The sequence below is a fragment of the Acomys minous genome (assembly GCF_964271855.1).
Source record: "Acomys minous genome assembly, chromosome: 20".
NCBI classification, from domain to species: Eukaryota; Metazoa; Chordata; class Mammalia; order Rodentia; family Muridae; genus Acomys; species Acomys minous.
In genome coordinates, this window is record NC_140502.1 from 23,772,178 (window position 1) to 23,874,667 (window position 102,490).

General features: G+C 46.8%; 1 protein-coding gene and 6 long non-coding RNA genes across 7 annotated transcripts; 5 read left to right on the forward strand and 2 right to left on the reverse strand.

Annotated features, from left to right (window-relative positions):
* The first annotated feature begins 5,732 nt into the window (after nt 1-5,732).
* Nucleotides 5,733-12,662, forward strand: LOC311591043. The gene is made up of 3 exons (XR_014777017.1): nt 5,733-5,785; nt 5,890-5,964; nt 12,537-12,662. It is a non-coding gene; the product is annotated as an uncharacterized lncRNA (long non-coding RNA).
* Nucleotides 12,663-20,747: 8,085 nt separating this feature from the next.
* LOC311591149 (uncharacterized protein) lies at nt 20,748-27,251 on the forward strand. Its single transcript, XM_084770513.1, has 3 exons — nt 20,748-20,824; nt 23,436-23,587; nt 26,444-27,251. The coding sequence occupies exons 1-3, from the start codon at nt 20,818-20,820 to the stop codon at nt 27,206-27,208; spliced, it is 924 nt and encodes a 307-aa protein (XP_084626639.1). The 5' UTR covers nt 20,748-20,817; the 3' UTR covers nt 27,209-27,251.
* Nucleotides 27,252-41,085: 13,834 nt separating this feature from the next.
* Nucleotides 41,086-44,960, forward strand: LOC311591381. The gene is made up of 2 exons (XR_014777096.1): nt 41,086-41,177; nt 44,192-44,960. It is a non-coding gene; the product is annotated as an uncharacterized lncRNA (long non-coding RNA).
* A 7,866-nt stretch (nt 44,961-52,826) lies between these two features.
* LOC311591196 lies at nt 52,827-57,745 on the forward strand. The gene is made up of 3 exons (XR_014777035.1): nt 52,827-52,860; nt 56,467-56,613; nt 57,541-57,745. It is a non-coding gene; the product is annotated as an uncharacterized lncRNA (long non-coding RNA).
* Nucleotides 57,746-64,774: 7,029 nt separating this feature from the next.
* On the forward strand, nt 64,775-71,602 carry LOC311591687. Its single transcript, XR_014777168.1, has 3 exons — nt 64,775-64,857; nt 67,711-67,862; nt 70,716-71,602. It is a non-coding gene; the product is annotated as an uncharacterized lncRNA (long non-coding RNA).
* Nucleotides 71,603-74,939: 3,337 nt separating this feature from the next.
* Nucleotides 74,940-82,216, reverse strand: LOC311591694. Its single transcript, XR_014777170.1, has 3 exons — nt 82,182-82,216; nt 82,018-82,092; nt 74,940-75,055 (listed from the first exon to the last, which is right to left on the reverse strand). It is a non-coding gene; the product is annotated as an uncharacterized lncRNA (long non-coding RNA).
* A 7,912-nt stretch (nt 82,217-90,128) lies between these two features.
* On the reverse strand, nt 90,129-99,697 carry LOC311591466. The gene is made up of 4 exons (XR_014777111.1): nt 99,678-99,697; nt 99,514-99,588; nt 92,352-92,498; nt 90,129-91,427 (listed from the first exon to the last, which is right to left on the reverse strand). It is a non-coding gene; the product is annotated as an uncharacterized lncRNA (long non-coding RNA).
* Nucleotides 99,698-102,490: the final 2,793 nt, after the last annotated feature.

The following is a 102,490-nucleotide window of genomic DNA, read 5'->3' on the forward strand; positions in this document are numbered from 1 at the left end:
GGAGGACTGGAAGGTCCCAGGCAGAGTTGGGAGATGTCCAACCCCTGAGAAGGTTGCAGGGGTTCCGTTGCAGAAGCTCCAGCTTCTTCTGGTTGCTTTGCTCCAGGATTCTTCTGTGACTCCTGCTCTCTCATTAGCATCACCTGGCTGGAGGATGCTCTTCTCATTAGCGTGGCCTGGCTGGATGCTGCCAGAGATGGATTCTGCTGATAGTTTCCCTGCTGCGTCAGCACATCGTCCTTGCTGAATTTTAATCCACATCAGAGAAGAATGAGTAGTTTTAAATATATTTTAGAAATAATTTTAGAGGGGTTTTTAATTTATATATTTAATATAATATATATGGCTTTGGGTATTTTTTGTTTTGTTTTGTTTTGTTGTTGACACACTGCTTCTCTGTGTCACCCTGACTGTTCTGGAATTCACTCTGTAAACCAAGCTGTCCTCTAACTACTCAGAGATAGGCCTCTGAAACCTCCCCCAAGAGTTCTGGGATTAAAGGCATATGCCACCACACCGGGATTTTTTTCACTGTTAATTTTAGTTACTCTTCTATGCACCTGAGTGCAGTGCCCAAGGCGACTGGGAAAAGGGGTTAGATCCCCCCTCGATCTGGAGTTACGGTGGCTGTGAGCCACCACCTGGGTGCTGGGAATTGAACCCGCTCCTCCTGCGAGAACAGTCAGTGCTCTGAACCCCTGAACCATATCTCCAGCCCCAGCAAGTTATATTTTATTCACTTCTTTTTTGAGACAGGGGCAGTAGAGTCTGTGTCAGGGATAGAATCCAGGGCTTTGTGCATCCAAGGAAATCCCTCGACCTACCAACCCCATCATCGTTAGCCAGAGAACTGGAAAATAAAGAGACGAGTCCAGAGGAGAAGTGTACCATCCTCAGGTGAGAACGCTGGTTACTAATCTCTCACAGTTATTTGATAAGCTCTTTCTAGCCTCCCTGTCCTGGGTCCCTGAGGTAGATGATTTGAGACTCTACCAGTGGCTGGAGCAGACAGCGTGCTCCCACCCTAGATCACAAGACAGTAAGAAAAGATGGCTCTGGACTGTCAAGGACAATATTCAGAGCTGTGTGTGGTGGCACACACCTGTGAGCCCAGCACTTGGGAGCTGGAAGCAGGAGGGTCAGGAGTTCCAGGTCATCTTCAGCTATCTAAGTGTGAGGCCAGCCTAGGCTAAATATGACCCTGTCTCAAATGAAATAAAATAAAACAAAAGGTAAAAAAAAAAAAAAAACCAGTTCCAAGTGCATTTTTAAAATCAATATAACACAAGAGAACACAGGAAGCAACTCCTGTAAGAAGGTGTCCTGGCCAGTCTAGGATGGCACATGCCTTTAATTCGAATCCTCAAGAGGCAGAGGCAGGTAGATCCCTGAGTTTGAGACAAGCCTGGACTACACAGTGAGTTCCAGGATATTCAGGGCTACACAGAGAAGCCCTTAAAAAAAAAAGCCTAGCTTTAGATCTGTGAGGTGTTCTCTCACGAAAGGGAGATGGGGTGGACCTGGAGAGGTGACTCAGTGGATAAGAGCACTTGCGGCTTTGCAGAGGATCCAATCCCAGGACCCACCACCTGCAGCCCTGCCTCTGTGGGATAGGACCGCCTCTGCTAGCATCCCCATGCACCAGGCACACACACAACACACACTCAGACAAGCAGGTGTGCACACGCGCACATAAATAATTGTAAAACTACAAATGACAGGAAGATAAATGAAGCCTACAATGTGCACTGGGCTAGGTGACGACCCTGAGTCAAACTCCACACACGAACCTGCAGGATCATGGGATTAACCTGGAGTCTTGTAGCCAGTCGCTGGGTGTCCTGCTGGTCTGGGCACATGTTCCTGTGGACGGCATCTTGCAGTGCCCTGGTTTGCTCATCACTGAGCACAGTCCTGAACTGATGGTTTTGCTGTGGCTGTCCTGTGAGGGAAGCACCAAGAAGACTTTCCATTCTTAAGTTGTTTATTATCCAGCCAGGTGGTGGCGGCGCACGCCTTTAATCCCAGCACTCGGGAGGCAGAGGCAGGCGGATCGCTGTGAGTTTGAGGCCAGCCTGGTCTACAAAGAGAGTCCAGAAAAAGCCAAGGCTACACAGAGAAACCCTGTCTCAAAAACAAAAAACCAAAACAAAAAAAAAAGTTTATTATCCAAAGCTAAATCCTAGCCATCACCTTACATTTAAAATATTTTGGTTTTTTTTTTTTCAAGGCAGGGTTTCTCGGTGTAGCCATGCCTGTTCTGGAACTGCCTCTGCACACCAGACTTGTAAAAGTTGTTTTTATTTCCTGAGACATGGGTATGAGATGAGAGCTGTACCCAAGCCTAACGACTACATGGCTTGGACTGATCACAGAGCGTTTTCGTCTGACTATCCCTAGCACAAGGCCTGGAAGCTTCGAGCCTCCAAACAGTCTCACCTTCTGCACACCCTGACCTTGAAGGCTTCAGCTTTCATCCTCCGTTTACTAACCTAAACCTAGAATGTTTACGGCCCCTGAGACTTACTGCTGAATCAGCTCACACTTTCTAGCTCTCTCTGAACTCTGGCTGCCTAGTTCAACTCAACTCCTCTGCCTCAAAAGTCCTCTGCTAGCTCAGGGATTCAACCTGGCTTCTCTCTGCTTATCACTATATTGCTCTGCTTGGAAAACCTGCTCTGAACTCAGCTGCGCCAAATGGACCGTATTCCCGAACTCTTCAAGAAGTCCCTAGCTCTAAAGCAAGCGAGGCCATCACCTGAGAAGCTGCTTTTGCCCACAGGAAAACACACATTGTTAAATCGATGGCTCATATACACCAGTGTGAGTGTGCACGCACCCCCCCACACACACACACACTGCACACACAACCCAAAAAAACTTTAAAACAAGAACCTTGATTCCCGGAGGATGGGTTTCCGCCCTTGCGCTCAGCCTGCCTTGTGTGTCTGTTAAATCCCCACCATGTCTCACCTCTTCTTAGTGTCTAGAGACAGTGGCAGAGGCTAGTAAGTTGTGCTGGGACTCCCAGAAATGTATTGCTCCCCTGCCCCATTTCAAAGAAAGTTTTATTATTTACTTTATGTATATGAGTGCTCTAGTTGCACGTATATCTGTGAGACAGAAGGGGTCATCAGACGGTTATGAGTCACCATGCGCTGTGGAATACTGAACTCTGGACCTTTTGAAGAGCGTCCAGTGCTCTAAACTGCTGAACCATCTTTCCAACTCTTGTTTTTATATTTTTTTCCCCCCATACACGGTTTGGCTGTATCTTGGCTGGCTTTGAAGTTACTCAGTAGTCCACGCTGGCCTTGAACTCACAGAGATCCATCACTCTCTGCCCCCTTCGTGCTGGGATTAAAGACGGGCAGAAGCATTTCTAGGCTGAGCTTGGGGTTTTAGGTAAATTCCAGCAAATCTGGAGGTGCAGATTAGTTGTTTTGTACAGTAGCTTCAGGATCCCCCAAGCCCACAGTGGTGCGGACATTAATGCAGGCAAAACACCCGAACACAGAAAAGAAGAAAGCCTAGGGACTAGAGAGATGGCTCCATGGTCAAAGGTCCCAGTTGCTCTTGTAGAAGGCTTAGGGGGCTGGAGAGATGGCTCAGCGGTTAAGGGCACTGACTGCTCTTCCAGAGGTCCTGAGTTCAATTCCCAGCAACCACATGGTGGCTCACAACCATCTATAGTGAGATCTGGCGCCCTCTTCTCTCCTGCAGGAGTACATGCAGGCAGAGCACTGTATGCATAATAAATAAATAAATGAATCTTTAAAAAAAAAAGTTATAAGCCGGGCGTGGTGGCGCACGCCTTTAATCCCAGCACTCGGGAGGCAGAGACAGGTGGATCGCTGTGAGTTCGAGGCCAGCCTGGTCTACAAAGTGAGTCCAGGACAGCCAAGGCTACACAGAGCAACTCTGTCTCAAAAAAACAAAAAAAAAAAACAAAACAAAAAAAAAAAAGAAGGCTTAGGTTCAGTTTGCAGCAGCCGTTTGGAGTCTTGGAATCATCTGTAGCTCTAGTTATGTGGGCACCAAGTGCACGCTCTACCTGCAAGCAAAGCTGGCACACAGCCTTAACCTTGTCATACTGGAGGCAAAGGAACTCTGATCTCTGAGTTGCAGGCCAGCCTGGTCAGCATGGTGAACTCCAGGCCTGTCAGGGCTACATAGTGAGACCCTGTCTCAGAAAGTCTAAAACTTGTCAGGTGATGGTGGTGCAAGCTTTTAATCCCAGCACTAGTGAGGAAGAGTCAGGGGGGACCTCTGTGAGGCTGAGGCCAGCCTGATCTACAGAGCCAATTCTCGGACATCCAGAAGTACACAGAGACCATCTGCTTTAAAAATAAAAAAGCCCAAACAAACAAACAGAAAATTGTCGTTTTGGGTGACATGTGTGTAGAGCCTGCAGCTCTGTAAGAAGACCCTGATTTGGATCCCAGCATCCACTGGGTGGCTCATGGTTGTTTGTAAATTCAATCCCAGGGGATCCCGTGCCCTCTGTGGGCACCAGAACACAGGGCACACACAGAGACTCAGATACACATAGAAACTAGCAGCTGGTAGAGCTGCCAGAGACTGAGGTGAATCATCACGGGCTTCAGTTTTCCCAAGTAAAAGTTCTCGTGGGGCCCCTGCGGCTGTGCCCACTAGATTGCTTCCCCATCTCAGCAACCGCTGCCCTGTGTCCACAGGCTGTGGGGGAAGCGTTCTGAATTCCACCATCATTTCTGTCTTTGGGATATTAGTTGCCATTGCCAGAATCTGTGCCAAAGGGTCCTCCCATGGCTGTGTTCAGGGCTGCAGAGGCAGTCCCTGCATCTTCCTGTGCCTGTGGCTGAGTTCCTGGGAGACAGGACTGTGGGAAACCTGATTTCAGATTCTGGAAACATATATTATCTGGGCACCTGTCCATCTACTTGATATGTGGATAAATTTGTATGTATCTCTGTGTGTGTACATATGTATGTATGTTTTATGTACTTAGGTATGTATGTTTGTGGTTTTTTAAAAATAGAGTCTCATGTACTGAATTCTGTATGTAGACCAATTCTGCTTGGAATACACAGAGATTCCTCTGCATCTGCCTCTCAAGTGCTGGCATTAGAAGTGAGTTCGAGGCCAGCCTGGTCTACATAGTGAATCTAGGACAGCCAGCGCTACACAGAGAGACCCTGTCTCAAAAAAACCAAAACCAAACAAACAAAACAGGAAGTGAGCCCTGCGGGGCCTGGCTGTCAGGGTTACTTTAGAAACAGGGGAGAATGTAGCAGGCTGGCTTCAAACATTCAGTGTTGGTGACGCTGGCCTCAAACTGGTTCTTCTACCTCCACCTGCCCGATATGAGGATTCCAGGCCAACACCAGTGTGCCTCGTTTGTAACTTTGTTTTAACTCCCGATTTCGCTGTATGAAGTGACACCTGGAGTCCTAGGTAATGTTTTCACGTTGAAAAACAGAACTTTTTGGCTAAGAGGGTTTTTTTGTTGTTGTTGTTTTTGTTTTTGGTTGACCATGTCATGAGCCGCCTACATCCATTTTTTCTTTTCTTTCCTTTTTTTCCCCCTTACTTTTCCCCCCATGAGGCATGGACTCCGTTTGTAACCTTGGCTGTCCTGGAACTCAATTTGTAGACCAGGTGGCATCCACCTCACAATGACCCAGGTGCCTCTGCCTCCTTGAGTGTCGGGCTTAAAAGCATGCGCCACCACGCCTCCCGCTTGCTGGTTAGGATTTTTCTTCCCACCTCAGGGTCCTAGGTAAAGAAACAGGTATTTTGTACGGTGAGTACTGAAAGCGATTATTGCTCCTGCAATAGGGAGGGTTGGGGTTGGGGCCTGATGACTGATATATCTTTTTTTTTTTTTTTTTTTTTTTTTAATTACAGGTCCTGCGTCGCTGACGGCACAGTCTTGGGGTTCCGAAGCAAAGGACTGACCCAGTCAGAGAGACGCGATGTCAGGTGAGTCAAGGGCAGGGGCCAGGCTTGGGTGCAGAAGGCTGCGGCTGGTCCAGCACCGGAAGTGTCCAGATTCTCTCGGGGTTCCACAGCGAGATCCCACGGGGCCACAGATTGCTTTCTCCCCATCTTTCCAATCTTGTGGTACTGTGTTGTCACTTTCTGTTTCTTTGGTTTCCTGTGTAAGGATTGCACCGCTGAGCCACGCTGCAGGTGGCTTTTCATTATTTGAACTAACTCCCGGTATGTGTCTGTGGGTGGGGGATCTCGCGTGTTCCTGGAGACCAGATGAGGGCAAGGGATCCCTGTGTCAGAATCTTGGGTGCTGGGACCCAACTGAACTTCTTTGCAAGGACAAGGTGAGATCTATACTGGTCCTCTCAGAGCTAAGGTTGTGGACTGGCTCATGTGGGTGCTGGGAGAAGAATTGGGGTCCTCTGTAAGAGCCGCAAGGGCTCTAAACTGCAGTGTCATCTCTACAGTCCCATAAAATCATAAAAAAGCACATTTGTCCAGGTGGTAGCACATGCCTCTAATCCCAGCACTCCCAAGGCGACGGATGCAAATCTCTGTGTTTGAGGCCAGGCTGGTCTGCAGAGCTGGTTCCAGGACAGCCAGGGACACACACAGACACACACACACACACAGACACACACACACACACACACACACATACACACACACACACACTTTTCCATCACCTGCATTGCAATTTTAAGAACAGTTGTAATAGCTGTTGGCATCTATTAATTGTAGAAAATAATGAGTTTGATGTGTTTATACACATTGGATCATATTTTCTCCTTAATTAAAGTATTCAAGACACTGTCCACCTCTCTAATTGTTCTCCCATCTTTCTTTTTCTTGCTTTCTCTTTCCCTGTATTGATGTGGGGGAGACAGTTTCTGTGTAGCCCTGAGTGTCCTGGTACTTTTTTGTAGACCACACTAGCCGTTTCTTTCTGTCTGTCTTTCTTTCTTTCGACAGGGTTTTCTCTGTGTACTCTTGGCTGTCCAGGACTCACTTTGTAGACCAGGCTGGCCTCAAACACACAGCGATCCGCCTTCCTCTGCCTCCTGAGTGCTGGGATTAAAGGCATGTGCCACCACACCTGGCTCTTCAAACTTGCATAGATTCACCTGTCTCTGCTTCCTGAGTGCTGAGGTTAACCTTTAGTTACCACAATGCCTTGCTAATATTATTATTGTTAGTTTAGCTGCCTCAGTGGAGAGGAATGTGGGCTTTGTGAGTCTGGCTTAATTAGCTGAACAGAATGGTCTCCAGGTCCACCCTGTTGCCTGCACACAGCACAGTTTGCTCTGCCTTGTCACTGAATACAGCTTCCCAGTGTGTTAGACCTCAGTTTGTTCATCCCCTGACTCACTGATGGACATCTAGGCCGATTCCGCCTCTTGGCTGCTGTGAGTAAGGCCACAGTCAACATGTGTGCTCAGATAACTGTCTGGCCTTCTGATTTCAGTGCCACAGTCAACATGTGTGCTCAGGTACCCTCTGGCCTTCTGATTTCAGTGTTTCCAGATACATGCTGAGGGGTGGTACCCATGGATCAGATGATAATTCTAATTTTTCTTTCTGAGTAAATCCACAGTAGTGTCTGTAGTGGTCACATTCTTTTCTATGTTCACTGATAGTGTAAGTAGGAATAAATTTCCCGCTGATCCTCACCTGAATTTTCCTTTCTAAATCCTCCCTTCTTTCTTTCCTTCTTTCTTTTAGATTATTGGCCGGGTGTGGTGGCACATATATTTAATTCTAGTGCTTGGGAGGCAGAGGCAGGAGGATTTGTATGAGTTCCGGGTCACCCAGAACTACAGTGAGTAGACACATGACTCACAGTGGTCTGTCCTCCTCTGGCTCCAAAGCAAGGGCCTTAAAGGTGTCTCCTACCATCACAGGCTGGGCAAGCTGGGGTTTCTAAGGGTTTGGAATTAGGGTGAGACTTCTAGCTCTTTGTGGGAACCAGGCCCGACTGGGCTACCTGCCTGTCTTGCTGTTTCATGTCCTGTTTCTAGCAGCTTCCATGTCTGTGGTTATGTTGGTTAGCTAGTCATGTTTACTGCTCTGAGAACGCACCCCTCTCCTCCTGGGGACTTTTCCTCTTGAGGGATTTCACCTGCGAGAGGCATTCCTGTTTTGCTGCCTATAAAAAGGCTCTTTGGACACTGAATAAAAGCTGCTGCCGTTGAGGCTGGAGAGATGAGCACTGCCTGCTCTTCCAGAGGTCCTGAGTTCAATTCCCAATAACCTCATGGTGGCTCCTAACCATGTAGTGTGAGATCTGGCGCCCTCTTCTGGTGTGCAGTGCACATTCAGGCAGAGCACTGTATATGTAATAAATAAACTTTAGGTGGGAAAAAGCTGCCACCGCTGCTGCTCTCTTGGCACAAAGGACCCGCTGTTTTATTGTGTGTTAAATCCCCAGTCCCTTGCCCTTGACAGGTGCCACAGCTCTTGTAATCTAGCAAACAAACAACCGCCCCCCCACCCCCCAAGAAATCAAACCGTCAGGGTGTGCCCAGTTGCTTGGGTTTTCCTTAATTCTAGATGTAATCAAGTCAACAAATAACATTATCAGTACTTTTCTACATAGGAGTGTTTGCCTGTGTCTCTGTCTGTGTACCACGTCTGTGATTTGTCCAAGGAGGTCAGAGAGGGCGTCAGGTCCTGTGCACACAGAGTCATGCATGGTTCTGAGGCACTTGTAGGTGCTGGGAAGCAAACTGGGCTCCTCTGCAAGAGCAGCAAGTGGCTCAGTTGGTGGGGTGTTTGCTTCTCTCCAGCACCAAATTGTATTATTCTTAACTATGATAACACTTGCCTCTGCCTCTTGCATGCTGAGATCAAAGGAGTACGGTATTGTAAAACTCACTGTTTTTTACTTTTTAAATTTATTTTTAATTTTTAAAATTGTTCACGAATTTTTTTTTTTTTTTTTAGGTTTTTCGAGATAGGGTCTCTCTGTGTTTGCCTTGGCCGTCCTGGACTCACTTTGTAGACCAGGCTGGCCTCAAACTCACAGCAATCTGCCTGCCTCTGCCTCCCGAGTGCTGGGATTAAAGGCCTGCGCCACCACGCCTGGCTTGTTCACAACTTTTCAAAAGGATTTCTTAATTTCTTATGTATACAGTGCTCTGCCTGCATGTCCACCTGCCAGCCAGAAGAGGGCACCAGGTCACTTTATTGATGGTTGTGAGTCACCCTGTGGTTGCAGGGAATTGAACTCAGGACCTCTGGAAGAGCAGACAGTACTCTTAACACCTGAGCCATCTTTTCAGCCCTAAAACTCAGCATTTAAAACTTTTTTTTCTTTAAAAATTGAACCAAACAAAAAGGAACTTATGTTTTTTGGGAAATAGCATTTAAGGATAGAATGCTGCCTACTGTACTGTTTATAAATAAAAACCCTTTGTACAGTTGAAAACCAAAACCAAAACCAAAAATGAATGAAAATGTTCTAGTCTTATTTATTTATTGGTTTTTCAAGGCAAGATTTCTCTGTGTAGCCCTGGCTATCCTGGAAATCACTCTGTAAGAAAAAGCTAGCCTCCAACTCACAGAGATCTGCCTGCCTCTGCCTCTGCCTCTGGTGTGCTGGGATTAAAGGTGTGAGCCAACACCTCCTGGACCTGAATATGTTTCATTGTCTCTGTCTCTGTCTGTGTCTGTTGCTGTCTGTCTCTCTCTGTCTCCCCTTCTCCCTCCCTCTCTCTCTCTCTCTCTCTCTCTCTCTCTCTCTCTCTCTCTCTGTGTGTGTGTGTGTGTGTGTCTATCTGAACACAGGCACACATGGAGGTCAGAGGCATCAGATCCTCTGAGGTTGGAGTTCTGAGCAGTTGTGAGCGTCTCCATGGGTTCCGCTCTGCAAAAGCAGTAGACACTCTCCACTGGTGGGCCATCTTTCCAGCCCCTTTAAAGGGTTATTTTATTGCCAAGTATGTGCTCACTGGCTTGTCTCTGTGTGGAGATGTGCATGTGAGCACAGGCATTTGAAGAGGCCACAGGTGCCGGATTCCATGGAGCTGGGGATATGGTGGCTGTCAGGTCCCAGTGTGGGTGTGGGAACTGCACTTGTGTGCCCTGGTAAAGCAGTGTGCACTTGGAACTGCTCGGCCATCTCTGCAGGGCTATTTTTTAAAAATCATGTTTCTTGTTTTTTTGATGTGATAATACTTTCTCTTTACTGTTTTAACTGAAAAAATTTTAAATTCTGTGTGTGTGTGTGTGTGTGTGTGTGTGTGTGTGTGTGTAGAGCTGTGAGTGTCAGTCTTTGGCTTATAACTGTTTGAGAAACGGTGTCTGGTTTGCTGCTGTGGACATCAGGATAGCCAGCCTGAGAGTTGTCAGTTCTTCGGCCTCCACCTCTCATGTCTAGAAGTGCTTGGGCCACACATGGATCCACACACTGTATCCGTGTGTATATAGGTTCTGAGGACCCTCCCACATTGTGACACTCCCCAGTTTCCTCTATTTTATATAACAAAATTAATTGTATTTGGACATTTTTAATGTGGGGGGGCTGTATTCTGAGTGTCCCTGGAGACCAGAAGAGGGTTAGGGGTCCCTGAGTCAGAAGTCATGGGTGTTGGGAACCACACAGGACTCGTTTCTAGGAGCAGAATAGGATCTATACTGGGGCCCTTGGAGTTAAATGTTGTGAACAGGCTCATGTGGGAGCTGGGGACAGAACTGAGGTCATCTGTAAGAGCAGCAGGGCTCTTAGCCACAGAGCCATCTCTACAGTCCCATGAGATATTCAATGTACCCTTAAAAATATATTTAGCCAGGTGGTGGTGGCACACGCCTTTAATCCCAGCATTTGGGAGGCAGAAGCAGGCAAATCTCTGAGTTTGAGGCCAGACTGGTGAATAAGGCCACAGTCCAAATGGAACCCTCTGGCATCCGTGTGGTTCTTTTGGATATATGCTGAAGGATGGGACAGCTGGATCATATGGGAATTCAAATTTCATGTCCTGAGGAACTTCCATACTGGTTTCCTGAGTGGTCACACTAATTTACATTTCCTTTGATATTGTAAACATGAGGGTCCTTCCTCCAGTCCTCACAAGGCTGTGTTCTTCCTTCCTTCTTTCTTTCAGATTATTAATAGGGAGTGGTGGTTTATCTTTTTAATTCTGGTGCTTGGATGCAGCGGCAGGAAGGTCCGTGTGAGTTCCAGGTCAGCTGGAACTACAGAGAGTGGTCACACAGAATTCCAACACATCTGTCTGCCTCTGGCTTCAGCATCAAGAGATTAAAGGTGTGGTCTACACCAGCTGACCAGGGCGGGTTTTCTTCTCTTTTTCCTTTTATTCCTTTCTTTCTTTCACAGGGCTGGGTTTCTGTGTGCTGCCTTGTGTATACTGGAACAGTTTCTTCGACCAGTCTGGCCTCCAATTCAAAGATATCCACCTGCCTCTGCCTCCCTTAGTGCAGGAATTCAAGGTGTGTACTACCTCACCCAGCTCAATGTGGGGGTCCAAACCTCAATGGAAGTGGATTTAGGGTGGCTTTTGTATTTCTAAGAGCATTAAACAGCCACAACCAAAATACAAAAGAGCCCAGACTCTTTTTCATTTGTGTGTGTATGTGTACATGTGTGTGTGTGTGTGTGTGTGTGTGTGTGTGTGTAAGCATGCCTGTGTAGGATCTTTTTCATATGACAAAGAACATGGGCCCACAAGAGGTCACTCCTCTGGTAATGGACAAACAACACCTGTTCTCTGACAAGTCTGGTTCCAGGGGACACACACAACACACATTCTCACAAGCCTGTTTCACATCCCACACTTGGGATCAAACCAAAAACATGTTTGTATTCACTACAGGTCAGAGGTAAGGTATGACCAGTTTTCACAAGAACCCAGAGCAGCCCGGGCAAGAGCAAGTGAGTTCCGGAAGGTATTACAGTAGAGCTCTGGGTACGGTAGAGTTTGGTGTAGCTGAGTGCGGCGGCCATCAGAGGCAGGGTTCCCAAGCAGAGCAATATAGTGATAAGCAGAGAGAGGCCAGATTGAAGCCCTGAGCTAGCAGAGGCCTTTTGAGCCACAACAGCTGACTGGAACCAGCCAGTGTTCAGAGAGAAGCAGAAAGGGTGAGCTTATTCAGCAATAAGTCTCAGAGGCTGAAAACATTGTAGGTTTAGCTTAGCCAATGGAGGATGAAAGCTGCAGCCTTCAAGGTCAGGGTGTGCAGAAGGTGAGACTGTTTGGAGGCTCGAAGCTTCCAGCCTAGGCTTGGGGTAGTTATATGTAAACTCTCTGGGACCCGCCCAAGCCATGTGCTCCTAAAGCTTGTGTACAGCTCGCATCTCATGCCACAGCTCAGGAGAGAAAAAACAACTTTCCCAAGCCTGGTCCACAGAACAAGCAGGGCTACACAGAGAACGCTGTCATACCAAAAAACAAACAAACAAACAAACAAAAAACCCAAACCAACCAAAAACAAAACAAAACCCAACAACATTAACAAATTTTAATGTAAAGTGGCGGCTACGGTTTAGCTTGGCATAGTAAACAATTTAAGAATGAAAGTGCTCTTGCCTCTTCCCTCTACAGGCCAGCTCCAACTCTGGAATTCTCTTTCATATTAAGTGATGAACAACTCAGAGCACTGGAACACGCCTTCCGCAGGAACATGGTTCCAGATAATGAGGAAATTCAGGAATTGGCATCAAAGCTCCAGCTTGAGTCACCAAGGTGCAGGTTTGTGTATGGAGCGTCTCTCAGGGTCATCACTTAGTCCATGGTTTCCTGTGGGCTTTGTTTTGTTCTTGTCACTTAATGTTTTAAAATGATCCATGTGTATGTGTGCACACCTCCTTCTCTGTATGTGCAGCAAACATGCCTGGTGCCTGAGGACGCTAGAGGAGGCTGTCGTTTCCCATGGAGGCAGAGTTGCAGGTGCTGGGTGCTGGGAATGGAACTCGGGTTTTCTGTGAGAACAGCAAGTGCGCTTAACCACCAAGCCATCTCTCGAGTTCCACTGCCTTTTGCTTTCATGAGAGAACAGCTGACATATCCAAGGCTACTCTTTTCTTTGTTTGGGACAGAGTTTCTGTGTGTAGCCTTGCTTGTCTGGGATTCACTCTGTAGACCAGGATGGCCTCAAATTGATAGTGTTACTTCTTCCTCTGGGATCTCAGTGCTTGGATGAATGGTGAGGGCTGTTGTTCCTTGCACTGTGTTTTCTTTAAACACGTCCTGTTACTGACAGAGGTATTGTTCAGGAATGGATTCTACAAAGGAATGGGTGGTTTATTTTCACAACCACTCACTTTTTGTTATAAGCTAAGGCTCCCTAGAGGGTTATAAATACAAGATCTCCATTGTGAATGTAGGCCTGGCTCTAAGCTCACAGGGCTAAATGGCTTTTTCTTCCTTCCTTCTTGTCTTTTTTGTTCCTTTTTATGTTTTCTTTTTTTGAGACAGGTTTTCTCAGTGTATCTTTGACTGCCTTGTTCTACAAAGTGAATACTATAACAGCCGGGGTAACACAGAGAAACCTTGGATCGAAACACAAAAACAAAACCATATATATCTAACTGTGCATATTAAATATATAAATTAAGCACCTTTAAAAATTTGATTGATTTCTAAAAAAATATTCAATACTACTCTTTCTTTTCAGATGTGGTTTAATTATCATCAAGAGCAAGTGCTGCCCTGGAGAGGATGTGATGAGTGTAATTTGTCTCTAGTAGCATTCACTGTGGTGACTGAAATGGGAGGAGCATCACACAACTAGGCTGTTCCAGTGAGGTGTGCATCATGCATCCAAGCCAGGCAAATGAGAAGAGCACCAACCAGCCAGCCCTTGCCAGTGAGTGGTGATTCATCCAGCCAGGCCTTGCCAGAGACGGTTAGGATCACCCATCTTGGCCAGGCTATTGACACAATAACCAACCAACTAGACCATGCCAGTGACGGATGAATCATCCAGCCAGGTCAGGCCAGTGAGGGATGCAGCATCCAGCCAGGCCTTTCCTGTGACTGTTAGCTCACCCAACCTGGTCACAGCATTGACACAAGCACCAACCAACCAGGTCTAGCAACCACCTGTGACTCTGCCTCCATGGGAAACCACAGCCTCCTGTAGCGTCCTCAGGCACCAGGCATGTTTGCTGCACATACAGAGAAGGAGGTGTGCACACATACACATGGATCATTTTAAAACATTATATGACAAGAACAAAACAAAGCCCACAGGAAACCCTGGACTAGGTGATGACCCTGAGAGACGTTCCAAACACAAACCTCCACCGTGGTGACATCAAGCTGGAGTTTTGAAGCCAGTTTCTGGATTTCATCTGGTCTGGAAACATGTTTCTGAGGAAGGCATGTTGCAATGCCCTGGTTTGTTCACGACTATGACAGGGAATGTCCGATTTTTGTTGTGGCTGTCCTGATGAGGGTCGAGACAGGAGCACTTTCATTCTCAAATTGATTACTACACAGAACTAAACCATAGCCACCACTTTAATTATCCTCGAGAGGCAGTGCTGCATTTACCTTTCAGCAAGGCCATGCCAGTGACAGCTGAATCATCCATCCAGTCGATGCCAGAGATGGATGCATCATCCGGCCAGGCCAAGTAAGAGATGGATGCATCTTCCAGCCAGGCTGCACCAAATACCGTAGCTTCTCCCAAGTAGGCTAAGAGATGTAGAGGAGGACTATGCAAGCAAGCGGAAGAGCGTGAGGTCACAGCACCTGACACTCAAGGAGAAGGAGAAGCAAAGGAAGAGGAAGGACAGGGTCCAGCGAAGAGAATGAAGCCAGTGCCTGCTACCTGGCCTGGGAGGAAGAGCACCTGACAGTGGGTAATAGGTTCATTATCACGGTCACCTTTGTGCTCAACTTTAAAGGCATCGTTGTCTCGATGTGGGATTATTTGGGGGGAAATTACTGATTAACAAATAAAGGAGGATTTATTGACTATTGGACTCGATACTAACTATTCATGGTAATAAAAAAGTGGCAAAATATGGGGATTGAATCTAAGTCTGAGAAATCTTGTGTGAAAGGAAGGTTCTTAGTCAAAGTGCCCAAGCTTAAAACCAAAATACTTTTGAATGAAAAACTGTCTCCCACACGTCTCTTTAAGAGAGACTCCTCTTCTCACCCACAGACAAAGGCAGCTTCCTGTGGGCACATGGGAGATAAAGGGAAAGGACTTAATACGACCAGGTTGGCTGCTGCTTGTGGCCTGACTCTCACAGAGCAATGGTGGCTCCGGAGGCAGCTTGGTTAGAAACTGGAACCGAGAGGCCAGGAAACTTACACATAGACGTGGGGAAAGAATTTAGGCATCTAAATTAAATAATAGAGACTGCTATGGTCTCTCTCCAAGGTGCCATGGCACAGGACACTTGGACTTTCTCTGATTTTGTTTTGGTTGCTGTCATGGACCAGGTTGCAGTGTGGGTAATGGTGATCATGGTTTTCCATGCTTTCTCTACAGAAGATCAGGGAGAGACGGGGGAGAAAGCCAAGGGATGGAACACTAAGGCACAGGCAGGCAAAATGGAGGAAGGAACAAAACTCTTCCTGATAGAGAATGGAAACTTGACAGCAGCTGCATCTCAGGGCTCTCTGGATACAAGATGCCTGTCAGCTGTTTCTGGAAAGGGCCCAGCTAAATGCTGTAACAACCACTAAATTCAAAAAAGTATGCACAGGGCTGCTATGTCACAGTATGAGATGGGAAAACTGGCCCCAAACTTAGACTTTTCTTTTGGTTCCCATTACTATGGGAAGAGTTTATTAAAATACAAATTTCCAACACAAAATGTAAATCTACATGCTTATATTTAGATGTGTACATGTATATAGTAACCCTAAATAAAGCATTTGCAAGCAATGTTAACATCCTGGTGACATGCTTCCAAAGACTTAATTGCTTTTTTTTTTTTTTTTTTGGTTTTTCGAGGCAGGGTTTCTCTGTGTAGCCTTGGCTGTCCTGGACTCGCTCTGTAGACCAGGCTGGCCTCGAACTCACAGTGATCCGCCTGCCTCTGCCTCCCGAGTGCTGGGAATAAAGGCGTGAGCCACCACGTCCGGCTATCAAAGACTTAACTGCTTTAAAGATCCATGTTATAAAGTCACTTAAGTAAAAGGCAAAAATGAAGAATTAACATGATCTTTGCAGTGTCAGTATTACTCCAAAAAAACTTCCTATTCCCTTTAGAATAAAGCCATGCATTTGTTCATTCTAGAATGACATGTAAGAGGACAGTGCTGTCAATGTAAAGGACTCACAAACCACGCTGTATATCCCGTGAGGTCCATACCCACTGAACATAAGCAGCAGCGATGGTCCATAGTGCATGTCTGTGTGGCCTTGGCTGTCCTGGACTCACCTTGTAGACCAGGCTAGCCTCGAACTCACAGCGATCCGCCTGCCTCTGCCTCCTGAGTGCTGGGATTAAAGGTGTGTGCCACCACTGCACATCTTTTTCAAGCTCTCTTAACTGTATCACAGATACTCACTTGCTGTAGTGTGATTTAGGGAAAGAAAAAAAAAGTGGAATTGACACAGACATGTTAATAGGTTAACAAGGTTTCCCTAAACAAAACTTTATCCTCCACATAGAATCAAATCTGCCAACCACCTGTGGCAGGTAAGGGGCCTCAGCATCACCCTCATTAGCACACGTGGAAAGCTGAAACTCTGGAACATGTATTACCCTCAGCTGCAGAGTTTATCAAGGTTTTATTCTATAATCCTTTGCAGGGTTTGCAGGACATGATGGCACAGCCTTTAATCCCAGCCTTCTATTAATTTCTCCACTGCTGAGGCTAAAGTGTGGAGTCTCCAGCATACTAGGCTGGGTATGCTATTGTGGAGATATAACCCCAGCCCCTCACAGGTCCCTATCACTGAGCCACAACCCCAACTCCTCACCGGGGAGTCTAGAAAGGGGCTCCCCACTGAGCCATGTCCCTTCCCCCTCACTGGCGGAGTCTAGGGAGGTGCTCTCCCACTGAGCCACGCCCCCAGGCTGTCAGTGTGGGATCTAGGAAAATCCTCTGCCCCTGAGCAGAGCCTTGAAGGCAGATCCTGAACTAGTGCAGCACTAAAGCAAGAAAGGCCATGTCCTGAGAAACGGCTTTTCCCCTCAAGGAAATACACCTTGTTACATAGATGGCTTATATATGCACTTGTGTACACACACACACACACACACACACACACACACACACACACACACACATCTATAATAGGGTCTTAGGACCTCTTCTGGGATGCAGATATCCATGCAATTACAGCATTCATAAACACAAAATAAATATATAAACATTCTTTTGTTAAGAGTCTCAGCACAACATACTAGGCTCTGCCACTGTCTCTAGACACTAAATAGAGGTGAGGCTGGGATTTAACAAAGACACATTGGGCAGCCTGAGCTCAAAGGTGGAAACCTACCCTCTGGGTATCAACATACTAGTTTTAAAGTTTTCAGTGTGTGTGTGTGTGTGTGTGTGTGTGTGTGTGTGTGTGTGTGTGTGTGTGTGTGTGCACTTAAGTGTTTATATGATTCATCAGTTTAGCAAGGTGTATTTGCTTCAGGGGAAAAGCAGTTTCTTAGGAGATGGCCTTTCTTTCTTTAGTTCTGGGCTTGTTTGAGATCTAATTTCAAGGCTCTGCTGTTCCTCAAAGTCACAGTGACTTCAGCCTCAGGACAAGGACTGGCGATTTGCAGGTCCCATTTGGAGGGCTGTGTAGTGAGACCCTGTTTCAGGAAGCCTAACACTTGTCCGGTGATGGTGGTGGAAGCCTTTAATGCCAGCACTCAGGAGGAAGAGTCAGGGGGACCTCTGTGAGGCAGAGGCCAGCCTGGTCTACAGAGCCTATTCTAGGACATCCAGAAGTACACAGAGAGACCATCTGCTTTAAAAATAAAAAAGCCCAAACAAACAAACAAAACCTGTTGTTTTGGGTAACGTGTGTAGAGCCTGCAGCTCTGTAAGAAGACCGTGATTTGGATCCCAGCATCCACATGGTGGCTCACGGTGCCTTATAAATTCAATCCCAGGGGATCCCGTGCCCTCTGTGGGCACCAGAACACAGGGCACACACAGAGACTCAGACACACATAGAAAGTAGCAGCTGGTGGAGCTGCCAGAGACTGAGGTGAATCATCACGGGCTTCAGTTTTCCCAAGAAAAAAGTTCTCTTGGGGCCCCTGTGGCTGTGCCCACTAGATTACCTCTCCACCTCAGCAACCGCTGCCCTGTGTCCACAGGCTGTGGGGGAAGCGTTCTGAATTCCACCATCATGTCTGTCTTTGGGATATTAGTTGCCATTGCCAGAATCTGTACCAAAGGGTCCTCCCATGGCTGTGTTCAAGGCTGCAGAGGCAGTCCCTGCATCTTCCTGTGCCTGTGGCTGAGTTCCTGGGAGACAGGACTGTGGGAAACCAGATTTCAGATTCTTGAAACATATATTATCTGGGCACCAGTCCATCTACTTGATATGTGGATAAATTTCTCTCTCTCTCAGTCTCTGTGTGTGTATGTATGTATATATGCTTATGATTTTTTAAAAAATAGAGTCTCATGTGTGGCTGTCTGTCCTGGAACTCTGTATGTGGACCAATTCTGCTTGGAATACATGGACGTTTCTCTGCATCTGCCTCTCAAGTGCTGCCATTAGAAGTGAGTTCGAGGCCAGCCTGGTGTACAAAGTGAATCCAGGACAGCCAGCGCTACACAAAGAGACCCTGTCTCAAAAAAACCAAAACCAAACAAACAAACAAAACAGGAAGTGAGCCCTGCAGGTCCTGGCTGTCAGGGTTACTTTAGAAACAGGGGAGCAGGCAGCAGGCTGGCTTCAAACATTCAGTGTTGGTGAAGCTGGCCTCAAACTGGTTCTTCTACCTCCACATGCAAGATGTTGGGATTCCAGGCTGACACCACTGTGCCTCGTTTGTAACTTTGTTTTCACTCCTGTTGGGGCTCATGTGAGCTGTATTTTAGTGGCTCCCACTTTCACTGTATGAAGTAACACCTGGAGTCCTAGGTATTGATTTTACGTTGAAAATCAGAATTTTTTGGCTAAGAGGTTTTGTTTTGGAGGGGGGGGAGGTTCACCATGTCATGAACTGCCTAAATTTATTTTTTTTTCTTTCCTTTTCTTTTTTTCTTACTTTCCCCCCATGAGGCATGGTCTCTGTATGTAGTCATGGCTGTCCTGGAACTCACTTTGTAGATACCTTCTCTTTATTATGTTTTAACTGAAAAAAAAAAATCTTCGACAGAATGTGTGTGTGTGTGTGTGTGTGTGTGTGTGTGTGTGTTTTATGTGTGTGTGTATGTAGAGCTGTGAGTGTCAGTCTTTGGCTTCTACCTGTTTGAGAAACGGTGTCTGGTTTGCTGCTGTGTACATCAGGATAGCCAGCCTGAGAGTTGTCAGTTCTTCGGCCTCCACCTCTCATGTCTAGAAGTGCTTGGGCCACACATGGATCCACACACTGTATCCTTGTGTATATAGGTTCTGAGGATGCTCCCACATTGTGACACTCCCCAGTTCCCTCTTACTATTTTATTTAACAAAATTAATTGTATTTGGACATTTTAATGTGTGTGTGTGTGGGGGTTAGATTTCAAGTGTTCCTGGAGACCAGAAGAGTGTAAGGGGTCCCGAGTCAGAAGTCTTGGGTGCTGGGAACCACACAGGACTCGTTTCCAAGAGCAGAACACGATCTATACTGGGGCCCTTGGAGCTAAACGTTGTGAACAGGTTCCTGTGGGAGCTGGGGACAGCACTGAGGTCATCTGTAAGAGCAGCAGGGCTCTTAGCCACAGAGCCATCTCTACAGTCCCATGAGATATTCAATGTACCCTTAAAAATATATTTAGCCAGGTGGTGATGGCACAAGCCTTTAATCCCAGCACTTGGGAGGCAGAAGCAGGCAAACCTCTGAGGTTGAGGCCAGATTGGTCTACAAAGTGAGTCCAGGACACAGAGAAACAACAACAACAACAAAAAGACACGTGTCACCACCCTTTGTCTCCTCTCTCTCTCACATTCTCCCTCCCACTCTTCTTTCTTTCCTTTGTTCCTTCTTTCTCCTTTTTGATGTGGGTGAGACAGAGTCTCTCTCTCGTTCTCCTTTTTTAGGGTTTGTTTTTTTTTTTCCCGAGACAGGGTTTCTCTGTGTAATCTGTTCTGAACTCGGTTTGTAGACCAGGCTGGCCTTGAACTCCCATAAATCCACCTGCCTCTGCTGGGATTAAAGGTGGGCACCACCACATGCATGCCTGGTGCCTGGGTGGGACACAAGCTCCTAAAGCAGTGAGCTCTACTTCCAGAATTACTGAAATTTAGATAAAACCCCAATTCAGCCTAGAATTAGAACTGGCTGCCTTTTATCCCAGCCCTAAGGAGGTAGAGGCAGATGGATCTCTTTGAGTTAAAGGCCAGCAAGGTCTGCAAAGTGACTTCAAGACCAGCCAAGAGACAGAAAAACTCTGTCTGGAAAAAAAAACAACAAAAAACCATAAAAACAAGCTCTGTGAGTTTGAAACCAGCCTGCTCTACCAAGCAAGTCCAGAACAGTGAAGGCTACACGGAGAAACCTTGTCTTGACAAACAGAACAAAACAACAATAACAAAACAAACAAAAACCAATCGCAATAAAACCCACCAAGCCAAAACTGGTTCTGTATTGTTTGCAATGGAATAGATTTCTCCTCCTGGATTAGGGCGGGGTGGGGAGTGGCCTGAGGATGGAGACACTATAAATGGCCAAGTCCTGCAAGGAGGAGCTCACGGTCTCTGAGGATCCGGAGCATACGACCCATCCAGGAGCAAACCCCAGGGAGGGACACACGGATGCCCCGTGAGTAAAGCGCAGAGCCAGGCTTGGGGTGCAGACGGCTGTGGCTGTGACAAAGATGGGAGGTGTCCAACTTCTCCTGGGGCCCCAAGCTAGGTCCCATGGGGGCCACAGATTTCTTTCTCCCTACCCTGCATAACTTCTGGTAGTGTGCTGTCGTCACACGCTGCTTCTTTTTCCTACTGAGTCTAGAGCCCATGGTGTGGCCTGTGTAAGGAGGAGTCCGCGGCTGAGCCGTGCTCCAGCCCTCTGCTCCATATTATAATTAATACCATCTGCTCAATATTATAATTAATACCAGTATGTGTCTGTGAGAGTGGGATATGGAGTCTTCCCGGGGACCAGAAGAGGGTGAGGGGTCCCCGAGGCAGAAGTCGTGGGTCCTGAGAACCACACGGGACTCGTTTCCAAGAGCAGAACACGATCTATACTGGGGCCCTTGGAGCTAAACGTTGTGAACAGGTTCCTGTGGGAGCTGGGGACAGAACTGAGGTCATCTGTAAGAGCAGCCTGGGCTCTTAGCCACAGAGCCATCTCTACAGTCCCATGAGATATTCAATGTACCCTTAAAAATATATTTAGCCAGGTGGTAGTGACACACGCCTTTAATCCCAGCACTTGGGAGACAGAAGCAGGCAAATCTCTAGAGTTTGCGGCCAGATTGGTCTACAGAGAAACCCTGTCTCTGAACAACCAAAAGAGAAAAAAAAACAAAACCAAACCAAAACAACGACAACAACAAAAAACCATGTGTCACCATCACTTGTCTCCTCTTTCAGTCTCTCTCTCATCCCCCACCCCTTTTGTTCTTTTTCTCTTTTTTGATGTGGGTGAGACAGAATCTCTCTGTCTCTCTCTCTGTCTCTGTCTCTGTCTTTCTGTCTTTGTCTCTGTCTCTCTGTCTCTGTCTCTGTCTCTCTCTCTGTCTCTGTTTCTCTCTCTCTCCCTCCTCTGTGTTTTTTGAGACAGCGTTTCTCTTTGTAATCTATCCTGGCCTCGCTTTGTAGACCAGGCTGAGTTTGAACTGACATAAATCCGCCTGCCTCTGCCTCCAAGTGCTGGGATTAAAGGTGTGCCCCACCACGCCCGGCTCGGGACAGAGTCTCTATGTAGCCCTGAGTGTCCTGGAACATCCTCTGTAGACCAGTCTGGCCTACACACACAAATATACATATGTACATACGTATGTACACAGAAGCTTGCTTCTGCTTCCTGAGTGCTGGCATTAACCATGCGTGTCACACCGCCCTGCCAACTGACTAGAGGACTGTGTGAAACCAGATTTCAGATTCTGGAAATATATATTATCTGGGCACCTGTCCAGATACGTGGATATGTGGATAAATATATATGTGCCTGCTTGTGTGTACATATGTATGTATGTATGTATGTATGTATATTTATGTGTTTTTTTTAAATAGAGTCTCAGTTGGGTGTGGTGGCGCACGCCTTTAATCCCAGCACTCGGGAGGCAGAGGCAGGTGGATCACTGTGAATTCAAGTCCAGCCTGGTCTACAAAGCGAGTCCAGGACAGCCAGGGCTACACAGAGAAACTCTGTCTCGAAAAACCGAAAAATAAAAATAAAATAAAATAAATAAAATAGAGTCTCATGTGTGGCTGTCTGTCCTGGAACTCTGTATGTAGATCAATCCTGCTTGGAATACACAGAGATTCCTCTGCATCTGCCTCTCAACTGCTGGCGTTAGAAGTGAGCCCTGCAGGGCCTGGCTGTCAGGGTTACTTTAGAAACAGGGGAGCATGCAGCAGGCTGGCTTCAAACATTCAGTGTTGGTGACGCAGGCCTCAAACTGGTTCTGCTACCTCCACCTGGACGATATTGGGATTACAGGCCCACACCACCATGCCTTTTTTTTTTTTTTTTTTTTTTTTTGTAATTTTGTTTTAACTCTTCTTGGGGCTCAGGTGAGTTGTAGTTTAGAGGCTCCTGATTTCCCTGTATGAAGTAACACCTGGAGTCCTAGGTATTGACTTCACCTTGAAAAACAAAATTTTTTTTTGGCCTAAGAGTGGTTTTTCTGGGTTCACTGTGTTATGAACCTCTTAAATTCATTTTTTTACTTTCTTTCCTTTTTTCTCTTTCTTTTTCCCCCTGAGGCATGGTCTCTGTTTGTAGCCTTGGCTGTCCTGGAACTCAATTTCCTGAGATTAAAGTAGTGTGCTATCATAACACTCAGAATTTTTTATTTTTTAAATTTATTTAAAAATGTTTAAATGTTCACAACTTAAAAAAAAAAGATTTCCTTTATTAAGTATACAGTGCTCTGCCGGCATGTACACATGCTGCCAGAAGAGGGCACCATATCACTTTATTGATGGTTGTGAGCCACCTTGTAGTTGCTGGGAACTGAACCCAGGACCTCTGGAAGGGCAGCCAGTGATCTTAACCTCTGAGCCATCTCTCCAGACCTAAACTCAGCATTTTAAATTTTTCTTTAATAATCCAACCCAACAAAAAGGAACTCATGTTTTGAGGAAATAGCATTTAAGGATAGAATGCTGCCTACTGTATTATTTATAAATAAACACCCTTTGTACAGATCAAAAACAAAAACAAAAACGAAGGAAAATGTTCTTGTCTTCTCCGTGAACAGGAAAGCCAGTGCGCGATGAAGGATTCTGGACTATAATCAGTCTTGAGCAACACTTGGCACTGCAAGATGCCTTCTACAGGACCATGTTCCCAGACCTACAGGAAATCCAGCAACTGGCCTCAAGACTCCAGCTAAAGGACATGGTAGTGGAGGTTGGTGCCTGGGTGTGTCTCAGGGTAGTCAGCTAGCCCAGGGCCTCCTGTGGGCTTTCCTTTCTTCTAGTCATGTAAAGTTGTAAATTTGGCCAGGCATGGTGGCACATGACTTTTATCCAGCACTCGGAAGGCAGAGGCAGGTGGATCGCTGTGAGTTCGAGGCCAGTCAGATGTACAGGCTCCACGACAGCCAAGGCTACACAGAGAGACCCTGTCTCAAAAAACCAAAAAAAAAAAAATGTACATTTTTCATGTGTATGTGTGCATGCTTTCTCTATCTGTGCACCATGTGCATGCCTGGTGCCCAGTGAGGCTAGAAGGGGCTGTCCTATCCCATGGAGGCCGAGGTACAGGTGGTGGGTGCTGGGAATGGAACCTGGATCCTCTGCAAGGTCAGCAAGCGCTCTTAACCACTAAGCCATCTCTCCAGTTCCATCCCCTTTTTATTTCATGAGCGAGCATCTCACAGATCTAAGGCTAGCCTTTTATTTATTTGTTTTTTGAGGTAGGGCTTCTCTGTGCAGCCTGGCTGTCCTAGAACTCACTCTGTAGTCTAGGCTGGCCTGGAACCCACAGAAATGTGCCTGCCTCTGCCTCACAAGGGCTGGGATTAAAGCATGTGCCAACATCGCCCGGCTCTAAGGCCTGGCTTCATCTCAGGGTCTTCCTGCTGTCACCTCCCAAAGTGCTGCGTTCCAGGCATATGCCCATGTTTCACTGTCTATAATGCATTGATATGACTGTATTACGGATGTAGGGTCTCACTGTGCAGCCTTGGATGGCCTGGAACTTGCTATGTAGGTCAGGCTGGCTTGTGCCTTTGTCTCCTGAGTGATGGTAGCACAAGTGGCTGCACTTTTTAAAATAAAATAATTCCTGTTTATTGACCGTGGCGATGTCCAGGAATGGATGCTAGAGAGGAATGAGCTTTGTCTTTTCTTTTCTTTTTTTAAAGATGTGGTTATTTATTATGTATACAGTGCTCTGCCTGCATGTACACCCGCAGGCCAGAAGAGGGCGCCAGATCTCACTATAGATGGCTGTGAGCCACCTTGTGGTTGCTGGGAATCGAACTCAGGACCTCTGGAGGAGCACACAGTGCTCCCAACCTCTGACCCATTTCTCTAGCTCCTGAGTTGTTTATTTGCTTACCCACCAACTTTATTCAGATACACGGAGGCTCCCTAGAGGATTACACATACCAGCTGTGCAGTGTGAAGGCAAGCCTGACTTGAGGCCAACAGGGCTCAGTGGGAATCTTTGTTTCCCTCTCTCTCTCCCTTCCTCTTTCCTTTTTTCCTTCCTTCCCTTCTTTTTATTCTTTCTTGTTCTGTTCCTTGCACACTGTGTTTTTCTATCCCTGACGGCCTTGGAACTCACTCTGTAGACCAGTCTGGCCTTGAACTCAGGGATCTACCTGCCTCTGCCTCCTGAATCCAGGATTTAAAGGCATGCCCCACTATGGACTGGCTAGGGCCCTTTCTTAGAGGAGCTGGTTCCTGTCTTCTCCTGTGTTGTATTGATAAAACAAAGCACGTGGGAGTAGGTTGTTTTTTTATTTTTACTATTTATTTATTTATTTTCTATTGTTTCCTTTTATTTGGGACAGAGTCATATTTAGCCTAGGCTAGCCTCACACTTGCATAGCTGAGGATGGCCCTGAACTCCTGCCTCTTCTGCCTCTATTTCCCATGAACTGGGCTACTGGAGTAGGCCACCACACAGGGCTCAGAATATTGTCCTTGACAGTCCAGAGCCATCTTTTCTTACTGTCTTGTGATCTAGGGTGGGAGCTCCCTGTCTGCTCCAGCCACTGACAGAGTCTCAAATCATCTACCTCAGGGACCAAGGACAGGGAGGCTGAAGGAGCATATTAAATATCTGTGAGAGATTAGCAACCTGCTTTCTCACCTGAGGATGGGACATTTCTCCTCTGGACTCATCACTTTATTATCCAGCTCTCTGGCTAAAGGTGATGGTGTTAGTTGATGGCCTTGACTTTCAAAAAGTCCTGAGTTCTATCCCTGGCACAGACTATACTGGCCCTGTCTCAAAAACTGAGCCGAAGATAAATTTCTGGGGCTGGGGTGGTGGCTCAGTGGTTAAGGGCAGTGACTGTTCCTGTGACGGCAAGAGTTCAATGCCAAGCACTGGCCTGGTGGCTCAGAGCCACCTGTATCTCCAGCTACAGATGCCCTAATGTCCCTTTCTCCTCTCTATAGGCACTGCAACCAGGTGCACCGAAGCGCAACTAAAAATAACAATGAAAAAATATCTGTGTGACAGCATCCATGTTATACATTAGCCCTTGGTAGGCAGAGGCAGGCACAACTTTGTGTTAGAGGCCAGCTTAGTCTACATAGTGAATTCCAGAACAGACAGGTTTACACAGAGAAACCCTGTCTCAAAAATCAAAAACAGGGAGGCAGAGGCAGGCAGATCGCTGTGAGTTCGGGGCCAGCCTGGTCTACAAAGTGAGTCCAGGACAGCCAAGGCCACACAGAGAGACTCTGTCTAGAAAAACCAAAAATAAGAAAAAAACACAAAACAAAACAAAAGCAAAAACAAAACCATATAAAAATTTATTATATATATTAAGTATATAAATTAAAGCTCCTTAAAAAGGATGAATCATTTCTTTTTCTTTCTTTTTTTTGGGGGGGTTGTTCTCACGACAGGGTTTCTCTGTGTAGCCTTGACTGTCCTGGACTCGCTTTGTAGACCAGGCTGGCCTCAAACTCACAACAATCCACCTGCCTCTGCCTCCCAAGTGCTAGGATTAAAGGCATCTGCCACCACCGCCTCGCTTGATGAATCATTTCTTAAAAAGATGAAAACTATCCTTTCTCTCAGGAATGGTTTAAGTGTTATCGAGACCTAGTGATGACAAATATGACAGAAAATCAGAGGAGTTCATTTCTGAGAATATTCAAGGAGGCCACGCAAATGAGAGGAGCACCCTCCTCCCAGACCATGCCAATGATGGGTGCGTCATCCAACCAGGCCATGACACCGATGCCTGCATCATCCAACGAGGCCATGACACCGATGCCTGCATCACCCAACCAGGCCATGCCAGTGATGGATGCATCATCCAACCAGACCATGCCACTGATGGAGTCATCATCCAAACAGTCCATGTCAGTGATGGAGACATCATGCAAACAGGCCAAGCTAATGAGAGGAACATCATCCAACCAGACTATGCCAGTTATGGATGCATCATCCAGCTTGGCTGCACCAGAGAGAACAGCATCCTCCACCCAGCCTAAGACACAGAGAGGAACATTATTCAAAGAAGCCAGACCACAGAGAAGAGCACCATCCAACCAGGCCATGCAAGTTATGGATGCTTCATCCAGCCGGGCTGCAGCAGAGACAGTAGCATCAGCCAGCCAGCCTAAGCCAGGGAGAGGAACATTGTTCCGGGCCAAACCACAGAGAAGAGCATCATCCAAGCAGGCTAAGACAAGGAGAGGAGACCTACACAAGCTAGGGGAAGAGCGTGAGATCCCAGCACCTTTAGGAGAAGGTGCAGGAGAGGAAGAGAAAGGACAGAATCCACAGAAGAGAAGAAAGCAAGTGCCTGGGACCTTGGATGGGAGGGAGAGTAACTGATAGTGGGATAATAGGTTAATTATCATGTTCAGCTTTGTGCTTAACTTTTGATGACTCATTGCCTCAATGTATAATTATCTGGAGGATATTATTGGTTAACAATAAAGGAGGTTTTATTAAACATATGACTGAATATTCATTATTAATAGTAATAAAAAAGTGGTTAAACATGGGGCTTGATTTGAGAAGACTTGAGTGAAAGGCAGTCTCTTATCCAAAGAACCGAAGCTGAAAACGGAAATACGTCTGAATGAAAAACTGTCTCCCACAAGTCTCTTTAAGAGAGACTCTTCTTCGCCGGGCGTGTTGGCGCACGCCTTTAATCCCAGCACTCAGGAGGCAGAGGCAGGTGGATCGCTGTGAGTTCGAGGCCAGCCTGGTCTAAAAAAGTGAGGCCAGGACAGTCAAGGCTACACAGAGAAACCCTGTCTGGAAAAACCAAAACCAAACAAACAAACAAAAGAGAGACTCTTCTTCTCACCCACAGACAAAGGCAGCTTCCTGTGGGCACATGGGAGATAAAGGGAAAGGACTTAACACACCCAGGTTGGCTGCTGCTTCTGGCCTGACTCTCACAGAGCAATGGTGGCTCCAGAGGCAGCATGGTTAGAAACTGGAACCAAGAGGCAAGAAAACTTACAAGTAGACATGGGGAATGAAAATTGCCATCTAAATTAAAAAATAGAGGCTGCTATGGTCTCTCTCCAAGGTGCCATGGCACAGCACACTTGGACTTTCTCTGAATTTGTTTTGGTTGCTGTCATGGACCAGGTTGCATGGTGGGTAATGGTGATCATGGTTTTCCATGCTTTCTCTACAGAAGATCAGGGAGAGAGGGGAGAAAGCCAAGGGATGGAGCACTAAGGCACAGGCAGGCAAAATGGAGGAAGGAACAAAACTCTTCCTGATAGAGAATGGAAACTTGACAGCAGCTGCAGCTCAGGGCTGTCTGGATACAAGATGCCTGTCAGCTGTTTCTGGAAAGGGCCCAGCTAAATGCTGTAACAACCACTAAATTAAAAAAAAGTATGCACAGGGCTGCTATGTCACAGTATGAGATGGGAAAACTGGCCCCAAACTTAGTCTTTTCTTTTGTTTCCCATTACTATGGGTAGAGTTATTAAAATACAAATTTCCAAGACAAAATGTAAATCTACATGCTTATATTTAGATGTGTACATGTATATAGTAACCCCAAATAAAGCATTTGCAAGCAATGTTAACATCCTGGTGACATGTTTCCAAAGACTTAATTGCTCCCCCCCCCCCCCCCCCCGCCCTCCAGACAGGGTTTCTCTGTGTAGCCTTGGCTGTCCTAGACTCGCTCTGTAGACCATGCTGGCCTCGCACTCACAGCGATCCGCCTGCCTCTGCCTCTCGAGTGCTGGCATTAAAGGCGTGCACCACCCCGCCCAGCTATCAAAGACTTAACTGCTTTAAAGATCCATGTTATAAAGTCACTTAAGTAAAAGGCAAAAACGAAGAATTAACATGATCTTTGCAGTGTCAGTATTACTCCAAAAAAACTTCCTATGCCCTTTAGAATAAAACCATGCATTTGTTCATTCTAGAATGACATGTAACAGGACAGTGCTGTCACTATAAAGGACTCACAAACCACACTGTGTATCCCGTGAGGTCCATACCCACTGAACATAAGCAGCGGCAATGGTCCCTGGTGCCTGTCTGTGTGGCCCTGACTGTCCTGGACACGCCTTGTAGACCAGGCTGGCCTCGAACTCACAGCGATCCACCTGCCTCTGCCTCCCCAGTGCTGGGATTAAAGTTGTGTACCACCACTGCACATCTTTTTCAAGCTCTCTTAACTGTATCACAGATAGTCACCTGCTGTAGTGTGATTTAGGGAAAGAAAAAAAAAAGTGGAATTGACACAGACATGTTAATAGGTTAACAAGGTTTCCCTAAACAAAACTTTATCCTCCACATAGAATCCAAGTCTGCCAACCGCCTGTGGCAGGTAATGGGTCTCAGCAACACCGTCATTAGCACACATGGAAAGCTGAAACTCTGGAACATGTATTACCCTCAGCTGCAGAGTTTATCAAAGATGTATTCTAAAATCCATGGGTTTGCAGGACATGATGGCACAGCCTTTAATCCCAGCCTTCTATTAACTTCTCCTCTGCTGAGGCTAAAGTGGAGAGTCTCCAGCATACTAGGCTGGGTATGCTATTGTGGAGATATAACCCCAGCCCCTCACAGGTCCCTATCACTGAGCCACAACCCCAACTCCTCACTGGGGAGTCTAGGAAGGGGCTCCCCACTGAGCCATGTCCCTTCCCCCTCACTGGGGGAGTCTAGGGAGGTGCTCTCCCACTGAGCCACGCCCCCAGGCTGACAGTGTGGCATCTAGGAAAATCCTCTGCCCCTGAGCAGAGCCTTGAAGGCAGATCCTGAACTAGTGCAGCACTAATGCAAGAAAGGCCATGTCCTGAGAAACGGCCTTTCCCCTCAAGGAAATACACCTTGTTACATAGATGGCTTATATATGCACTTGTGTACACACACACATCTATAATAGGGTCTTAGGACCTCTTCTGGGATGCAGATATCCATGCAATTACAGCATTCATAAACATAAAATAAATATATAAACATTCTTTTGTTAAGAGTCCCAGCACAACACACTAGGCTCTGCCACTGTCTCTAGACACTAAATAGAGGTGAGGCTGGGATTTAACAAAGACACATTGGGCAGCCTGAGCTCAAGGGTGGAAACCCACCCTCTGGGTATCAACATACTAGTTTTAAAGTTTTCAGTGTGTGTGTGTGTGTGTGTGTGTGTGTGTGTGTGTGTACTTAAGTGTTTATATGATTCATCAGTTTAGCAAGGTGTATTTGCTTCAGGGGAAAAGCAGTTTCTCAGGAGATGGCCTTTCTTTCTTTAGTTCTTTGCTTGTTTGAGATCTACTTTCAAGGCTCTGCTGTTCCTCAAAGTCACAGTGACTTCAGCCTCAGGACAAGGACTGGCGATTTGCTGGTCCCATTTGGAGGGCTGTGTAGTGAGACCCTGTTTCAGGAAGCCTAACACTTGTCAGGTGATGGTGGTGGAAGCCTTTAATGCCAGCACTCAGGAGGAAGAGTCAGGGGGACCTCTGTGAGGCTGAGGCCAGCCTGGTCTACAGAGCCAATTCTAGGACATCTAGAATTACACAGAGAGACCGTCTGCTTTAAAAATAAAAAAGCCCAAACAAACAAACAAAACCTGTTGTTTTGGGTAACATGTGTGTAGAGCCTGCAGCTCTGTAAGAAAACCCTGATTTGGATCCCAGCATCCACATGGTGGCTCACGGTGGTTTGTAAATTCAATCCCAGGGTATCCCGTGCCCTCTGTGGGCACCAGAACACAGGAAACACAGAGACTCAGACACACATAGAAAGTAGCAGCTGGTGGAGCTGCCAGAGACTGAGGTGAATCATCATGGGCTTCAGTTTTCCCAAGAAAAAAGTTCTCTTGGGCCCCTGTGGCTGTGCCCACTAGATTGCCTCCCCACCTCAGCAACTGCTGCCCTGTGTCCACAGGCTGTGGGGGAAGCGTTCTGAATTCCACCATCATGTCTGTCTTTGGGATATTAGTTGCCATTGCCAGAATCTGTACCAAAGGGTCCTCCCATGGCTGTGTTCAAGGCTGCAGAGGCAGTCCCTGCATCTTCCTGTGCCTGTGGCTGAGTTCCTGGGAGACAGGACTGTGGGAAACCAGATTTCAGATTCTTGAAACATATATTATCTGGGCACCTGTCCATCTACTTGATATGTGGATAAATTTCTCTCTCTCTCTCTCAGTCTCTGTGTGTGTATGTATGTATATATGCTTATGATTTTTTTAAAAATAGAGTCTCATGTGTGGCTGTCTGTCCTGGAACTCTGTATGTGGACCAATTCTGCTTGGAATACACGGACGTTTCTCTGCATCTGCCTCTCAAGTGCTGGCATTAGAAGTGAGTTCGAGGCCAGCCTGGTCTACAAAGTGAGTCCAGGACAGCCAGCGCTACACAGAGAGACCCTGTCTCAAAAAAACCAAAACCAAACAAACAAACAAAACAGGAAGTGAGCCCTGTGGGGCCTGGCTGTCAGGGTTACTTTAGAAACAGGGGAGCACGCAGCAGGCTGGCTTCAAACATTCAGTGTTGGTGACGCTGGCCTCAAACTGGTTCTTCTACCTCCACATGCAAGATGTTGGGATTCCAGGCTGACACCACTGTGCCTCGTTTGTAACTTTGTTTTCACTCCTGTTGGGGCTCAGGTGAGCTGTATTTTAGTGGCTCCCACTTTCACTGTATGAAGTGACACCTGGAGTCCTAGGTATTGTTTTCACGTTGAAAAACAGAATTTTTTGGCTAAGAGGGTTTTTTTTGGGGGGGGGGAGTTCACCATGTCATGAACTGCCTAAATTCATTTTTTTTTCTTTCCTTTTCTTTTTTTCTTACTTTCCCCCCATGAGTCATGGTCTCTGTATGTAGCTGTGGCTGTCCTGGAACTCACTTTGTAGATACCTTCTCTTTATTATGTTTTAACTGAAAAAAAAAACTTCGATAGAATGTGTGTGTGTGTGTGTGTGTGTGTGTGTGTGTGTGTGTGTGTGTGTAGAGCTGTGAGTGTCAGTCTTTGGCTTCTACCTGTTTGAGAAACGGTGTCTGGTTTGCTGCTGTGTACATCAGGATAGCCAGCCTGAGAGTTGTCAGTTCTTTGGCCTCCACCTCTCATGTCTAGAAGTGCTTGGGCCACACATGGATCCACACACTGTATCCGTGTGTATATAGGTTCTGAGGACCCTCCCACATTGTGACACTCCCCAGTTCCCTCTTACTATTTTATTTAACAAAATTAATTGTATTTGGACATTTTAATGTGTGTGTGTGTGGGGGGGGAGTTAGATTTCAAGTGTTCCTGGAGACCAGAAGAGTGTAAGGGGTCCCTGAGTCAGAAGTCTTGGGTGCTGGGAACTACACAGGACTCGTTTCCAAGAGCAGAACACGATCTATACTGGGGCCCTTGGAGCTAAATGTTGTGAACAGGTTCCTGTGGGAGCTGGGGACAGAACTGAGGTCATCTGTAAGAGCAGCCAGGGCTCTTAGCCACAGAGCCATCTCTACAGTCCCATGAGATATTCAATGTACCCTTAAAAATATATTTAGCCAGGTGGTGGTGGCACAAGCCTTTAATCCCAGCATTTGGGAGGCAGAAGCAGGCAAACCTCTGAGGTTGAGGCCAGATTGGTCTACAAAGTGAGTCCAGGACACAGAGAAACAACAACAACAACAAAAAGACATGTGTCACCACCCTTTGTCTCCTCTCTCTCTCTCACATTCTCCTGAAAGACCCTCCCCACGGAGTGTCCTTCGTCAGGGAGACCCTCCCCAAGAACCAGCGAAACCAAAGTCCGGTTGCAAACGCAAGAGGCTTTATTGATTACACGGGTACCCGGGCGACACAGTCTATCGGATGACTGGCGCCCCGAGTGAAGGGGAGGAGACCCTTTTATAGGGTGAGAAGCAGGAAGCGGGGGTTATAGAAGCGAGAAGCATAGTTACAGGGTCTTGATTGGCTAACTTAATGCGGTTAGATTTAGCTCTGGTTAGGGCTTTGGAATCAGGAAATGGTTAGGCTAGCCTATTCACTAACCATACATCCTGTTTTTCCAATAACTTGACCCCAGGGCAGTTTTCCCAGAACCGCTTGTGCAGACCTTGTGAAATGGTGGGTGACCACGAACCTTGTGACATCTGCGAGCCTTGTGACATGGTGGTATTTTTCCAGTCTGACTGAGTCTTTCAGGTGACCTCCCTTAACCATTGTACAAGCCTTACAAAATAGAATCATTTACAAAATAGCAAGCCTTGACTAAACAACATTTAGAAATGGGGTCTTTCATTCCCCTCTTTTTCTATGAACTAGAATGGCATCTTTCATTCTATTTCAGTTTCCATTTCCTGCTTCAGGCGATGGTATTGCTGGGTGAGGACCATCGCCTGGATTATGGATAACCTATCTTTCATGAATTGGACTAATCTGTTGAGGATGCAGGGTCCAAATAGGAGAATCAAGAGTATAATAATGATTGGTCCCAGCAGGGAGGAGATTAGGGTGGTAAACCAGGGGGACCCATTAAACCATCTCTCGTACCATGACTGGCCTGACTCAAAGAGACGCTGTCTCTGCTTTAGTCTCTCTCTTAATTTGCTCATACTATCTCTGACTAGCCCAGTATGATCTGCATAGAAACAACATTCCTCTTTCAGAGCTGCACAGAGTCCACCTTCTTGAAGGAACAGAATGTCCAGTCCTCTCCTGTTCTGGAGGACCACCTCAGAGAGTGAGGTTAATGATTTTTCTAGGGCCGATATAGATTCTTCTAATGCCACAAGATCGGTGTGCATGGCCTGCTGGAGCTGTCTGAACTGGTATGTTTCAGCTAGGGCGGTGGCTCTGTTCCTATTCCTGCAGCTATTCCTCCCACGGTGAGACCGCCTAACAACAAGGCTAGGGTGAGGGAGACAGGTTCTCTGGGATGTCTGGTCATTCCTTCATAATGAGAGTATACATAACTAGGGTGATGGTAGGTAACCCTGGGCCAGACTTCGACCAGAACACAGAAGTCACTGGTTTGGTTAAGCACTGTGGCTGACACACAGGGGGTTAGTCCCGAGTTGCAGGCCCATTGAGTCCCAGTAGGCCCGGTGAGCCAATATTTGCCGGGATAGATCGTGAGGGTTTTGTTGCATAGGGCCTGATGGGAGTGGGGCACTTTTCCTAAGCAGAGCCCTTTTCCAGTAACTTCGGGTAGGGTTAACTTGTGTCTGCTGTTCTGAGAGCAGCTTGAGGGGGCCGAGGTGTAATTGGAGTAATTTCCTGTTACCGCAATTCCCTCGTAATAAGGTGGGGCTGAGCTCAAACACAGCCAGCATTCTTGGGTTCTACGAGGGTCAGAAAAGTTTAGGGTTAAAAAGGCCCCTTCTAAGACCTGCAGGAGGTGATCCCCTGTCCCTGGGTAGGGGATGGACATAGGAGAGGAGTCAGGTACAGGAGAGGAATCAGGTACTAAATATGACCTTGATGGTGTGGGTTGGGGTAGTACCTGTGGTTTTGGCTGGGCCTGACGCGGCTCAGTGAGGACGGGATTCGGGCCTATAGCCAGAGTGGAAGCTGTAGTTAGGGATAATTTGATTATAAAAGTCAATCCAGGTTCTTTTCCCGGGGCATATAATCGCAGTCCCCACTTGTTTCCCTGGAGCCAGTGACGATTTTGTCTTCCTTTGTCTGTAAACTTAATGACCAAAGGGTTGCAATAGCTATTCCAGCAAGGTTGAGGGCAGTTAGGGTCATTGGTGTGATTTTTCTTTACTACAATTAAGTCCCAGCTAGAGGAAGGGTTCCAGGAGGCCTCGCCTGTAGTTTCGCATCCCCATGAAGCACAATAGAAATTAGTAATCCCTCCACATCCAAGGCCAAGACATGGATTGGTTTCCCTTGTGGCCCGGTTACATGGGCCTTCCCATCCTCAAAGTAAATTTGCGCTTTTAACTTAGTCAGAAGGTCTCTGCCCAGAAGAGGATAGGGGCAGTCAGGGACATGTAGAAAAGAATGCAAGACCTTACCGGTCGCAAGCTGGATCTTTCTTTCAGTGGTCCATCGGTATGTCTTTGTGCCGGTTGCGCCTTGCACCCAGGCAGTTTTGTTGGTCAAATGCCCCGGTGTAGATGTAAGGACCGAGTGCTGTGCCCCCGTGTCAACCAAAAAGGTCACTGGTTGCCCCCCCCACATTAAGGGTTAACCTGGGCTCAGGGGGAGGCTCCTGGCCCTGACGGCCCTAATCTTCCAAGTTCAAGAGTGTGGTAGAGGTCCGGGGTCTTCTGGTTCCCTTTGGCCATCTGGGGCAGTCTCGGACCCAATGGCCTTTTTCCTTACAATAGGCGCATTGGTCTTTATCCACCCGTGGCCCCCTCCGCTCTCCAGGTTCCTGTCTACCCTGTGTCTGTCCTGTTACAACGGTGGCCAGCAATCTGCTCATTTCCCTGTTCCTTTTTCTGTCCCGAATATTTTCTCTTTCCTCTGCCTCTTTTCTCAGTTTTTCTTCCCTTTCCTCATTCTCTCTCCTGATCCGATCCTCTCTTTCTTCTGGAGTCTCTCTCTTATTATACACTTTCTCAGCTTCCTTCAGCAAATCCTGTACTGTGCTCTCTTTCAATTCTTCTAATCTCTCTAGCTTCCGCCTTATATCTGGGGCTGACTGCCAAACAAACGACATGGCCAGAGTGGTAGCCTGGAGGGGGTCCTCAGGGTCATATGGTGTATAGACCCTATAAGCTTCCTTCAGTCTTTCTAAGAAGGCAGAAGGGGTTTCATCAGATTTTTGTGTAACCATCTTGACCTGTGCCAAATTCGTGGGCCGCCTAGCAGCCTTTTGGAGACCCGCTATAAGCAACTGGCGATAGAGGCGTAGGTGATTCTTACCCTCCTGCATATTGAAGTCCCATTCAGGGCGTTTTAAGGGAAAAGCGCTATTAATCTCGTTGAGCAGCTGGGTTGGCCGCCCGTTCTCTCCTGGGACATTTTTCCGTGCCTCTTGAATGACTCGCTGGTATTCCTCGGTGGTCAGGAGAGTCTGCAGGAGTTGCTGGCAGTCGTCCCAGGTAGGCTGGTGAGTCACTAAAATAGACTCGATCAAGGAAGTAAGTCTAGTGGGATCCTTAGAAAAAGGAGGGTTATTATTTTTCCAGTTGTAGAGGTCTGAGGCAGAGAAAGGCCAATATTGAATTTGTCCTCCATTGCCTGCTCGCAAGGGAAAAGCCTGGGAGGTGGCGTCCGGGGTTTGTTCCCGGCGGTTCCGCAAGCGGCCCGCCACAGGGGAGGAAGCGGCTGCTTGGGATTGGGGAGGTGCCTCCGGAGCGGCGAGAGGTGCAGCACCCGCCGGGGGCTGAGGGCCCTGGTAAGGTGGAGGGAGTGGTTCCTCGGACAGGAGGTCTAGGAGGGTCCTGTCCTCGGGGGGAAGGACCTTGGGAGGGGGTCTGAGGATCGCGGGGTATAGTCCCGTCTGGGGAGTGGGTGTGGGAGTCAAAGGGGGTGGTAAGGCCGGTGGAGCCGACGGAGGTGGCGAGGAAAGGAAAGGCTTAACCCAAGGGGGTGGGTCGCGGACCAGAGTCTCCCAAGTAATGATGTATGGGACTTGGTCAGGGTGGCCATGAGGGCCTGGGTCCATCACCTTTGCCTTAACCTGTAAAATGAGAGTCAGGTTAAAAGAGCCCTCCGGTGGCCAGGTAACATTGAAGGTTGGCCATTCGGAGGCACAGAACGTTTGCCATCGGTCCTTACGGACCTCCACAGATTGGTTGAGTGCAATGGTCCAGACTTCCCTGAAATGTTTAAGGGTTAAGGTCAGCGGGGTGGTAACTGTCTGGCCCATGTCTGCAGAGAAAGGGAGTGTACACAGAGTGACAAGAAAGATTAACAACAAACCAAAAGAGATAGATTGCGCTGCGCGGTGCCGGCACCAAAATGAAAGTAAACCAATTGGAGACTGCGTTGGGGTTCCGGTTTCCCCGTCTCCCAGACGAGGAGCGTATCCGTTGACCAGGGGCAAAGCCCCAACCAAGCCGAGTCGGATCGTCCTCTCAGATGGGTCCTAAGGACCCCGGATACCCCCGTGGGACGTCTCCCAGGGGTGTGGAGGAGAAGTCCGAGTTCGTCAACTCCTTCTAGCCTCCACCAGATACTAATGACCCAATTGAGTCTCAGAGTAGCACAGAGATGGAGGACAACCAGGAGACAAACAAGACACACAATACCCACAATGCCAGCAGCAGAGAACTTACCTCCCGATTTTGGGTCGGTGGTCCCTGGGCGGGGGTCTCGATCCCGGACGAGCCCCCAAATGAAAGACCCTCCTCACGGAGTGTCCTTCGTCAGGGAGACCCTCCCCAAGAACCAGCGAAACCAAAGTCCGGTTGCAAACGCAAGAGGCTTTATTGATTACACGGGTACCCGGTTGACACAGTCTATCGGATGACTGGCGCCCCGAGTGAAGGGGAGGAGACCCTTTTATAGGGTGAGAAGCAGGAAGCGGGGGTTACAGAAGCGAGAAGCATAGTTACAGGGTCTTGATTGGCTAACTTAATGCGGTTAGATTTAGCTCTGGTTAGGGCTTTGGAATCAGGAAATGGTTAGGCTAGCCTATTCACTAACCATACATCCTGTTTTTCCAATAACTTGACCCCAGGGCAGTTTTCCCAGAACCGCTTGTGCAGACCTTGTGAAATGGTGGGTGACCACGAACCTTGTGACATCTGCGAGCCTTGTGACATGGTGGTATTTTTCCAGTCTGACTGAGTCTTTCAGGTGACCTCCCTTAACCATTGTACAAGCCTTACAAAATAGAATCATTTACAAAATAGCAAGCCTTGACTAAACAACATTTAGAAATGGGGTCTTTCACTCCCTCCCACTCTTCTTTCTTTCCTTTGTTCCTTCTTTCTCCTTTTTGATGTGGGTGAGACAGAGTCTCTCTCTCTTTCTCCTTTTTTAGTTTTTTTAGTTTTTTTTTTCCCGAGACAGGGTTTCTCTGTGTAATCTGTCCTGAACTCGGTTTGTAGACCAGGCTGGCCTTGAACTCCCATAAATCCACCTGCCTCTGCTGGGATTAAAGGTGGGCACCACCACATGCATGCCTGGTGCCTGGGTGGGACACAAGCTCCTAAAGCAGTGAGCTCTACTTCCAGAATTACTGAAATTTAGATAAAACCCCAATTCAGCCTAGAATTAGAACTGGCTGCCTTTTATCCCAGCCCTAAGGAGGTAGAGGCAGATGGATCTCTTTGAGATAAAGGCTAGCAAGGTCTGCAAAGTGACTTCAAGACCAGCCAAGATACAGAAAAACTCTGTCTGGAAAAAAAAAACAAAACAAAACATAAAAACAAGCTCTGTGAGTTTGAAACCAGCCTGCTCTACCAAGCAAGTCCAGAACAGTGAAGGCTACATGGAGAAACCTTGTCTTGACAAACAAAACAAAACAACAATAACAAAACAAACAAAAACCAATTGCAATAAAACCCACCAAGCCAAAACTGGTTCTGTATTGTTTGCAATGGAATAGATTTATCCTCCTGGATTAGGGTAGGGTGGGGAGTGGCCTGAGGATGGAGACACTATAAATGGCCAAGTCCTGCAAGGAGGAGCTCACGGTCTCTGAGGATCCGGAGCATACGACCCATCCAGGAGCAAACCCCAGGGAGGGACACACGGATGCCCCGTGAGTAAAGGGCAGAGCCAGGCTTGGGGTGCAGACGGCTGTGGCTGTGACAAAGATGGGAGGTGTCCAACTTCTCCTGGGGCCCCAAGCTAGGTCCCATGGGGGCCACAGATTTCTTTCTCCCTACCCTGCATAACTTCTGGTAGTGTGCTGTCACACGCTGCTTCTTTTTCCTACTGAGTCTAGAGCCCATGGTGTGGCCTGTGTAAGGAGGAGTCCGCGGCTGAGCCGTGCTCCAGCCCTCTGCTCCATATTATAATTAATACCAGTATGTGTCTGTGAGAGTGGGATATGGAGTCTTCCCGGAGACCAGAAGAGGGTGAGGGGTCCCCGAGGCAGAAGTCGTGGGTCCTGAGAACCACACGGGACTCGTTTCCAAGAGCAGAACACGATCTATACTGGGGCCCTTGGAGCTAAACGTTGTGAACAGGTTCCTGTGGGAGCGGGGGACAGCACTGAGGTCATCTGTAAGAGCAGCAGGGCTCTTAGCCACAGAGCCATGTCTACAGTCCCATGAGATATTCAATGTACCCTTAAAAATATATTTAGCCAGGTGGTAGTGACACACGCCTTTAATCCCAGCACTTGGGAGACAGAAGCAGGCAAATCTCTTGAGTTTGAGGCCAGATTGGTCTACAGAGAAACCCTGTCTCTGAACAACCAAAAGAGAAAAAAAACAAAACCAAACCAAAACAACGACAACAACAAAAAACCATCTGTCACCATCACTTGTCTCCTCTTTTAGTCTCTCTCTCATCCCCCCTCTTTTCTTCTTTTTCTCTTTTTTGATGTGGGTGAGACAGAATCTCTCGGTCTCTGTCTCTGTCTCTGTCTCTGTCTCTGTCTTTCTGTCTTTGTCTCTGCCTCTCTGTCTCTGTCTCTGTTTCTCTCTCTCTCCCTCCTCTGTGTTTTTTGAGACAGCGTTTCTCTTTGTAATCTATCCTGGCCTCGCTTTGTAGACCAGGCTGAGTTTGAACTGACATAAATCCGCCTGCCTCTGCCTCCAAGTGCTGGGATTAAAGGTGTGCCCCGCCACGCCCGGCTCGGGACAGAGTCTCTATGTAGCCCTGAGTGTCCTGGAACATCCTCTGTAGACCAGTCTGGCCTACACACACAAATATACATATGTACATACGTATGTACACAGAAGCCTGCTTCTGCTTCCTGAGTGCTGGCATTAACCATGCGTGTCACACCGCCCTGCCAACTGACTAGAGGACTGTGTGAAACCAGATTTCAGATTCTGGAAATATATATTATCTGGGCACCTGTCCAGATACGTGGATATGTGGATAAATACATATGTGCCTGCTTGTGTGTACATATGTATGTACGTATGTATATTTGTGTGTGTGTTTTTTAAAATAGAGTCTCAGTTGGGCGTGGTGGCGCACGCCTTTAATCCCAGCACTCAGGAGGCAGAGGCAGGTGGATCACTGTGAATTCAAGTCCAGCCTGGTCTACAAAGGGAGTCCAGGACAGCCAGGGCTACACAGAGAAACTCTGTCTCGAAAAACCAAAAAATAAAAATAAAATAAAATAAATAAAATAGAGTCTCATGTGTGGCTGTCTGTCCTGGAACTCTGTATGTAGACCAATCCTGCTTGGAATACACAGAGATTCCTCTGCATCTGCCTCTCAAGTGCTGGCGTTAGAAGTGAGCCCTGCAGGGCCTGGCTGTCAGGGTTACTTTAGAAACAGGGGAGCATGCAGCAGGCTGGCTTCAAACATTCAGTGTTGGTGACCCAGGCCTCAAACTGGTTCTGCTACCTCCACCTGGACGATATTTGGATTACAGGCCCACACCACTATGCCTTTTTTTTTTTTTTTTTTTTTGGTAATTTTGTTTTAACTCTTCTTGGGGCTCAGGTGAGTTGTACTTTAGAGGCTCCTGATTTCACTGTATGAAGTAACACCTGGAGTCCTAGGTATTGACTTCACCTTGAAAAACAGATTTTTTTTTTTGGCCTTAGAGTGGTTTTTCTGGGTTCACTGTGTTATGAACCTCTTAAATTCATTTTTTTACTTTCTTTCCTTTTTTTCTCTTTCTTTTTCCCCCTGAGGCATGGTCTCTGTTTGTAGCTTTGGCTGTCCTGGAACTCAATTTCCTGAGATTAAAGTAGTGTGCTATCATAACAGTCAGCATTTTTTATTTTTTAAATTTATTTAAAAATTTTTAAATGTTCACAACTTAAAAAAAAAAAAAGATTTCCTTTATTAAGTATACAGTGCTCTGCCTGCATGTACACATGCTGCCAGAAGAGGGCACCAGATCACTTTATTGATGGTTGTGAGCCACCTTGTAGTTGCTGGGAACTGAACCCAGGACCTCTGGAAGGGCAGCCAATGATCTTAACCTCTGAGCCATCTTTCCAGACCTAAACTCAGCATTTTAAATTTTTCTTTAATAATCCAACCCAACAAAAAGGAACTCATGTTTTGAGGAAATAGCATTTAAGGATAGAATGCTGCCTACTGTATTATTTATAAATAAACACCCTTTGTACAGATCAAAAACAATAACAAAAACGAAGGAAAATGTTCTTGTCTCCTCCGTGAACAGGAAAGCCAGTGCTCGATGAAGGATTCTGGACTATAATCAGTCTTGAGCAACACTTGGCACTGCAAGATGCCTTCTACAGGACCATGTTCCCAGACCTACAGGAAATCCAGCAACTCGCCTCAAGACTCCAGCTAAAGGACATGGTAGTGGAGGTTGGTGCCTGGGTGTGTCTCAGGGTAGTCAGCTAGCCCAGGGCCTCCTGTGGGCTTTGCTTTCTTCTAGTCATGTAAAGTTGTAAATTTAGCCAGGCATGGTGGCGCACGCCTTTTATCCAGCACTCGGAAGGCAGAGGCAGGTGGATCGCTGTGAGTTCGAGGCCAGTCAGATGTACAGGCTCCACGACAGCCAAGGCTACACAGAGAGACCCTGTCTCAAAAAACTAAAAAAAAAAATGTACATTTTTCATGTGTATGTGTGCATGCTTTCTCTATATGTGCACCATGTGCACGCCTGGTGCCTAGTGAGGCTAGAAGGGGCTGTCCTATCCCATGGAGGCCGAGGTACAGGTGGTGGGTGCTGGGAATGGAACCTGGGTCCTCGGCAAGGTCAGCAAGTGCTCTTAACCACTAAGCCATCTCTCCAGTTCCATCCCCTTTTTATTTCATGAGAGAGTATCTCACAGATCTAAGGCTAGCCTTTTATTTATTTGTTTTTTGAGGTAGGGATTCTCTGTGCAGCCTGGCTGTCCTAGAACTCACTCTGTAGGCTAGGCTGGCCTGGAACCCACAGAAATGTGCCTGCCTCTGCCTCCCGAGGGCTGGGATTAAAAGCATGTGCCAACGTCGCCCGGCTCTAAGGCCTGGCTTGATCTCAGGGTCTTCCTGTTGTCACCTCCCAAAGTGCTGCGTTACAGGCATATGCCCATGTTTCACTGTCAATAATGCATTGATATGACTGTATTACGGATGTAGGGTATGACTGCGCAGCCTTGGATGGCCTGGAACTTGCTATGTAGGTCAGGCTGGCTTGTGCCTTTGCCTCCTGAGTGATGGTAGCACAAGTGGCTGCACTTTTTAAAATAAAATAATTCCTGTTTATTGACCGTGGCCTTGTCCAGGAATGGATGCTAGAGAGGAATGAGCTTTGTCTTTTCTTTTCTTTTTTTAAAGATGTGGTTATTTATTATGTATACAGTGCTCTGCCTGCATGTACACCCACAGGCCATAAGAGGGCGCCAGATCTCACTATAGATGGCTGTGAGCCACCTTGTGGTTGCTGGGAATCGAACTCAGGACCTCTGGAGGAGCACACGGTGCTCCCAACCTCTGACCCATTTCTCTAGCTCCTGAGTTGTTTATTTGCTTACCCACCAACTTTATTCAGATACACTGAGGCTCCCTAGAGGGTTACACATACCAGCTGTGCAGTGTGAAGGCAAGCCTGACTTGAGGCCAACAGGTCTCAGTGGGAATCTTTGTTTCTCTCTCTCTCCCTTCCTCTTTCCTTCCTTCCTTCCCTTCTTTTTATTCTTTCTTGTTCTGTTCCCTGCACACTGTGTTTTTCTATCCCTGACGGCCTTGGAACTCACTCTGTAGACCAGTCTGGCCTTGAACTCAGGGATCTACCTGCCTCTGCCTCCTGAATCCAGGATTTAAAGGCATGCCCCACTATGGACTGGCTAGGGCCCTTTCTTAGAGGAGCTGGTTCCTGTCTTCTCCTGTGTTGTATTGATAAAACAAAGCACGTGGGAGTAGGTTGCTTTTTTATTTTTACTATTTATTTATTTATTTTCTATTGCTTTCTTTTATTTGGGACAGAGTCATATTTAGCCTAGGCTAGCCTCACACTTGCATAGCTGAGGATGGCCCTGAACTCCTGCCTCTTCTGCCTCTATTTACCATGAACTGGGCTACTGGAGTAGGCCACCACACAGGGCTCAGAATATTGTCCTTGACAGTCCAGAGCCATCTTTTCTTACTGTCTTGTGATCTAGGGTGGGAGCACTCTGTCTGCTCCAGCCACTGACAGAGTCTCAAATCATCTACCTCAGGGACCAAGGACAGGGAGGCTGAAGGAGCATATTAAATATCTGTGAGAGATTAGCAACCTGCTTTCTCACCTGAGGATGGGACATTTCTCCTCTGGACTCATCACTTTATTATCCAGCTCTCTGGCTAAAGGTGATGGTGTTAGTTGATGGCCTTGACTTTCAAAAAGTCCTGAGTTCTATCCCTGGCACAGACTATACTGGCCCTGTCTCAAAAACTGAGTGAAAGATAAATGTCTGGAGCTGGGGAGGTGGTTCAGTGGTTAAGGGCAGTGACTGTTCATGTGACGGCAAGAGTTCAATGCCAAGCACTGGCCTGGTGGCTCAGAGCCACCTGTATATCCAGCTAGAGGTGCCCTAATGTCCCCTTCTCCTCTCTATAGGCACTGCAACCAGGTGCACCGAAGCGCAACTAAAAATAACAATGAAAAAATATCTGTGTGACAGCATCCGTGTTATACATTAGCCCTTGGTAGGCAGAGGCAGACACAACTTTGTGTTAGAGGCCAGCTTCGTCTACATAGTGAATTCCAGAACAGACAGGTTTACACAGAGAAACCCTGTCTCAAAAATCAAAAACAGGGAGGCAGAGGCAGGCAGATCGCTGTGAGTTCGGGGCCAGCATGCTCTACAAAGTGAGTCTAGGACAGCCAAGGCCACAGAGAGAGACCCTGTCTAGAAAAACCAAAAATAAGAAAAAAACACAAAACAAAACAAAAGCAAAAACAAAACCATATAAAAATTTATTATATATATTAATATATAAATTAAAGCTCCTTAAAAAGGATGAATCATTTCTTTTTCTTTCTTTTTTTTTTGGGGGGGGGTGGTGGTTCTCACGACAGGGTTTCTCTGTGTAGCCTTGACTGTCCTGGACTCGCTTTGTAGACCAGGCTGGCCTCAAACTCACAACAATCCACCTGCCTCTGCCTCCCAAGTGCTAGGATTAAAGGCATCTACCACCACCGCCTAGCTTGATGAATCATTTCTTAAAAAGATGAAAACTATCCTTTCTCTCAGGAATGGTTTAAGTGTTATCGAGACCTAGTGATGACAAATATGACAGAAAATCAGAGGAGTTCATTTCTGAGAATATTCAAGGAGGCCACGCAAATGAGAGGAGCACCCTCCTCCCAGACCATGCCAATGATTGGTGCGTCATCCAACCAGGCCATGACACCGATGCCTGCATCACGCAACCAGGCCATGCCAGTGATGGATGCATCACCCAACCAGGCCATGCCAGTGATGGATGCATCACCCAACCAGGCCAGGCCAGTGATGGATGCATCATCCAACCAGACCATCCCACGGATGGAGTCATCATCCAAACAGTCCATGTCAATGATGGAGACATCATCCAAACAGGCCAAGCTAATGAGAGGAACATCATCCAACCAGACTATGCCAGTTATGGATGCATCATCCAGCTTGGCTGCACCAGAGAGAACAGCATCCTCCACCCTGCCTAAGACACAGAGAGGAACATTATTCAAAGAAGCCAGACCACAGAGAAGAGCACCATCCAACCAGGCCATGCAAGTTATGGATGCTTCATCCAGCCGGGCTGCAGCAGAGACAGTAGCATCAGCCAGCCAGCCTAAGCCAGGGAGAGGAACATTGTTCCGGGCCAAACCACAGAGAAGAGCCTCATCCAAGCAGGCTAAGACAGGGAGAGGAGACCTACACAAGCTAGGGGAAGAGCGTGAGATCCCAGCACCTTTGGGAGAAGGTGCAGGAGGGGAAGAGGAAGGACAGAAGCCACAGAAGAGAAGAAAGCAAGTGCCTGGGACCTTGGATGGGAGGGAGAGTAACTGATAGTGGGATAATAGGTTAATTATCATGTTCAGCTTTGTGCTTAACTTTTAATGACTCATTGCCTCAATGTGTAATTATCTGGAGGATATTATTGGTTAACAATAAAGGAGGTTTTATTAAACATATGACTGAATGTTCATTATTAATAGTAATAAAAAAGTGGTTAAACACGGGGCTTGATTTGAGAAGACTTGAGTGAAAGGCAGTCTCTTATCCAAAGAACCGAAGCTGAAAGCCGAAATACGTCTGAATGAAAAACTGTCTCCCACACGTCTCTTTAAGAGAGACTCTTCTTCGCCGGGTGTGGTGGCGCACGCCTTTAATCCCAGCACTCAGGAGGCAGAGGCAGGTGGATCGCTGTGAGTTCGAGGCCAGCCTGGTCTACAAAGTGAGTCCAGGACAGTCAAGGCACCAGAGAGAAACCCTGTCTTGAAAAACCAAAAACCAAAACCAAACAAACAAACAAAAGAGAGACTCTTCTTCTCACCCACAGAGAAAGGCAGCTTCCTGTGGGCACATGGGAGATAAAGGGAAAGGACTTAACACACCCAGGTTGGCTGCTGCTTCTGGCTTGACTCTCACAGAGCAATGGTGGCTCCAGAGGTGGCGTGGTTAGAAACTGGAACCAAGAGTCCAGAAAACTTACAAGTAGAGATGGGGAATGAAAATTGCCATCTAAATTAAAAAATAGAGGCTGCTATGGTCTCTTTCCAAGGTGCCATGGCACAGGACACTTGGACTTTCTCTGACTTTGTTTTGGTTGTTGTCATGGACCAGGTTGCATGGTGGGTAATGGTGATCATGGTTTTCCATGCTTTCTCTACAGAAGATCAGGGAGAGAGGGGAGAAAGCCAAGGGATGGAGCACTAAGGCACAGGCAGGCAAAATGGAGGAAGGAACAAAACTCTTCCTGATAGAGAATGGAAACTTGACAGCAGCTGCAGCTCAGGGCTCTCTGGATACAAGATGCCTGTCAGCTGTTTCTGGAAAGGGCCCAGCTAAATGCTGTAACAACCACTAAATTAAAAAAAAGGATGCACAGGGCTGCTATGTCACAGTATGAGATGGGAAAACTGGCCCCAAACTTAGACTTTTCTTTTGTTTCCCATTACTATGGGTAGAGTTTATTAAATACAAATTTCCAAGACAAAATGTAAATCTACATGCTTATATTTAGATGTGTACATGTATATAGTAACCCTAAATAAAGCATTTGCAAGCAATGTTAACATCCTGGTGACATGTTTCCAAAGACTTAATTGCTTCCCCCCTCCACCCCCCCAACCCCCCGCCCTCCCGACAGGGTTTCTCTGTGTAGCCTTGGCTGTCCTAGACTCGCTCTGTAGACCAGGCTGGCCTCGCACTCACAGCGATCCACCTGCCTCTGCCTCCCGAGTGCTGGGAATAAAGGCGTGTGCCACCACGCCCAGCTATCAAAGACTTAACTGCTTTAAAGATCCATGTTATAAAGTCACTTAAGTAAAAGGCAAAAACGAAGAATTAACATGATCTTTGCAGTGTCAGTATTACTCCAAAAAAACTTCCTATCCCCTTTAGAATAAAACCATGCATTTGTTTATTCTAGAATGACATGTAAGAGGATAGTGCTGTCAATGTAAAGGACTCACAAACCACGCTGTATATCCCGTGAGGTCCATACCCACTGAACATAAGCAGCAACAATGGTCCCTGGTGCATGTCTGTGTGGCCTTGGCTGTCCTGGACACGCCTTGTAGACCAGGCTGGCCTCGAACTCACAGCGATCCACCTGCCTCTGCCTCCCCAGTGCTGGGATTAAAGTTGTGTACCACCACTGCACATCTTTTTCAAGCTCTCTTAACTGTATCACAGATACTCACCTGCTGTAGTGTGATTTAGGGAAAGAAAAAAAAAAGTGGAATTGACACAGACATGTTAATAGGTTCACAAGGTTTCCCTAAACAAAACTTTATCCTCCACATAGAATCCAAATCTGCCAACCACCTGTGGCAGGTAATGGGTCTCAGCAACACCGTCATTAGCACACGTGGAAAGCTGAAACTCTGGTACATGTATTACCCTCAGCTGCAGAGTTTATCAAAGATGTATTCTAAAATCCATGGGTTTGCAGGACATGATGGCACAGCCTTTAATCCCAGCCTTCTATTAACTTCTCCTCTGCTGAGGCTAAAGTGGAGAGTCTCCAGCATACTAGGCTGGGTATGCTATTGTGGAGATATAACCCCAGCCCCTCACAGGTCCCTATCACTGAGCCACAACCCCAACTCCTCACTGGGGAGTCTAGGAAGGGGCTCCCCACTGAGCCATGTCCCTTCCCCCTCACTGGGGGAATCTAGGGAGGTGCTCTCCCACTGAGCCACGCCCCCAGGCTGACAGTGTGGCATCTAGGAAAATCCTCTGCCCCTGAGCAGAGCCTTGAAGGCAGATCCTGAACTAGTGCAGCACTAATGCAAGAGGCCATGTCCTGAGAAACGGCCTTTCCCCTCAAGGAAATACACCTTGTTACATAGATGGCTTATATATGGACTTGTGTACACACACACACACACACACACACACACACACACACACACACACACATCTATAATAGGGTCTTAGGACCTCTTCTGGGATGCAGATATCCATGCAATTACAGCATTCATAAACATAAAATAAATATATAAATATTCTTTTGTTAAGAGTCCCAGCACAACATACTAGGCTCTGCCACTGTCTCTAGACACTAAATAGAGGTGAGGCTGGGATTTAACACAGACACATTGGGCAGCCTGAGCCCAAGGGTGGAAACCCACCCTCTGGGTATCAACATACTAGTTTTAAAGTTTTCAGTGTGTGTGTGTGTGTGTGTGTGTGTGTGTGTGTGTGTGTGTGTGTGCACTTAAGTGTTTATATGATTCATCAGTTTAGCAACATGTATTTCCTTCCAGGGAAAAGCAGTTTCTCAGGAGATGGCCTTTCTTTCTTTAATTCTGGGCTTGTTGCACATCTACTTTCAAGGCTCTGCTGTTCCTCAAAGTCACAGTGACTTCAGGCTCAGGACAAGGACTGGCGATTTGCTGGTCCCATTTGGAGGGCTGTGTAGTGAGACCCTGTTTCAGGAAGCCTAACACTTGTCAGGTGATGGTGGTGGAAGCCTTTAATGCCATCACTCAGGAGGAAGAGTCAGGGGGACCTCTGTGAGGCTGAGGCCAGCCTGGTCTACAGAGCCAGTTCTAGGACATCCAGAAGTACACAGAGAGACCGTCTGCTTCAAAAATAAAAAAGCCCAAACAAACAAACAAAACCTGTTGTTTTGGGTAACATGTGTGTAGAGCCTGCAGCTCTGTAAGAAGACCCTGATTTGGATCCCAGCATCCACATGGTGGCTCACAGTGGCTTGTAAATTAAATCCCAGGGGATCCCGTGCCCTCTGTGGGCACCAGAACACAGGGCACACACAGAGACTCAGATACACATAGAAAGTAGCAGCTGGTGGAGCTGCCAGAGACTGAGGTGAATCATCACAGGCTTCAGTTTTCCCAGGTAAAAGTTCTCCTGGGCCCCTGTGGCTGTGCCCACTAGATTGTGTCCCCATCTCAGCAACCGCTGCCCTGTGTCCACAGGCTGTAGGGGAAGCATTCTGAATTCCACCATCATTTCTGGTTTGGGATATTAGTTGCCATTGCCAGAATCTGTACCAAAGGGTCCTCCCATGGCTGTGTTCAAGGCTGCAGAGGCAGTCCCTGCATCTTCCTGTGCCTGTGGCTGAGTTCCTGGGAGACAGGACTGTGGAAAACCAGATTTCAGATTCTTGAAACATATATTATCTGGGCACCTGTCCATCTACTTGATATGTGGATAAATTTGTATGTATCTCTGTGAGTGTACATATGTATGTATGTTTTATGTACTTAGGTATGTATGCTTGTGGTTGTTTTTAAAATAGAGTCTCATATGTGGGCTGTCTGTCCTGGAACTCTGTATGTGGACCAATTCTGCTTGGAATACATGGACGTTTCTCTGCATCTGCCTCTCAAGTGCTGGCATTAGAAGTGAGTTCGAGGCCAGCCTGGTCTACAAAGTGAGTCCACGACAGCCAGTGCTACACAGAGAGACCCTGTCTCAAAAAAAAAACAAAACAAAAAAAAAAACCTAAACCAACCAAACAAACAAAACAGGAAGTGAGCCCTGCAGGGCCTGGCTGTCAGGGTTACTTTAGAAACAGGAGAGCACGCAGCAGGCTGGCTTCAAACATTCAGTGTTGGTGACGCTGGCCTCAAACTGGTTCTTCTACCTCCACCTGCCCGATATTAGGATTCCAGGCCAACACCACTGTGCCTCGTTTGTAACTTTGTTTTAACACTTGTTGGGGCTCAGGTGAGCTGTATTTTAGTGGCTCCCGATTTCGCTGTATGAAGTGACACCTGGAGTCCTAGGTATTGTTTTCATGTTGAAAAACAGAACTTTTTGGCTAAGAGGTTTTGTTGTTGCTGTTTTTGTTTTTGGTTCACCATGTCATGAGCCGCCTACATCCATTTTTTCTTTTCTTTCCTTTTTTCCCCCTTACTTTTCCCCCCATGAGGCATGGACTCCGTTTGTAGCCTTGGCTGTCCTGGAACTCAATTTGTAGACCAGGTGGCATCCACCTCCCAATGAGCCAGGTGCCTCTGCCTCCTTGAGTGCCGGGCTTAAAAGCATGCGCCACCACGCCTCCCGCTCGCTGGTTAGGATTTTTCTTCCCACCTCAGGGTCCTAGGCAAAGAGACAGGTATTTTGTACAGTGTGTACTGAAAATTATTATCGCTCCTGCATTAGGGAGGGTTGGGGTTGGGGCCTGATGACTGAGATATCATTTTTTTAAAATTACAGGTCCTGCGTCGCTGACGGCACAGTCTTGGGGTTCCGAAGCAATGGACTGACCCAGTCAGAGAGAAGCGATGTCAGGTGAGTCAAGGGCAGGGGCCAGGCTTGGGTGCAGAAGGCTGCGGCTGGTCCAGCACGGGAAGTGTCCAGATTCTCTCGGGGTTCCACAGCGAGATCCCACGGGGCCACACATTGCTTTCTCCCCATCTTTCCAATCTTGTGGTACTGTGTTGTCACTTTCTGTTTCTTTGGTTTCCTGTGTAAGGATTGCACCGCTGAGCCACGCTGCAGGCGGCTTTTCATTATTTGAACTAACCACCGGTATGTGTGTGTGGGTGGGGGATCTCGCGTGTTCCTGGAGACCAGATGAGGGTGCGGGATCCCTGCGTCAGAATCTTGGGTGCTGGGACCCAACTGAACTTCTTTGCAAGAACAAGGTGAGGTCTGTACTGGTCCTCTCAGAGCTAAGGTTGTGGACTGGCTCATGTGGGTGCTGGGAGAAGAATTGGGGTCCTCTGTAAGAGCAGCAAGGGCTCTAAACTGTAGTGTCATCTCTACAGTCCCATAAAATCATAAAAAAGCACATTTGTCCAGGTGGTAGCACATGCCTCTAATCCCAGCACTCCCAAGGCGACGGATGCAAATCTCTGTGTTTGAGGCCAGGCTGGTCTGCAGAGCTGGTTCCAGGACAGCCAGGGCTACAGAAAAAAACCGTATCCCAGCACAGGCACACGCACAGGCACACGCACACGCACACGCACACACACACTTTTCCATCTCCTGCATTGCAATTTTAAGAACAGTTGTAATAGCTGTTGGCATCTATTAATTGTAGAAAATAATGAGTTTGATGTTTTTATACACATTGGATCATATTTTCTCCTTAATTAAAGTATTCAAGACACTGTCCACCTCTCTAATTGTTCTCCCATCTTTCTTTTCTTGCTTTCTCTTTCCCTGTATTGATGTGGGGGAGACAGTTTCTGTGTAGCCCTGAGTGTCCTGGTACTTTTTTGTAGACTACACTAGCCGTTTCTTTCTTTCTGTCTGTCTTTCTTTCTTTCTTTCGACAGGGTTTTTTCTGTGTACTCTTGGCTGTCCAGGACTCACTTTGTAGACCAGGCTGGCCTCAAACACACAGCGATCCGCCTTTCTCTGCCTCCTGAGTTCTGGGATTAAAGGCATGGGCCACCATGCCTGGCTCTTCAAACTTGCATAGATTCACCTGTCTCTGCTTCCTGAGTGCTGAGGTTAACCTTTAAGTTACCACAATGCCCTGCTAATATTATTATTGTTAGTTTACCTGCCTCAGTGGAGAGGAGTGTGGGCTTTGTGAGTCTGGCTTAATTAGCTGAACAGAATGGTCTCCAGGTCCACCCTGTTGCCTGCACACACCACAGTTTGGTCTGCCTTGTCAACAAATACAGCCTCCCAGTTCATTAGACCTCAGTTTGTTCATCCCCTGCCTCACTGATGGACATCTAGGCCGATTCCACCTCTTGGCTGCTGTGAGTAAGGCCACAGTCAACATGTGTGCTCAGGTAACTGTCTGGCCTTCTGATTTCAGTGCCACAGTCAACATGTGTGCTCAGGTGCCCTCTGGCCTTCTGATTTCAGTGTTTCCAGATACATGCTGAGGGGTGGTACCCATGGATCAGATGATAATTCTAATTTTTCTTTCTGAGTAAATCCACAGTAGTGTCTGTAGTGGTCACATTCTTTTCTATGTTCACTGATAGTGTAAGTAGGAATAAATTTCCCGCTGATCCTCACCTGAATTTTCCTTTCTAAATCATCCCTTCTTTCTTTCCTTCTTTCTTTTAGATTATTGGCCGGGTGTGGTGGCACATATATTTAATTCTAGTGCTTGGGAGGCAGAGGCAGGAGGATTTGTATGAGTTCCAGGTCACCCAGAACTACAGTGAGTAGACACATGACTCACAGTGGTCTGTCCTCCTCTGGCTCCAAAGCAAGGGCCTTAAAGGTGTCTCCTCCCATCACAGGCTGGGCAAGCGGGGGTTTCTAAGGGTTTGGAATTAGGGTGAGACTTCTAGCTCTTTGTGGGAACCAGGCCCGACTGGGCTGCCTGCCTGTCTTGCTGTTTCATGTCCTGTTTCTAGCAGCTTCCATGTCTGTGGTTATGTTGGTTAGCTAGTCATGTTTACTGCTCTGAGAACGCACCCCTCTCCTCCTGTGGGCCATCACATCTTGAGGGATTTCACCTGGGAGTGGCATTCCTGTTTTGCTGCCTATAAAAAGGCTCTTTGGACACTGAATAAAAGCTGCTGCTGTTGAGGCTGGAGAGATGGCTCAGCGGTTAGAGTATCGTCTGCTCTTCCAGAGGTCCTGAGTTCAATTCCCAGCAACCACATGGTGGCTCACAACCATCTATTGTGAGATCTGGTGCCCTCTTCTGGCCTGCAGGTGTACATGCAGGCAGAGCACTGTATATGTGATAAATAAATCTTTAAAAAAAAAAAAAGAAAGCTGCTGCTGCTGCTGCTGCTGCTGCTCTGGGCATAAAGGACCCGCTGTTTTATTGTGTGTTAAATCCGCAGTCCCTTGCCCTTGATGGGCATCGAGGTGGGGCAGGTGCCACAGCTCTTGTGATCTAGCAAACAAACAAACACCCCCCCACTCCCACGCCCAGCCCCAAGAAATCAAACCCTCAGGGTGTGCCCAGTTGCTTGGGTTTTGGTTAATTCTAGATGTAATCAAGTCAACAAATAACATTATCAGTACTTTTCTACATAGGAGTGTTTGCCTGTGTCTCTGTCTGTGTACCACGTCTGTGATTTGTCCAAGGAGGTGAGAGAGGGCGTCAGGTCCTGTGCACACAGAGTCATGCATGGTTCTGAGGCACTTGCAGGTGCTGGGAAGCAAACTGGGCTCCTCTGCAAGAGCAGCAAGTGGCTCAGTTGGTGGGGTGTTTGCTTCTCTCCAGCACCAAATTGTATTATTCTTAACTATGGTAACACTTGCCCCTGCCTCTTGCTTGCTGAGATTAAAGGAGTGTGGTATTGTAAAACTCACTGTTTTTTACTTTTTAAATTGTTTTTAATTTTTAAAAATGTTCACGACTTTTTAAAAGGATTTCTTAATTTCTTATGTCTACAGTGCTCTGCCTGCATGTCCACCTGCCAGCCAGAAGAGGGCACCAGGTCACTTTATTGATGGTTGTGAGTCACCCTGTGGTTGCAGGGAATTGAACTCAGGACCTCTGGAAGAGCAGACAGTACTCTTAACCCCTGAGCCATCTTTTTCAGCCCTAAACTCAGCATTTAAATTTTTTTTTCTTTAAAATTGAACCAAACAGCCGGGCGTGGTGGCCCACGCTTTTAATCCCGGCACTCGGGAGGCAGAGGCAGGCGGATTGCTGTGAGTTCAAGGCCAGCCTGGTCTACAAAGCGAGTCCAGGACAGCCAGGGCTACACAGAGAAACCCTGTCTCGAAAAACCAAAAAAAAAAAAAATTGAACCAAACAAAAAGAAACTTATGTTTTTTGGGAAATAACATTTAAGGATAGAATGCTGCCTACTGTATTGTTTATAAATAAAAAATCTTTGTATAGTTGAAAACACAAAAACAAAACCAAAAATGAATGAAAATGTTCTAGTCTTATTTATTTATTGGTTTTTCAAGGCAAGATTTCTCTGTGTAGCCCTGGCTAACCTGGAAATCGCTCTGTAAGAAAAAGCCAGCCTCCAACTCACAGAGATCTGCCTGCCTCTGCCTCTGCCTCTGGTGTGCTGGGATTAAAGGTGTGAGCCAACACCTCCTGGACCTAAATATGTTTCATTGTCTCTGTGTCTGTCTCTTTCTGTGTCTGTCTGTCTGTCTGTCTCTCTCTCTCTCCTTCTCTCTCTCTCTCCTTCTCTCTCTCTCTCTCTCTCTCTCTCTCTCTCTCTTTCTCTCTCTCTCTCTCTCTCTGTAGTGTTTGTGTCTATGTCTATGTTTATCTGAACACAGGTACACATGGAGGCCAGAGGCATCAGATCCTCTGAGGTTGGAGTTCTGAGCAGTTGGGAGCGTCTCCATGGGGTCCGCTCTGCAAGAGCAGTAGACACTCTCCACTGCTGGGCCTTCTTTCCAGCCCCTTTAAAGGGTTATTTTATTGCCAAGTACGTGCTCATTGGCTTGTCTCTGTGTGGAGATGTGCATGTGAGCACAGGCATTTGAAGAGGCCACAGGTGCCGGATTCCATGGAGCTGGGGATATGGAGGCTGTCAGTGCCCCAGTGTGGGAACTGCACTCGTGTGCCCTGGTAAAGCAGTGTGCACTTGGAACTGCCTGGCCATCTCTGCAGGGCTATTTTTTAAAAATCATGTTTCTTGTTTTTTTGATGTGATAATACTTTCTCTTTACTACTGTTTTAAGTGAAAAAATCTTCGAGTGTGTGTGTGTGTGTGTGTGTGTGTAGAGCTGTGAGTGTCAGTCTTTGGCTTCTACCTGTTTGAGAAACGGTGTCTGGTTTGCTGCTGTGGACATCAGGATAGCCAGCCTGAGAGTTGTCAGTTCTTCGGCCTCCACCTCTCATGTCTAGAAGTGCTTGGGCCACACATGGATCCACACACTGTATCCGTGTGTATATAGGTTCTGAGGACCCTCCCACATTGTGACACTCCCCAGTTCCCTCTATTTTATATAACAAAATTAATTGTATTTGGACATTTTAATGTGTGTGTGGGGGGGGGGCTGTATTCTGAGTGTCCCTGGAGACCAGAAGAGGGTTAGGGATCCCTGAGTCAGAAGTCATGGGTGCTGGGAACCACACAGGACTCGTTTCCAAGAGCAGAACACGATCTATACAGGGGCCCTTGGAGCTAAATGTTGTGAACAGGTTCATGCGGGAGCTGGGGACAGAACTGAGGTCATCTGTAAGAGCAGCAGGGCTCTTAGCCACAGAGCCATCTCTACAGTCCCATGAGATATTCAATGTACCCTTAAAAATATATTTAGCCAGGTGGTGGTGGCACAAGCCTTTAATCCCAGCATTTGGGAGGCAGAAGCAGGCAAATCTTTTGAGTTCGAGGCCAGACTGGTGAATTAAGGCCACAGTCCAATTGGGTGTTCATGGAACCCTCTGGCATTCATATTTAGTTCTTTTGGATATATTCTGAAGGATGGGACAGCTGGATCATATGGGAATTCAAATTTCATGTCCTGAGGAACTTCCATACTGGTTTCCTGAGTGGTCACACTAATTTACATTTCCTTTGATATTGTAAACATGAGGGTCCTTCCTCCAGTCCTCACAAGGCTGTGTTCTTCCTTCCTTCTTTCTTTCTTTCAGATTATTAATAGGGAGTGGTGGTTTATATTTTTAATTCTGGTGCTTGGATGCAGCGGCAGGAAGGTCCATGTGAGTTCCAGGTCAGCTGGAACTACAGAGAGTGGTCACACAGAATTCCAACACATCTGTCTGCCTCTGGCCTCAGCATGAAGAGATTAAAGGTGTGGTCTACACCAGCTGGCCAGGGCGAGTTTTCTTTCTTTCTTTCTTTCTTTCTTTCTTTCTTTCTTTCTGTCCTTCTTTCTTTCTATCTTTCTTTCTGAGAACTGGGTTTCTGTGTGCTGCCTTGTGTATACTGGAACAGTTTCTTCGACCAGTCTGGCCTCCAATTCAAAGATATCCACCTGCCTCTGCCGCCCCTAGTGCAGGAATTCAAGGTATGTACTACCTCACCCTGCTCAATGTGGGTGTCCAAACTCAATGGAACTGGATTTAGGGTGGCTTTTGTATTTCTAAGAGCATCTTTAATTGGAGCATTAAACAGCCACCAGCAAAATCCAAGAGAGTCCAGGCTCTTTTTCATGTGAGTGTGTGTGTGTGTTTGAGTGTGTGTGTAAGCATGCGTGTGTACACTAGGATGTTTTTCATTTGGCAAAGAACATGGGCCCATAAGAGGTCACTCCTCTCTGGTAATGGACAAACAACACCTGTTCTCTGACAAGTCTGGTCCCAGGGGACACACACAACACACAGTCTCACAAGCCTGTTTCACATCCCAACCTTGGGATCAAACCAAAAACATGTTTGCATTCACTACAGGTCAGAGGTAAGGTATGACCAGTTTTCACAGGAACACAGAGCAGCCCGTGCAAGAGCAAGTGAGTTCCGGAAGGTATTACAGTAGAGCTCTGGGTACGGTAGAGTTTGGTGTAGCTGAGTGCGGCGGACATCAGAGGCAGGTTTCCCAAGCAGAGCAATATAGTGATAAGCAGAGAGAGGCCAGATTGAAGCCCTGAGCTAGCAGAGGCCTTTTGAGCCAGAACAGCTGACTGGAACCAGCCAGTGTTCAGAGAGAAGCAGAAAGGGTGAGCTTATTCAGCAATAAGTCTCAGAGGCTGAAAACATTGTAGGTTTAGCTTAGCAAATGGAGGATGAAAGCTGCAGCCTTCAAGGTCAGGGTGTGCAGAAGGTGAGACTGTTTGGAGGCTCGAAGCTTCCAGCCTAGGCTTGGGGTAGTTATATATAAACTCTCTGGGACCCGCCCAAGCCATGTGCTCCTAAAGCTTGTGTACAGCTCGCATCTCATGCCACAGCTCAGGAGAGAAACAACAACTTTCCCAAGCCTGGTCCACAGAACAAGCAGGGCTACACAGAGAACGCTGTCATACCAAAAAACAAACAAACAAACAAACAAACAAACAACCCAAACCAACCAAAACCAAAACAAAACCCAACAACATTAACAAATTTTAATGTAAAGTGGTGGCTACGGTTTAGCTTGGCATAGTACACAATTTAAGAATGAAAGTGCTCTTGCCTCTTCCCTCCACAGGCCAGCTCCAACTCTGGAATTCTCTTTCATATTAAGTGATGAACAACTCAGAGCACTGGAACACGCCTTCCGCAGGAACATGGTTCCAGATAATGAGGAAATTCAGGAATTGGCATCAAGGCTCCAGCTTGAGTCACCATGGTGCAGGTTTGTGTATGGAGCGTCTCTCAGGGTCATCACTTAGTCCATGGTTTCCTGTGGGCTTCGTTTTGTTCTTGTCACTTAATGTTTTAAAATGATCCATGTGTGTGTGTGCACACCTCCTTCTCTGTATGTGCAGCAAACACACCTGGTGCCTGAGGACGCTAGAGGAGGCTGTCGTTTCCCATGGAGGCAGAGTTGCAGGTGCTGGGTGCTGGGAATGGAACCCGGGTTTTCTGTGAGAACAGCAAGTGCGCTTAACCACCAAGCCATCTCTCGAGTTCCACTGCCTTTTGCTTTCATGAGAGAACAGCTGACATATCCAAGGCTGCTCTTTTCTTTGTTTGGGACAGAGTTTCTGTGTGGAGCCTTGCTTGTCTGGGATTCACTCTGTAGACCAGGATGGCCTCAACTTGATAGTGTTACTTCATCCTCTGGGATCTCAGTGCTTGGATGAATGGTGAGGGCTGTTGTTCCTTGCACTGTGTTTTCTTTAAACACGTCCTGTTACTGACAGAGGTATTGTTCAGGAATGGATTCTACAAAGGAATGGGTGGTTTATTTTCACAACCACTCACTTTTTGTTATAAGCTAAGGCTCCCTAGAGGGTTATAAATACAAGATCTCCATTGTGAATGTAGGCCTGGCTCTAAGCTCACAGGGCTAAATGGCTTTTTCTTCCTTCCTTCTTGTCTTTTTTTTGTTCCTTTTTATGTTTTCTTTTTTTGAGACAGGTTTTCTCAGTGTATCTTTGACTGCCTTGTTCTACAAAGTGAATACTATAACAGCCGGGGTAACACAGAGAAACCTTGGATCGAAACACAAAAACAAAACCATATATATCTAACTGTGCATATTAAATATATAAATTAAGCACCTTTAAAAATTTGAATGATTTCTAAAAAAATATTCAATACTACTCTTTCTTTTCAGATGTGGTTTAATTATCATCAAGAGCAAGTGCTGTCCTGGAGAGGATGTGATGAGTGTAATTTGTCTCTGGTAACATTCACTGTGGTGACTGAAATGGGAGGAGCATCACACAACTAGGCTGTTCCAGTGATGTGTGCATCATGCATCCAAGCCAGGCAAATGAGAAGAGCACCAACTAGCCAGCCCTTGCCAGTGAGTGGTGACTCATCCAGCCAGGCCTTGCCAGAGACGGTTAGGATCACCCATCTTGGCCAGGCTATTGACACAATAACCAACCAACTAGACCATGCCAGTGACGGATGAATCATCCAGCCAGGTCATGCCAGTGAGGGATGCAGCATCCAGCCAGGCCTTTCCTGTGACTCTTAGCTCACCCAACCTGGTCACAGTATTGACACAAGCACCAACCAACCAGGTCTAGCAACCACCTGCGACTCCGCCTCCATGGGAAACGACAGCCTCCTGTAGCGTCCTCAGGCACCAGGCATGTTTGCTGCACATACAGAGAAGAAGGTGTGCACACATACACATGGATCATTTGAAAACATTATATGACAAGAACAAAACAAAGCCCACAGGAAACCCTGGACTAGGTGATGACCCTGAGAGACGCTCCACACACAAACCTCCACCGTGGTGACATCAAGCTGGAGTTTTGAAGCCAGTTGCTGGATTTCATCTGGTCTGGAAACATGTTTCTGAGGAAGGCATGTTGCAATGCCCTGGTTTGTTCACGACTATGACAGGGAATGTCCGATTTTGTTGTGGCTGTCCTGATGAGGGACCAGACAGGAGCACTTTCATTCTCAAATTGATTACTACACAGAACTAAACCATAGCCACCACTTTAATTATCCTCGAGAGGCAGTGCTGAATTTACCTTCCAGCCAGGCCATGCCAGTGACAGCTGAATCATCCATCCAGTCGATGCCAGAGATGGATGCATCATCCGGCCAGGCTGCACCAAATACCGTAGCTTCTCCCAAGTAGGCTAAGAGATGTAGAGGAGGACTATGCAAGCAAGCAGAAGAGCGAGAGATCACAGCACCTGAGACTCAAGGAGAAGGAGAAGCAAAGGAAGAGGAAGGACAGCGTCCAGCGAAGAGAATGAAGCCAGTGCCTGCTACCTGGCCTGGGAGGAAGAGCACCTGACAGTGGGTAATAGGTTCATTATCACGGTCACCTTTGTACTCAACTTTAAAGGAATCGTTGTCTCGATGTGGGATTATTTGGGGGGATATTACTGATTAACAAATAAAGGAGGATTTATTGAATATTGGACTCGATACTAACTATTCATGGTAATAAAAAAAGTGGCAAAATATGGGGATTGAATCTAAGTCTGAGAAATCTTGTGTAAAAGGAAGGTTCTTAGTCAAAGTGCCCAAGTTTATAACCAAAATACTTTTGAATAAAAAACTGTCTCCCACACGTCTCTTTAAGAGAGACTCCTCTTCTCACCCAGACAAAGGCAGCTTCCTGTGGGCACATGGGAGATAAAGGGAAAGGACTTAACACACCCAGGTTGGCTGCTGCTTGTGGCTTGACTCTCACAGAGCAATGGTGGCTCCAGAGGCGGCGTGGTTAGAAAACAGGAACTGGGAGGCAAGGAATCCTCTAGATGGAGGTGGGGAATGGAATTAGCCATCTAAATGAAGAAACAGGGACTGCTATGGTCTCTCTCCAAGGTGCCATGGCACAGGACACTTGGACTTTCTCTGACTTTGTTTTGGTTGCTGTCATGGACCAGGTTGCATGGTGAGTAATGGTGATCATGGTTTTCCATGCTTTCTCTACAGAAGATCAGGGAGAGAGGGGAGAAAGCCAAGGGTTGGAGCACTAAGGCACAGGCAGGCAAAATGGAGGAAGGAACAAAACTCTTCCTGATAGAGAATGGAAACTTCACAGCAGCTGCAGCTCAGGGCTGTCTGGATACAAGATGCCTGTCAGCTGTTTCTGGAAAGGGCCCAGCTATATGCTGTAACAACCACTAAATTCAAAAAAGGATGCACAGGGCTGCTATGTCACAGTATGAGATGGGAAAATTGGCCCCAAACTCAGACTTTTCTTTTGTTTCCTATTACTATGGGAAGAGTTTATTAAAATACAAATTTCCAAGACAAAAATGTAAATCTACATGCTTATATTTAGATGTGTACATGTATATAGTAACCCTAAATAAAGCATTTCCAAGCAATGCTAACATCCTGGTGACATGCTTCCAAAGACTTAATTGCTTTTTTCCTTTTTTGGTTTTCCGAGACAGGGTTTCTCTGTGTAGCCTTGGCTGTCCTGGACTCGCTCTGTAGACCAGGCTGGCCTCGAACTCACAGCGATCCACCTGCCTCTGCCTCCCGAGTGCTGGGATTAAAGGCGTGCGCCACCACGTCTGGCTATCAAAGACTTAACTGCTTTAAAGATCCATGTTATAAAGTCACTTAAGTAAAAGGCAAAAACGAAGAATTAACATGATCTTTGCAGTGTCAGTATTACTCCAAAAAAACTTCCTATCCCCTTTAGAATAAAACCATGCATTTGTTCATTCTAGAATGACATGTAAGAGGACAGTGCTGTCAATGTAAAGGACTCACAAACCACGCTGTATATCCCGTGAGGTCCATACCCACTGAACATAAGCAGCAGCAATGGTCCCTGGTGCCTGTCTGTGTGGCCTTGGCTGTCCTGGACACGCCTTGTAGGCCAGGCTGGCCTCGAACTCACAGCGATCCACCTGCCTCTGCCTCCCCAGTGCTGGGATTAAAGTTGTGTACCACCACTGCACATCTTTTTCAAGCTCTCTTAACTGTATCACAGATAGTCACCTGCTGTAGTGTGATTTAGGGAAAGAAAAAAAAGTGGACTTGGCACAGACATGTTAATAGGTTAACAAGGTTTCCCTAAACAAAACTTTATCCTCCACATAGAATCCAAATCTGCCAACCACCTGTGGCAGGTAATGGGTCTCAGCAACACTGTCATTAGCACACGTGGAAAGCTGAAACTCTGGAACATGTATTACCCTCAGCTGCAGAGTTTATCAAGGTTTTATTCTAAAATCCATGGGTTTGCAGGACATGATGGCACAGCCTTTAATCCCAGCCTTCTATTAATTTCTCCTCTGCTGAGGCTAAGGTGTAGAGTCTCCAGCATACTAGGCTGGGTATGCTATTGTGGAGATATAACCCCAGCCCCTCACAGGTCCCTATCACTGAGCCACAACCCCAACTCCTCACCAGGGAGTCTAGGAAGGGGCTCCCCACTAAGCCATGTCCCTTCCCCCTCACTGGGGGAGTCTAGGGAGGTGCTCTCCCACTGAGCCACGCCCCCAGGCTCTCAGTGTGGCATCTAGGAAAATCCTCTGCCCCTGAGCAGAGCCTTGAAGGCAGAATCCTGAACTAGTGCAGCACTAAAGCAAGAAAGGCCATGTCCTGAGAAACGGCTTTTCCCCTCAAGGAAATACACCTTGTTACATAGATGGCTTATATATGCACTTGTGTACACACACACACACACACACACACACACATCTATAATAGGGTCTTAGGACCTCTTCTGGGATGCAGATATCCATATAATTACAGCATTCATAAACATAAAATAAATATATAAACATTCTTTTGTTAAGAGTCCCAGCACAACACACTAGGCTCTACCACTGTCTCTAGACACTAAATAGACGTGAGGCTGGGATTTAACACAGACACATTGGGCAGCCTGAGCTCAAAGGTGGAAACCCACCCTCTGGGTATCAACATACTAGTTTTAAAGTTTTCAGTGTGTGTGTGTGTGTGTGTGTGTGTGTGTGTGTGTGTGTGTGTGTGTGTGTGTGTGTGCACTTCAGTGTTTATATGACTCATCAGTTTAGCAAGGTGTATTTGCTTAAGGGAAAAGCAGTTTCTCAGGAGATGGCCTTTCTTTCTTTAGTTCTGGGCTTGTTTGAGATCTACTTTCAAGGCTCTGCTGTTTCTCAAAGTCACAGTGACTTCAGCCTCAGGACAAGGACTGGCGATTTGCAGGTCCCATTTGGAGGGCTGTGTAGTGAGACCCTGTTTCAGGAAGCCTAACACTTGCCAGGTGATGGTGGTGGAAGCCTTTAATGCCAGCACTCAGGAGGAAGAGTCAGGGGGACCTCTGTGAGGCTGAGGCCAGCCTGGTCTACAGAGCCAATTCTAGGACATCTAGAATTACACAGAGAGACTGTCTGCTTAAAAAATAAAAAAGCCCAAACAAACAAACAAAACCTGTTGTTTTGGGTAACATGTGTGTAGAGCCTGCAGCTCTGTAAGAAGACCCTGATTTGGATCCCAGCATCCACATGGTGGCTCACGGTGGCTTGTAAATTCAATCCCATGGCATCCCGTGCCCTCTGTGGGCACCAGAACACAGGAAACACAGAGACTCAGACACACATAGAAAGTAGCAGCTGGAGGAGCTGCCAGAGACTGAGGTGAATCATCACGGGCTTCAGTTTTCCCAGGTAAAAAGTTCTCTTGGGGCCCCTGTACTGTGCCCACTAGATTGCCTCCCCACCTCAGTAACAGCTGCCCTGGGTCCACAGGCTGTGGGAGAAGCGTTCTGAATTCCACCATCATTTTTGTCTTTGGGATATTAGTTGCCATTGCCAGAATCTGTGCCAAAGGGTCCTCCCATGGCTGTGTTCAAGGCTGCAGAGGCAGTCCCTGCATCTTCCTGTGCCTGTGGCTGAGTTCCTGGGAGACAGGACTGTGGGAAACCAGATTTCAGATTCAGGAAATATATATTGTCTGGGCACCTGTCCATCTACCTGATATGTGGATAAATTTCTCTCTCTCTCTGTCTCTCTCTGTGTCTCTGTGTCTCTGTCTCTGTCTCTGTCTCTGTCTCTCTCTCTCTCTCTCTCTCTCTCTCTCTCTCTCTCTCTCTCTTTCTCTCTCTCTCTCTCTGTGTGTGTGTGTGTGTGTGTGTGTGTGTGTGTGTGTGTGTGTGTGTGAATGTATGTATGTATGCTTATGATTTTTTTAAAAATAGAGTCTCATGTACGGCTGTCTGTCCTGGAACTCTGTATGTGGACCAATTCTGCTTGGAATACACGGACGTTTCTCTGCATCTGCCTCTCAAGTGCTGGCATTAGAAGTGAGTTCGAGGCCAGCCTGGTCTACAAAGTGAGTCCACGACAGCCAGCACTACACAGAGAGACCCTGTCTCAAAAAAACCAAAACCAACCAAACAAACAAAACAGGAAGTGAGCCCTGCAGGGCCTGGCTGTCAGGGTTACTTTAGAAACAGGGGAGCACACAGCAGGCTGGCTTCAAACATTCAGTGTTGGTGACGCTGGCCTCAAACCTGTTCTGCTACCTCCACATTTGAGATGTTGGGATTCCAGGCTGACACCACTGTGTCTTGTTTGTAACTTTGTTTTCACTCCTGTTGGGGCTCAGGTGAGCTGTATTTTAGTGGCTCCCACTTTCACTGTATGAAGTAACACCTGGAGTCCTAGGTATTGATTTCACGTTGAAAAACAGAATTTTTTGGCTAAGAGGTTTTTTTTGGGGGGAGGGGGTTCACCATGTCATTAGCTGCCTAAATTCATTTTTTTTTCCATTCCTTTTCTTTTTTTCTTACTTTCCCCCCATGAGGCATGGTCTCTGTATGTAGCCGTGGCTTTCCTGGAACTCACTTTGTAGATACCTTCTCTTTATTATGTTTTAACTGAAAAAAAAAAATCTTCGACAGAATGTGTGTGTGTGTGTGTGTGTGTGTGTGTGTGTGCGTGTGTGTGTGTAGTGCTGTGAGTGTCAGTCTTTGGCTTCTACCTGTTTGAGAAACGGTGTCTGGTTTGCTGCTGTGTACATCAGGATAGCCAGCCTGAGAGTTGTCAGTTCTTCGGCCTCCATCTCTCATGTCTAGAAGTGCTTGGGCCACACATGGATCCACACACTGTAACTGTGTGTATATAGGTTCTGAGGACCCTCCCACATTGTGACACTCCCCAGTTCCCTCTTACTATTTTATTTTAAAAATTAATTGTATTTGGACATTTTAATGTGTGTGTGTGGGGGTGGGTTAGATTTCAAGTGTTCCTGGTGACCAGAAGGGTGTAAGGGGTCCCCGAGTCAGAAGTCTTAGGTGCTGGGAACCACACAGGACTCGTTTCCAAGAGCAGAACACAATCTATACTGGGGCCCTTGGAGCTAAATGTTGTGAACAGGTTCATGTGGGAGCTGGGGACAGAACTGAGGTCATCTGTAAGAGCAGCAGGGCTCTTAGCCAGAGAGCCATCTCTACAGTCCCATGAGATATTCAATGTACCCTTAAAAATATATTTAGCCAGGTGGTGGTGGCACACGCCTTTAATCCCAGCACTTGGGAGGCAGAAGCAGGCAAATCTCTGAGTTTGAGGCCAGATTGGTCTACAAAGTGAGTCCAGGGCACAGAGAAACAACAACAACAACAACAACAACAACAACAACAACAACAACAAAAAGACACGTGTCACCACCCTTTGTCTCCTCTCTCTCTCTCACATTCTCCCTCCCACTCTTCTTTCTTTCCTTTGTTCCTTCTTTCTCCTTTTTGATGTGGGTGAGACAGAGTCTCTCTCTCTTTCTCCTTTTTTAGTTTTTTTTGTTTTTTTTTTCCCCGAGACAGGGTTTCTCTGTGTAATCTGTCCTGAACTCGGTTTGTAGACCAGGCTGGCCTTGAACTCCCATAAATCCACCTGCCTCTGCTGGGATTAAAGGTGGGCACCACCACATGCATGCCTGGTGCCTGGGTGGGAAACAAGCTCTAAAGCAGTGAGCTCTACTTCCAGAATTACTGAAATTTAGATAAAACCCCAATTCAGCCTAGAATTAGAACTGGCTGCCTTTTATCCCAGCCCTAAGGAGGTAGAGGCAGATGGATCTCTTTGAGTTAAAGGCCAGCAAGGTCTGCAAAGTGACTTCAAGACCAGCCAAGAGACAGAAAAACTCTGTCTGGAAAAAAACAAAACAAAACATAAAAACAAACTCAGTGAGTTTGAAACCAGCTTGCTCTACCAAGCAAGTCCAGAACAGTGAAGGCTACTCGGAGAAACCTTGTCTTGACAAACAAAACAAAACAACAATAACAAAACAAACAAAAACCAATTGCAATAAAACCCACCAAGCCAAAACTGGTTCTGTATAGTTTGCAATGGAATAGATTTATCCTCCTGGATTAGGGCGGGGTGGGGAGTGGCCTGAGGATGGAGACACTATAAATGGCCAAGTCCTGCAAGGAGGAGCTCACGGTCTCTGAGGATCCGGAGCATACGACCCATCCAGGAGCAAACCACAGGGAAGGACACACGGATGCCCCGTGAGTAAAGCGCAGGAGCCAGGCTTGGGGTGCAGACGGCTGTGGCTGTGACAAAGATGGGAGGTGTCCAACTTCTCCTGGGGCCCCAAGCTAGGTCCCATGGGGGCCACAGATTTCTTTCTCCCTACCCTGCATAACTTCTGGTAGTGTGCTGTCACACGCTGCTTCTTTTTCCTACTGAGTCTAGAGCCCATGGTGTGGCCTGTGTAAGGAGGAGTCCGCGGCTGAGCCGTGCTCCAGCCCTCTGCTCCATATTATAATTAATACCATCTGCTCAATATTATAATTAATACCAGTATGTGTCTGTGAGAGTGGGATATGGAGTCTTCCCGGAGACCAGAAGAGGGTGAGGGGTCCCCGAGGCAGAAGTCGTGGGTCCTGAGAACCACACGGGACTCGTTTCCAAGAGCAGAACACGATCTATACTGGGGCCCTTGGAGCTAAACGTTGTGAACAGGTTCACGTGGGAGCTGGGGACAGAACTGAGGTCATCTGTAAGAGCAGCCAGGGCTCTTAGCCACAGAGCCATCTCTACAGTCCCATGAGATATTCAATGTACCCTTAAAAATATATTTAGCCAGGTGGTAGTGACACACGCCTTTAATCCCAGCATTTGGGAGACAGAAGCAGGCAAATCTCTTGAGTTTGAGGCCAGATTGGTCTACAGAGAAACCCTGTCTCTGAACAACCAAAAGAGGAAAAAACAAAACCAAAACAAAACAACGACAACAACAAAAACCCATGTGTCACCATCACTTGTCTCCTCTTTTAGTCTCTCTCGCATCCCCCCCTCTTTTGTTCTCTTTCTATTTTTTGATGTGGGTGAGACAGAATCTCTCTGTCTCTGTCTCTGTCTCTGTCTCTCTCTCTGTCTTTCTGTCTTTGTCTCTGTCTTTCTGTCTTTGTCTCTGTCTCTCTGTCTCTGTCTCTGTCTCTCTGTCTCTGTTTCTCTCTCCCTCCTCTGTGTTATTTGAGACAGCGTTTCTCTTTGTAATCTATCCTGGCCTCGCTTTGTAGACCAGGCTGAGTTTGAACTGACATAAATCCACCTGCCTCTGCCTCCAAGTGCTGGGATTAAAGGTGTGCCCCGCCACGCCCGGCTCGGGACAGAGTCTCTATGTAGCCCTGAGTGTCCTGGAACATCCTCTGTAGACCAGTCTGGCCTACACACACAAATATACATATGTACATACATATGTACACAGAAGCCTGCTTCTGCTTCCTGAGTGCTGGCATTAACCATGCGTGTCACAACGCCCTGCCAACTGACTAGAGGACTGTGTGAAACCAGATTTCAGATTCTGGAAATATATATTATCTGGGCACCTGTCCAGATACGTGGATATGTGGATAAATACATATGTGCCTGCTTGTGTGTACATATGTATGTATGTATGTATATTTGTGTGAGTTTTTTTAAAAATAGAGTCTCAGTTGGGCGTGGTGGTGCACGCCTTTAATCCCAGCACTCGGGAGGCAGAGGCAGGTGGATCGCTGTGAGTTCGAGGCCAGCCTGGTCGACAAAGCGAGTCCAGGACAGCCAAGGCTACACAGAGAGACCCTGTCTCGAAAAACAAAAACAAAAACAAAAACAAAAACAAAATATATATACATAGTAAATATTATACTGTATACACAGATTTATATGTAATACATAATTTCCCAGCCGGGCGTGGTGGCGCACGCCTTTAATCCCAGCACTTGGGAGGCAGAGGCAGGCGGATCGCTGTGAGTTCGAGGCCAGCCTGGTCTACAAAGCGAGTCCAGGACAGCCAAGGCTACACAGAGAAACTCTGTCTCGAAAAACCGAAAAATAAAAATAAAATAAAATAAATAAAATAGAGTCTCATGTGTGGCTGTCTGTCCTGGAACTCTGTATGTAGACCAATCCTGCTTGGAATACACAGAGATTCCTCTGCGTCTGCCTCTCAAGTGCTGGCGTTAGAAGTGAGCCCTGCAGGGCCTGGCTGTCAGGGTTACTTTAGAAACAGGGGAGCATGCAGCAGGCTGGCTTCAAACATTCAGTGTTGGTGAAGCTGGCCTCAAACTGGTTCTGCTACCTCCACCTGGACGATATTGGGATTACAGGCCCACACCACCATGCCTTTTTTTTTTTTTTTTTTTTTTTGTAATTTTGTTTTAACTCTTCTAGGGGCTCAGGTGAGTTGTAGTTTAGAGGCTCCTGATTTCACTGTATGAAGTAACACCTGGAGTCCTAGGTATTGACTTCACCTTGAAAAACAGATTTTTTTTTTTTGGCCTAAGAGTGGTTTTTCTGGGTTCACTGTGTTATGAACCTCTTAAATTCATTTTTTTACTTTCTTTCCTTTTTTCTCTTTCTTTTTCCCCCTGAGGCATGGTCTCTGTTTGTAGCCTTGGCTGTCCTGGAACTCAATTTCCTGAGATTAAAGTAGTGTGCTATCATAACACTCAGCATTTTTTATTTTTTAAATTTATTTAAAAATTTTTAAATGGTCACAACTTAAAAAAAAAAAAGAATTCCTTTATTAAGTATACAGTGCTCTGCCTGCATGTACACATGCTGCCAGAAGAGGGCACCAGATCACTTTATTGATGGTTGTGAGCCACCTTGTAGTTGCTGGGAACTGAACCCAGGACCTCTGGAAGGGCAGCCAATGATCTTAACCTCTGAGCCATCTCTCCAGACCTAAACTCAGCATTTTAAATTTTTCTTTAATAATCCAACCCAACAAAAAGGAACTCATGTTTTGAGGAAATAGCATTTAAGGATAGAATGCTGCCTACTGTATTATTTATAAATAAACACCCTTTGTACAGATCAAAAACAAAACCAAAAACGAATGAAAATGTTCTTGTCTCCTCCGTGAACAGGAAAGCCAGTGCGCGATGAAGGATTCTGGACTATAATCAGTCTTGAGCAACACTTGGCACTGCAAGATGCCTTCTACAGGACCATGTTCCCAGACCTACAGGAAATCCAGCAACTGGCCTCAAGACTCCAGCTAAAGGACATGGTAGTGGAGGTTGGTGCCTGGGTGTGTCTCAGGGTAGTCAGCTAGCCCAGGGCCTCCTGTGGGCTTTCCTTTCTTCTAGTCATGTAAAGTTGTAAATTTAGCCAGGCATGGTGGCACATGCCTTTTATCCAGCACTCGGAAGGCAGAGGCAGGTGGATCGCTGTGAGTTCGAGGCCAGTCAGATGTACAGGCTCCACGACAGCCAAGGCTACACAGAGAGACCCTGTCTCAAAAAACAAACAAAAAAAAATTGTACATTTTTCATGTGAACGTGTGCATGCTTTCTCTATGTGTGCACCATGTGCATGCCTGGTGCCCAGTGAGGCTAGAAGGGGCTGTCCTATCCCATGGAGGCAGAGGTACAGGTGGTGGGTGCTGGGAATGGAACCTGGGTCCTCTGCAAGATCAGCAAGCGCTCTTAACCACTAAGCCATCTCTCCAGTTTCATCCCCTTTTTATTTCATGAGCGAGCACCTCACAGATCTAAGGCTAGCCTTTTATTTATTTGTTTTTTGAGGTAGGGATTCTCTGTGCAGCCTGGCTGTCCTAGAACTCACTCTGTAGTCTAGGCTGGCCTGGAACCCACAGAAATGTGCCTGCCTCTGCCTCCCAAGGCCTGGGATTAAAGCATGTGCCAACGTCGCCCGGCTCTAAGGCCTGGCTTGATCTCAGGGTCTTCCTGCTGTCACCTCCCAAAGTGCTGCGTTACAGGCATATGCCCATGTTTCACTGTCAATGCTGCATTGATATGACTGTATTACGGATGTAGGGTCTCACTGTGCAGCCTTGGATGGCCTGGAACTTGCTATGTAGGTCAGGCTGGCTTGTGCCTTTGTCTTCTGAGTGATGGTAGCACAAGTGGCTGCACTTTTTAAAATCAAATAATTCCTGTTCATTGACCATGGCGTTGTCCAGGAATGGATGCTAGAGAGGAATGAGCTTTGTCTTTTCTTTTCTTTTTTTAAAGATGTGGTTATTTATTATGTATACAGTGCTCTGCCTGCATGTACACCCGCAGGCCAGAAGAGGGCGCCAGATCTCATTGTAGATGGTTGTGAGCCACCTTGTGGTTGCTGGGAATCGAACTCAGGACCTCTGGAGGAGCAGACAGTGCTCCCAACCTCTGACCCATTTCTCTAGCTCCTGAGTTGTTTATTTGCTTACCCACCAACTTTATTCAGATACACTGAGGCTCCCTAGAGGGTTACACATACCAGCTGTGCAGTGTGAAGGCAAGCCTGACTTGAGGCCAACAGGGCTCAGTGGGAATCTTTGTTTCTCTCTCTCTCCCTTCCTCTTTCCTTCTTTCCTTCCTTCCCTTCTTTTTATTCTTTCTTGTTCTGTTCCCTGCACACTGTGTTTTTCTATCCCTGACGGCCTTGGAACTCACTCTGTAGACCAGTCTGGCCTTGAACTCAGGGATCTACCTGCCTCTGCCTCCTGAATCCAGGATTTAAAGGCATGCCCCACTATGGACTGGCTAGGGCCCTTTCTTAGAGGAGCCGGTTCCTGTCTTCTCCTGTGTTGTATTGATAAAACAAAGCACGTGGGAGTAGGTTGCTTTTTTATTTTTACTATTTATTTATTTTCTATTGTTTCCTTTTATTTGGGACAGAGTCATATTTAGCCTAGGCTAGCCTCACACTTGCATAGCTGAGGATGGCCCTGAACTCCTGCCTCTTCTGCCTCTATTTCCCATGAACTGGGCTACTGGAGTAGGCCACCACACAGGGCTCAGAATATTGTCCTTGACAGTCCAGAGCCATCTTTTCTTACTGTCTTGTGATCTAGGGTGGGAGCACTCTGTCTGCTCCAGCCACTGACAGAGTCTCAAATCATCTACCTCAGGGACCAAGGACAGGGAGGCTGAGAGAGCATATTAAATATCTGTGAGAGATTAGTAACCTGCTTTCTCACCTGAGGATGGTACATTTCTCCTCTGGACTCATCACTTTATTATCCAACTCTCTGGCTAAAGGTGATGGGGTTAGTTGATGGCCTTGACTTTCAAAAAGGCCTGGGTTCTATCCCTGGCACAGACTATACTGGCCCTGTCTCAAAAACTGAGCCAAAGATAAATGTCTGGAGCTGGGGAGGTGGTTCAGTGGTTAAGGGCAGAGACTGTTCCTGTGACGGCAAGAGTTCAATGCCAAGCACTGGCCTGGTGGCTCAGAGCCACCTGTATCTCCAGCTACAGATGCCCTAATGTCCCCTTCTCCTCTCTATAGGCACTGCAAGCAGGTGTATACAAGCATGACCTAAAATAACAATGAAAAAATATCTGTGTGACAGCATACATGTTATATGTTAGTCCTTGGTAGGCAGAGGCAGACACAACTTTGTGTTAGAGGCCAGCTTCGTCTACATAGTGAATTCCAGAACAGACAGGTTTACACAGAGAAACCCTGTCTCAAAAATCAAAAACAGGGAGGCAGAGGCAGGCAGATCGCTGTGAGTTCGGGGCCAGCATGCTCTACAAAGTGAGTCCAGGACAGCCAAGGCCACACAGAGAGACTCTGTCTAGAAAAACCAAAAATAAGAAAAAAACACAAAACAAAACAAAAGCAAAAACAAAACCATATAAAAATTTATTATATATATTAAGTATATAAATTAAAGCTCCTTAAAAATGATGAATCATTTCTTTTTCTTTCTTTTCTTTGGGGGGGGGGTGGTTCTCACGACAGGGTTTCTCTGTGTAGCCTTGACTGTCCTGGACTCGATTTATAGACCAGTCTGGCCTCAAACTCACAACAATCCACCTGCCTCTGCCTCCCAAGTGCTAGGATTAAAGGCATCTGCCACCACCGCCTAGCTTGATGAATCATTTCTTAAAAAGATGAAAACTATCCTTTCTCTCAGGAATGGTTTAAGTGTTATCAAGACCTAGTGATGACAAATATGACAGAAAATCAGAGGAGTTCATTTCTGAGAATATTCAAGGAGGCCACGCAAATGAGAGAGCACCCTCCTCCCAGACCATGCCAATGATGGGTGCGTCATCCAACCAGGCCATGACACCGATGCCCGCATCACCCAACCAGGCCATGCCAGTGATGGATGCATCATCCAACCAGGCCATGCCAGTGATGGATACATCATCCAACCAGACCATGCCACTGATGGAGTCATCATCCAAACAGTCCATATCAGTGATGGAGACATCATCCAAACAGGCCAAGCTCATGAGAGGAACATCATCCAACCAGACTATGCCAGTTATGGATGCATCATCCAGCTTGGCTGCACCAGAGAGAACAGCATCCTCCACCCAGCCTAAGACACAGAGAGGAACATTATTCAAAGAAGCCAGACCACAGAGAAGAGCATCATCCAACCAGGCCATGCAAGTTATGGATGCTTCATCCAGCCGGGCTGCAGCAGAGACAGTAGCATCAGCCAGCCAGCCTAAGCCAGGGAGAGGAACATTGTTCCGGGCCAAACCACAGAGAAGAGCCTCATCAAAGCAGGCTAAGACAAGGAGAGGAGACCTACACAAGCTAGGGGAAGAGCGTGAGATCCCAGCACCTTTAGGAGAAGGTGCAGGAGAGGAAGAGGAAGGACAGAATCCACAGAAGAGAAGAAAGCAAGTGCCTGGGACCTTGGATGGGAGGGAGAGTCACTGATAGTGGGATAATAGGTTAATTATCATGTTCAGCTTTGTGCTTAACTTTTGATGACTCATTGCCTCAATGTGTAATTATCTGGAGGATATTATTGGTTAACAATAAAGGAGGTTTTATTAAACATATGACTGAATATTCATTATTAATAGTAATAAAAAAGTGGTTAAACACGGGGCGTGATTTGAGAAGACTTGAGTGAAAGGCAGTCTCTTATCCAAAGAACCGAAGCTGAAAGCCGAAATACGTCTGAATGAAAAACTGTGTCCCACACGTCTCTTTAAGAGAGACTCCTCTTCTCACCCACAGACAAAGGCAGCTTCCTGTGGGCACATGGGAGATAAAGGGAAAGGACTTAACACACCCAGGTTGGCTGCTGCTTCTGGCTTGACTCTCAGAGAGCAATGGTGGCTCCAGAGGCAGCGTGGTTAGAAAACAGGAACTGGGAGGCAAGGAATCTTCTAGATGGAGGTGGGGAATGGAATTAACCATCTAAATGAAGAAACAGGGACTGCTATGGTCTCTCTCCAAGGAGCCATGGCACAGGACACTTGGACTTTCTCTGGCTTTGTTTTGGTTGCTGTCATGGACCAGGTTGCAGTGTGGGTAATGGTGATCATGGTTTTCCATGCTTTCTCTACAGAAGATCAGGGAGAGAGGGGAGAAAGCCAAGGGATGGAGCAGTAAGGTACAAAATGGAGGAAGGAACAAAACTCTTCCTGATAGAGAATAGAAACTTGACAGTAGCTGCATCTCAGGGCTGTCTGGATACAAGATGCCTGTCAGCTGTTTCTGGAAAGGGCTTAGCGATGTGCTGTATCAACCACTTTAAAGATACATGTTATAAAGACACTTATGTAAAAGGCAGAAATGAAGGATCAGCCTAATCCTGGAGGTTTCAGTGTTACTCCAAAAAAGAAAAAAAAACCTGTCCCCAATAGAATAGAACTATGCATTTGTTCATCCTTGATAAAAGATATAAAAGGACACTGCCATGGCTGTAAAGGAGTCACAAACCATGCTGTATATCGCGTGACGTCCATACCCACTGAGTGTAAAGCAGCAGCTATGGGCTCTAGTGTGTCACAGACACCATCAGCTTTCCTCTTCCACAGCCTTCATCGTTTTCAAGCTCTCTGAACTGTACCCCAGAGATTCACATCCTGTAGCAACAAAATAATGTACAAAATAAGGCCTTCTGCGTACATGTCAAAATAGTAACAGGCTTGGAAAACTATAGCACGTTCTCAATGTCTGTACCTTTTCACATAATACACTACACAGAAAGTAGTTTTACCCCAAATACAAGTAATTGTCATTTTCTTTGTCTTTAAGGTTTTTCAAGACAGGATTTCTCTGTGTAGCCTTGGTTGTCCTGGACTGATTTTCTAGACCAGGCTGGTCTCGAACTCAACAGTGATCCACCTGCTTCTGCCTCCCAGTGTTAATTGTTATTTTCTAGGGTAAAGTAAGGATGTTCATGAATCTTCAACCTTGGCAACCTCACCTAGCACGGTCTCTAAGCCTGTAGCCAGGTCAGCCACTAAAAGATTTTTTTTAAATTATATTAAATCAACTTTGAAAAAAAATCCCTGCAGTGTGATTTAGGGAAAGAAAAAAAAGTGGATTTGGCACAGGCATGCCAACAGGGTAAGAAAGTTTCCCTAAACAAAACTTCATCCTCCACATAGAATCCAAATCTGTCAACCATCTGTGGCAGGTAAGGTGCAGCAGCAACACCGTCATTAGCACAAAAGGAAAGCAGAAACTCTGCAACACATATTACCTTCAGCTGTGGGTTTTTTTTTTTTAATCAAAGATTTATTCTAAAAAACATGGGTTTGCCAGGCTTGGTGGCATACATCTTTTTTCCCAGCATTCAGGAGGCAGAGGCAGACAGATTAGTTTAAAGTCGAGGCCATCCTGGTTTACAAAGCCAGTCCAGGAAAGCCAAGGAATCACAGAGAAACCCTGTCTCAAAAAACCAAAACCAAAAAAAAAGTTGGGCGAGGTGGCCCACGCCTTTAATCCCAGCACTCAGGAGACAGAGGCAGGCGGATCGCTGTGAGTTCAAGGCCAACCTGGTCTACAAAGAGAGTCCAGGACAGCCAAGGCTACACAGAGAAACCCTGTCTCCAAAAACCAAAAAACAAAAGAGGGTGGGGCTGGAGAAATGGCTCAGCAGTTAGGAGCACTGTCTGCTCTTCCAGAGGTCCTGTGTTCAATTCCCAGCAACCACAGGGTGGCTCATACCCACCTCTACTGGGTTCTGAAGCCTTCTTCTGGCATGCAGGTGTGCATACAGATAGAACACTCCTATACATAAAATAAATGAATAAATATTCAAAAATCCATGGGTTTTTCTGAAATCTGGATTGGAATGTCCATCCCACTTGGACATTAAATGTCGCTTAAACAAAAATCGAGCATAAAACCTCAGTGTTCTACCATCCAAGCATTGTAAAGTGATGGCTACACAGCAGCAGCAGCTGGTAAAATGCACCTAATCTGTGGCCTTGACACCTCTTGTGTAAGTTTATTATATGATAAAATTCTTCACAGTTTAGGACATCAGGAAGCAGAAATTTACATATAATTATATATTCACATACACACTATGTCCACATACTTTTTCAGGTGTCCATAAACCAGGAATATGTGCTTATCCTTAGGGTACCAACCTTGAGCAGCCACCCTGAATAGATTGGTGTGCACTGTCAAACAGTTTCCCAGAAATGCTTAGAAACAGGACAAGAATATCCTTATACACAATTATAATAAAAACCTCACCTTATTTACATAGCACCTGTCTCCCAAGAGACAGAGATGGTTTATGGACATTTTCAGTCTCTCTGTGAGGCAGGACATTGGGGACACCATGAGTTATCTTTTCAGCATCCCAGTGACTGCCAGGACCAAGCACTGTGACAGCGGTAGAGCAACATAGGGGCACATAAGACCTTGTGGCTCTCAGTCTCCCTTACCACAGTCTTGTGGTTCAGCAGGATTCCCAGCACAAAGGGTTAATGTCCTAGTCTTCCTGTGTCTGCACTGTGCGTTAGACTTGTACCACAGGGAGATCAAGTGGGATTTTGTTTCGGCAGGTGAAAACAATCTAACACTCAGTGTGACTATAATCCAGGGTAATTTCTCCAGGGCATGTGTACCACAGCCGATTGGTCCACGAGGGAGGAAGGGACCATGTCTAACATGGCGAGGAGTCCTCATCCACACAGCTGCTGATGCCTGAGGACACAGGCTTCCTCTAGCGTCCTCAGGCACCAGGCATGTTTGCTGCACATACACAGAAGGAGGTGTGCACACATACACATGGATAATTTTAAAACATTAAGTGACAAGAACAAAACAAAGCCCACAGGAAACCATGGACTAAGTGATGACCCTGAGAGACGCTCCATACACAAACCTGCACCATGGTGACATCAAGCTGGAGCCTTGATGCCAATTCCTGAATTTCCTCATTATCTGGAACCATGTTCCTGCGGAAGGCGTGTTCCAGTGCTCTGAGTTGTTCATCACTTAATATGAAAGAGAATTCCAGAGTATATTGGAGCTGGCCTGTGGAGGGAAGAGGCAAGAGCACTTTCATTCTTAAATTGTTTACTATGCAAAGATAAACCATAGCCACCACCTTACATTAAAATTTGTTAATGTTGTTGGGTTTTGTTTTGGTTTTGGTTGGGTTTGTTTTGTTTTTTTGTTTTTTTTTTTTTTTTGGTATGACAGCATTCTCTGTGTAGGCCTGCTTGTTCTGTAGACCAGGCTTGGGAAAGTTGTTTTTTCTCTCCTGAGCTGTGGCATGAGATGCGAGCTGTACACAAGCTTTATGAGCACATGGCTTGGGTGGGTCCCAGAGAGTTTATATATAACTACCCCAAGCCTAGGCTGGAAGCTTCGAGCCTCCAAACAGTCTCACCTTCTGCACATCCTGACCTTGAAGGCTGCAGCTTTCATCCTCCATTTGCTAAGCTAAACCTACAATGTTTTCAGCCTCTGAGACTTATTGCTGAATAAGCTCACCCTTTCTGCTTCTCTCTGAACACTGGCTGGTTCCAGTCAGCTGTTCTGGCTCAAAAGGCCTCTGCTAGCTCAGGGCTTCAATCTGGCCTCTCTCTGCTTATCACTATATTGCTCTGCTTGGGAACCCTGCCTCTGATGGCTGCCGCACTCAGCTACACCAAACTCTACCGTACCCAGAGCTCTACTGTAATACCTTCCGGAACTCACTTGCTCTTGCACGGGCTGCTCTGTGTTCTTGTGAAAATTGGTCATACCTTACCTCTGACTTGTAGTGAATGCAAACATGTTTTTGGTTTGATCCCAAGTGTGGGATGTGAAACAGGCTTGTGAGACTGTGTGTTGTGTGTGTCCCCTGGAACCAGACTTGTCAGAGAACAGGTGTTGTTTGTCTATTAACAGAGGAGTGACCTCTTGTGGGCCCATGTTCTTTGCCAAATGAAAAACATCCTAGTGTACACACACATGCTTACAACACACACATACACACATGCACACACACACACATACACACACACACACACATGAAAAAGAGCCTGGGTTCTTTTGGATTTTGGTCGTGGCTGTTTAATGCTCTTAGAAATACAAAAGCCACCCTAAATCCAATTCCATTGAGGTTGGACCCCCACATTGAGCTGGGTGAGGTAGTATATACCTTGAATTCCTGCACTAGGAGAGGCAGAGGCAGGTGGATATCTTTGAATTGGAGGCCAGACTGGTCGAGGAAACTGTTCCAGTATAGACAAGGCAGCACACAGAAACCCAGCCCTGTGAAAGAAAGAAAGAAAGAAGAAAAAGAAGAAAACCCGCCCTGGTCAGCTGGTGTAGACCACACCTTTAATCTCTTCATGCTGAAGCCAGAGGCAGACAGATGTGTTGGAATTCTGTGTGACCACTCTGTAATTCCAGCTGACCTGGAACTCACACGGACCTTCCTGCCTCTGCATCCAAGCACCAGAATTAAAAATATATACCACCACTCCCTATTATTAATCTGAAAGAAAGAAAGAAAGAAAGAAAGAAAGAAAGAAAGAAGGAAGGAAGAACACAGCCTTGTGAGGACTGGAGGAAGGACCCTCATATTTACAGTATCAAAGGAAATGTAAATTAGTGTGACCACTCAGGAAACCAGTATGGAAGTTCCTCAGGACATGAAATTTGAAATACCATATGATCCAGCTGTCCCATCCTTCAGCATATATCCAAAAGAACCACATAGATGCCAGAGGGTTCCAATTGGACTGTGGCCTTATTCACCAATCTGGCCTCAAACTCAGAGATTTGCCTGCTTCTGCCTCCCAAATGATGGGATTAAAGGCTTGTGCTGCTACCACCTGGCTAAATATATTTTTAAGGTTACATTGAATATCTCATGGGACTGTAGAGATGGCTCTGTGGCTAAGAGCCCTGGCTGCTCTTACAGATGACCTCAGTTCTGTCCCCAGCTCCCACGTGAACCTGTTTACAACATTTAGCTCCAAAGGCCCCAGTATAGATCGTGTTCTGTTTTTGGAAACAAGTCCTGTGTGGTTCCCAGCACCCATGACTTCTGACTCAGGGACCCCTTACACTCTTCTGGTTCACGCCCCCCACACACATTAAAATATCCAAATACAATTAATTTTGTTAAATAAAATAGAGGGAACTGGGGAGTGTCACAATGTGGGAGGGTCCTCAGAACCTATATACACACGGATACAGTGTGTGGATCCATGTGTGGCCCAAGCACTTCTAGACATGAGAGGTGGAGGCCGAAGAACTGACAACTCTCAGGCTGGCTATCCTGATGGATACAGCAGCAAACCAGACACCGTTTCTCAAACAGGTAGAAGCCAAAGACTGACACTCACAGCTCTACACACACACACACACACACACACACACACACACACATACACACACACACACACACACACACACACACAAACACAGTTGAAGATTTTTTTCAGTTAAAACAGTAGTAAAGAGAAAGTATTATCATATCAAAAAAAAACAAGAAACATGATTTTTAAAAAATAGACCTGCAGAGATGGCCGGGCAGTTCCAAGTGCACACTGCTTTACCAGGCCACAAATTGCAGTTCCCAACACCCACACTAGGGCACTGACAGCCACCATATCCCCAGCTCCATGGAATCCGGCACCTGTGGCCTCTTCAAATGCCTGTGCTCACATGCACATCTCCACACAGAGACAAGCCAGTGAGCAATTGGCAATTTAAAAAAAACCCTTTAAAGGGGCTGGAAAGATGGCCCAGCAGTGGAGAGTGTCTACTGCTCTTGCAGAGCGTCTAACTGAAGTTGCCAGGACCCCATGGAGACGCTCACAACTGCTCAGAACTCCAACCTCCGAGGATCTGATGCCTCTGACCTCCATGTGTACCTGTGTTCAGATAAACATAGACACACACACACACACAGAGAGAGAGAGAGAGAGAGAGAGAGAGAGAGAGAGAGAGAGAGAGAGAGAAGGAGAGAGAGAGAGAGAGAGAAAGACAGACAGACAGACAGAGACAGACAGCAACAGACACAGAGAGAGACAGAGACAATGAAACATATTTAGGTCCAGGAGGTGTTGGCTCACACCTTTAATCCCAGCACACCAGAGGCAGAGGCAGGCAGATCTCTGTGAGTTGGAGGCTGGCTTTTTCTTACAGAGTGATTTCCAGGATAGCCAGGGCTACACAGAGATATCTTGCCTTGAAAAATCAATAAATAAATAAGACTAGAACATTTTCATTCATTTTTGGTTTTGGTTTTGTGTTTTCAACTGTACAAAGGTTTTTTATTTATAAACAATACAGTAGGCAGCATTTTATCCTTAAATGTTATTTCCCAAAAAAACATGTTTCTTTTTGTTTGGTTCAATTTTTAAAGAAAAAAAAGTTTTAAATGCTGAGTTTAGGGCTGAAAAGATGGCTCAGGGGTTAAGAGTACTGTCTGCTCTTCCAGAGGTCCTGAGTTTAATACCCAGGGTAGCTCACAGCCATCTATAATGTGCCCTCTCCTGGCCTGCAGGTGGACATGCAGGCAGAGCACTGTATACATAAGAAATTAAGAAATCCTTTTTAAAAGTCGTGAACATTTTTAAAAATTAAAAATAAATTTAAAAAGTAAAAAACAATGAGTTTTACAATACCGCACTCCTTTAATCTCGGCAAGCAAGAGGCAGGGGCCAGTGTTACCATAGTTAAGAATAATAAAATTTGGTGCTGGAGAGAAGCAAGCACCCCACCAACTGAACCACTTGCTGCTCTTGCAGAGGAGCCCAGTTTGCTTCCCAGCACCTGCAAGTGCCTCAGAACCATGCATGACTCTGTGCACAGGATCTGACGCCTTCTGACCTCCTTGGGCACATCACATACATGGTACACAGACAGAAAGGCAGGCAAACACTCATACGTAGAAAAGTACTGATAATATTATTTGTTGACTTGATTACATCTAGAATTAACCAAACACAAACAACTGGGCACACCCTGAGGGTTTGGTTTCTTGGGGGCTGGGGGTGGGGGGTGTTTGTTTGTTTGCTAGATTACAAGAGCTGTGGCACCTGCCCCACCTCAGTACCCAGTCAAGGGCAAGGGACTGCGGATTTAACACACAATAAAACGGTGGGTCCTTTATGCCAAGAGAGCAGCAGCAGCAGCAGCTTTCTTTCTTTCTTTTTTTTTTTTAAGATTTATTTATTACATATACAGTGCTCTGCCTGCATGTCCATTTGCACACCAAAAGAGGGCACCAGATCTCACTATACTAGCACCATGTGGTTGCTGGGAATTGAACTCAGGACCTCTGGAAGAACAGACGGTACTCTTAACCGCTGAGCCATCTCTCCAGCCTCAACAGCAGCAGCTTTTATTCAGTGTCCAAAGAGCCTTTTTATAGGCAGCAAAACAGGAATGCCACTCCCAGGTGAAATCCCTCAAGAGGTGATGGCCCACAGGAGGAAAAGTCCCCAAGAGGGGAGGGGTGCGTTCTCAGAGCAGTAAACATGACTAGGTAACCAACATAAACACAAACACAGGAGCTGCTAAAAACAGGACATGAAACAGCAAGACAGGCAGGCAGCCCAGTCGGGCCTGGTTCCCACAAAGAGCTAGAAGTCTCAGGCCGGGCGTGGTGGCGCACACCTTTAATCCCAGCACTCGGGAGGCAGAGGCAGGCGGATCGCTGTGAGTTCGAGGCCAGCCTGGTCTACAAAGCGAGTCTAGGACAGCCAAGGCTACACAGAGAAACCTTGTCTCAAAAAACCAAAAAAAAAAAAAAAAAAAAAAAGAGCTAGAAGTCTCACCCTAATTTCAAATGCTTAGAAACCCCAGCTTGGCCAGCCTGTGATGGTAGGAGACACCTTTAAGGCCCTTGCTTTGGAGCCAGAGGAGGCCAGACCACTGTGAGTCATGTGTCTACTCACTGTAGTTCTGGGTGACCTGGAACTCATACAAATCCTCCTGCCTCTGCCTCCCAAGCACTAGAATTAAATATATGTGCCACCACACCCGGCCAATAATCTAAAAGAAAAAAGGAAAGAAGAAAGGGAGGGAGGATTTAGAAAGGAAAATTAAAGTGAGGATCAGCAGGAAATTTATTCATATTTACACTATCAGCAAACATGGAAAACAGTGGGACCACTCCAGAAACCACTATGGATTTACTCAGAAAGAAAAATTAGAATTATCATCTGATCCATGGGTACCACCCCTCAGCATGTATCTGGAAACACTGAAATCAGAAGGCCAGAGGGTACCTGAGCACACATGTTGACTGTGTCACAGAAATCAGAAGGCCAGACAGTTACCTGAGCACACATGTTGACTGTGGCCTTACTCACAGCAGCCAAGAGGCGGAATCGGCCTAGATGTCCATCAGTGAGTCAGGGGATGAACAAACTGAGGTCCAACACACTGGGAAGCTGTATTCAGTGACAAGGCAGAGCAAACTGTGGTGTGTGCGGGCAACAGGGTGGACCTGGAGACCATTCTGTTCAGCTAATTAAGCCAGACTCAGAAAGCCCACACTCCTCTCCACTGAGGCAGGTAAACTAACAATAATAATAAATTAGCAGGGCATTGTGGTAACTTAAAGGTTAACCTCAGCACTCAGGAAGCAGAGGCAAGTTTGAAGAGCCAGGTGTGGTGGCCCATGCCTTTAATCCCAGCACTCAGGAGGCAGAGGAAGGCAGATCTCTGTGGGGTCGAGGCCAGCCTGGTCTACAAAGTGTGTCCACATCAGCCAAGACTAGACAGAGAAAACCCTGTCGAAAGAAAGAAAGAAAGAAAGAAAAGAAACAAAGGAAGGAAGAAAGAAAGAAAGGTAGGAAGGAAGAAAGGAAGGAAGGAAGGAAGGAAGAAAGGAAGGAAGGAAGGAAGGAAGGAAGGAAGGAAGGAAGAAAGGAAGGAAGGAAGGAAGGAAGGAAGGAAGGAAGGAAGGAAGAAAGAAAGAAAGGAAGGAAGAAAGAAAGAAAGAAAGGAAGGAAGGAAGGAAGGAAGAAAGGAAGGAAGGAAGGAAGTTAGAAAGAGAGAGAAAGAAAAGGCTAGTGTAGTTTATACAAAAAAGTACCAGGACACTCAGGGCTAAACAGAAACTGTCTCCCCCACATCAATACAGGGAAAGAGAAAGCAAGAAAAAGAAAGATGGGAGAACAATTAGAGAGGTAGACGGTGTCTTGAATACTTTAATTACAGAGAAAATATGATCCAATGTGTATAAAAACATCAAACTCATTATTTTCTACAAGTAATAGATGCCAACAGCTATTACAACTGTTGTTAAAATTTCGATGCAGGAGATGGAAAAGTGTGTGTGTGCGTGTGTGCGTGTGTGCGTGTGTACGTGCGTGCGTGCGTGCGTGCGTGCGTGCGTGCGTGCGTGTGTGTGTGTGTGTGTAGCCCTGGCTGTCCTGGAACCAGCTCTGCAGACCAGCCTGGCCTCAAACACAGAGATTTGCATCAGTCGCCTTGGGAGTGCTGGGATTAGAGGCATGTGCTACCACCTGGACAAATGTGCTTTTTTATGATTTTATGGGACTGTAGAGATGACTCTGCAGTTTAGAGCCCTTGCTGCTCTTACAGAGGACCCCAATTCTTCTCCCAGCACCCACATGAGCCAGTCCACAACCTTAGCTCTAAGAGGACCAGTACAGACCTCACCTTGTCCTTGCAAAGAAGTTCAGTGTGGGTCCCAGCACCCAAGATTCTGACGCAGGGATCCCGCACCCTCATCTGGTCTCCAGGAACACGCGAGATCCCCCACCCACAGACACATACCGGGAGTTAGTTCAAATAATGAAAAGCCGCCTGCAGCCTGGCTCAGCGGTGCAATCCTTACACAGGAAACCAAAGAAACAAAAAGTGACAACACAGTACCACAAGATTGGAAAGATGGGGAGAAACAATCTGTGGCCCCGTGGGATCTCGCTGTGGAACCCCGAGAGAATCTGGACACTTCCGGTGCTGGACCAGCCGCAGCCTTCTGCACCCAAGCCTGGCCCCTGCCCTTGACTCACCTGACATCGCGTCTCTCTGACTGGGTCAGTCCTTTGCTTCGGAACCCCAAGACTGTGCCGTCAGTGACGCAGGACCTGTAATTTAAAAACAATTATATCTCGACCACCAGGCCCCTGTCCAAAACCTCCCTAATGCAGGAGCGATAATCCTTTTCAGTACTCACCGTACAAAATACCTGTTTCTTTATCTAGGACCCTGAGGTGGGAAGAAAAATCCTAACCAGCAAGCGGGAGGCGTGGTGGCGCATGCTTTTAAGCCCGGCACTCAAGGAGGCAGAGGCACCTGGGTCATTGTGAGGTGGATGCCACCTGGTCTATAAATTGAGTTCCAGGACAGCCAAGGCTACAAACGGAGTCCATGCCTCATGGGGGGAAAAGGAAAGAAAAGAAAAAAGTGGATGTAGGCGGCTCATGACATGGTCAACCAAACACAAAAACAACAACAACAACAACAAAAACCTCTTAGCCAAAAAGTTCTGTTTTTCAACATGAAAACAATACCTAGGACTCCAGGTGTTACTTCATACAGCGAAATCGGGAGCCACTAAAATACAGCTCACCTGAGCCCCAACAAGTGTTAAAACAAAGTTACGAACGAGGCACAATGGTGTCGGCCTGGAATCCCAATATCGAGCAGGTGGAGGTAGAAGAACCAATTTGAGGCCAGCGTCACCAACACTGAATGTTTGAAGCCAGCCTGCTGCATGCTCCCCTGTTTCTAAAGTAACCCTGACAGCCAGGCCCTGCAGGGCTCACTTCCTGTTTTGTTTGTTTGGTTGGTTTTTTTTTTTTTTTTTTGAGACAGTGTCTCTCTGTGTAGCGCTGGCTGTCCTGGACTCACTTTGTCTCCCTCTGACTCTTTCTCCTGAGTGCTGGGGTTAAAGGCTTCCACCACCATCACCTGACAAGTGTTAGACTTCCTGAAACAGTGTCTCACTATACAGCCCTCCAAATGGCACCTGCAAATCGCCAGCCCTTGTCCTGCGCCTGAAGTCACTGTGAGTTTGAGGAACAGCAGAGCCTTGACAGTAGGTCCCAGGGGCTGGAGAGATGGCTCAGCGCTTAAGAGCACTGACTGCTCTTCCAGAGGTCCTGAGTTCAATTCCCAGCAACCACATGGTGGCTCACAACCATCCACAATGAGATCTGGCGCCCTCTTCTGGCCTGCAGGTGTACATGCAGGCAGAACACTGTATACATAATAAATAAATAGATATTTAAAAAAAGAAAGAAAGTAGATCCCAAACAACCCCAGAACTAAAGAAAGGCCGTCTCCTGAGAAACTGCTTTTCCCCTCAAGCAAATACACCTTGCTAAATCGATGGCTGACACATACACCTAAGTGTACACACACACACACACACACACACACACACACACACACACAAATTTAAAACAGGAATGTTGAGACCCAGAGGGTGATTTTCCACTCTCTTTTTTTAAATTTTATTTTATTAATTTATTCATATTACTCTCAATGGTTATCCCCTCCCTTGTATCCTCCCATTTTCCCCTACTCCCCTCCCCTATGACTGTGACTGAGGGGGACCTCCTCCCCCTCTACATGCTCATAGGGTATCAAGTCTCTTCCTGGTAGCCTGCTGTCCTTCCTCTGAGTGCCACCAGGTCTCCCCATCCAGGGGATGTGGTTCATAGCAGCCTTATATTCATAACAGCCTGATCATGGAAACAGCTTAAGTGCCCCTCAGTAGAAGAATGGATAAAGAAACTGTGGTACATATACACTATGGAATACTACTCAGCTATCAAAAACAAGGAATTCCGAAAAGTTGTGGACAAATGGGTTGAACTAGAAATGATCATAATGAGTGAGTTAACCCAGAAGCAGAAAAAGGCGAATGGTATCTGCTCACTTATATCTGCATACTGGCCCAAGGGGCGTGTCCCATGAAAGCCTTCACTTACCAGGAGTTTCCGCTCTTACCCTCAGCCTGCCCAGTGTGTCTGTGTCAATCCCACCATGTCTCACCTCTATCTAGTGTCTAGAGACAGTGGCAGAGCCTAGTGTGTTGCTGTGCTGGGAATCCCAGAAATGTTTTGTTCCCCCGAACTCTTTAAAAAAGAATGTTTATATATTTATTTTATGTTTACTAATGCTTTAATTGCATATATATCTACATGCCAGGAGAGGTCATAAGACCCTATTATAGGTGTGTGTGTGTGTGTGTGTGTGTGTGTGTGTGTGTGTGTGTGTACACAAGTGCATATATAAGCCATCTATGTAACAAGGTGTCTTTCCTTGAGGGGAAAAGCCCTTTCTCAGGACATGGCCTTTCTTGCTTTAGTGCTGCAGTAGTTCCGGATCTGCCTTCAAGGCTCTGCTGTTCCTCAAAGTCAAAGTGACTTCAGGCTTAGGACAAGGACTGGAGATTTGCAGGTGTCCCTTGGAGGGCTAGAACAGGACAGCAGGAAAGCTGACAGTGATGTGTCTCAGTCACTGTGTGTGCCTTTGGTGCTGTAGCAGGATAGCCTAGGTTATGAACCCCCCACATTTTATACAGGTGTTCCTCAACTAAGTAGCAATTTTTTTTCTGTACTCTTTCTTTTGGGTCTGTGTGCCAGTTTTCCGCATTGCTTCCTGCTCATCATGTTTTCTTTCCATCAGTATTTTCAGGCATTTGCGTGGTATGATTTAACCTGTTTCCATCCAGAGCGGTCATTACCTGAAAAGACTTCCCAGACTTCCCTGGCTTCCGGAACTGCATTGCTTGTCCAGCTAACTCCCTGATGCAGGGGAGTTAGAAACACAACCGCCAAGCTCAGATGAAAGAGTAACGCCATCCCTCCTGAGGAAAACAGAAATCTACAGGTATTAGCCACCTCTCAGCACAAGCTGCTAGTGCCTGTTTATCCATATAGACATCTCTTCTTGCATGCTCTATGGACCTGTTTCCCCTTTTGAACAGGAATGTTTAGTGTGTGACACCTCTGCTAGCATCTGTAAATGAGAGGACACTCAAAAACCAACTCCTTGCAGGAATATCAGCTGGGTATTGGGATCATGGCTCAGGGGCAGAGGATTTTCCTAGAGCCCATACTGATAGCCTGAGGGTGTGGCCACGTGGTAGAGCACCTCCCTAGACTCCCCCAGTGAGGGGGAAGGGACATGGCTCAGTGGTGGAGCCCCTGCCTAGACTCCCCGGTGAGGAGTTGGGGTTGTGGCTCAGTTGTAAGGGATCTGTGAGGGGCTGGGTTATATCTCCGTTATAGTATGCCCATGTCTAGTGTGCTGGAGACCCTACACTTTAGCCTCAGCAGAGGAGAAATTAATAGAAGGCAAGTGTCCCTTTTTAAAAAGATTTATTTATTATGTATACAGTGTTCTGCCTGTATGTAGGTCTGTACTCTAGATGGGGGGGGGGGCGGACACAAGATCTCACTATAGATGGCTGTGAGCCACCGTGTGGTTGCTGAAAATTGAACTCAGGACCTCTGGAAGAGCAGCCACAGTGCTTGACCTCTCAGACATCTCTCCATCCCAAAGGCAAGTGTCTTGGTGAGTCTCTATTGCTGTGAAGAGACACCATGATCAATGCAGTTCTGACCAAAGAAAGCATTGAACTGGGCAAGACTTAGTCTCATAGAGGCCGGCAGTCTGCAAACTCAGCATGGAGAATGTGGAAGGGAGAATGGTCCCCATCCGGGGAAACCACCGTCACGGAAAAATTCCAGCTTTGACTATTCAGGTCTTTCCCCAAAGCCATGGATGTGTTTGTAGGTCACCACAGACCCTCTGATTCCGTCAGGCTCCATAGGGAAAGAAACTTAGAAAATCTTTTGGCATAGTCATCCCCATTTCCACAAATGTGTCTATATCATGGCCATTTTCTGGAGGTCTCTGAGGTTTTGGAAGATCACCAGTTAATTAATTTTTACGTTATCTATCTAAAGAATCATCTCTCTTAATCCTAGTACAAATATTCCTGTGCTGAATTAGACTAGAAATTTAACCATGAGCGGACCATCTAACAATTAGCTTGCTTTCTTTACTTATCCTAAACAGGTAGTAATAGCAACTTTAAATACACTGGAAGTAGGGCTGGAGAGTTGGCTCAGTGGTTAAGAGCACTGTCTGCTCTTCCAAAGGTCCCAGGTTCAATTCCCAGCACCCACATGGCAGCTCACAACTGTCTGTAACTCCAAGATCTGACACCCTCACACCAATGCACATAAATTAAAAAAAAAAAAAAACACTGGAAGTAAACCTTGTACTATAAATGAGTTGTATGTGTACCTGGTTTTTTATATTTGTTGTGGCTATTTTCACCCTGCCCCTTTCTCCACATGGAATGGGCAGTTTTTCCTTCATAGCCCTTGTGTTTGGGGACCTAACGCTGGTTGGCATGTACCTTGTCACCTGCACAGTTCCTTCTGTCTCTTTGTGCTAGGCATGAGCACCACCTGTTCCCCATGACGGTGTCTCAGGTATAAAGGGAGAAGCTGGCTTCTAAAGCATCCTGACACCTCACCTTAGTCAGCACCCCACCGAGCACCGTGGACGGAATGCAGGAGGTGTAATTGCCTACACCAGCTCCTCCAGCTCTGCCTCCTGTCACAGCCAGAGTTCTGAGCACAGTTTCCATTTCTCGTCCTCCTCAGCTCCATCTCCTCCAAATTAGCTCTACCTCAGATGTCAACGTCAATCCCAACAGCAGTGATGATCTCCACCATCCATGGTGTCCTGGAGAGTGACCGCACAGGCTCTCCTGTGAAATGAGGCCTCCATTTTCACACATTTACTTCCACGGTTGCCAGGTCTCCCATCTTTAACCAACATGGCCCTGAGGAGCCCGTGGCCTTTAAACTTCACCATTAAGGCCTTTGCTCGAGAACTGTTGCCGACCGCACATTTCTTGCTGAGATCCTTATTTATATGTGCAGACCATATGGGGAAGGAGAAAAGACCTTAGACAGTGCCAGGCCCTGGGCTGTCTGTGTCCTCAGGCATCAGCAGCTGTGTGGATGAGGACTCCTTGCGATGTTAGACATGGTCCCTCCCTCCCTCGTGGACCAATCGGCTGTGGTACACATGTCCTGGAGAAATTACACTGGATTATAGTCACACTGAATGTTAGATTGTTTTCACCTGCCGAAACCAAATCCCACTTGATCTCCTTGTGGTACAAGTCTAAAGCACAGTGCAGACACAGGAAGACTAGGACATTAACCCTTTGTGCTGGGAATCCTGCTGAACCACAAGACTGTGGTAAGGGAGACTGAGAGCCACGAGGTCTTATGTGCCCCTATGTTGCTCTACCGCTGTCACAGTGCTTGGTCCTGGCAGTCACTGGGCTGCTGAAAAGATAACTCATGGTGTCCCCAATGTCCTGCCTCACAGAGAGACTGAAAATGTCCATAAACCATCTCGATCTCTTGGGAGACAGGTGCTATGTAAATAAGGTGATGTTTTTATTATAATTGTGTATAAGGATATTCTTGTCCTGTTTCTAAGCATTTCTGGGAAACTGTTTGACAGTGCACACCAATCTATTCAGGGTGGCTGCTCAAGGTTGGTACCCTAAGGATAAGCACATATTCCTGGTTTATGGACACCTGAAAAAGCATGTGGACATAGTGTGTATGTCAATATATAATTATATGTAAATTTCTGCTTCCTGATGTCCTAAACTGTGAAGAATTTTATCATATAATAAACTTACACAAGAGGTGTCAAGGCCAAAGACTAGGTGCATTTTACCAGCTGCTGCTGCTGTGTAGCCATCACTTTACAATGCTTGGATGGTAGAACACTGAGGTGTAATGCTCGATTTTTGTTTAAGCGACATTTAATGTCCAAGTGGGATGGACATTCCAATCCAGATTTCAGAAAAACCCATGGATTTTTGAATATTTATTCATTTATTTTATGTATAGGAGTGTTCTATCTGTATGCACACCTGCATGCCAGAAGAAGGCTTCAGAACCCAGTAGAGGTGGGTATGAGCCACCCTGTGGTTGCTGGGAATTGAACACTGGACCTCTGGAAGAGCAGACAGTGCTCCTAACTGCTGAGCCATTTCTCCAGCCCCACCCTCTTTTGTTTTTTGGTTTTTGGAGACAGGGTTTCTCTGTGTAGCCTTGGCTGTCCTGGACTCTCTTTGTAGACCAGGCTGGCCTTGAACTCACAGCGATCCGCCTGCCTCTGTCTCCTGAGTGCTGGGATTAAAGGCGTGGGCTACCACGCCCAACTTTTTTTTTGGTTTTGGTTTTTTGAGACAGGGTCTCTCTGTGATTCCTTGGCTTTCCTGGACTGGCTTTGTAAACCAGGATGACCTCGACTTTAAACTAATCTGTCTGCCTCTGCCTCCTGAATGCTGGGAAAAAAGATGTATGCCACCAAGCCTGGCAAACCCATGTTTTTTAGAATAAATCTTTGATTAAAAAAAAAAAACCCACAGCTGAAGGTAATATGTGTTGCAGAGTTTCTGCTTTCCTTTTGTGCTAATGACGGTGTTGCTGCTGCACCTTACCTGCCACAGATGGTTGACAGATTTGGATTCTATGTGGAGGATGAAGTTTTGTTTAGGGAAACTTTCTTACCCTGTTGGCATGCCTGTGCCAAATCCACTTTTTTTTCTTTCCCTAAATCACACTGCAGGGATTTTTTTTCAAAGTTGATTTAATATAATTTAAAAAAAATCTTTTAGTGGCTGACCTGGCTACAGGCTTAGAGACCGTGCTAGGTGAGGTTGCCAAGGTTGAAGATTCATGAACATCCTTACTTTACCCTAGAAAATAACAATTAACACTGGGAGGCAGAAGCAGGTGGATCACTGTTGAGTTCGAGACCAGCCTGGTCTAGAAAATCAGTCCAGGACAACCAAGGCTACACAGAGAAATCCTGTCTTGAAAAACCTTAAAGACAAAGAAAATGACAATTACTTGTATTTGGGGTAAAACTACTTTCTGTGTAGTGAGTGGATTATGTGAAAAGGTACAGACATTGAGAACATGCTATAGTTTTCCAAGCCTGTTACTATTTTGACATGTACGCAGAAGGCCTTATTTTGTACATTATCTTGTTGCTACAGGATGTGAATCTCTGGGGTACAGTTCAGAGAGCTTGAAAACGATGAAGGCTGTGGAAGAGGAAAGCTGATGGTGTCTGTGACACACTAGAGCCCATAGCTGCTGCTTTACACTCAGTGGGTATGGACGTCACGCGATATACAGCGTGGTTTGTGAATCCTTTACAGCCATGGGAGTGTCCTTTTATATCCTTTATCAAGGATGAACAAATGCATAGTTCTATTCTATTGGGGACAGGTTTTTTTTTCTTTTTTGGAGTAACACTGAAACCTCCAGGATTAGGCTGATCCTTCATTTCTGCCTTTTACATAAGTGTCTTTATAACATGTATCTTTAAAGTGGTTGATACAGCACATCGCTAAGCCCTTTCCAGAAACAGCTGACAGGCATCTTGTATCCAGACAGCCCTGAGATGCAGCTACTGTCAAGTTTCTATTCTCTATCAGGAAGAGTTTTGTTCCTTCCTCCATTTTTGCCTGCCTGTGCCTTAGTGCTCCATCCCTTGGCTTTCTCCCCCATCTCTCCCTGATCTTCTGTAGAGAAAGCATGGAAAACCATGATCACCATTACCCACCATGCAACCTGGTCCATGACAGCAACCAAAACAAAGCCAGAGAAAGGCCAAGTGTCCTGTGCCATGGCACCTTGGAGAGAGACCATAGCAGTCCCTGTTTCTTCATTTAGATGGCTAATTCCATTCCCCACCTCCATCTAGAAGATTCCTTGCCTCCCAGCTCCTGTTTTCTAACCATGCCGCCTCTGGAGCCACCATTGCTCTGTGAGAGTCAGGCCAGAAGCAGCAGCCAACCTGGGTGTGTTAAGTCCTTTCCCTTTATCTCCCATGTGCCCACAGGAAGCTGCCTTTGTCTGTGGGTGAGAAGAGGAGTCTCTCTTAAAGAGACGTGAGGGAGACAGTTTTTATTCAAAAGTATTTTGGTTTTAAGCTTGGGCACTTTGACTAAGAACCTTCCTTTCACACAAGACTTCTCAGACTTAGATTCAATCCCCATATTTTGCCACTTTTTTATTACCATGAATAGTTAGTATCGAGTCCAATAATCAATAAATCCTCCTTTATTTGTTAATCAGTAATATCCCCTCAAATAATCCCACATCGAGACAACGATGCCTTTAAAGTTGAGCACAAAGGTGACCATGATAATGAACCTATTACCCACTGTCAGGTGCTCTTCCTCCCAGGCCAGGTAGCAGGCACTGGCTTTAGTCTCTTCGCTTGACCCTGTCCATCCTCTTCCTTTGCTTCTCCTTGAGTGTCAGGTGCTGTGATCTCACGCTCTTCCGCTTGCTTGCATAGTCCTCCTCTACCTCTCTTAGCCTACTTGGGTGAAGCTACTGTATTTGGTGCAGCCTGGCTGGAAGATGCATCCATGACTGGTACGGTCTGGCCGGATGATGCATCCATCTCTGGCATCGAATGGATGGATGATTCAGCTGTCACTGGCATGGCCTGGCTGGAAGGTAAATTCAGCACTTCCTCTCGAGGATAATTAAAGTGGTGGCTATGGTTTAGTTCTGTGTAGTAATCAATTTGAGAATGAAAGTGCTCCTGTCTCGCCCCTCATCAGGACAGCCACAACAAAATCGGACATTCCCTGTCATAGTCGTGAACAAACCAGGGCATTGCAACATGCCTTCCTCAGAAACATGTATCCAGACCAGATGAAATCCAGCAACTGGCTTCAAAACTCCAGCTTGATGTCACCACGGTAGAGGTTTGTGTGTGGAGCGTCTCTCAGGGTCATCACCTAGTCCAGGGTTTCCTGTGGGCTTTGTTTTTGTTCTTGTCATTTAATGTTTTAAAATGATCCATGTGTATGTGTGCACACCTCCTTCTCTGTATGTGCAGCAAACATGCCTGGTGCCTGAGGACGCTACAGGAGGCTGTCGTTTCCCATGGAGGCAGAGTCGCAGGTGGTTGCTAGACCTGGTTGGTTGGTGCTTGTGTCAATACTGTGACCAGGTTGGGTGATCTAACAGTCACAGGAAAGGCCTGGCTGGATGCTGCATCCCTCACTGGCATGACCTGGCTGGATGATTCACCTGTCACTGGCATGGTCTAGTTGGTTGGTTATTGTGTCAATAGCCTGGCCAAGATGGGTGATCCTAACCGTCTCTGGCAAGGCCTGGCTGGATGAATCACCACTCACTGGCATGGGCTGGCTGGTTGGTGCTCTTCTCATTTGCCTGGCTTGGATGCATGATGCAGACCTCACTGGAACAGCCTAGTTGTGTGATGCTCCTCCCATTTCAGTCACCACAGTGAACGCTACCAGAGACAAATTACACTCATCACATCCTCTCCAGGGCAGCACTTGCTCTTGATGATAATTAAACCACATCTGAAAAGAAAGAGTAGTATTGAATATTTTTTAGAAATCATTCAAATTTTTAAAGGTGCTTAATTTATATATTTAATATGCACAGTAAGATACATATAATTTTGTTTTTGTGTTTTGATCCAAGGTTTCTCTGTGTTACCCTGGCTGTTATAGAATTCACTCTGTAGACCAAGGCAGTCAAAGATACACTGAGAAAACCTGTCTCAACAAAAGAAAACATAAAAAGGAACAAAAAAGACAAGAAGGAAGGAAGAAAAAGCCATTTAGCCCTGTGAGCTTAGAGCCAGGCCTACATTCACAATGGAGATCTTGTATTTATAACCCTCTAGGGAGCCTTAGTTTATATCAAAAAGTGAGTGGTTGTGAAAACAAACCACCCATTCCTTTGTAGAATCCATTCCTGAACAATACCTCTGTCAGTAACAGGACATGTTTAAAGAAAACACAGTGCAAGGAACAACAGCCCTCACCATCCATCCAAGCACCGAGATCCCAGAGGAAGAAGTAACACTATCAATTTGAGGCCATCCTGGTCTACAGAGTGAATCCCAGACAAGCAAGGCTACACACAGAAACTCTGTCCCAAACAAAGAAAAGAGCAGCCTTGGATATGTCAGCTGTTCTCTCATGAAAGCAAAAGGCAGTGGAACTGGAGAGATGGCTTGGTGGTTAAGCGCACTTGCTGTTCTCACAGAAAACCCGGGTTCCATTCCCAGCCCCCAGCCCCTGCAACTCCGCCTCCATGGGACACGACAGCCTCCTCTAGCGTCCTCAGGCACCAGGCATGTTTGCTGCACATACACAGAAGGAGGTGTGCACACACACACATGGATCATTTTATAACATTAAGTGACAAGAACAAAACAAAGCCCACAGGAATCCATGGACTAAGTGATGACCCTGAGAGACGCTCCATACACAAACCTGCACCATGGTGACTCAAGCTGGAGCCTTGATGCCAATTCCTGAATTTCCTCATTATCTGGAACCATGTTCCTGCGGAAGGCGTGTTCCAGTGCTCTGAGTTGTTCATCACTTAATATGAAAGAGAATTCCAGAGTTGGAGCTGGCCTGTGGAGGGAAGAGGCAAGAGCACTTTCATTCTTAAATTGTTTACTATGCCAAGCTAAACCCTAGCCACCACTTTACATTAAAATTTGTTAATGTTGTTGGGTTTTGTTTGGTTTGGGTTTTTTGTTTGTTTGTTTGTTTTTTGGTATGACAGCGTTCTCTGTGTAGCCCTGCTTGTTCTGTGGACCAGGCTTGGGAAAGTTGTTTTTTCTCTCCTGAGCTGTGGCATGAGATGCGAGCTGTACACAAGCTTTATGAGCACATGGCTTGGGCGGGTCCCAGAGAGTTTATATATAACTACCCCAAGCCTAGGCTGGAAGCTTCGAGCCTCCAAACAGTCTCACCTTCTGCACACCCTGACCTTGAAGGCTGCAGCTTTCATCCTCCATTTGCTAAGCTAAACCTACAATGTTTTCAGCCTCTGAGACTTATTGCTGAATAAGCTCACCCTTTCTGCTTCTCTGAACACTGGCTGGTTCCAGTCAGCTGTTCTGCCTCAAAAGGCCTCTGCTAGCTCAGGGCTTCAATCTGGCCTATCTCTGCTTATCACTATATTGCTCTGCTTGGGAACCCTGCCTCTGATGGCCGCCGCACTCAGCTACACCAAACTCTACCGGACCCAGAGCTCTACTGTAATACCTTCCGGAACTCACTTGCTCTTGCACGGGCTGCTCTAGGTTCTTGTGAAAACTGGTCATACCTTACCTCTGACTTGTAGTGAATGCAAACATGTTTTTGGTTTGATCCCAAGGTTGGGATGTGAAACAGGCTTGTGAGCCTGTGTGTTGTGTGTGTTTCCTGGGACCAGACTTGTCAGAGAACAGGTGTTGTTTGTCCATTACCAGAGGAGTGACCTCTTGTGTGCCCATGTTCTTTGCCAAATGAAAAACATCCTAGTGTACACACCCATGCTTACACACACACACACACACACACACACACACACACACACACACACACACTCACATGAAAAAGAGCCTGGACTCTCTTGGATTTTGCTGGTGGCTGTTTAATGCTCCAATTAAAGATGCTCTTAGAAATACAAAAGCCACCCTAAATCCAGTTCCATTGAGTTTGGACACCCACATTGAGCAGGGTGAGGTAGTACATACCTTGAATTCCTGCACTAGGGGAGGCAGAGGCAGGTGGATATCTTTGAATTGGAGGCCAGACTGGTCGAAGAAACTGTTCCAGTATAGACAAGGCAGAACACAGAAACACAGTTCTCAGAAAGAAAGAAGGACAGAAAGAAAGAAAAGAAAAGAAAAGAAAACCCGCCCTGGTCAGCTGGTGTAGACCACACCTTTAATCTCTTCATGCTGAAGCCAGAGGCAGACAGATGTGTTGGAATTCTGTGTGACCACTCTCTGTAGTTCCAGCTGACCTGGAACTCACACGGACCTTCCTGCCGCTGCATCCAAGCACCAGAATTAAAAATATAAACCATCACTCCCTATTAATAATCTGAATGAAAGAAAGAAAGAAAGAAAGAAGGAAGGAAGGAAGAACACAGCCTTGTGAGGACTGGAGGAAGGACCCTCATGTTTACAATATCAAAGGAAATGTAAATTAGTGTGACCACTCAGGAAACCAGTATGGAAGTTCCTCAGGACATGAAATTTGAATTTCCATAATATCCAGCTGTCCCATCCTTCAGCATATATCCAAAAGAACTAAATATGAATGCCAGAGGGTTCCATGAACACCCAATTGGACTGTGGCCTTAATTCACCAGTCTGGCCTCGAACTCAAAAGATTTGCCTGCTTCTGCCTCCCAAATGCTGGGATTAAAGGCTTGTGCCACCACCACCTGGCTAAATATATTTTTAAGGGTACATTGAATATCTCATGGGACTGTAGAGATGGCTCTGTGGCTAAGAGCCCTGCTGCTCTTACAGATGACCTCAGTTCTGTCCCCAGCTCCCACATGAACCTGTTCACAACATTTAGCTCCAAGGGCCCCGGTATAGATCATATTCTGCTCTTGGAAACGAGTCCTGTGTGGTTCCCAGCACCCATGACTTCTGACTCAGGGACACCTAACCCTCTTCTGGTCTCCAGGGACACTCAGAATACAGCCCCCCACCCCACACACAGACATTAAAATGTCCAAATACAATTAATTTTGTTAAATAAAATAGAGGGAACTGGGGAGTGTCACAATGTGGGAGGGTCCTCAGAACCTATATACACACGGATACAGTGTGTGGATCCATGTGTGGCCCAAGCACTTCTAGACATGAGAGGTGGAGGCCGAAGAACTGACAACTCTCAGGCTGGCTATCCTGATGTACACAGCAGCAAACCAGACACCGTTTCTCAAACAGGTAGAAGCTAAAGACTGACACTCATGCACTACACACACACACACACACACACACACTCGAAGATTTTTTCACTTAAAACAGTAGTAAAGAGAAAGTATTATCACATCAAAAAAACAAGAAACATGATTTTTAAAAAATAGACCTGCAGAGATGGCCTAGCAGTTCCAAGTGCACACTGCTTTACCAGGGCACACGAGTACACTTCCCACACTGGGGCAGTGACAGCCACCATATCCCCAGCTCCATGGAATCCGGCACCTGTGGCCTCTTCAAATGCCTGTGCTCACATGCACATCTCCAAACAGAGACAAGCCAATGAGCACGTAGTTGGCAATAAAATAACCCTTTAAAGGGGCTGGAAAGATGGCCCAGCAGTGGAGAGTGTCTACTGCTCTTGCAGAGCGGACCCCATGGAGACGCTCACGACTGCTCAGAACTCCAACCTCAGAGGATCTGATGCCTCTGGCCTCCATGTGTACCTGTGTTCAGATAAACATAGACATAGACACAAACACTACAGAGAGAGAGAGAGAGAGAGAGAGAGAGAGAGAGAGAGAGAGAGAGAAGGAGAGAGAGAGAGAAGGAGAGAGAGAGACAGACAGACAGACAGACAGACAGACAGACAGACAGACAGACACAGAGAGAGGCAGAGACAGAGACAATGAAACATATTTAGGTCCAGGAGGTGTTGGCTCACACCTTTAATCCCAGCACACCAGAGGCAGAGGCAGAGGCAGGCAGATCTCTGTGAGTTGGAGGCTGGCTTTTTCTTACAGAGCGATTTCCAGGTTAGCCAAGGCTACACAGAGAAATCTTGCCTTGAAAAACCAATAAATAAATAAGACTAGAACATGTTCATTCATTTTTGGTTTTGTTTTTGTGTTTTCAACTATACAAAGATTTTTTATTTATAAACAATACAGTAGGCAGCATTCTGTCCTTAAATGTTATTTCCCAAAAAACATAAGTTTCTTTTTGTTTGGTTCAATTTTTTTTTTTTTTTTTTTGGTTTTTCGAGACAGGGTTTCTCTGTGTAGCCCTGGGTGTCCTGGACTCGCTTTGTAGACCAGGCTGGCCTTGAACTCACAGCAATCTGCCTGCCTCTGCCTCCCGAGTGCCGGGATTAAAAGCGTGCGCCACCACGCCCGGCTGTTTGGGTCAATTTTAAAGAAAAAAAAGTTTAAATGCTGAGTTTAGGGCTGAAAAAGATGGCTCAGGGGTTAAGAGTACTGTCTGCTCTTCCAGAGGTCCTGAGTTCAATTCCCTGCAACCACAGGGTGACTCACAACCATCAATAAAGTGACCTGGTGCCCTCTTCTGGCTGACAGGTGGACATGCAGGCAGAGCACTGTATACATAAGAAATTAAGAAATCCTTTAGAAAAGTTGTGAACAAGCCAGGCGTGGTGTCGCAGGCCTTTAATCCCAGCACTCGGGAGGCAGAGGCAGGCAGATTGCTGTGAGTTTGAGGCCAGCCTGGTCTACAAAGTGAGTCAAGGACGGCCAAGGCTAACACAGAGAGACCCTATCTCGAAAAACCTAAAAAAAAAAAAAAAATCGTGAACAATTTTAAAAATTAAAAATAAATTTAAAAAGTAAAAAACAGTGAGTTTTACAATACCGTACTCCATTGATCTCAGCATGCAAGAGGCAGAGGCAAGTGTTATCATAGTTAAGAATAATACAATTTGGTGCTGGAGAGAAGCAAACACCCCACCAACTGAGCCACTTGCTGCTCTTGCAGAGGAGCCCAGTTTGCTTCCCAGCACCTACAAGTGCCTCAGAACCATGCATGACTCTGTGTGCACAGGACCTGACGCCCTCTCTGACCTCCTTGGGCACATCACATACATGGTACACAGACAGAGACACAGGCAAACACTCATATGTAGAAAAGTACTGATAAAGTTATTTGTTGACTTGATTACATCTAGAATTAACCCAAACCCAAGAAACTGGGCACACCCTGAGGGTTTGATTTCTTGGGGCTGGGGGTGGGAGTGGGGGGTGTTTGTTTGTTTGCTAGATTACAAGAGCTGTGGCACCTGCCCCACCTCGATGCCCATCAAGGGCAAGGGACTGCGGATTTAACACACAATAAAACAGCGGTCCTTTATGCCTAGAGCAGCAGCAGCAGCAGCTTTCTTTTTTTTTTTTTAAAGATTTATTTATCACATATACAGTGCTCTGCCTGCATGTACACTTGCACACCAGAAGAGGGCACCAGATCTCACAATAGATGGTTTTGAGCCACCATGTGGTTGCTGGGAATTGAACTCAGGACCTCTGGAAGAGCAGATGGTACTCTTAACCGCTGAGCCATCTCTCCAGCCTCAACAGCAGCAGCTTTTATTCAGTGTCCAAAGAGCCTTTTTATAGGCAGCAAAACAGGAATGCCTCTCACAGGTGAAATCCCTCAAGAGGAAAAGTCCCCAAGAGGGGAGGGGTGCGTTCTCAGAGCAGTAAACATGACTAGCTAACCAACATAACCACAGACATGGAAGCTGCTAGAAACAGGACATGAAACAGCAAGACAGGCAGGCAGCCCAGTCGGGCCTGGTTCCCACAAAGAGCTAGAAGTCTCACCCTAATTCCAAACCCTTAGAAACCCCAGCTTGCCCAGCCTGTGATGGGAGGAGACACCTTTAAGGCCCTTGCTTTGGAGCCAGAGGAGGACAGACCACTGTGAGTCATGTGTCTACTCACTGTAGTTCTGGGTGACCTGGAACTCATACAAATCCTCCTGCCTCTGCCTCCCAAGCACTAGAATTAAATATATGTGCCACCACACCCGGCCAATAATCTAAAAGAAAGAAGGAAAGAAAGAAGGGAGGATTTAGAAAGGAAAATTAAGGTGAGGATCAGCAGGAAATTTATTCATATTTACACTATCAGCAAACATGGAAAACAGTGGGACCACTCCAGAAACCACTATCGATTTACTCAGAAAGAAAAATTAGAATTATCATCAGATCCATGGGTACCACCCCTCAGCATGTACCTGGAAACACTGAAATCAGAAGGCCAGAGGGTACCTGAGCACACATGTTGACTGTGGCCTTACTCACAGCAGCCAAGAGGCGGAATCGGCCTAGATGTCCATCAGTGAGTCAGGGGATGAACAAACTGAGGTCTAACACACTGGGAAGCTGTATTCAGTGACAAGGCAGAGCAAACTGTGGTGTGTGCAGGCAACAGGGTGGACCTGGAGACCATTCTGTTCAGCTAATTAAGCCAGACTCAGAAAGCCCACATTCCTCTCCACTGAGGCAGGTAAACTAACAATAATAATAAATAAGCAGGGCATTGTGGTAACTTAAAGGTTAACCTCAGCACTCAGGAAGCAGAGGCAAGTTTGAAGAGCCAGGTGTGGTGGCCCATGCCTTTAAACCCAGCACTCAGGAGGCAGAGGAAGGCGGATCTCTGTGAGTTTGAGAACAGCGTGGTCTACAAAGTGTGTCCAGATCAGCCAAGACTAGACAGAGAAAACCCTGTCGAAAGAAAGAAAGAAAGAAAGGAAAAGAAACGAAGGAAGGAAGGAAGAAAGGAAGGTAGGAAGGAAGGAAGGAAGAAAGGAAGAAAGGAATAAAGGAAGAAAGAAAGAAAGGAAGGAAGAAGGAAAGAAGAAAGAAAGGAAGGAAGAAGGAAAGGAAGGAAGAAAGGAAGAAAGAAAGAAAGGAAGGAAGAAAGAAAGAAAGAAAGAAAGAAAGAGAGACAGAAAGAAAGAAAAGGCTAGTGTGGTCTACAAAAAAGTACCAGGACACTCAGGGCTACACAGAAACTGTCTCCCCCACATCAATACAGGGAAAGAGAAAGAAAGAAAGAGAAAGAAAGAGAAAGAAAGATGGGTGGGAGAACAATTAGAGAGGTGGACAGTGTCTTGAATACTTTAATTAAGGAGAAAATATGATCCAATATGTATAAAAACATCAAACTCATTATTTTGTACAAGTAATAGATGCCAACAGCTATTACAAGTGTTCTTAAAATTGCGATGCAGGAGATGGAAAAGTGTGTGTGTGTGTGTGTGTGTGTGTGTGTGTGTGTGTGCGCGCGCGCGCGTGTGTTTGTGTCCCTGGCTGTCCTGGAACCAGCTCTGCAGACCAGCCTGGCCTCAAACACAGGGATTTGCATCCGTCGCCTTGGGAGTGCTGGGGTTAGAGGCATGTGCTACCACCTGGACAAATGTGCTTTTTTATGATTTCATGGGACTGTAGAGATGACTCTGCAGTTTAGAGCCCTTGCTGCTCTTACAGAGGACCCCAATTCTTCTCCCAGCACCCACATGAGCCAGTCCACAACCTTAGCTCTAAGAGGACCAGTACAGACCTCACCTTGTCCTTGCAAAGAAGTTCAGTGTGGGTCGCAGCACCCAAGATTCTGACGCAGGATCCCTCGCCCTCATCTGGTCTCCAGGAACACGCGAGATCCCCCACCCACAGACACATACCGGTGGTTAGTTCAAATAATGAAAAGCCGCCTGCAGCGTGGCTCAGCGGTGCAATCCTTACACAGGAAACCAAAGAAACAGAAAGTGACAACACAGTACCACAAGATTGGAAAGATGGGGAGAAACAATCTGTGGCCCCGTGGGATCTCGCTGTGGAACCCCGAGAGAATCTGGACACTTCCCGTGCTGGACCAGCCGCAGCCTTCTGCACCCAAGCCTGGCCCCTGCCCTTGACTCACCTGACATCGCGTCTCTCTGACTGGGTCAGTCCTTTGCTTCGGAACCCCAAGACTGTGCCGTCAGCGACGCAGGACCTGTAATTTTAAAAAAATGATATCTCAGTCATCAGGCCCCAACCCCAACCCTCCCTAATGCAGGAGCCATAATCCTTTTCAGTACTCACCGTACAAAATACCTGTTTCTTTTGAAAGACCCCACTTCTAAATGTTGTTTAGTCAAGGCTTGCTATTTTGTAAATGATTCTATTTTGTAAGGCTTGTACAATGGTTAAGGGAGGTCACCTGAAAGGCTCAGTCAGACTGGAAAAATACCACCATGTCACAAGGCTCGCAGACGTCACAAGGTTCATGGTCACCCACCATTTCACAAGGTCTACACAAGCGGTTCTGGCCAAGTTATTGAAAAAACAGGATGTATGGTCAGTAAATAGGCTAGCCTAAACATTTCCTGATTCCAAAGCCCTAACCAGAGCTAAATCTAGCCGCATTAAGTTAGCCAATCAAGACCCTGTAACTATGCTTCTCGCTTCTGTAACCCCCGCTTCCTGCTTCTCACCCTATAAAAGGGTCTCCTCCCCTTCACTCGGCGCGCCAGTCATCCGATAGACTGTGTCGCCCGGGTACCCGTGTAATCAATAAAGCCTCTTGCATTTGCAACCGGACTTTGGTTTCGCTGGTTCTTGGGGAGGGTCTCCCTGACGAAGGACACTCCGTGAGGAGGGTCTTTCATTTGGGGGCTCGTCCGGGATAGAGACCCCCGCCCAGGGACCACCGACCCAAAATCGGGAGGTAAGTTCTCTGCTGCTGGCATTGTGGGTATTGTGTGTCTTGTTTGTCTCCTGGTTGTCCTCCATCTCTGTGCTACTCTGAGACTCAATTGGGTCATTAGTATCTGGTGGAGGCTAGAAGGAGTTGACGAACTCGGACTTCTCCTCCACACCCCTGGGAGACGTCCCACGGGGGTATCCGGGGTCCTTAGGACCCATCTGAGAGGACGATCCGACTCGGCTTGGTTGGGGCTTCGCCCCTGGTCAACGGATACGCTCCTCATCTGGGAGACGGGGAAACCGGAACCCCAACGCAGTCTCCAATTGGTTTACTTTCATTTTGGTGCCGGCACCGCGCAGCGCGATCCATCTCTTTTGATTTGTTGTTAATCTTTCTTGTCACTCTGTGTACACTCCCTTTCTCTGCAGACATGGGCCAGACAGTTACCACCCCGCTGACCTTAACCCTTAAACATTTCAGGGAAGTCCGGACCATCGCACACAACCAATCTGTGGAGGTCCGTAAGGACCGATGGCAAACGTTCTGTGCCTCCGAATGGCCAACCTTCAATGTTAACTGGCCACCGGAGGGCTCTTTTAACCTGACTCTCATTTTACAGGTTAAGGCAAAGGTGATGGACCCAGGCCCTCATGGCCACCCTGACCAAGTCCCATACATCATTACTTGGGAGACTCTGGTCCGCGACCCACCCCCTTGGGTTAAGCCTTTCCTTTCCTCGCCACCTCCGTCGGCTCCACCGGCCTTACCACCCCCTTTGACTCCCACACCCACTCCCCAGACGGGACTATACCCCGCGGTCCTCAGACCCCCTCCCAAGGTCCTTCCCCCCGAGGACAGGACCCTCCTAGACCTCCTGTCCGAGGAACCACTCCCTCCACCTTACCAGGGCCCTCAGCCCCCGGCGGGTGCTGCACCTCCCGCCGCTCCGGAGGCACCTCCCCAATCCCAAGCAGCCGCTTCCTCCCCTGTGGCGGGCCGCTTGCGGAACCGCCGGGAACAAACCCCGGACGCCACCTCCCAGGCTTTTCCCTTGCGAGCAGGCAATGGAGGACAAATTCAATATTGGCCTTTCTCTGCCTCAGACCTCTACAACTGGAAAAATAATAACCCTCCTTTTTCTAAGGATCCCACTAGACTTACTTCCTTGATCGAGTCTATTTTAGTGACTCACCAGCCTACCTGGGACGACTGCCAGCAACTCCTGCAGACGCTCCTGACCACCGAGGAATACCAGCGAGTCATTCAAGAGGCACGGAAAAATGTCCCAGGAGAGAACGGGCGCCCAACCCAGCTGCTCAACGAGATTAATAGCGCTTTTCCCTTAGAACGCCCTGAATGGGACTTCAATACACAGGAGGGTAAGAATCACCTACGCCTCTATCGCCAGTTGCTTATAGCGGGTCTCCAAAAGGCTGCTAGGCGGCCCACGAATTTGGCACAGGTCAAGATGGTTACACAAAAATCTGATGAAACCCCTTCCGCCTTCTTAGAAAGACTGAAGGAAGCTTATAGGGTCTATACACCATATGACCCTGAGGACCCCCTCCAGGCTACCACTCTGGCCATGTCGTTTGTTTGGCAGTCAGCCCCAGATATAAGGCGGAAGCTAGAGAGATTAGAAGAGTTGAAAGAGAGCACAGTACAGGATTTGCTGAAGGAAGCTGAGAAAGTGTATAATAAGAGAGAGACTCCAGAAGAAAGAGAGGATCGGATCAGGAGAGAGAGTGAGGAAAGGGAAGAAAAACTGAGAAAAGAGGCAGAGGAAAGAGAAAATATTCGGGACAGAAAAAGGAACAGGGAAATGAGCAGATTGCTGGCCACCGTTGTAACAGGACAGACACAGGGCAGACAGGAACCTGGAGAGCGGAGGGGGCCACGGGTGGATAAAGACCAATGCGCCTATTGTAAGGAAAAAGGCCATTGGGTCCGAGACTGCCCCAGACGGCCAAAGGGAACCAGAAGACCCCGGACCTCTACCACTCTCTTGAACTTGGAAGATTAGGGCCGTCAGGGCCAGGAGCCTCCCCCTGAGCCCAGGTTAACCCTTAATGTGGGGGGGCAACCAGTGACCTTTTTGGTTGACACGGGGGCACAGCACTCAGTCCTTACATCTACACCGGGGCCTTTGACCAACAAAACTGCCTGGGTACAAGGCGCAACCGGCACAAAGACATACCGATGGACCACC

Bases quoted from the DNA above. Each gene is read 5' to 3' on its own strand.
- LOC311591149 (XM_084770513.1), top strand. The intron at 23,588-26,443 runs GTTGGTGCCTGG...CCTTTCTCTCAG, and splicing joins TAAAGGACATGGTAGTGGAG to GAATGGTTTAAGTGTTATCG.